The 144,143-nt window shown below is 42.6% G+C and overlaps 1 protein-coding gene across 1 annotated transcript; it reads right to left on the bottom strand.

Annotated features, from left to right (window-relative positions):
* Positions 1-45,589: 45,589 nt before the first annotated feature.
* MRPS9 (mitochondrial ribosomal protein S9) lies at positions 45,590-109,307 on the bottom strand. The gene is made up of 11 exons (XM_060609880.3): positions 109,145-109,307; positions 98,705-98,884; positions 77,910-77,972; positions 77,794-77,824; positions 66,126-66,205; positions 57,068-57,153; positions 55,934-56,009; positions 53,251-53,419; positions 52,137-52,245; positions 47,874-48,043; positions 45,590-45,863 (listed from the first exon to the last, which is right to left on the bottom strand). Exons 1-11 carry the CDS (start codon positions 109,259-109,261, stop codon positions 45,772-45,774), a joined length of 1,173 nt encoding a protein of 390 aa, XP_060465863.3. The 5' UTR covers positions 109,262-109,307; the 3' UTR covers positions 45,590-45,771.
* Positions 109,308-144,143: the final 34,836 nt, after the last annotated feature.

Here is a 144,143-nt window from a genome sequence, read left to right as displayed (position 1 = left end):
CAGGAATCCCTTGGGCGAACCCCCTAAACCTCCCTGACCCGCTGTGTAGCGATGATCCAATTTTTCCCTGGTAATTGAGATCCGTCACTCTGCTCAGCCCAGTGACCTCTTGTAGGCTTTTGACTCAATAGCATGAGGAGATTCAAGTGGCCAGGGGGCAGTCTTGGATTCTAATTTAACAGTGCTATGACTGTTCCCTGGTGACATGGTCCTCTGTTGGGTTCTAGGACTTCCAGCCTCACCAGTTTCAAGATTACAGGATAAGATGGAAAAGTCTCCGAATGGGTTTTGGGGGGATTAGGTATAAGAGACTCAGGGACACTGCCATCTCCAACCTTTGATCCCTAGACACATGGATCTGGATAATGGGAGAAGCCACCAAACATTAGCCATAGGTCAGAAGCACATGCTAAATCCTATAGGACGGCTTCCAATAATTTTCAGGGTATTCCTCCCATCTGTTACCATGACTGAGCCTTCAAGAGGCCATTCCACTGTTCTATTGATGCCGCTTCTGGGTGGTGGTGGGCCATGGGGTAAGACTAGCCCACTTCATGAACCACCATCATCGGAAAATGTGCCCTGGGTGGAGTAAAAGTTGTAAGGGTTATTATGACTACAAATGAGGAGTTCTTCAAGTCCACATTTGGGGATCTGGCAGAGCACTGAAGACAGAAAGGGCAAATCCATACTCAGAGTGTAGGTTATTTTGAAGACAGATCACTGCCTCCTCCATCGTGAAAGAAGCCAGTGTAATGAATCTCTTCAAAGGTAGCTTCTCTGGAGAACAAGTGACATATCAGGGGCTCCATGTTGGCCTCTGATGTTGGAAGTAGCCAGATCCTTGTTGGTGAGGAGAAGACCCTCTGGCTGAATGCTACATAATCCCCATTCCTGCCACCCGGCCACACGGTCATTGTACGGGGTGGTGGGGAAAGGGCTGGCAGCTACAGAGCACGTCATCTTGTACAACTGATCGTGGAGAACCTTACTTTGGGTGAATGACTCTTGTGAAGATTTGCAGAGAACTTAAATCGCTCCACATTCCATGGAGGTTGGCCACGTTCCAAGAGGTTACCACCTTCTTCTAAGAGCTCCTTCCACCGGTTCTTCAATTTTCCTCTTTCCCAACCCCCACTGGCAACTCCTCTGTGAGTCACAGCTCACGAGTCAGTGTAGATCCAGATCTCTTCTTCCGCACCAATGGACAGCAGCAAGTTTTGCCCACTGTGGGGCGATTCCCTTCACTGGTGATTTTTAGGACCATCCCTGAGTGTGACTGCAGTGTCATCTGCCTCTAACTGTCCAGCTCCCAATTATTCCCATTAAGATTGGGAAACCTATTCTATTGCAGTATCTCCCACCCTGACCTTTAGCCTACAGAGGACACCACCACAGAGTCCTCCAGGGGTGCTGACGGCCCATTTCTTTACGCTGTGGTGAGGAGAGTGTCCCTTAGACCCTCCCAGGGAGTGTGCTAAAAAGATGGATGTGTGGGTTGCACGGAATCCATGCTTTCAAACTTAGTCACTTCCCTGAGCCTATGAACTTCTTTTACTATGGGCCATCCGGGCATTCTGAGACTTTACCCTTACTAACTGTAGGCGTTACTGAGTCCGTGGAGGAAAGGGATGATGGTGGGAAGTATTAGTGTGGCTCTGAGTGTACTTTTTCTCACAGAGACAGAGGCCCAGTAGAATCTGGCAAGACACTCCTCCCTGAATATACATGGAGAGCATGTTTTCTGGGCAGGGCAAGGGGTGGACTGTGATAGACATGGAGAATGGCTCTTCCTACATGGCACCATCTGTGCCCAGTGTGAGGAGCACGGGGTGCAGACAGCCTTTGCTCATAAATCAGCTCCTTGATAGTCCACCTCAGCTGCAGAAAGCCACCTAGCCTGAGGTCACAGCCATACAGATGAGAGCCCTCATCTGGCGACTGAATGAGGTGGAGCACGAAAGTACGGGTATTCTGTGATTCTGGTGAATTGTTCTTGCCCCAAAGCTCCCTGCCAGCTTAGCTAAGACTTGTGGGGGGTTCGCATGGTGGTTGGGCTTCTCCTCTGCCCGATACTTTTTCCTCCCCTTCACAGGTGTTGACCACTATTAGTCAGCTTGGGCTGTCATAACAAAATACCACAGACTGAATGGCTTAAGTGACAGAAATAAGTTTTCTGACAGTCCTCTAGGGTGGAAGTCCAAGATCAAGGTGTCAGCGGGGATGGTTTCTCAGGAGGCCTCTCTCCTTGGCTATAGATGGTGGTCTTCCTGTGTCTTCATATTGTCTCCCCTCCATGTGTGTCTGTGTCCTAATCTCCTTTTCTTACAGGGACACCAGTCATATTGGATTAGATGGCACCCTAATAACTTCACTGTAACTTAATCACCTCTTTTGAGACCCTAACTCCAAATACAGGTCAAGTCTGTGGTACCAGGAGTTAAGGCTTCAACATAGGAATTGGATTTGAGGGGGAAGGGACGACACAGTTCAGCCAATGAAAATCTCGATTGAACGTCTTGCACCCCAAGCCCCATCAGCATCTGTTTCTAGAAAATCCAGCCTGGGACACCTAGCTGACACATTAAGCCCTAATTCCCCATGTTAATCGGCTTAGCCTGATGGAATCTTTGATTCCTTCCATTTGGTCTACTGCCCTTGTAGTGCACCAGCCATGCTCCTGCTCTCTCCCCTTCCCTCTTTCCATATAAAAACTACCTCCTCCCAGAACAAACAGTCACAGATGAAGCCTTGCTATGTTGATCTTAATGTTAATGTCTTAATACTTATTTAATGTGTCTCCTCCATTCCGTGACTACTGCCTGGGTTAAATCCATTGTCATTCTTAGCCTAGGTTTTTGCAATAACATCCTAAATGGCCTGTCTCCTATCTTGCCCATGTTTAATTCATTTCTTGTACTGCATCCTGAGTGATCTTCCTGAAGAATTCTGCAGGCATAATCTCTGCGTGATATTAAATAGATGCATTTTTCCTTTCACGTAGGTGATGTAGGCTTTCCTTCCATTGAATCAGTGGCATTCAGAGCTTGAGAGGGAGGCTAAAAACTCCCTAGAAAAGGGGTACGTGCTCGGGTCTGCATGACAAATGAGATATTTTAAATATGTGGCAAGAATATATTCTTATAAACCTGGCTGAAGGGAGAAAGAAAAATGTTATTTGTTTTTTTATTTCCTTCTATGTTTCAAAATTCGATTCCCTTGCAAACCAAGAGCCAATCGAGAGTCGTGAGCAGGGTTTGCTGAGGACATAGAGTACGGGCAGACTGGGACATGAGATTTTTCCCACTGGGGGGCTCCAGAGGAGTCCTTCTGGAGCCGGAAGGGGAGCTCGTAGGAGAGAGGGTAGAGCAGGGGTTCAAAAGTCGAGATTCTGGGTAAGACTGGAGTTAATTCACCCACACCTGAAACTTCTCGACAGCTTTGGAGGAAACTACTGGACGGGGGAGATCTCTCTTCTGTCCACTGAGCACAGCCTGGGAAGGCAGGAGTCCGGGCAAGGGTTGGCCCCTGGTCCCCATTCATAGTTTGTGGGAAGAGGAGAGGCCTGAGGGAACTGAGGACCCCGGAAGGAACGAGCCCCAGGGCTGAGAAGAGAAAGTCTCCGAGTGCCAGGGTGTCAGAGAGGAGGCTGAATCAGGCCATGAATTTGGGCAGCTGCTGCTGGCCAACACCCGGAGTGTAGACCGGAGGGCCTGCCTCAGTGACCAGCAGCCTGGGTCACACTGAGGAGTGACATGTTAGCGAAGCCACAGAGGGAAGTGTGTGGACCCCAGGCTTCTCCTGGCAACCCTGGGGAGGGGACCTCGGCTGCTCCCTGGGCCCAGACACTGTCTTCAGAACTCGGAGGGATGAGGGAGATGCCCTCAAAGGATAGAAACTGCTAGAAGGACATTTTCAACTTGGTCAGGCAGACTCTGCCTCCTCCCCTCCCCTGTGGTCTCTCCATCAGTGAGAAGAGAAGACACAACAGGTAGTTGTTTACAGAAAATGTCCTTTCTCCCTGCTTCCATCGTTTCTTCTCTCTCTCCCTCCCTTCTCTCCTGTCCCCTCCTTCCCTCTGTCTCCTCCCTGTTTCTCTCTCTCTCTCTCTCTCTCTCCCCCTCCCTCCTCCTTTCCCTTTTTTTATCCCCCCCCCCCTTCAAATTTCAGTTTATCATGTAAAATCTGACCCTTCTCTGGACCACTTCTGATCATGTCACTTTCCCGCCAGGGTCCCCGCGTTCTCTGCCAGTGGTAAAACCCCAACACAAACATTTGCTCCAAAGAAAGTGCCCATTGGCTCTGGGACGTCTATAAAGCAAGGTGCACAGGGGAGAAGGAAGCTGGGAAGGACCATGGTGAGCGTCGTCACAGAGATCCCAGTTTACCAAGTCAGGTCGAGGACACACAATGCAGTTAGACTTCAGGAGGGAAGACCCAGAGATGCCCCTCGGGGCAGGTGGCTTCCAACGGTGTGACCGTTGGAACTGTGCACGCTTTAGCCACTTGGTAATAATTTGCCCACTATGGTGGACAGACTGGTTATACATATAATCGTTGCGGTGATCAAACTCTACGATGGGCCCCCCACGATCCTTGCTTCGTGGTGTATAATTTGCCCCCCTTGAGTGGGAGTGGGACCCGTGCCAAGAACTGAAACTCAGGGTCGGCTGGGAAGGAAAGATTAGAAAAGCAATTCTTTGCACCCATGTAAAGCAATCTCTCTGGCGGTGAAGCCTCCTTTCTAGATATTAGCAGCACGTATTATACTTGACCTAAGACAATGAACAGCATGGGGGAGTGAGCAGGACACCGGGGATGTCCGAGGAAGCCAGCACTCCCCGAACCCAGCTTCAGGCTAGAAAGTCTGTGCGTGTGGACGGCTCTCCATCTGTCTTCTGTCAGAAGTCAGACCACCTGTCCCCTGGGGCTAGATTTTGGCTAAGGAACGGGGCTTGGAACACTTTTTCCAGCTAGATGCTTATCCTGTGACTCATTTATTTTGTCTGAATTGAATCCCCCGAATATTAAACATACACATAATCAAATGTAAGTACAAGCCCACATTTGAAAGTCAAATATAAAAGGTTTCTGGATTTGTATCATTTTGCATTATCCAGGCTTCTGCTTTCATCCATGAGAATGAATAAATAGGAGTTGTCTGAGACCAAAATATTTCTGGGCAAAGCGGAATAAATGTATTAAAATGAACGGGGGAGGGGCAGGAAACACCGGAAGATGAAAAGGTTTTCACCCAAGATTGAGCTGGAAGAGATCGGATCTGCCTGTTATTTTCAATTTTGATCACTCGGCCTTTTATTATCAAGGTAATGATAGGGGAGTACAAGAACAGCCCTGAGGGGGAGAAAAGGAAGCCACAAGGAACGAACGGGGCTGCTCATCAATTAGCCCCAAGCAGGGGCCGCCGGAGCCCCTGCCACCACCCTCGGAAAGTATTAGACCCTAATCAGTTCTCCTCGAGGTTCTAATCAGATTCCTTTTTTATGAAAATCAAATTTCTTCTGATAACTTAATCAGTACTTTCAGAGGGAGCTTGAGGAAGCAACCCGCTGAAGACCCCAAGTGAGGGGGATGCTCATGCAGACGAGGGAGGCCCTCCATTCCCTTTCATCCTTCCATTCTTAGAAAAGAGTAGACATTTTACAGCTGGAGGAATTTGGGAAGCCTGCTCGAATGAGGAGAGAGCACTTATTATCTTTCAGCACTTATGCTCTTTCAGCAACTTGGTATTTTTCATCTCGGGTTATTTAAGAGGCCCTATCTCTATTTTTGAAAATGGCTTTCTCCATAACATTTGTGGAAGAATCAGTTCTATTTTTAACTATGCACGCATCTCTCCTTGTTAGACTTAATAGGCGCTTTGATTAGAGAAATGGAATCAATGGCCTGAAAGTATTTTTAGAAGGGTCACTTGGATTGTGGCTGCTTCTCGGAACCCGGAGGTTGCAGTTTGTATTGTGAAATATAACATCCGTACAGATGTGTGCCGTTTAACAGATCCTTCTAAAGTAAAGAGCAGATATAATCACCACCTGGATCAAGAAGTGGAGCTTTATCAGCACCCCCAAAGCCCCCCACCCTGGGCTCCCTCCTTCACCCACAACCACTGACTTCACTGACAGGCATGTCCTTACATTTCTTTGTATGTTTCCATCCTACATATGGATCCCTAAATAAAGATAAGCTTCTCTCTCTCTCTCTCTTTGTCTCTCTCTCTCTCTCTCTCTCTCTCTCTCACACACACACACACACACATACACACATGCTCAAATGGTCCCAGTTTGACCAGAGAAAGCCCATCAGGTGCCTTTTCTGTCCTTTTAACTTCCCGGTTTGGTCTTTAAAAAACCAACCTCACCGTAATAGTATTTACAGAAAATGAAATGCATCCATGGTACCTGTGGAGTCCAGCAGCTTTGACAAAGGTGTATATCTGTGTGGCCTCTGCCACCATCACAGAGACAGTTTCTGGCACCCACAAACTTCTCTCGCGCCCGCATTATCTGCTTTGATCAGCATTGGTCAGTTTTGTCTTTCTCGAGTTTCACATAAATGTTGGAATCCAGTGCGGGTTCTTCTGCGTCTGTTATCTTTCCACTCCGCATAGGGTGTTGGAGATTTATTCCCATTGCTGGGTGAACTCGTGGTTGATTCCTTATTATTTCTGCGCAGCACTGCCTTGTCGGATACACCACAGTTTGTTCACCTGTTCACCTGTTGACTCGGGTTGTTTCCAGTCTGGGCTTCGGGAGAATGAAGCTCTATGAAGTTTGCATACCCAAAAGTCTTGCTTTGGATGTAATTTTCATTTCTCTTGGGTAAAAACTCAGGCACGGGATTGCTGGCTTGCATCTTTGGCCAATAAGCCACTGGCACAAGGGGACCCAAGTTCATCTTGTCCGTTCCCGGCAAAGCAGCCATTTCTCCAGTGAGTCCAGATTCCTTGCCGGCAAAGAGCAGTATTTGGCAATCAGGATCAGGAGCTGAGCACGCTGATTGCTAGCAGCAGTGCGCTGCATGGGCAACGGCCGTACCAGTAACAGCGTCGCTTCTGGTGGCATAGTTTTATCTGAAATACCGTTTCCCTTTGTCCCAACCATTGTAGGTCACCCTGCATCCCTGGCTTCCATGCAATAAATGCCAGGGTCATCTCCGAGTCATGAGCACACACACACACACACACACTGAGAAAGCCCCTGCACACTTTCCATCAGGAGGTACTACCCCTGTTAAGAGGCACCATTCTATCTACAGCTTTCCTACCATCAAATGGACCTATCGATCTGCATGGACACCGATGTGTTCTTGGGTCCCTCCTGTTACAACAGAAGAAACGAATCGTTTCCTCTTCCTGTCTTCTCATCTCTTACATCCCCAGGGCTTCTTTTCAGCATCTTTAGCATCACCTTCCCCAACATCTACGCTTTCTCCTCTGTCTTCACTTACTCCCCCATCCCATTAGAAGTCAACTGCGCCCAGGCCTCCCCATCTCAATGCAAAACCAAACCATCCTGGGGCCCCACGTCCTCTTCGGCCACACCCTTCCCTCTTGTTTCCCACTGCCTGGCCCCCTACTCAGATCCTTTCCCTCCCCCCACCATGGCTTCCTTCCCCCCACCCAATGCACCTGTTCTGGCCAAGGTCACCAACGATCTCACTTATACCAAATCCAGCTGACACTCTTCAGTCTTTACTTCTCTTCTGCCCTGAGTTGACCCTGCTGATCCCCCCTCTCCCTTCCCATGGAGGACTACCTATCCTTGACCTCTGGGGATAGGATCTACCTATCCTTATTCTGTCTCTCTGGCTGGTCCTTCAGACCCTTCCTCCTCCTCCTCCCCCCCCTTCCTTGTCCTTTAAATGTCACTGGACCTCATAGGTCTTTTCTTTTTCACTCAACATACTCCCCTCTCCTGAGAGATATCATTCTCCCTCATGGCTTCAGATACCACCTGCATGCCCTCCCCACCCCAATCCAGGTATCTAGCTCTATCCCTTCTCCGGTGCTCCAGACCCTTCCCTCTCTGCTCATCAGACGCCTGCCCGTGGATGGCTTGGCAAGTGACCTCCATCTTTCTTTCTGCCACTCTAACTTCTAATCAAAGTGCCAGGATTGACAGACTCTACCTTCTAGATCATCCCTCCAGGCCGTCACTTCGTTCTGCGGCCTCTACTCCAGCCTGCACCGCCTCCTCTGGGACACACGTGATCCTGTGAATTATACTAAATATACATGGTCTTCTCCCTGTGTCTGGCGCAGAGCTCCTAAAACCCATGGGGTTTCCTAAGTGACAAAGGGGTCTTCTGTTGTCTGTAAGGAGCCCCCTTTTGAGCACACCTGAGTTTACGTTAATGAGGTGACAGGGTAGGGCCCCAAGATCTCCTCAGGATGGGGCTGGTCACTAGAAAGACCAACTCGTTGGAGGGTTGGAACTTCCAGCTTTTCCCGCCAACCTCTGGGAAGGGCTGGGGGCCCCACATTAAGCTTTGTAAAAACTCCTGAACAATGTGATTTGTTGAGCTTTCCGGCTGCTAAATGCATCTGCATGCTGGGAGGGTGGTATGGCCTAGTTCCACAGGGGCAGCAGCTCCTGTGCTCTTGACCTTTCTAGATCTCACCCTGTGTACCTCTTCATCCAGCTGCTCATCTGTATCCTTTATAACATCCTCTGTAAAGAACTGGTAAAGGTAAGTAAGTATTTCTTTGAGCTTTTTGAGCCATTCTAGAAAGTTATCAGGCCCAAGATGGGGGGGTGGGTGATGAAAACCCTGATTTCAACCAGTTGTCTAAACATGCAGGTGACAAAGTGCCTGGGTGGCTCAGTCTGTTAAGCGTCCTGACTCTTGATCTCAGCTCAGGTCTTGATCTCACGGTCTGTGAGTTCAAGCCACATTGGGCTCTGCACTGGGCATGAAGCCTACTTAAAACAAAAACAAAAACAAAACAAAACAAAACAAAACCAAGAAGTACAGGTGGCAACCTGGGCTTGAGATTTGTGTTTGAAGTGGGGGCAGTCTTGTGGGGCTGACCCCTTTACCTGTGGGATCTAACGTATCTTTGGGTAGCTGGTGTCAGAACTGAGTTAAATTTGTAAGACACCCATTCAGTGGCCACTGGAAACTGGGGACTTGCTTGGAAGTGTTAGAAAACACACCAGGATACGCCAGATCTTCAGAAAAGCTACCGATCACAGTACTTAATACTATTTGCAATTACATTTATTTGTGAGCTATGTTTATTTTTATTTATTTTTTTTAACATTTATTTATTTTTGAGACAGAGAGAGACAGAGCATGAACAGGGGAAGGGTCAGAGAGAGGGAGACACAGAATCTGAAACAGGCTCCAGGCTCTCAGCTGTCAGCACAGAGCCCGATGCGGGGCTCGAACTCACAGCCCTCACGGACTGCGAGATCATGACCTGAGCTGAAGGCCGCTTAACCGACTGAGCCACCCAGGCGCCCCTGTGAGCTATTTTTAAAAAGCACTGATGAGGGGCACCTGGGTGGCTCAGTCGGTTGGGCATCCGACTTCGGCTCAAGTCATGATCTCACGGTTTGTGGGTTCAAGCCCCGCATCGGGCTTGGTGCTGACAGCTCAGAGTCTGGAGCCTGCTTCTGATTCTGTGTCTCCCTCTCTCTCCGCCCCTCCCTCACTCATGCTCTCTCTCTCTCTCAAAAATAAAGAAACATTAAAAAAAAATTTTAAAGCATTGATGATTTATTTCCACTACTAAAATATAGGCTCTGTGAGAGAGGGATCTTGCCTAGTTTACTGATTTGGTCTCAATACCAAGAACACTGCCTGGCATGGAGGAAGGGAGAGAAGGGAAGGACGAGGAAATACAGAATGATATCTGATTGAGTTTCTCAGGAAAAAAAAAAGAAAGACTGAAAGTTTCCTCCAGGTATGGCACAGAAGAATCTGGAAGAGTATGAGGAAGTTAAGTGTGGAAACTGAGTGATGGGCTCATTCCATCATGAAATTATATTTTTCATAACTCAAATATATACCTCTTGCAACAAACCTTCCTTGGTGAATGGTAACTACATTTGAAACTTACCTTGTCCTCTGATGTCCATTAAGTCCTCTCAGCATGCATGCATATTATATATTTATTTTTTCTTATGCAGTAGTGGATATTTAATAGAAATTTGTGGAACTAAACTGACTTTTGTGTTTTACACATCTAGGTGAATATTATATATAAATGCATCAGGTATGACTATGACTCCGTGAGACTAATTCTTAAGGAAATTTATCGTGTATTACTATTCAAAAGATTTTATGTCATGGGGCACCTGGGTGGCTCAGTCGGTGAAGCATCTGACTTCAGCTCAGGTCACGATCTCATGGTTTGTGAGTTCAAGCCCCGCGTCGGGCTCTGTGCTGACAGCCCGGAGCCTGGAGCTTGCTTCCCATTCTGTGTCTCCCCCTCTCTCGGCCCCTCCCATGCTCATGCTCTGTTTCTGTCTCTCAATAATAAATAAACGTTAAAAAAAAAAAAGAATTTAGGTCGTGTGTGTTAATGAAACAAACACCTATTGGCTCACCACCCAACTTCGCCAGCTCATTCCCAGTACTATCAAACTCCGTGTCTGCTTCTGACCGGTCTCATCCCCCTGCCCTCCCCAGAGGTCATCGTACCTTGAGTTTCGTGTTTATCACTGAAATATTTCATCAGCAATCATGCCAAACATTACCTAGCCCATGAGAGTTCACCCATTCAAAGTAGTCAGCTCATCCCATTCAGAACATTTTCTGTTGTCCCTTATGGAATTACCTTAGGAGTCTCACCCACATACTTTGAACATCCTCTCTCACAAGGATTTAATTTTTCAAAACAGTAAAGCGCTAACAACGCACGCTATCATTTCTCCAATATTATATGTCAGGCTCTATTCTATGCTCCCTGGATTTATAGCTTCCTTAGTCCTCACTGTGTCCCCGAGTCTATTTTGCAGCTAAGCAATGGAGACTTCGCTCGGTGAATAACTCCTCCCGAATCATCTGGCTAGTAAGTAGCAAAGCTGGGTGATAATCGGTCACTGTGAAACCTCATCCTACTCACTGCCCCATGACCCTGGTGACCCTGCTTATGAATAAGGAGAAAGGTAGGGTTAATCAGGACAGGAGATGCCATCTGTGATTTAAAAAAGGGGCGCCTGAGTGGCTCAGTTGGTGAACCATCTGACTTCAGCTCAGGTCACGATCTCGAATTTGTGAGTTCAAACCCCGCGTCAGGCTGACCCCTCGGAGCCTGAAGCCTGCTTCGGATTCTGTGTCTCCCTCCCTCTCTCTGCCCCTACCCCGCTCCTGCTCTCTCTTTCAAAAATAAATTAACATTAAAAAAATAATAATAAAAGCAAGACAACACTAGAAGTACTGATTTTCTTCAGTCCTCCTGGCTGTAAAAGGAAGTTCACAGAAAGGGCTCAGGGTTTGAGAAACAGTCTGAAGTTGACTCCCTTAGAAGGGCTCAGCATGGGTTTGAGGCTTGTTAAACTGTAACACGATGCACACAGACCTGTCTTATCGTCTTTGCTAGAGTGCCCCTCTCCTGCTACATAAACCACCTTCGCTGGCAGCCCAGCACCTCACACGGACCTTCTGTGTTGATAAAGAGGAGGACACAGAAGGAAAACACCCAGTATTTGATCTTGGATTTCTCTTCAGAAACAAACACTGCTGCGCAGGTCTATGATCAAACGATGGAACTCTCTGTGACCAAAAGCACAAAAGCAATTCATTGGAGGAAGGATGGTCTTCTCGACAAACGGTGCTGGGCCATAGGACACACACAGGCAAAAACAAAAAAAAAGGAGGTGGATCTCTTGACTTGACATCACACCTTATACAATGAAAACGTCCTCAAAATGGGGTCACAGGACTTAAAAAATGTAAATGTAAAGACTGAAACTGTCGGGAAAAACAGGAGAACCTCTCTGGGAGAAGCGTTCTTAGACTTGACATCAAAAAAAGGACCCAAAAAAGGGTAATTTGACCCCATTGAAAGGCAGGAGGTCACGTGCTTTGCTCTTTGAAGGATATCCCGTTACAGGATGAGAGGACAAGCTACTGAGTAACAGAAGGCATCAGCAAACCACGTATCTGATAAAGGTTTATAGCTGCAATAGATAAAGAACTCTCAACAGTCAACAGTAAAAAGCAAACAATCTGACAAGAAAAGGGGCAAAAGACATGAATGGAGTTATGACACGTCTTCATGGGGGAGAACAGACAGCTGGCAGAAGAGCATGTGAGAACGCGTTCAATGTCATCTGCCATCGGGGCAGTGCACGTTAAAGCCACAAGAGGATATCAATTCACACCTACCAGAATGGCTGAAATTTAAAATAGCGACATCACCAAGTGCCAGCAAGGATGTAGAGAAACCGGATCACTCATGCATTGCTGGTGAGTGACACAGCCATTCTGGCAAGCAGTTTGGCAGATTCTTATAAAGCCAAACATGCAGCTGACCCAGCAATTGGGATCCTGGGCCGCTGTCCCAGAGAAATGAAGACTTAGGTACACATAAAAACATGTGCACGGACACTCAGCATTTTCGTGCAACCTCAATTTGCAGTAAAGGATATTTTAAGTTAGAGAAAAAAATTAAAATCGGCTATATACATCAGTGCTTGCAAAACTAACTCCCTTCCCCACTTCACACAGTCAGTAGCTAAAAAATGGCTTTCGTAAAATTCTTTTCTGCTTTGTTGATGGTGCAGATCAGTGGATGATCAGGGAAAGTTCTTATGTGAAAAGAAGGGAAGTTTTCCATTTAATTTCTTAATTCTCTAAGAGGAGTTTCAAACACCTGAAGTGGCTTTTGAGAGAAAGGAGTGGAGAGCAATGCCCCGTGGTTTAAATTCAGAGGCTCTGCCAGACCTCAGCCAAGAGCGGCACGTTTCCTCCCCGACAACACCCTAACTCCTCTTGCCATGTAGATGAATCGTCAGAAATTCCAAAACCCCAGAAACTTTAAATTTTATGCTAATGTTTTTAAAACAAACCTTGCTATCTTATTTGCATAACATCAAAATATTGCTTGAAATCTCACGCTTATCTTGGTTAACTTCAAGCTTGGAGACACGAGCACTGAGATGAGTTAAAGCCTCCTGTGACTCCATCTACTCCACTCTGTGCAATCCAGGCCCCTGGGCCGGACACTCTTTTCATTACTGCCCGGGACGCCTGCGAGGCGGGGAGAAGGGTCTCCAAAAGACAAGCCTGTGCATTATGTCTTCCAGGATTAGAGGTATTTCTCCCTTGGTTTAGGGCCGAGTCAAAGACTCACACAGCTTACCAGGTGCCAGACCCTGTTAATTTATTCCTTATGACCACCCCATGAAGTAACTAGTATTCTTATCCCACTTTACAGATAAAGAAAGTGAGGCACAGGAAAGCAAATAACCTAAGATCACACAAGCTGGTGGCAGAGATAAAATTCAGACTAACCAATTCACATCTAGACTCTTAGCTACGCTGCCTCCCAGATGAATGAAAGAATAGATGGCTGGTTGGCTGACTGTTTAGATGGATGGATGGATGGATGGATGGGTGGTTGGATGGATGGATGGATGGATGGATGGATGGATGGATAGATGTAAGGATTGAAGGATGGATGGATGGATGGATGGATGGATGGATGGATAGATGGTTGGGTGGTTGGATGGATGGATGGATGGATGGATGGATGGATGGATATACAAATGAGTGAATGAACAAATGAACAAGCTTGTCCCCCCAAATAGAATCCCCATTAGCCTGGGAGCTCTATGGTTCTCAGGGCCTGTGTGTGGCCTTGGCATGTCCGCATCTGGCCTTGTTCCTAGCCCAGGACTTTATTTTTCATGAATGCCATGGCTGTCAAAGTATGACGTCAGGATTCCAGGATTAGGAGGCAGGAAACCTGGGTTCTTATTCTGGCTGCACCACCAACTTGTGTGCTTTCAGGTAAATCGATGACCTATTTTCCTACCTGGAAATGAGAGAGTTCAATTAGAATAATCTCCAATATTCCACAATTCCATGTTTTGAATCGTCCAAATGAAAGTCCATCAACAAGACCAGATATATAGGAGGTGGGCATGAATCAAGTATCACAGACATGGACAGTGAGGCACTGGAGAGCCCTGCAGAGGCTGAGTGTTGTCCAAGTTCATGGTCCAAGAGACCACAGAGTACTGTTATATGGTTGCAGCTCAGGAAGCGGTAGCAGATGAGGCCAGAAAAGGTGAGCTGAGACTGATCCTCAAGGACTTGGAGCATATGCTGTGGTGTTGCAACTTTGTAGGCAGTGGGGAGACACTCAGATTTTTTTTTCATTGTGGTAAAAAATACATACAATTTTTCTTTTTAACCATTTTTATGTGTACCATTCAGTGGCATTAAGTACATTCATATGGTGCAGCCATCACCACCATCCATCCATCTCCAGAACTTTTCCATTTTCCCAAACTGATTCTGTGCCCATGAAACACTAATTCTCCATTTGCCCACCCCTCACCTCTGGCAGTTACCATATGACTTTCTGTCTCTAGGGACTTGACTATTCTGGGTACGTCATAGTAGAATCACACAGTATTTGTCCTTTTGTGACTGGTTTATTCTACCTACATAATGTCTTCAAGACTCATCCATATTATAGCATGTGTCAGAATTTCCTTCCTTTTGCAGGCTTAATAATATTTCTATCACACGTATATACCACATTTTGTTTATCCATCCATCCATTGATGGTCACTTGAATTGTTCCCACCTTTTGGCTATTGTGAATAACGCTTCTAAAAAGGCGGATGGACAAATACGTTTGAAGTGAAGGATTTTGAGTAGGCTACAGGTGGGACCAGATTTTTCCTTTAGAAAGTTCTACCTGGCGGTGCAGAAGAAGATGATGATGGTAACAGCAATAAACATTAAATGAGTGCCTACTGTATGCCAGGTACCGGTCTCAAGTACCAGATGTGTACTGACTCCTGTAATCCCATCTCACACCTACTCCCTTGAGGTAGATGCTGTTATTGTCTCCATTACATGTGAGCAAATGGAGAGAAGTTGAAGAAGCTGCCCAAGATTGCACAGATAGCAGAAGAATGAGTGACTGAATCCAGAAAATCCACCTGTACAACCTACCTGCTCTCATGATGCACTGGGTACATGGGCTACAGAATGGAGGCCATTCGTGGTGCTGTTGAAATAATCCAGGCAGGAGCTGACAAGAGTTGTGGAGCGAACTCAGGAAGCAGTGAAGGAGGGACATGAGGAGAGAGACTGGAGAGCTTTAGGAGGTGGGATGGACAAGCTCCTGGTGGCCCTGGCTGCGAGGAAGGGGAAAGAGTCTGAAATGACAGACAGCTTCTGACCTCGATCACATAGGTGGGGAGTGGTGTCATTCACTACGAGGACGTGAATAAACTGGCAAGTAAGGTGAGGAGGGAAATGATGATTCTATTCAGTACCTGCTGAATCTGTGGTACCGGCAAGACCTTCAGAGAGAGGTGTCCACCAGGCCCCCGTAAGATAAGAGCCAAACTCAACAAAAAGACCTTTTTGGAGGCACAGATTGGGAAGCCATTAGCATAGGGGAGGAGTATGATCTTGGAAGCAAATGAGCCTATTCATGGTTCATGTGTAAAGAATGAAAAGAAGACAGAGACTGAATCCAGGATTGGGAGTCACAAAGCCAGGGTAGAGGACACACTAGGGTTTGTAAATTTTCGAACCAACATGACAGCATAGAGACAGGGTGTGATGCCCCACTGCATTGTCCTATGTACCATTTATCTCATTTGGGGGGAACACCAATGGTTAAGGGCTGGGTCCAGAGAGGGAAGACAGCAGACATTTGCAACGAAGCAGTAGCACGGAAGGAGGACGTGGAAGCCAAGGCAGGAGAAAGCTTCCAGAAAAGTGGTATCAAATGCCTCACAGAGAGCAAATGAGAAGTACCTCAAAGATGTTCACTGACTTTTGCAGTTAACATCACCGGCAACCTTAGAAAGAGCCATGCCACTGAAGAGGTGGGAGCAGGAGCCACACTGCCTGGAGTGAGGCACGAAGGGGAGGTTGGAACATATACAGGGTATGGAAGCACACCCAGGGAGGAGACGGAACAGCCCTCGGGGCCGCTGGAGGGCCCCTGGGGAAGTGTGGGCACGTTTACAGAAAGAAGAGGAACGGTTCTGAGGGTGACCAGAAGATAACCAGGGGGACCTGGCCTGGGAGGTCAGGGCGTGGGGGCTGAGATAAGGTATACACTCTCAAGGTGAACACCCCCAGAACAGAGAAGGGCAGTAAAGAATGGCTGCGTGTCCGCTGGGCAGACTATGTTGGAAAGCTGGAGCCTTCCGAAAATGAAAGTGCTCAGCACCGACGTGGACACAGTGCAGCTGGCACACTCATGCGGGTGAGCGGCAGGTTCCTTTTGGGAAGTTGTGTGACACGAGGTATAAAGTCACAGTGCATGCCCGTTGACTCAATAAAGTCCATTTGGGGAATTTCCCCTCGGGATAAAGGAAAAGAAAAAAAGCACGCATTCAACCATGCTTGTGGCATATTATTTACGGTATTATTTTTAAAAAGCGCATGTGGCTAACGGTATGGAACCTGGTTAATTATGGAACATATGCTCAATGGATGGAATATTATGAGGTCATTAAAATCCTAATTATGATGCTTAGAGCTGCACAGAAAAGTGATGATGACAGTAATGGAAAACCAGTTTTAAGATGGTATGTAGAGGTCTCACTGCAACTACGTGAGATAGGCTTTCACGCGCAAGTATACGACAGTAGAATTCCTAAAACTGAGACTAGCTGTTGGCTGGGGATATTGGTAAGATTACGGGTGATTTGTTTTTTCTTTCCCCTGTAGTAGACTCCTTCTGAATCCTAACGCTACAGTGCTACTTGGAAGGATAAAAATGTATCCTTGTATCTTATGAGTTATTACCTTATTCAAAAGAGAACATCGCTGATTTTCCCCCCCTCTATACTCTGATGGTACTGAGGTCCCATAAGATGGGTTTTAGGATGCCTGGGTGGCTCAGTCAGTTACGCATTGGACCCTTGATATTGGCCCAGGTCATGATCTCATAGTCAGAAGATGGAGCCCTGCAACGGGGCTCTGTGCTCGCAGCTCAGAACCTGTTTGGATCCTCTCTCTCCCTCTCTCTCTCTCTGTCCCTCACCCACTCATGTGCACGTGCTCTCTCTCAAAATAAATAAACTTTAAAAAAGATGGATTTTGTGTGGTGTAGTGACTCCATTAGAATACCCCTCTCATCCAGTGTCAAGGTTGACTGTTGATAGTAACTAATGTTGGGGGGAGGGGGAACTCCTCCCTACCAAGGCAGCGTAGGTCATCAACAGCCCACAGTGTATTGGGGTGCTTTGCATAGAGAACACGCTAGCCCCACTTTTAAAAAAAAATTTTTAATGTTTATTCATTTTTGAGAGACAGAGAGAGACAGAGCGCCAGTGGGGAAGGAGCAGAGACAGAGAGGAAGACACAGAATCCGAAGCAGGCTCCAGGCTCTGAGCTGTCAGCACAGAGCCCGATGTGGGCTCCAACTCATTGACTTTGAGATCATGACCTGAGCTGAAGTCGGACGCCCAACCGACTGAACCACCCAGGCGCCCCTATGCCAACCCCACTTTGAACGACATTCTCAGTGACATGCCAGGAGGGGTTGTGGGTGGAAAGCAGGAAAGGGAAGAGAGGACTCTCTTGCCAATCCGGGATCCACAAACCGTTTTCATTCTGCAGGGGCAAGACCTTGCTGTCACCAGCGCTCTCATTTGCTTCCCATGCCCCTCTCCCCCAAGCCTCAGGATGGAATGCGGTCCTTATGCCTTGGTTTTGGGTCTCAGTCTCTTACCATTGGTCTTCTTCTTTCTCTCTCTCTCTCTTTTTTTTTTTTTTTTTGTACACTAACAGAGAGTTTATTAGCCGTTCCAAACATTGATGTAAATATACATTTTGAAATGGCCCTAGAAGGCCAACGGTAGCAATTCTTTGTTGGGGCAGCTTGAGGTGGAAGCCATGGGTAACCGACCTCCGTGTGCCGGAATGTTCTCTTATTAGAATAAGCTGCTGCTAAGTACAATTTTGGCTTCTAGTCTTCTCTAACAATTTACCTTGTATGAGAAGAAATCAATTTAATAAGTGAGATAACTGTAAGTTCAACATGTAAGCATAAGAAAAATCAGAATTTAGAAATGTATCTGCAGTAGATGAATTTTAAAATACAATTAATAGGCCTGATGTGTTTCAAGAGGCGGTACAATGCACACGAATCACCTGGATTAAATTCTGAAAGGGGGCAGAGTTCCATTCCCCTGCCTCTCTCTGCGTTTAGTTGCTTATTCGATTGTAAACTACTCCATCTTGTGGTTGAACAAGGGTACTCATAGCTAGAAATGACCCTTGTCACAGAGAAAATCACTGTATTCTCTCCCCTGTTATAAAAACGATCAATGAGTTGTAAAAACAAAACAAAACAAAACAAAACAAACTATACCTAAAAGAAAAAAGTAGCATTTATCAATAATTTCCTTGTCTAGACATATCTAGACACATATATTTTATAAGTCAAATACGGGGACATAATACTGGTACATTCTTTTATGTAAGACATAGTAGTTACCATTTCATTTGCCTGTTTTCGCTTCAACGGAATCACCATCTCAACACGATTCAGGAGAGAGCTCATCAGTGTTTGGTTAGCAGGTTGGAATAAAAACTGAATATTTTCAGGGGCGCCTGGGTGGTTCAGTAGGTTAAGTGTCTGGTTCTCCATTTCTCCTCAGGTCATGATCTCACCGTTCAAGAGATCAAGCCCCCGGTCAGGGTCTGTGCTGAGTGTGGAGTCTGCTTGAGATTCTCTATCTATCTTTCTCAAAATAAACATTTTTTTTTAAAAAGCTGAATATTTTCCTAACAGGGTAACCACAGCCTCCATGGGCCTTGGCTTCCTGATCCATCACAGGAGGAAGGGAAGGGGAGGGTGTCAGAGGCTGAGTGCCAGGGAGTCCCAAATCTGGCCCCCAGACCTTCTGGTGCCTGTGGTCTCACACTGTTCAACATGTTTATGTTGCCTCCCTGGGGAAGTGTTTGGTCTGCAACTTAAGAATTAGTTAATGGTTCTTGGGGCACCTGGGTGGCTCAGTCAGTAAAGCCTCCTGCTTTGGCTCAGGTCATGATCTTGCACTTTGTAAGTTCAAGCCTTGTGTTGGGCTCTGTGCTGACAGCTCAGAGCCTGGAGCCTACTTCAGATTCTGTGTCTCCCTCTCTCTCTGGCCCCTTTCCCTCGCTTGTGCACTCTCTCTCTCTTAAAAAACAAACAAAAAACAAAAAACAAAAAAACCTTAAAAAAAAAAAAAGAATTCGTAAATGATTCTTACGTCTCCTCCACTTGAGACATTCAAGGGTTCTGTTCCTAGCTTTGAGAACTAGTGGTTCTCAAAGTGCGGTCCCAGGACACTGGTATCATCTGCCTCAGAAATGCAAATTCTCCAGCCTTTTCAGACCTACTGAATCAGAAATTCAGGGAGGTGGGAACCTGGATGCGTCCTAACAAGCCTTCAGATGATTCTGGTGCTTAAGTCTGACATCAGTGAAAACGGGCTGTCTGTTCCTATTCGCTTCTCTCAGCTCATTATTAATTTTCAAATTTTCCCCTCCACACAAGGATTGGGCTACTGCAGTTCAACTGGTCATAATGTGGGCTAGAATATGAATTGGTCTGGCGGGTTAGTGGCAAGAGTGTCGCTGATAAAGTAACAGGACAGAGTAACATCAACTTTCAATAAATCCAGAACGACTTGAATTGGGACTTGGCTTTCAAACTCCAGAGGCTGCACCTTTTCTCCACCTCCATTGCTAGCACCAGGTCCAAGCTAGCATCATATCACCCAACTTGGCACAGAAGCCCCCCACTCGGCCTCCCTGCCCTCCCTCCCCATTTCCTGCAGTCACTCCTGGGTGTAGCAGCCTCTGCATAGAACACTCATGACTCCCCCGAACCTTCAAAAGAAACCACTGCCTTAAATAACTTCAAGGCACCATGCTCTGTCCCTACCATGACTCTGACCTCACCTTCTACTATTTCTACCCGCCCTCCCACCCTCTGCTCCAGCCATATCTGCCTGTTCCTGATCTCACCTCAGGGCCTTTGCATAAGCCCAGCCCTTGCCCGGAGCCCTCTGGTCCCAGAGGTACCTGTTGCTCTCTGCCTGGCTGCCTTCATGTCTCCGCTTCAACGACTCCCCCCTGACAGCCCTGTTCAAGTCACAGCCTCTCCACCCTCACCCCTACACCCTCCTTCCCTGCTTCCTGCTTCCTGGCACTTTCTACCACACGCAACACCACGCACCTGATTTATCGTTGGTTTCCCAGCTGGAGTGTGAGCCCCGCGAGGGGCAGAATTTTGCTTTCTGCTCGGGAACATCCTCAGGATGTCCAAGGGGCTACAGGTAGTAGTGATCACTAAGCATTTGCTGGATAAAGAAAGAGCATCTGGGGAGCTTTGGCTGAGGGGGTTCCCACTCCTCTCGAGATGGGATCAGCCCATGAACAATAGGAAGACCGAACTAGACTAGGGAAGGAAGTGCTACCATGACGCTCGTGCAGTGGGACTCTTTCCTGTCCAGCTGAACTTGGACTCAGAATCCTCCCAGTGCAGAGATCCAGGCAGCTGCACCGAGACAATCCATCCATGCGCCATATGCCTACGACTTTGGCCAGACTTTCATTTTTTGTTAGTTTGTTTTGGTTAAAATTCACACATCACCAAATCAAATCTTTCCTTCTGGAAACAAGTCTTTATTGGTGGAGCCATTTGGAAGGTGTGAATTTACCCCACACAAGCTCTTCCCTCAGGCCACCTGCCACAGAAGCAGCCCAAGAGAAGGCTGTCTCCCTGGGTTTCATTTGGGAATTTCAATGTACGGATCTTTCCCAGAAGGACTTGCCTCCTGTGACCCCGTGATGTATTTGGAACAGCTCTCTGGGACCTCTGCCGGCTACCTCGAGGTCTGGCGCCAGCTTGACCTCATTCTTTCCAAGACTCTGGTATAAAAGTAACAATAACATATACTCCATACACACCTGTATTAGTTTTGTACGCCAGCTGTAACAAATTACCACAAGTTTAATGGCCAAACACAGCACAAATTTACTGTCTTTACAGTTCTGCAGATTAGAAATTCCCCTCTGAAGGTTTAGTCTCACCAGGCTAAAATCAGGGGGTGGGCAGTCTGCGTTCTTTCTGCAGGTGCACACTCCCCCATAATATTAAGGCTAGGGATTTATTTTGCTGATTAGATCAAAAGTATAGACTATGACCTCAATGATTCAATGTGTAAATTCTCTTATTTTAGTTTTTCTGACTTAAAGGAAATGGGTAGATTTATGGAGCCACAAGCAAGTTTTTCTTACCCTGCAAATTGAGCTCAGAGGTTAAGCAAATTGTTTTGACAGTACTCGAAAAGAGTTGAGCGCTATAATGAGTACTGACAGCCATATACTAGGTATGTTAAAAAAATATTTTTTTAATCAAAGTACAGTTGACATGCGAATGCCCTATCACTCTGTGTACAACACAGTGACGCCACAAGTCTATCTGTCGTGCTGTGCTCATCGCAAGTGTAGCTAACGTCTGTCATCATACATGCCATTATCGTGCCATTGACTATATTCCCTAAACTGTCCCTTTCATTTCTGTGGCCTTTTCATCCCATAACTGGCAGCCTGTACCTCCCACTGTCCTTCCCCCACTCTGCCCATCCCCTGCCTGCTCCCCTCTGGCAACCACCAGTTTGTTCTCTGTATTCGTGGGCCTGTTTCTGCTTTTTGCTTATTATTTTGTTTTGTTTTTTAGATTCCTCAGATAAGCGAAATCGTGTGGCATCTGTCTTTCTCGGTCTGACCTATTTTGCTTAGCACGATACACTCTAGGTCCATCCATGTGGTTGCAAATGGTAAGACCTCATTCTTTTTTAGGCCTGAGTGATACTCCACTGAATGCGTATTAGGTGTGTTAGAAATTAAAAACACCAGGGCGCCTGGGTGGCTCAGTTGGCTAAGCATCTGACTTTGGCTCAGGTCATGATCTCATGGTCCGTGAGTTCAAGCCCTGTATCAGGCTCTGCATTAACAGTGAGGATCCTGCCTGGGATTCTCTCTCTGCCCCTCTCCCACTCATGCTCTTTCTCTCGAAATAAATAAATAAAACTTAAAAAAAAAAAAAAGAAATTAAAAACACCCATCAATTTAGTCTCGAGCCACTAGTGTCTGTCACCCCCTCAAACCTCACAAGCCCTGGGTCATGCTTCGCACGCAGTATGGCCTCTCAGCTCCCGTTTTAGTGTTACCCATGAGTGGGCTCCGTTGTGTGGAAGGAGCTAAGTTTGTAAAGATCTGCTCTGGAGTTTTGGGTGGCTTACTTTTGGTCTTCAAATTCTCCCTTCAAGCCATCTGAGATCCAAAAGGGTCTCTACCCATCAGCCAGGCAGTTCTAGGGAAGGAGCGGCGTGTGGAGACAAGGGTAAACTGCTGGATGGTGAGCTGCCCCTTTGTCTGACATACCGCCATTCGTTCATTCAGATCCCAGGTTCAGAGGCAGGCTGGGTGGGAGGCAAGTGGAGGAGGGAATCTGGGAAGTTTGGGACCAGGGAGAGACCTCAGATGGCGATACCGTTTGGACAGTCAGAAACACCTATCACATACACGTGATGGTTTCTGGGGCTGGTAGGAAGCCGATAGACAAAGGCCAAAGTTAATCCACTGTGCTTTTTTAAACAAGTATTTTAAAGGTAGGAGCAAGAAAATCAGAAATTAAGTAAGTTGACCTTACGATTTTGAATTCGTCCCATCTCAGTAATGAACTCAATGGGAATTCTTAGCTTGGTGGTGGGTAGAAGCCCCAGTGCCCGGGTGAACCTTCGGCTACTGTGAACCTCTCAACATTTTTGTATGGTATTGCCGATTCATGACGTTTTTCCAGGGCCAGAGTCCTTTGCTTTCACCTAATCCGATTACTCTAACACGGATTAGTAGAATTTTTATGTGGTTTAAATTCACATCGTTTGGAAAGAAATTGAGCGCTGACAGTGTACATGATGGCCTCTAGCGGGGACAATATTTGTTTGCAAAGATGTCGGTAGAGAAAGCCTCCAACACCTGTGTGTCTGGCCACAGCTGACAGGCCTTTCATAGTTTGTGAGATAGGTCAAGGCAAAGAGAAACAAGAAGAGAGAACATCAACACGAACTTCAAGCCAAGTAAAGGCAAACCAACTCACATATGAAGAAATAATCATAGCATGGTCCTCAGAGACCCAGTGACACATCAAGTCAGGATTGTTTTCCTATCGATTCTGTTCTCAGGAAGAGGCCCAGAAAGAATGAATATCCACGTCACAGGCTTCTCTAAATGCTCGCTGCCGGTCAGGGCTCACTTTTCCCCCCAAAAGCAGTTTTGACTTTTTGGGTCAACCCTGGTAACATCTGTAGGGAAAAACAAACAGAAAAACCCACAACTGACTTTTCTTCCCTTCTAGGCTTTTTTGGCTGGCCCGACAATTACATTGACACAAAACAGATTAATGGGAGAAAAACAAGCTTTAATTTTGTCCATATAAAAGCTCGCAGAAATATGAGATTCCCTGAAGTGACCAAAGCCAACAGCCTTTGGTATCTTTTAAACAGAGAAACACTTATTTGTGAAGAATTGAGAAGGGGTTTGGGCTTGGGGTAGCAAATAAACGAAGAAGTTACGAGGTTTGTTTATAAAGCCTTGGTGGCCCTGATTGCCCTATTTTGGGGATAAGGATGCCTTCCACCCTCCAGGTGCAGGGAGGGTAGCCTTCACATGAGGAGTTATTTCCTGCTTTCAGGGGACAAAGGAGGGTCAGAGTGTCCGTTTTGCACTGTTTCTTAAGTAACTGTATATATTTTTAAACTTTATTTACTTATTTTGAGAGAGAGAGAGCGAATGCACAAGTGGGGAGGGGCAGAGAGAGAGGGAGAGAATCCCAGGCAGAGGCTCAATCCCATGAACGGTGCGATCATGACCTGACCTGAAATCAAAGGGTTGGATGCTTAACCAACTGAGCCACCAGGCACCCCTGTTTCTTAAGTAACTTTGACGCAAAATGATCAACATACCAAAGTGGCATATTTTGGGGTGGCCAGCCCTGAACCCCGTCAGTTCCCTCCTCTGAAACTTCCCGGGAAGTGCACACATTAAAGCTGAGCTGGTGGTTGTAGAGAGCAGAATCAGGTTAGTAGCTGAGTGGTAAGAGGTCTGTGAAGGAAGAAAAGAGTGTAGATTAGAATCAGGATGGACAGATAAGAACAATGGAAGTAATTCTGCGCACAACTCATTAAACCACCTCCCAGTCCTGGGACTTGATCAGTGCAAAAAAATGGCTGTGCTTCATTTAGCTGATGCACAGAGTTCATCTTCTCTTTCAATAGATGTATATTAGACGCTACTTGTCCTGTTTGATTTACATCACAGCAGCATTTTTCACCGATGATTGCATATGCTACTCCTCGCTGGACAGTGAGGGCTGGATGAACGTGGAGGACAGTAGAGGCCAAAGCTGTTAACTTCTGGGACTGGGTAGCTCCCAAGTTCACGTGATGGTGTTGAACTCTTGTTCTATTACCATGGAAAGGTTTAAGATCACCTTTTCCAATTCATAATTCCCACAGCTTGGGAATGAGATCCTCAATGCTACAAAGACCTTGCAGTGGTGATACCCAAGCAGATTTTCTACTCTGGGATGTTTATGTGGACTGATTTCATGAACAAGGGGGCCCAAGTCTGCAATTTGACCAAGACTTAAAAAAATTTTTTTTAATATTTATTTTTGAGAGAGCAAGAGAGAGAGAGACACAGAGCGCGAGTGGGGGAGGGACAGAGAGAGGAAGGCAATGAATCTGAAGCAGGCTCCAGGCTCTGAGCTGTCAGTACAGACCCTGACGTGGGGCTCAAACTCACGAACCATGAGATCATGACCTGAGCCGAAGTTGGACGCTCAACCGACTGAGCCACCCAGGCGTCCCGAAATTTGGCCAACATTTAAGGAAGAGTATGTAGTGGCAGAAAGAGCCAGACATTCGAGTCCATATCATGCTAACCATTTAGCTGGGAACCCTTTACGTACCTTGTACCTTTACATACATACCTTTACATATATAAGATAAAAAGACCAATGTGATTCAAAGGTAAGGTCAGAGTGGAATCTGTAATATCTCAGATCTGGGGCTTTCTGTGACCTATCCTACTAGTAATGTCAGCATCCACACATCTGCGTTTTCTCAGTTTTTAAGACCAGAACATCTGACACGGGAAGCCTGTACTCTGGCTTTGGCAACTTTACTCTTGGTTTTGTCACCTGGCCAAGTTAGACTTTTGGTCCACTCCCATATAGCCTTCCATATAGTCAGCTTACCATATGATCAGGTAATCCAATCCAGGAGGAGCTAAGATACCCCAAGTCATACAAGGGTAGCCTGAGAACTACCTAAAACATTTGGTGACTTGGCAAACATCTGTGCCATGGGAGGTAGTGCTAAGAGTCATTTTTAATCTCCTTGACCTGTTGGAAGATGCCATCTATGGACTCAAACCACGGGGTTTGACTGCAACACAACCTGGTATGTGACCCAGGAAAGGTCCAGTGGCATGTCTTTATCTGGGAGAGGGACAGTCCTTGAGCTCCTACAGAGGTTTTCCCAGACCTAAATCACCCACCTGAAGAAGAGGCGGCGGGATCTTTTTCTCGTCGTGGATACCATACCTCATCGTTCACCCATTTCCCATTACTTACTCCACCAGGTGTTCACTGGCAGGAATGAAACCAGTTCAGGTTCTTTCACACTATCTAGATGTTGACATAATGAGCGGTCATATTCATCAGTCCCTGCAGCCAGGGTTTAGTAAACCGGTTAAATCTAAGGGGACCTGACAAATGACAATAGATTATAGGGAGCTCTGCCCATCCACGCTGCGGTGCTTAATACAGCCTTATATTCAGAGAAAATCATGGCGTCTACTAAGACATTACGTACTGGACCTAATGCCTTTTTTGGCATTCCGTTAGGACTTGAATCCCAAGACCAATTTACCAACACGTGGAATGGCAAACAATGGGCATTCCAGTCATTGCCCCAACAGTAGCTCCATAGCCCCATAATTTGTCATGGGATGGTGGCCAGAGATTTGAAAAAATGGACATTGCCAGAGGAAATGGTGCTTTCTTATGAGGTAGATGTCATGTTAACCTGTGATGATGTATCCTCCCTGTCTCAAGCAGCCATGTCACTCCAGGAGTCACAAGGATGGGAGGTAAATGCTGTCAAGATCCAAGGTCAGGGTCAGTCAATACAGTGCCTGGGTGTCCTTTGGTTGAGTAAGACACAGGTGATGCGGGAGGCAGTTATCCATAAGATCTGAGTCTTCCCAATCCCTACCACGGTAAGGGTATTACAGGCTTTTGTTGGCTTATTGGATTACTGGAGACCTTTTATTTCCCATGGAGAGCAGCCGTTAAGACCTTTATATACCTTGGTTAGGAAGGGAAGTTGATGGGATTGATGTGCTAACCAACAAAAGGCTTTCTTAAAGGCAAAAATGATAAAGGCCCTGGGGGTACTGATGCCACGTTCGAGTTGTGAATGAGCTGTGAGTTCATATCCAGAAGGGCTGTCTGGGGCTCGTGGCAGGGACAAAATGGGAAACGAACCTCCTTAGCTGTGGCCCATCTCAGTTACGGAAGAGAACACCAGTCAGGTATAGTCCCATCAAGAAACAACTATGAGCTGTGTATCTCGTACAGCAACAGCTAGCAGTCCTGCTGCCTGACCTGCTTGTGATGATGGCAGGAACCTCTCTGCAGATGGGAGGATGGATGAAAGACATGTTCAGCAAACCTAAGAGTGCCTGTGCCCAGGGAAGCCCCTCGCAGAAATGGCACCCTTCCCCCCAACAGACATTATTCCCCAAGGAAAGGAAGGGGGAGGCTGGCCTCCAGCACCCACATGGCACACTGATGGCGGCTGCCGGGGAAAGCCCACCCCAAATGAAGTCCCTCTGCCATCCCACTGCACTCTGATGTGCTTTGGTTCAGAGAAAGAGATTTGGGAAGAATGCGCTGAACCCGATGCAGCCGTCCAAGTATGGCAAGGGTCCACTCAGTACCCACCCACACCACCAGGTGGTCCTGAGGCAGATCCACAAGCTGCTGACAAGGACTGTCCCCGATGCCACCGCCGGTGACAGCCAGGGCACGTCAGTCAGACCACATTGCAAATAGATGGCACAGGCCCTCTGCCAGTATCGGAAGGGCACAGATATGCGCAGGGCTTGTACCAACCTTTGCCTGTAAGAGAGCCAGCCAGGCTGCAACTATAAAGGGATTAATCAACCAGAGGGCATGTGTGGGACTTGACTCAGATACATAGGAATCAAGGGACTCACTGTACCGGCTGTGAGGGTCAAGAACGGGCAGAGGCCCGGGACATATTATGGACTTTGCATCTGCCGGACACTCCATTGCTGCAGGACTAACTGAAAGGATGAATGGACTGATCACAAACATTTTCAAGACTTTGTCACCAAACGGCCTCCTCAGAGGATGGTCTCTATGACTAACGGCAATTCCACGCCGTGACACCTCACCCACAGCAGGACAGGTATCAGCGTACGGTGGGGTATGCTACCCACGCGTGGGACTGCTACCCACGCCGTGACACCTCACCCACAGCAGGACAGGTATCAGCGCACCTCACCAACAGCAGCCCCACGCCTGGGCGCTCAGGTGCAGGACTCTCGGGAGGTTGAGGCCTGTCTGGTTGGAGGAGGGACTCCGTTTGCAATTGCTACAAGCCCTCCCACCTGGTAAGGCTTCCGTTCATTGGAAGTCAGCTTGGAGTGCCTCTCTAGGGAGCCTGGTGTCCTAATGCCTTGGGGCCAACGGCTCACAGCTGGTATTATTCTTTTTAAAATTTTTTTTATCAAAAATTTTTTTAATGTTTATTTTTGAGAGAGAGACAGACAGAGCATGAGCAGGGGAGGTGCAGAGAGAGGGAGACACAGAATTCGAAACAGGCTCCAGGCTCTGAGCTGTCAGTACAGAGCCCGACGCGGGGCTCGAACTCACAAACTGTGAGATCATGACCTGAGCCGAAGTCGGACACTCAACCGACTGAGCCACCCAGGCGCCCCACATCTCGTATTATTCTTACGAGACATTATTATTACCTGGACATTGGTCGGGGCCCAACACCTGCAAATAACTTCTCAACCTCCAACTCTTCATGATGAGGCAGGGTTGTTAGTATGGGTACCAACCAAGATGACAATATAGACACACCCTCTCATTATATTAAGGAGCGACATCTATGGTATCATCCCCCAGGGAAAATCCCTAAGCCAATGGTGGTGTTGACTCACGGGGACCAAACTGCTGTGCTGCTCTGAAATGAAGATTTGTCAAAGCTATTGTTGTAAAACATTTCTCTTATCGCCTCTACCCTCACATTTCTGATGTTCCTCTCCTATCACGTCAGGAAACCTCCTCCTGTCATGGGCCACCACTTACACTGAAGTTCACCATCCCCCTGTGGAAAGGACCTCTTTACTGGGTCGCTGGGGAACCATTCTTTTTTTCCTTTGGGCTTAAAGGTATATTAATGTTGCTGTCGTGGCACAGGGGAGCAAGTCACATCCTGATATCTGGCTCTAGGGTCATCACAGAAGAAGGACAGGAGATTGTACGTGCTGTAAAGATGGCAGGGGTGGAGTGTAGGAGTGCTGACAACATTGACTCCATCTTGGGCCTTCCATCTTGTTCATGCCCCATGACGACCGCCCTCAGGGCCACATGTTCCAGGCCCCATGGAGGTTAATGTACACCCTGCCTGGAACGTGGGAGGGCTTGTTCTGGTCTGCCCTAAAGTGGTGCGCAGAGGGCATGTATTACTGGAGATGGCTCGTGTGCCGAAAGTCCCACTTTGGGTAACTAGTGGAGATCCTCTGGTGCATAGACGGTGCCACTTTAGAAAACTGCCCTGTGACCTCACCACCATGCCCCGCACTCCAGAAAAGCTGGGGATTCAGGTTGGTCCGGGCAGAGACGAGGGATGGAGAACGGCCACGTACCTCTTGGATCCTCCTGTCTGCCCGATCTCCACGTCAGTAAGAACCTGGAACGAAACTCTGCGTAAACGGTACGCACAGTGTCTTGCTTCAGTTTTCAGTCTCAAAGTGCCTTCTCTGTGTGGAGGATACTTTACTGACCTTCTTCCACTTTCTATCACCGTCTGTTTCAGGAGCCTGGGGATTGGCTCTAGAAATGCTTCCTTGAAGGTCACCTGTAGGGGCTATCTTCCAATTATCTCAGAAGTGATGAGCTGGGTCTTTTCTGGCATAGCTTGCATGAATCCAGAAGGACTTTTTTTTTTTTTTAATTTTTATTGCCGTGTAGGTGGTCAGCAGTACTATGGAAGGTCCTTCCCGGTGAGGTGACAGTGCATGTTTCCTTCTAAAGATCTTGAGATCTCTTGGTCTTCTGGTCAAGAGCGATGGTGAGGCTTGTCTGTCAGTGGAGGCCATGCCTCTTTACCTGCTGGTGATGCACCTCAAGGATGCTAGTTAGTTCTTATATATAGCTCGTCATAGCACACATGGTTCCCTTAATTCCCACAGTGTCCACTGAATCCAGGAATGGAAGTGTTTTTGTTTTTGTTTTGTTTTGAGAGAGAGATAGGGTACAAGTGAGTGAGGGGCAGAGAGAGAGAGAGAGAGAGAGAGAGAGAGAGAGAGAGAGAGGGAAACGGGGCTCACCCAAAGCAGGGCACAAGCGCACCTGACGTGAGGCTCGAGTTCACGAACCATGAGATTGTGACCTGAGCTGATTGAAGTCAGATGCTTAACCGACTGAGCCACCCAGGTGCTCCAGGAATGGAAGTTTGTGTTTATCTATTTACGTATTTATAATTTAAAAAAAAAATGTGTATTTTTCAGAGAGACAGCATGCGAGTGCGGGCAGGCAGAGAGGGAGACACAGAATCTGAAGCAGGCTCCAGGCTCTGAGCTGTCAGCATGGAGCCTGAGGCTCTGGGCTTAAACCCAAAAACCATAAGATCGTGACCTGAACTGAAGTCAGATGCTTAACCGACTGAGCCACCCAGGCGCCCCAGGAACGGAGGTTTTTAAATGTCAGGAGGCATTGGATGTCCAAGCACTCTTTCAGAAGCGATCAATCCATCTCTCCTATTTGGAGTATTCTGGATCTTTACAAGGGCCAGGGGCAGCATCTGGCCATTTAAGTCCAGTTTCTTGACTGGTCTTTTCTAGAGTCCTTTTTATGTCTCAATTTTTATGTTCCACTTGCCCTGATGATCGAGGAGTCCAAAACTGTAACGAGTATCTCCAAGTCTCTCCAAGCAGGTGGTTTATCTCTGCTGTAAAAGGAATTCCTTGGTCTGACTCAATCCATAAAGGAATGACAAAACACGGATTAATCTGTTATTAGTTTTCTTACACTACTGCGGCAACAGCATATCAAGTCAGCTAGCATTCAGTCTGTCCACCAAACGTACAAAAACCAAACAGCGAGAATAGCCCATGCCTGGGGGCAAATCTATAAAATGCATTTGGAACACTCCCAAGGGCGGTGCGGCCCTGGGAGGACTTCCCAGGGAATGTCAATTTCTTCTAGAAATTTGGTGAGGCTGACAAGTGAGCACCGGGAAATAATCTGGGCAGCAATTTTGTGGATGCTGGGGCGGAATCAATTGTCTTTTAGTTCCTTACCTACACCCCACCTGTGCATGGGTCCCATTCGATGGGAGAGAAATACAAGCCAACCAGTTCAAAAGAAAGGGGCTACAAAAGTCCATTTGGCCCAATGGGGAATCCATCTGGTAACTTGTTTGCTTTGGCAGCTTTTAGGATCCATTTGTCTTTTTCAGATTGGGGTGGGGAGGAGACATCAGTCGAGGAGAAAGGCGGGCTTAAAAGCTGGGCGGAGATAGGAAGGGACTTTTCTTGGGCTGCACACTTAGCAGCTCCGTCGGCCCTATTCTTTTCTAAAGATACGACATCCATTTCCTTAGTGTGGGTTGAGCAGTGAACAATGGGGATTTTAGAAGGAGGGGAATAGCTTGTAACGAGGCAGCAATCATACGCACATTAGCAGCAAGAGGACTGCAGAGGTTAAGAATCCGAGGGATTTCCAAATTGCGCCAACAGCACGGCAGACCCCGAAAGCCTATCTGGAGTCTGTGTGAAAACTGGCAGTTTTCCCTTCCACCGACGTACAAGCTGTGGTGAGAGCTAGCAGTTCAACTGCTTGGGCTGATTTTATAGCAGGTAAGGAAGGAGTATGGTGCCAGTGTTTCACGTGGGGACACTATGGCATAGCCGTTTTTTACATTTCCCTGGAAATTTCATTTCTGGAAGCCATGACAAACTAGAGGTAAATCTGGGCTGCCTCTGGGGAGGGGGGGGCGGCGGGTCTAGGAGGTCCCCTGGTGGCTTTGAGACCATTTCTATAGATGCAAGGCAACCATCATGGTAGGGGGTGCAGGGGGTGCAGTGAGCATGGTCGCTGGATTGAGAGCATCAGTCACAAGGACTTGGTCGTAGGTGGTCTGTTGCTGTGTGGAGAGATGCTGTGTCTTACGAACTTGTCAGAGGGCAGACCCCTCATGGGGAACGTGGGCGAATGGGCGAGCCTAATGAAAGGCTTTGTCAATCAAGGAGGCAATGGTGGCTATAGTGGGCAACCTGGGGAGCCAGGGGGCCTGGCAGACATGAGCAGTAGGCCACAGAATGAGTCTGAGAGGCAGAGGCTGTCCTGGGACCCTGTTATTTTCATGGCAGTACAGATAAAAAGGTTCGTCAGAATTAGGTAAGTGGAGAGCTGGGGGTGTGGACGATGTCTATTTTAAGGCTTCAGAGGAGGTTAATGGTTTCAAAGGCTGGTCAGCAAACTGGCTCTGGGGTGTTCTCTGGGAGGAGGACATACAGAGATTTCGCAAGGGCTGCAAAACTAAGAATCTATTGGTAGCAGTAGCTGGTTGCCCCTAGAAATTTATGTAACTGTTTTGGTTTTGGGGAGAGAGACAACATTGACTCAAGACATTTTAGGGTGAGCTTTTGAGCACCCCGAGGACATCTCATGTCCTAAGTAGGTAACAGTTGCTTGGACCCACTGAAGTTTAGATGGGGAGGCCTGATGGCCTCGTTCAGCTGGTGCCTTTAGAACGATGAGGGGGTCTGTAAGAGCGGTTGGTCTCATGTCTTTACAGCATAACAGATCATCAACAAACTGAACAAGAGGGGGGCCTTGTGTGAAGGCTACAGAATCCCAGTTGGCTTTAAGGACTTGGGAAAATATTGAGGGAGACCCATAATATCTTTGAGGTATGCGAATTCACGATAACTGCTTCCCTAAAGAAATCTTGAGTCAGGGAGAGAAAGCCAAGCAGAGGTCAGTCACTGTGAACCAGATGGCCTTTCTGGGAATTGAGGTAAGAGCAGTGGCTGGATCAGGGACACAGGGTAAGGAGGGGGTGCAGGACTTTATGGCTCTTTGGTGTTCCAGAGGTCGATAGATTTGGTTCCTGTCCGAGTCAAATTTACCTTCTTTCTTTACTGGCAAAATTGGAGTGTTACAGGGTGAGACAGTAAAGACCAGTGCAATCTCCTTCCAACGAATCTCCTACAGGCTCAACTCCTCTCTCTGTGTATCTGGGGATAGGGTGCTCCTGGATGGAAAACGGCTTACTTTCCAAGAAACGCACCTGGCTCGGCACTCAGTGACAAGCCAGACTCACCTCCATGTGTGGCCCAGAGACAAACCGGGCGTCTTTTCAAGACCCCTCCTCTCCAGAGGAATCTAAATCAAGATGAGTTACCATGTGGTCTGAGGGCAGAGAAATGAGCACCTGTCTCGTTATGCTTTACGGTGGCGTTGAACTTCCGTAACAACTCTGTACCAGAAAGGTTTGCCAATGCGCAGTTGGACCCCAGCAAGGCATGCTGGTTGAGGTGGTTGAGACAGGGGCCATGGAATGGGTGCCCGGAGTCTCTGGTAGCTTGAATAGAATCAGGTGATAGGCAGAGATGAATCCTCAGAGGGGCTGGTAGGGCAAATCACACCAAGGTCAGCTTAAACATCCAGTCCCGTAAGACGCCTGGGTCCCCCAGTTAAGCATCTGACTCTTTTGATTTGGGCTCAGGTCACGATCCCATGTTCGTGAGATCGAGCCTTGCGTTGGGCTCTGTGCTGAGTGTGGAGCTTGCTTGGGATTCTCTCTCCCTCTTCCTCCACTCGTCTCCCCAGCTTACATACACATTCTCTCTCTCTCCCTCTCTCTCGTGCGCAAGTTCTCCCTCTCTCTCTCAAATTAAAAAACAAAAATCCAATTCCAGGTCCTCTATTTTCAATTTAACAGTGGGCTTGGGTGTGACTGAGGATCGGCTGACCCTATGAGTTGATGGTGAATTGTCCCACAGGAGAAAAACTGACCTTCTGGGGACACCAAGGTCCCAGAGGATTGTTTCTTTGACTTTTCTCTTAAGGGTAGGACAGTTATTGTTCCAATAGTATTTGTTATACTATCTGCGAATGTCTAGGGGCAGATAGGGAGGGTCACAGTGGCCTTTGAGTGGCTTTGAAAGTTACGATTCTGTCGCTCTAAAGATTCAAACTGCAGAGAAGGAATAGTTGATTTTAACTTTTTTTTTTTCCTGCCAGCTATTTTCAAAGAATTTAGTAGCTGCTTCTATTGTGACATTTATAGGCTGGCTGGCCCATCCAACTACATTATTTTGAACTTGCCTCTTTATATCAGGGAGAAAGTTTCCTACTAAAGTGGAAATTAAAAGGTTTTTACATTCTGGAGTTTCTGGGTTCAGTGCAGTTACACGTTTGAAGAGTTCGTATAAAGCATTCAGCCAAGGCCTCTGGATGTTCTCTTTCCCTCTGAGCTCACAATTCAACCTTAGACCAATTCACTTGAGGGAGAAAAGCCTCTAATATTGTTCCTATCAAGCCTTGAATATCAGCCTCCAGCTGAGCCACATCCTGGTCATTTGCAGAAGGGCCTTGGAGAATTCCTGGCCATCTGTTTCCTCCACGAGGGGGTTTTTCCAGGGGGCTGTATGGCCTGCCTAATAACCCCGGTATAATCACGGGAGGAAAGAACACTCTTAAGCAGGCAATCAAGGTCTCCGGGAGTAGGGTTGTGAATGGCCACTAATCTTCCTAATTCCTCTCTAAATTTGGTAGGATCTTCTGAAAGTGGAGGTAAAAGGCTTTATAATTTCAAAGGTTTGCCGCTGTCCAGGGGATGTGAATTCTTTGTGGTGGGTGTACCAGGATGCATCCATAAAGGACATTGATAGGAAGGCCTGAGGCTGGTAGGGTCTGCGTACAGAGCCCTGGAAAGTAGGAGGAGCTGTAAGGGACAGTAAGCGAGCCTCATTACCTGCCCCAGGTGCTTCTGCTATATATATTCCCTTCTTGACGTTCAGCATTTCCACAGATAACTTGTATACCATGGGCCGGGAAGTCAGGCCAGAGCGCCCTCAGTAAACCTTGTAGGGAAAGAGAAGTTAAAACAGGTAGCTGGGTGTTTAAGGGATTTTTCTAGGGAAGGTGGAAGAGTTTGGGAAGCTAAGGGAACTTCCTGGGGAGCTGGGGCTGGCTTCTGCGAAGGGGGATTTTGACCCAGTGCCTGGAGATCCAAATGATCTTCTGGAGGGTAGGGGACAGGGAGATGGGGAGTAAATCGGTGCACCAGAAGTTGGGGACAGGGGATTTGTGTTAGATGTGGATTTTAATCTCTGTTCCTAGTCTAATTTCTGTTCCTTCGTCTTGTTAAGGGAGCCCCTAATGTTAGGCATTGTATTCCCTGGTGTCCTGTTCTCAATCCAATCTTCCCAGAGATACCAGAAAGATAGCTCTGTAGGAGGAGAGCTCATTACATTTGTTTTTATTTTTTCATTTTAAAATTTTTAAATTTTTTTAATGCTTATTTTCCACAGAGAGAGACAGAGAGCATGAGTGGGGGAGGAACAGAGAGAGAAAGACACAATCCGAAGCAGGCTCCAGGCTCTGAGCTGTCAGCACAGAGCCCGACACGGGGCTGAAACCCATGAACTGTGAGATCATGACCTGAGTCAAAGTCGGATGCTTAACTGACTAAGCCACCCAGGTGTCCCACGTTTGTTTTTAAATATAGAAAATTTTCCCATTCAAAACATCCATCATCTGGCCATTGACGAGTGGGGTCTCCATTAGTATATTTATTCCAAATGTGGCTCAATCCAATAAGCCTTTTTAATGGAAAGACCTGGAGGTAACTTCCGAGGCTTAGAATAAATCAGTAAGTCTTAGTCATGGATGCAAGTGGCATCTCCAAAGTGAGTACAGAAGATAGAGCCCCCACAATCCAAAGTCTCCCGGAGTTACCCTATGAAAGCACAGACCTTTGTTGTCACAGGCGAACAGTGTAGTGAAAACGGTGTCTCTGGTCTGTCATGGGAACATGGGACGCCTGCAGTCACAGACCCGCTAATCTGTGACATGGGGCAGGTGCCCCAGGAATGGGGCTTATGGGGCGTTTCTAACATTATTTCAAAATAATGAAAGTTGGGGTGACAAAGGCCCCCTATGGGCTGGGACCCCTAAAAACAAACTCCCCTGAGGGCCGGCATGGAAGGACAAAGAGACCACTGCCTGTGACCTCGTGTCTCGGATCCCCAGTCTCTTGGACTGGCCACCAGATGCACAATGGTACATGTACCTTCTAGATGGTGGATGCCAGCAGGAATACTCTCACTGGTCACAAAGCCAGGCTCTCAGGACACAGGACAAGACAGAGGTAGACCTCATTCACTTTTTACATAGGGGACCCACAGCAAAGTCAGTCTAAAGAGACGCTGGTCTGGCGAGAACCGTGAACTTATCGGTGTCAGGCCGCTGGAACAGCCAGCCGATGGGGCTCATGTCTGTGTTCCACCGTGGGGGTTTCTTCCCTGTGACAAACAACACAAAAGACAGACAAAAGGAAGCAGTGACCATCTGTGGGAAGAAGAGAATCAACAGAGGGCAAAAGTACTCCTGACAAATCTTTACCAGAGTCGCTGTACACAAGGAACTAGTGCACGCAGATGTTTTCTCCTAAGGAAAGGGCTCTCACCGTCTTGCTTTCAGGGGACCCTGCGGGCAGAGCTCTGGGAGGCTGGGGGTAGCAAATAATTGAAGAAGTAACGAGGTTTGTTTGCACAGCCTTGGTGGCCCTGAATGCCCTATTTTGGGGACAAGGATGCCTTCTACCCTCCAGGTGCAGGGAGGGTAGCCTTCACATGGGGAGCATTTTCTGCTTTCAGGGGACAAAGGAGGGTCAGGGTGTCCTTCTTAAGTAACTTTAATTCCAAAAAATCAATATGCCAAAGTGGCGGCCCGTCCTGAACCCCATCACACACATTCACCAAGAACGTGCCCACATCAGATACTCTGCTGGGTATTTTGCCCATGTTTGTTGAGTGTCCACAGAACCCTGGAAAGCAGAGACAGTGACTCCATTTGTCCGACGAGAAAGCTGAGGCTTGGTGAAGGCAGAGTCATGGTTTCCCAAGCACCTAATATGGGCCAGGCCCTCCGGGCTCAGAGCCCGTGGGCCCAGAGTGTGGAGGCCCCATGGCTGTCACCTCTGGTGACTGTCCTGGTTGTACCCTCTGCTCTCACTCCCTCACAGTCAACTGTTTGCAGCAGTTACAGCAATCGCCTGCCTTCTAATTGTTTTCTCTAGTTGAGACTCTGGGGACACAGCTCTGACTTGATCATTTTTTTCATAACCCTGGAAAGTAGGAGAAGCTGTAGGGGACAGTAAGTGAGCCTCATTGCCTGCCCCAGGTGCTTCTGGCCTTTGGGCCGGACCCAAAGGAGTTCTCAGTGAATGTGGGTGGGGCCACAGAAGAGTCCAGACTGCACAAGGCAGACAGGCAGATCCCTACCTTTGAAACTACCTGACCGTTTTTATGAGGAATCAGTGATGAAGTCCTTGAACTCTTCCTGTCCCTTCTGTGAGCCAGGCCGTGGGGCACGAAGATGAGCTGAACATTCTTTCTGCCGTTGCTGAGTTTACAGTCTGGTGGGAAGAAAATACATGGACAGGCACTACTGGCTGAGTGCTGTGACTGCTGCATGGGACCAGTGCTGTGAGAGCAGAGGAGATCGAGGGGGGATGGTGAGGCCAGGCCTCAGCACCTCAGATGGCTGTTGGGAGGGTGTTGGAAGGAAGAAATAAGCCCAGAAAGGTGGGTAGAGGCCATATTCTTTAATGGTCAGGGGCTCCCAGCAACTGTGTGGCAGAGAGAGCATTCAGACTGCCTCCTACAGACCTTCAGTGGCCGTTTCTGTTTTAAGATGGCCCAGGGGTGACCCTGGGATGCACGGTTCTTTTGTCTGTGGGACCACTGCCTTCTGGGAATAGGACCTGCTGTCTTCTAGTTGTTGTCCCGTCTCCTGCTCCAACCACGGCCTTCCTTGGGAGCTGCCACAGTTCCAACACGAGCCCCGCTCCCTGCAGCCAACTGGAGGTGGGCTCATGAGTGGTTTCTTGGCATCGCTGGAAGCGCCTTGAGAAGCAGGAGATACGAGAGCCAGCAGGAGTGTTTCTTGCCTGTGGGAGTAGCAGTTGTGCGAGAAGGGAAGGAAGCAGAGGGCGCAGTGAGAGTTCTGGAAGCATGGCGTCCTACAAACCTGAGGCGCTACTCCCTTCCTGCAAGATGGCGGCGCACCTCTTCCTGCAAATAGGCCGGATATCCTGAGAGCTTCCTGGAAAATCCCCTTTGCGGTGTAAAGATAGTCCAAGTTTGGGGCTTTTGCTGCCCACGGCCAGGAGAGTCCTGATAGCACCTAATCCTAAGCAAACACCACTACCAACTGACCCGATACTCAGTTTCCTTAACTCTATCCATTGAACACCCCTGTGAAAACCTCCCTTCCCTCTGCCACTTCCTCCCCTCACTTCAGAGAAGCAATGCTCGAAAATTATAAAAGAGAAATTCACCTTAATGCTGGGGGACACTGTGAGGGAACAGTTTCCTCCAGAAGCCGTGGTGGCCTCAGTGCGGAGGGCTTCCAGGAAGGTTACATACGATTGTGAAGAGCTGGGCAGGAATCTTTTCATTCCTGACCTTGAGGTAAAGGCCTTACACTGTGAGGCTGGCTCCCCTGGAGAGGTTTCAATCATTTTTAGGATGAGTGCAACCAGGTGCTGAGAAAATGCAAAAGGAATTTGGACTTCTCATGAACAGTTTTCCGAGAAGATCCCAAAGTGCTTCTAACTTTTGTTAAAGCTGAAGCAAGGGTGAATTAATGAAAAGTAACAGGGGGGCACCTGGGTGGCTCAGTCGGTTAAGCTCCAGACTTCAGCTCAGGCCATGATCTTGAAGTCTGTGAGTTTGAGCCCTGCGTTGGGCTCTGTGCTGACAGCTAAGAGCCTAAAGCGTGTTTCAGATTCTGTGTCTCCCTCTCTCTCTCTCTCTGCCCCTCCTCTGCACACATTCTCTCTCTCTCAAAAATAAATAAACATTAAAAAAAAAAAAAAAAAAGGTAATTTACCACCCTAGGAAAGGGTGGTAAATTGAATAACAAAAAGCACTAACATAGAGAAGTTACCGCAATCGTAGAACAGAGAGGTCATAGTATAGCAGTGCCTTTCATGGTTGAAGCCTTGTTGACCATGTAGGTTTTATTATGATTCGGGTATGGTGAGGCCAACTGATCAGGAGGTGACTGCCATGGGAAAGTCTTTTGTCACAGTTCCCGAGAGGAAGGGGCACGCAGTGCCACACTGGGCCATGCAGGGCAGCACCAGGAGCCGCTGGGACACGTGGCCTTGAGGTGATTAGGGCAGGAGGAGGGTGTCCTCAAGAGTGACAGCCAAAACAGGTGGTGGCTGGGGGTGTGGAGGCTGGACCGGTTGGTTTGCATATGAAAGGTTCCCTGGCAGGCAGGTCTGGCCCCAGGATGTGAACACATCAGAAACACATGGTTAATACAGGCCTCTGCTCCATAATCATTTATGACTTACACGAGGAAACTTGAAGTGTCTTCTAATCCTAGTGAAATACTTGATCTGTGGTTCCTTTCATATATATCATATATATATCATATATATATATATATATATATATATCATATATATATATATGATATATATGATACTAATTTCATTGATTTAGTTTTTGTTTTGTTTTCTTTGAGAGACAGAGAGTAAGCATGGGAGGGGGGAGACACAGAATCCAAAGCAGGCTCCAGTCTCTGAGCTATCAGCACAGAGCCTGACGTGGGGCTCAAACTCATGAACTGTGAGGTCATGACCTCAGCCGAAGTCCGATGCCTAACCGACTGAGCCATTCGGTGCCCCATATTGATGCTTTAGTTTAAGAAGCTAACGGTTTATGATTGATGGACGAGTAATACTATGATAGCACTTGAATTCTTCTTTGAAAATCCTTTTCACACTTTGCACCTCAGTAATGATTTGTATTCTACTTCCTGTAAAATGACAGCAAAAATTCTTTGCTAAGACTTTGCGCACAGTAGTGATGTTCAGTAGCTTTTATAGGTCAGTGTTCAAAAATTATTTCCGGTTTTTAGTTATGCGTTGATTGTTTTAGCCAAAGGCTTAGAATAGGAGAAAGTTCCGTTGTTTTTCACCACATAGTTGTTCACCAAAGGGGCAATAATTTCTGTGAGGTGATGATTTTTATTTTTATAGTTCAGTGCCTGTTAATTCTGGGGACTGTGTTACAGCCTATTAAAGGCACTTGACTTCAGTGTTTGCAAAACACAACCTACTGATCCTTCCTCGTAAACACCTCCAAGTACCTCGCCAGGTGCCCTCTACCGTGGCCCTGGGGGCTTTCCCTGGCTGAACACACCCGATGTCTGTGTGTCCCTGGATCCAGTCTGGCCTGGATCTTTTCACAGACATGGAGACACTTGTTCTGCAACATCAAATCACTCCACCATTTGTGCCATTGCGTTTCAGTTTGTTCTGGGTAGTTGGTGAACACGAGGAGGAAAATACCTACCGAATGACGTGGTCCTTCATTTTCAAGGAAACCACCTGCTGACATCACCACTTCTTCTAAGCTCGTGGGTCACTATGCACTTTGGTTAGCCGAATGACAGAGGCGAAAGAGGGATCTTTTGATGAGAGTCACAGCCAACATTTATAGAGCACTTCCTGTGGTTTCAGGACTCCTTGTGATCCTTGGACGTGTACCACTGTTCTCCCCACTTCGCGAGTGAGCAATTGAGGGGTAAGGTGGTCAGCTTGCTCGAGGTCACAGTCACGAACTCCAGAGACTGTTCTGAAACCTCCACGGACCGCCTCAGGGTGGCCCTGCAGTTACTTGTATCATGTAACAGTGCAGAATGAGAATCCAATGTATCACCTGTGGAAGGCGTATTAAGTGGACACCCATGGACCCATCTCCCCAACCCTCTGCCCCCACCGGGTGCAGCGCCTCTCCCCAGTGTCCTACAACACCTGCTCTGCCTCACCCACTGCATTCGGGCCTGCCCCCAAAGGCCAGGCTTGTTTTCCTTAAGCAAAACAAAACAAAAACCTTCTGCCAGTGGTCCTTACCATTACAGGGAGGGACCCCTTTGGGCATCTTGTGAGAGCGATGGACTGGACCTACACCCAGGAAAAATGACAGAGCCACAAGACCTTGGGAAGGACTGGAAGGTTTCACCTGTGCCCAGAAGTGTGGGGAGCAAAAGACAGAACTACTTAGCAGTTCTACTGAGATAACCAATTACAATGAGGGGTGGAGGCTGGGCCATCGTGGGCAAACTGGCGGGGGTCTCACCTTCCTTGGGCTCTGTCCCTGGACTGCTGTTGTCGTCCATGCCTCGCCTAGAACCTTCTCCCCAGGCATCTGGCCCACCACTGTTGTCTTAGTGATCCCATCTCGATGGCGTGGCTATGACACCCCTCTTTGGATGTGATGTAGGCTCTACGTAGGGTATAGTACAAATGTGAAGTAATCAATGCTTACCTGTCCATTAGGATCTGCCAGAAGCCCCGCCTCCTCTGTCGAATCTTCTGACTGCACCAAACAATGTGGGCCATGTGAGCACAGGTGGTCGGGGCGGCTCACGTGCTCCATCCTGTCCTGCCTCGGTGGGTTCAGAGCACACATGCTGGAGCCGATTTTCCAGATTTCAACCTGGCTTGGCTGCTTCCTCACTGTGTGACTTTGGGGAAGTTACTTACGTCCCTGGGCGATGATTTTTCTGTGTCTATCTAACAGGGTTCCCGCAGGGATTAAATTTGCCAAGTATTTAGAACAGTATCTGGCACCGAGTAGGAACTACAGAAGCCATTAGCTCTTGCTGTTATCTCGAGGCCATAATCTTGTCAAATGCCTACTTTAAGAAACTGGCTCTTGTCAGCCCTTTCCAACGCTGTCCACACACGCAGTGGGTGGGGTGTTCGGACACACTCCCCAAGTTTCCGACCAAGGTGGCTGAGAAGGTCACGAACCAGAGGCTGGAAAGCCAAGTGCCTGCTGCTCCTGCCCTAACCACTTGTTTGCGAAAGAGCCCGCCTCCAGCTGAGCAAAGAAACAAGGGCTTGGAGCCGATTTAATCCTCTCGGTCGGCTGCCCCATCCCCACACTGGATGGCCCGGTGCCTGGGCTGCAGTTGGAACAGGCTTTCCCACTTTAACTTACTTGATCCGGGCGCTGCCAGGGCAGACCGTGACCCCACCCTGACGTGAGGAAATTGAGACTCGGAGGGCAGGGTGATCTGCCGAGCACACAAACCCCCAGCACTTGCCTGGCCCGCACGGGGAAGACACCAACAGCTTCATCCCCCAGATGTCCTCCTTCCTCCACCGTCACTGGTGCTGCTTCTGGCTCTTCTCCCTACCTCAGGCTTTAAAGCCCAGAGCAGAGTCTCTGCCTTCTTTCTGCTGTGCGTCCCTTCCAGCCCCACCGCAAATGCCCCACCATGTGACGGCCTCCCCAATAGGTCTCCAGCCTGATGCACGCAAGATCCGCAAGATCCGCAAGATCCGAGTTACAGCCTCTCGGTTCCCAAGTGTGTGCCGGGCAGCACCACTCAGCGGTCCCCAAACACCGGAAACTCCGCAAAACCCAAGCCGGCCCCTGTCGTGTCACTGTCCCCTCTGCCACCAACTGCCGTTCCCGGGTTTGTGGTTCTCTGAATTACCAGATGCCCGCTTACTCTCCTGCTTGGTATCTACAGCCCCTGCTTCCTACAGCAGTCTGTCACCTTTGTCCAGGCCATCTCTGGAACATTCCACACACCCATCCCCTTTCTGGTCACTCTGCTTGCTCCCTCAGTGTCACTGTAGTCTCCGGAGGGGTCCTGTACTTCGAGTCCCTCTTGCTCCTGCAACAACTGTGATCTGCATGAGGGACAGATTTCAGAGTGTGCTCCCTAGAGCTGCCTCACAGGAAGGTGGCACTTAACACTCATATTCTGTTATAGGATGACCCTTGTACAACATGAGGGCTCGGGGCGCTGACCCCGATGCAGGAGAAAATCCGTGTGTAACTTCTGACTCCCCCAAAACTTAACTACTAATAGCCTACTGTTGACTGGAAGCCTTCCTGATGACAAATACTTGTTTAATACATCTTATGTATATTTATTATATATTCTTATAGTCAAGCTAGAGAAAATGTTATTACGAAAAATCGTAAGATATATTCACAGTACTGTGCTTATTGAAAAGAAATCCACATGTAAGTTGGCCCGTGCAGCTCAAAGGACAACTGTACTATGTGCTATGATCCTACCTAATAGCTAAAATAAGGGAGTCGTGTGGCTAACAGTTTGAAATCCTTGTTCTAATCTCAGCCCTCGTTGCTATTCTCTCAAAGGCTATGAATCCCCCTGGGTGGTGAGCAAGGACATCTCTCCGACATTTCCCGCCGTCGCAGACCTGGCTGGGTTTCCGTGGCAACCTACCCCACCGGCAGCACCCCAGCCCTCAGGTTTCCTTCAGTTCCCCAAACATCCAAACGTCTGTGAACTTGCCTCCTGCCTGTCTCCTGCTGCCGAAGTCTGCAATCCCACGTCTTACCCCACTCCCGTCTCTGCTGGGTTTCCTGTCCTTCAGGGCCCTGGTCAGTGGTTCCATTCCCGGCTTCACTGTGACTTCACCGCTTTCCCACGAGACCTCCTCCACTTTGTCTCCTCCACTACAGCGAGGGACCTGCCAGGAGAGCTTCCGGCCAGCGCATGCGTGGTTGGCCCTGCCCATCCAGCAGGAGGGCGGCAGGTGCTAGCCCCGCGCTGGTGGCCCCACAGACACCTACAAGCCCTGAGCAGACGCGTACCGCACGGCAGGGCCACGCGTCACTTCTCTCTTGTCAAGGTGAGAGAAAGCATGCTCGGACAGGCAGGGGCTGAGCAAAACCTGCCAGGGCTTCACAAGAGAAGGACTGCTGCATAGGAAAAAAAACAGAACATGTTTCCTGCGATTCCGTGGGAGATGAAAAGTGCATTGGGTCCGATGCGGTGACACACCTCCCACGTTTCATGTTACCGTACCCTTCAAGGATCTGAAGTATGTACACGTTTCAGACCTTATCCTAGATTTTTTTAAGCCAAATTTACAAAGAAACCAGTACTAGGTAACTCTCTACAGAAGGAAAACTGAACACTGAGGGTCTAATTCTTTAAGTATTGTATTTATTAAAACAACCATATTAAAATAGATTTAAGGTACCTCTGACACCAATTACCTTTTCCCCCGCCAGAAGCCTACTGCAAAATTGCAATAAAGTTAAGATCCAAGTTTCTCAAAGAACTTCAGGAATCCTATAACCAACTCAAGTTAACATTTAGCTATGACTAAGGAGTCTGTCCAGCTGTTGGCCAAAAACCTAAATGTGATCCTTCAGACCCAACACAGGCACCAAGGCTGTACCGGGGAAGCAGCCCTCCCCGCTGCTGACCTGCAGATGGCTACTGCGCGGCCGCCCCGGGGGCGGGGAGGGGTCACCTGCAGTCAAGGACTCCACACCTGGGCCCCCACCCCTGCTCTTCCGCCTCTGAATTCCCGGCCTCCCCACCTTCCTTCAGAGCCTCTGGATCTCCTGCCTCGGACACCTCTGCTGAGACCTCTGTGGGCTGGGGGAGCACCTCCCTCCCCTGGGTTAGTCTCTTGTTTACACTATAGCAGTGATTACAGACTCTAATTCCATTTGGCTCTCTCTGCAGCTTGACTGAGGTAGAACTGACAAAGTTGTAGTAATATATTTCAGATGTACAGTGCGACGATGTGGTATCCAGTAGTCCCCCTTATATGTGGTTTCAGATACCCGAGGTCAACCCCTGTCCGGAAGCACACGACCCTCCTGCTACTTTATCAGAAGGTCAGCAGTGGCCTTACACTATGTCCCAAGGCCCAGGGCACACACCTCACTGCATCACCTCGCGTGGGCATTTTATCATCTCATGGCAGCATGAGAAGGGGGGATACGGTGCAAAAATGTATTTTGAAGAGACCACATTCACGTAACTCTGATTACAGCACATTGTAATTATTCTATTTTATTACTGTTAATCTCTTGCTATGCCTAATTCATCAACTAGACTTTATCATGATATTTATGTGCAGGATAAAGCCCCGGTATGTACAGGGTTTGGTACCATCTGTGCTTTCAGGCATCCACTGGGCGTCTTGGAACAAATGCCTGGGTGGGGGGGGGGGGGGGGGTGGCTAGTGCACATATACACAGATTGTGAAAGGGTTCCTACCATCAAGTTAATGAACCCAACCATCACCTTGCAGAGTTACGCCCCCACCCACTGGCCCCACCTTTTTTGGTGAGAGTGCTTCTGGTCTACTCTCTAAGCAAACTTCCATTGTAACAGTACAGTATCATCATCACCATGTTAGATCCTCGGAACTAATTCACCTTGTAGCTGAAAGCGTGTACCCGACGTGGAGAGCGTTACGCTCGGGGAAAGAAGCTGGACGAAGACCAACAGCACGCAGTGTCGCTTCTATGTAGCATCTTTACGAAGTTGAACCCATAGAAACAGGAGGATGGTGGCTGCCAGGGGCCGGCGGGAGACTGGCCTGTTGTCTGAAGCCACTCCTCTGACACCTGGCAGCCCAGCCCTCTCCGGCTCCTGACAAAGACGCTCACAGCTTACTTCATTCTTCTGAACAAGCATCCTCACCTCTCAGTTTGAAAAATATGGGATAACAGCCTCCGTACGGGAAAACCACAGCAGCAGGAGAAGCGAGTTCTGGTCTACCTCTCTTGTTCAGTTAGCAGTGTAGCGCTGGTGGGTCCCCTCATTTTGGAGGCCGGGCCTTCTCGTCTGCAGAATGAGGTTACTTGACTAGATTTTGTCGAATGTTCCTTTCAGATCTAATATGCCAAAATTCTATGAATCATGCTTCCAAAACTACCTTCTGAAAAAGCTTAAAAAATAAAGCAGCAGAATGAAGCTAAACATGTTTTAAAAATTGTATTTACAGGGTAACCTTTACGAAGTAGCGTTTAAAAATAAACTGTCTCACAACTCAAACGCCCGATAGTGTTGCCCTCACACTGGCCGGCAAATATTTATCATATGTCTGCCGCATGCCGGGCACATATACACAGCGTTTCCTCTCCTCTCCTGTGAAAGAACACTTAGCGCTTCTTCCAGGTAAACTTTCTGCGGGCTCCCTCCTGGCCTGGCTTCTTCCGTTCTCTGACCCGTGGATCGGCAGTCAGCAGTCCAGCTGCAGTGTAGAGAGAGAGGCCTTTATGAACCATGGAAATAGCATGCTGCCTAGCCGGAAAGCAACCAGACCTGTAATAATTTACCAGCCTGGAATAAATCTCATGAGAGCAGTTTGCTTTCACTCTTTTAGGACATTCTCCCCATTTCGAGACAAACACCAGCTACATTGTTTGAGTCTGCTCTCCTTATCCCATGAGGACCATGGGTTCTTGTAGTTTTTAAGCCTGTTCAACTTAAGTCTGCTCTTATGTGGGCGGGCACTCTTCACTGTGACTGGACTTACGTCGCCGACTTATTATTACAGGTGTGGAAGTTCGAATGGAGAAGAGGCAGAAAAGCAGCACTGTATGGTGAAGTAAGAGGGAGTATATGGGCACTATAGATTAAGAACATGAGTACACAAACACATACAGTATGACTTATCAAACATATCTTAGAAAAGAAACTTCTGGGAGCTTCCACTCTCTTAATCATCAGGAGCAATTAAGATTTCTAGGCAATTAATGAGTTATTCTCAAACATATGCCCCAAATAATGTGCCCCAGTGGTGGCTGGAACCACAGATTTCAAGAATACCAGTGATAAGAAAGCTCTTACATTGCTTTTGCAAATATGTAAACAGACCCCAGTCTTTCAGTGTCTTTCTCACTCTTCCAAAACTAGCACTTCTTGTCACTGCATACAGGTCTAGGTATCTTATTAGGAGTATGTGAATGGCCGTAAAGCAAAGGAAACTTCAATCACTTGTTATGTAAGTTTTTGCATTTACTTGTCTTTAAAAGGCATGGAATAAAACAGTATTTTGGACAAAATGCGGACATGACTTGTCTAAATTCTAGTTTGAATTATAAATAATAACACTTTATTACTTTTTAATATACACAGTAAGTCAAACTAGCAGAACTGCTAAGTAAGGTCCTACAAGTTACTTTAATGACTAGATATGAATCCCACAAAACAGTGGGTTTCTTAAAAATCAATTTGTTTATGGACTTTTAAGAGACTTAAAAACTCAACTAACTTAAGCCCTAAGCGGTGCTAATCTGCAGCACGGAGTGAGGACCCAGCGGCTCCTGTGGGAGGGCAGGGGGTGCAGAGGCCAGCTTGCGTGCCCAGAGAGGAAGTGCAGGCACAGAGGCGCTAAGTGACTCGCCCAGGCCATGCAGCCAGCTAGGAGCGCCTGCAATGCTTTCTTCCCTTTGTGAACAGTTCGAGGGTGACCTTCAGCTAGAACTGCCCTGATTTGTAGTTAAGTGTGAAAGTGGGGCCCTAATGGACATATTGACTGTGTATTCTTTCTCACACTGCACAGACTCTTGTATTCATGGTGGGGTGACAAGAGTGTTGCAGTGAATAAGACAACATAAAATTCACAACCACATCACAGTGGAAAAACAAAAATCTCCAATGATGTTGGAAACAGTATGGGCTTGGTTATTACACCAAACGGTTACAAATTTCTATGATATAACAATCACCGGGGGGCGCCTGGGTGGCTCAGTCGGTTGAGCGACCGACTTCAGCTCAGGTCACGATCTCACGGTTTGTGAGTTCGAGCCCCACATCAGACTCCGTGCTGACAGCTCAGAGCCTGGAGCCTGCTTCAGATTCTGTGTCTCCCTCTCTCTCTGCCCCTCTCCCGCTCATGCTCTGTCTCAGAAATAAATAAACATTAAAAAAATAAAAACAAAAAAACCCATCACCGGTTCACCTGTGAAACATAATGGAGTAGCGCTTGCTACACTGGATAAGAGGTTAGGCCTTAAAGGCCAAAAGAAACCTTCCCGGACGCCGGGAGGACCTCCTTTTCTTTTTTTAATTCAAACTCACCTCACAGAAATCAAAACCGTAAAACACTGTTATGATCCTGGAGCATGAAAAGAGAAGGCAGCAATCTGCGATACCAAGTACTCTCTGATTTCCAGTAACTGGTGCGGGACTCCGTGACCACTTACAGATGGCGCGGAGACAGCTGCCCCCCACCCCCAACGCCCACCTCAGCGCGTACCTTGTCTCATCCACTCGACCTCTTCCTCGGTGACAAAACTGCACAAGGCTTTGGCCATCGCCAAGCGTATGGCTCCCGCCTGCGAAGACCGCCCACCACCCGACACGGTGCAGGTCACATCGTGTTTTCCAAGCCGGTCCAGGAAGTGGAAAGGGAACATCAGCTGTTCTCTAAAACGCACCACAAGGAAAGGAAGTTTACTGTAAAGATACCCGCTTTAGGAACTGCTCATATTCTCAACATGTATACAAAGCGTATGAGGCTTGCCAGAGATCATACTTCACGGCCAAACCTATTAAGTGAAGGACGACTGGTATTTCTGATACTTGGAATGCGAGGTTGACTCCTTCTTCCTGGATACGGCGATATACGCTCTCTCACTGCTGACCCCTTTTCTCTCATGAGAACCTTGCGAAGCTCAAGGATAACCTCGTAAAGAAGTCTCAAAGTGGGGGACCTCCCCTCGTCAGCTGAATCTGTCTGGATTCAGTCGGCAAGCAACATCAAATGCCATCTGGACTCGCTGAACAAGGTGTACCATAAATACCTGTCTAGTGTATGCTGTTAATCCTGGCGTGGTTGGTTTTTAAAATTCTTGGCACCACATTCCACTCCTCTCACCCTCACGCTCCCCCCGCCGAAACACCCATTCTTATTACCAGTTCTCGAAGTGGCGGGGTCCCACTACCCGCCGGGTGCCAGGTGACGCCGCACAACCCCAGCCAGGCCTGCTTCCCGCAGCAGTCAGGGAGTGCCCACTCGGGCACGGGCAGGCACCCCCGGATTAGAGACCGGAACACAGACACGACACGACCCTGGAGCTTCTCTCGCTCAACCCAGCAAGTATCCGAACATCATTTATGTACCAGGTACAGTGTTCACCACTGCCTCTGTTGGGTACTTGGATTTTGCTATTTTTTCTTTAAGTTTTTTAAACCTTTATTTATTTTGAGAGAGAGACAGAGTGTGAGCAAGGGAAGGGCCGAGAGAGAGGGAGACACCGAATCAGAAGCAGGCTCCAGGCTCTGAGCTTTCAGCACAGAGCCTGATGGGGGGCTCGAACTCACGAACTGCAAGATCACGACCTGAGCCGAAGTCGGACGCTCAACCGACTGAGCCGCCCAGGCGCCCCTGCTATTTTGCCTTAATACCTCTACTGAATATTTAGCAAAGCCAATTTATATTGCATTTGCTTGCTTTATCTGACAGTGTGGCTTTCTGGACCCCAAATAAAGCTTATTGTCCCACAGTGATGCTGAAAGACTGATGCGGACGGGACATTCACACTGTACTCCTTGGACTGCATAAGCAAAATAATCGCATGCAGATAAATGGGCAGAACCTTCTCTCTGAACAAGACCTTCCAAGAACATAGTTAACTGGAGTTTGCAATAGCACTGCTTCAGTAGGGATGCTGTTTCCATCGCACACAGAAGGTCTCTGCACTGCCCAACGCAGGTAAGCGGTCAGTGACAGGTACGTGACATTAGTAAGAGAAGCTCTGGTCACCCACTTGTTTGGGAGCATAAACATTTATCTGTCTTAATTCCTAAGACTCTAAGATTCCCTAACAAATGCTTACATAAAGAAACCTAGACTAAAATTCAGAAGACATACATTCTACCATCTACACCAGATATACTACGGTGACTGAGACGGACCGGTCAAGGTAAGACAGACCATCGTGAAGGGCCTGGACGGTTGGGAAGCTGGTGCACACGGAGGAACAAAACTAAATTTATACGCAGGTGAAAAAACACCCAAAGGGAAATGATTATCTACAGCTATCAATTTTCGCTCCTCTGGACTGCAAACGAACATAGGCAAAACCAGCCTTCATCTTCTCGCAGGCATCTCAGAGGAAATCCTGGGCTAAAAGAATCAAATTTGGGGTGCCTGGGTGGCTCAGTTGGTTGAGCGTCCGACTTCGGCTCAGGTCATGATCTCATGGCCTGTGAGTTCGAGCCCCATGTTGGGCTCTGTGCTGACAGCTCAGAGCCTGGAGCCTGCTTCAGATTCTTTGTCTCCCTCACTCTCTGCCCCTCCCCTGCTCATGCTCTGTCTCTATCTCAAAAATAAATACACATTAAAAAAATTTTTTTTTAAAAAAGAATCAAATTTGTTTTGTTCTTTGTTATATAACCAAAGTTATTTTGAAAAAAAATAAAAATAAAACGATTTCCTTTCTCTCTTCTCTGAACACTACCCCTTATGGCACCAATTCAAAAGCCTGTAACTTAGCATCTGTACAAACGCATACTTTTTTTTTTCTGTAACCACTCAGAATGCTAATCTTATCTCCCCTATTACATGGCTAGTGCTGTGTGAGGAACGTGTTTCTTTTGTACAGATGATCAACTCAGAGTTGTTTTAATGGTTGGCTGATGGAGCCAAGGCCTTTCCAAATCAGAAGGGCTATTAATCCTTGTATCCCACAGTGCTAGGCACATAGTAACAAATGTGTAAGTGACACATGAACGAATGAACAAGTTTTCTGATAACCCTGGGAAGGCAACACAGTCAGTGCTCCCAATGATCTGTCTGCTATGTTTGTGCACACAGCCTGAAGAAAGGGCCCCGGAGAGACAGCTAGCAGTCCAGCGGACTTTCAGAAGAGCATCTGGGAGATGAAGTCCAACTCTCTCCTACTGACTAGCCAAGTGACCTTTAAGTATCTGGGCAAAGGTCACACAACTAGAAAACAGAACTAGAAGCAAGATCATCTGATTCTCCGTTCAGCTGTCTTCCTACTGGTCAGTGGTCGCCTCGCTGCGGAATCTGTAAGCTCTCGAGCTGCTTCCGCATGAGGAAAGGCCAGCCCACAGCTAGCACAGCTGCCCCAAATCCCTGCAACCGCTTAAAGACGAGATGGTCTGGGGGCCCATTCCCATCAAGACTAGCCTTAGGCTTCCCAGAGAAGAAGTTTCTTAATGACAGAAATCGTTATCTTCGACAGCTCTGATCTCTTCACAACGCCCAGAACAGGACTGCATACACGGACAATCCTTAGCAGATGCCTGCTGAATTCAGAGTGAAAGACAAGTTCTAAGGATTGTAAGGCTACCATTTAATTATGAGACCAAGCCATAAACTGAGACTTGTTAAATCATCGGGAGCTCTATCTGAAAGCAAACTGGCAGTCAGGATCAAATGCCATTGCTCCAAGCAGTTCCCAATGCTCAAGTTCTGGGTCTCTCTTTGGCTTTTCTGAAGGGAAAGAAGGGCTTCCTCCACCCATCTCCCTGCAAGAGGGACGGCAGAATTAGTTTACTCCGTGAACTACAAGCTGAACGGACTTGGTTACTCTTTGACCCAGACACATATGGCAATAAAATAAACATACATTCCCTGAAGTAAGTATGCAGTCCAGAAGCTTGCACTACACTAACAGGGTTCTCTTTTCCTTACATAAGCATGGGGATCGTAAGAGCTCCTGCCCCCTTTCACCTTAAATAGCACAGTACACATTCAGGGAACAGGAGGATTAAAGAGGAGGGCCTGATCATGCAGAACTTGTGTTACCCGTGCATAAGGACAGTAACTACTAGAAAAATAATAACCGTCTCCAAAAGAGGCCTTTGGATAGTGACTCACAGAGATCAAAGAGGAGCATGTTTCGAGGACTTGAATTCTGATACCTGTTTATGATTAATGTCTGTTTCTCCATGGGCTACAAAGTTCCAAACATAAAGCTGCCATATTTAGCCCTGGGAACTAAAGCAAAGCCTGATGAGCTCCTATTTTAACACATAAACGTCAGGTTTCATTGCCTGCTCAATATATAATCAATTTCCTCTGAGTAGGAAAAAATCCAAAGTGACAAAGCAGACTTTGTCTAATATTTTCCATGTAAGGGCCAAGGTTGGTTTTTGTTGTTTTGTGTGCATCCACCACCCCCCCCCACCCCCCCCCACCCCCCCCCCCCCCCCCCGCCCAACTAGGGAAACACAAGGTGGTAGTCTACTCTTCTTTCATTCTGGCATAGTCTGCATTCCAGAATGTGAGCTACATCCCAAATGCTCCACTTCCAGTAGGAGCTGATGAAGAGAGGAGGAAGATTCAACTGATGAGGAATTCTAGAGATGCTTTTCCAAAACCTGAAAAGCTACATAAAGAATAGTGGTAGCTTCCCTCTAGCTAGTTTGATAAATTAATCACACTGGTAAAGAGAAACCATCATTCAGACATACATAATCGGAAAATCGGAAGCCCCCTTAATATAAAGAATAAAGACGAAAAGCAAACGCAAAAGCAGAAACTAACCTGTCTTGTGTCACTGGGAAGTAAAGCAGATAATCGATTCCATTTACTTTTATTCTTCCACTTCCATGCTCATAAACAACGGCTTCTGCTTTTGCACTCTTTCTTTTACCTTTAAAATATAAAATTTCTACCAGGGAAAGTCTTTTAAGATATTGGCCGTTAGGCCAATGCTTTGAGACCGATAAAACAACATTAGATTCCCCCCCCACACCCCAGAATGACAATATATACAGGGGGCGTAGGGAAGTTCTAGAACTACTGTAAGTCAAACAAAAACAAAACAGGTGACTACACCATAATCCATGTAGTAAAGCTTATTATGGGGTAGTTTCGTTCCTCAATTGCGTTTTAGGAATACCACAATGATTTTCAATCAGTTTCAATAAGCAGTGAGATAATTCCTATGTATTTATGTTACTTGAGAAAAACAACCAATTTACAGTGTTTGTCGTTTACAATCCATCAGAGTGTATTTAATCCGACAGCTTTTACAAATATATGAGGGGTATGAAAAAATATCATCGGTAGAAATGAAAGGATTCCTCAGGAAAGGTCCCATTTCTTTGAAATCACTCGTTTCTTCAATTTTGAAGAGCTGCAGGTCTATCATGTAACAGGGTCGGTCCTTAAAAGCAGCAGCAAAATGAACGTCCGCCTGGCCACAAGGAAGAAGGGAGGCAAGGACCACGTTTCACAGATTCGGTATCTGACAAGCAGATTTCCCGAGCAATTTCATTTTACACAGGAAACCTTTATTAGGAACATTTTTTCTTTCTGGCAGTTGAAAAGGTGAAAATAAAAAGATTTAACATAGATCTGTGAAAATAAAGTGTTAACGTGATTGTGTAGGCACACATCCACATTTTTTCTTGGGGCCTTAAAAGGTTCAGATTTTCAAAACTTCAGTAGAGCCTTGAAAATCAGAAAATCCAATGTGGCAGCAGTGGAAAACAAAACAAAACAAAACAAAACAAAACAAAACAAAACAAAAAAAAACACAAAGAAAAAAACCCCCAAATGAACCAAATGAATACCAGGGAGCAAGAGCAAATAAAAATAACTATAGTTTCTCCGTTTTCACGAAATTTATTTTCTCTCCCCAGAGTGTCATTACCTTCGCTTGTGCTGAAGGCCATTCCTTGCCCGTCATACTGCAAGGGTTCAATCAGCTGTTTTCTTGATTGAACAGTTACACTCCTACGAAACCTCTGCACAAACTCTTCTTCTTCGGCACTGCACTCCACTGTCAATAACCTTTCTAGCAGCCGAATGAACTGTGCATACTGCAGACAATAAAATAAAAATTCATTAGAAGATGCAAGTGTAATTGCATTTGCTAAGTTTTTTCTATTTTTGTATACTTGATCTTTCCATGTTGCTTTTCTTGATGAATTTTGACAGGATGACACCCGTGCACCTTCACATGCTGCTTTTAAACAGCATGCAGATGCAACGCTTTCCCTGCGTACCCGCCGTGCCCAGGCTTTTCTCTTAAGAAACAAAAGACACTTACCATGCAAAGAAAAGTCCATTTCTCTGTATTCTAATTACATGAAATGGAGACTTAAATTCGTTTAAAAACATATTTAGATGATCTTCAAGTGTAATTTCTACTCTTTTATTAACTGGATCAAGAGGAGGTTCCAAAATAATTTCCAGTAAGTTATGTATCGTAAAATGGGAAGAGTTTGATTTTGAGAAAATGTACCTCTTAAATTATATTTCATAATATATTTGGCAAATATATCTTTAGCTGTTCAAGCTGTGTTACTTTAATGTTTATGATTTCCTTTAAAACCGAACAATCAAGCTATTTAAAAATTCAAGAGATACTTGACTTAAAGGGCAACCTCTTGAAATAAATTATCCCTGCTACTCTGTGCGTTTTTTTTAATAGTTCTTGAACATGTGATTAGAAAGTAAACAACTTGGTATTAACCCCTTAAAATTAGAAGCCACAGTAATCACTATCTAAAGTGTTTACGCAGAAGGAGACAACTAACACCGGAGATCCTTAATGTGCAGTGTGAGACTCAATTTTTGATAACCTTATGTATGTTTTTGTCAGCCCTAAAAATCATACTCCTCTGTCACCTCTGACTTCATTGTGAACATCCGCCATTAATAATTTGAAATGTGGAGAAATCTCACCATCTCACAGATGGCTCCAATGACTGCTTCCTGTGCTGTTACCGCACAAGAGAAGGGAGTTTTCTGAGTAAGGGTGACATACTTTGCCACCTGTGGTACCCGGCCTGACAAAGCTCCGTTCTCGCCCTCCATTTACAGGCCTGCGTCCTTGGCTCTCAGCGCTTCTCTCAATCCCACCACACACTGACTGTGAACGTACAAAGGAGTACCTACAAGTACAGCATGGCCTTTCTCCAGGACCAGGGTGAAGGTTTAAGAAGTCCCTGCCTCCCTCATCTGGATACCAGCCATCCGTTTCAGGATTTCTGTTGCTATCCAGGACCCTAAAAGTATAGAAGACTATCGTATGCACTACATATACTATCTATGCATGTGATATACACGTATTACATATATATATATATATATATATATATATATATACACACACACATACACACACACACACACACACACACACACACACACACGTATATAAAATGTATCTATTTATTTTGTCTTTCCTGTTGCATATCTGTAATGAAGTCCTTGGGATGTCTTCAAAATGGGAGAAAACAAACAAACAAAAAACTAACAACCCCAAACTTGTAGTATAAAGAGCAAAGCAGCCAGAAAACAGAGGGCACAATGAAATGACACGTTCAATGAAGAAGCAAAGAGAGATTTTTCAGTTAGATCCATGCAGCAATACCGACTTGGCAGTTAGGATATTAGAAATTAACTCCAGATCCACCGCTCACCAAATGCCTGACACCTTGTTAAGCAAATTGCAACGTTTCCAAATCATTAATTTCTTCAATATGTTAAATGAGAAAAAGAGCAATTTAAGTACATGACTTAAAATCAACACGGGTGGCAAGGTACTAACAATGTTAGCCAGTGCCATGGAAGAAAAAAACCCTTCTTGGAACAATCTGTGAAATTTACATTCAAATCTTCTAGAATAATCTAAATTTGGAACACCCACATATGTAAAACATCAAATTTCCTCTGATAACATTGGCATGTATTAGAACATTTAGCAAAAGACTCCAATTAAAACCTAATGCGGGAGCACCAACTTTATAGGGTAGAATACTCCCCAGGGAGCTGTTAAAAATAGGAATTCCAGGAGGACACCCCTAGAAATTCTGAGGTAGGTCTGAATCTTGGGAAACCGCGTTTTCTAACCGGCATTTCAAATGACTGATGCAGGTGGTGTTACAGATTCCAAGATGAAAACTACTGTCCTTACAGATCCTGCACGCGGGTCAGCCGGGGAGCAGCAAACTGCATGAAAGTAACCAACCGTGTGCTCCGTTCTTTTCTGACTTAACCTCTGAGGATTCCTTCTACTTACCATTAGCTTATACAATCAGCTATCTGCTCTACCGGAGAAAGTGAAAACTGACATCTGCCACAGTCCCCTAGAACAACTGGCCGAGCCACAAAGGCACTTACACACGAGGATCTAGACACCAGGCATGTCACTTTCCTGACCACAGTAAGGCCCTGTGGCAGAAATCAGCTGTAAATATGTTCTAGAAAGGAAAACTGTCTTAGGAACACCTGCATCTGAGAAACATTACTATGACGATCCTAAATACAGCAATTGTCTGCATTCTTATGGCACAGGTCCCCTTAAATTTAAAAGATTAATTACTCACATCTTGATCTGACAGTTTTTCCACTAACATTTCTTCTAGTTCCTCCTTAATCAGCCATCTGCTGCCAATCAGGTCTCTGTTAAAATATCACATATATTCTCTTTTAAATTAACCATGCAATTAGAGTTGTATCACAAAAGATCACACATGTAGTAGCGATTCTTGATTAGAAAACAAATTTTTGTATTCTAAAGCCTTAAAACCCAAGTAAACTATTTTTGAGAAGTGTTAGCTCATGCCCTTGTTGTACTTTAGAAAAGATACGCAGTCTAGCAAATGTTTTGTTTGAGGATTTAAACATGCCACTGTGGAACTCATGTGATACTAAAAGGTACCAGGGTTCTTAAAAATTTAAATGGTGCTTACTTTTCATAATTCACTTCAAAAGAGAAGTTATGGACACAAAGTTAGCCTGTCAATGGACTAAAGTAGTGTTAAGTCCAAAGAGCTAGGGGAAGGATTTACGACTTAAACAAGGGATGTTCAAACACTTGTCTTCTGCCTAAGAAAAAGTTAAGTGAATAGGCCAAAACAACCAGGTTGACAGATCTAATCCATCACAGTCTTTCACTGTAGATCTAATCTGATTCCACTGCCACATGGAAGTCCAAGTCTTTGTTTTTGGTATTTCAGTGAATAGGCAGCTATATAAACAAAAATTCTAAGGACATCATCTTCAAATATAGAAATTAAGTGTCATTTAATACATAAATCTGGAATGCAGATTTAACTTTAATATCTACTTCCCCCCAAACAAAAAACTCACCTATTATTCTGACTCCTAACTTGAATGATTAATGCTGAAATAGCAAACAAATTCCTAGGCTTTAAATATGCCTAAAAACACCAATGACAAGTGTCATGTTTTTCATTCAAATTTTTCATGTTATTTTTTTTAATGTTTATTTATTTTGAAGAGAGGGAGAGAGTATGAGCGGGGGAGGGGCAGAGAGAGAGGGAGACACAGAATCCGAAGCAGGCTCCAGGCTCTGAGCTGTCAGCACAGAGACCAATGTGGGGCTCGAACCCAGGAACTGTGAGATCATGACCTGAGCCAAAGTCGGACGCTTAACTGACTGAGCCACCCAGGAGCCCCAAATTTTTCATATGTTTTAATGCAAGAGAAGAACTTACTTGGTTTTAGTTTTTTCTGAAAATAGACCTTTGGCTTGCAACTGATTCTGACGTTTTTCTACATCTAGTAGCTTTCCATATGCTTCCTGTGGCAAATAAAATATACACACTAAAATAAGAGATACAGTACATTATTTCTACTTCCTACCTTCCCTGTGAGCAGCCTTCATTTCAGAAGTGACCTCCTCACATAATCTAGCTGCACAGCAAATAATACTGAAAGTGCTTTTTAGTTATACTATTTCTCATTCAAACTAAAGGACAGTAATTTCAATGAGAATTCTGTATCACACGCAGTGCCATACTTTAACTGATTTTTAAATAACCCTATAAGAAATTTACTCTGTAAAGAACTCTATATAAAAAAATTCCAGTGAAGTTGGTAAAAACAAAACAAAGCTATGAACTATCTTCCTTTAAGTTCCACGAGTAGGACCAAAAATTTTCCTTTAAAAAAAAATCATAATTTATATAGCAATATGCACTTTAAACTTAGGGAATTAACCAATAAAAGTTATGGCATTTGTAGCTGAACTACTTATCTAATATTCAATATTTACATAATATTTAAGTCCTCACCATGTTAGTCTGTATCTTAAAAAGTTTGCTACTACGTTTATTTTTCATTATTTGATTTCTTTCCATTAATTTACTTTCTAACAAAGACTGAGTATTATGTCACTTGTTAAATTATAATGCAAACGGGAAAAACTGCCATTTTGTTAGAACTTGTAAAAAGCAATAATCTGGCAATGAAGATTATCTAGAAAATACATTTTCCAAGAAATGAGTTGACAAAAGCAGAATCACACAAATTGTCTCCCAGTTTTTTTGACTGAGCAAATTTAACTGAGGACTCACATCCACTATGTGTGTACTCATTTATAATTTTTAAAAAATTTTTAAAATGTTTTACTTATTTTTGAGAGACAGAGTATGAGCTGGGAAAGGGCAGAGAGAGAGGGAGACACAGAATCTGAGGCAGGTTCCAGGCTCCAAGCCATCAGCACAGAGCCTGACACGGGGCTCAAACTCCTGAACCACGCGATCATGACCTGAGCCAAAGTTGGACGCTTACCCAACTGAAGCACCCAGGTGCCCTCATGCATTTATAATTTACCATCATCTACCATACGGATACCCAATGAGTAGACATTTTCAAAGCATGAGATGGAGGTGACATGACTTTTATTTTCTTTCTGGGAATGACCCCTTCCAATATCATTAGCTAATGTCAGGTAATGAAGACACAGCTTATTACCAATGGATATGTCCATTCATATCTCAGTCTTGAGAATTCCAAATTTGTGAGATGCGACTTCTTACACACACACACACACACACACACACACACACACAATCACAAGGTTGTTGACAGAGTCTGTTCTAGGAAAAGGGTACGTGTCCCTTTGCCCCGGTGTGTGTATGTACCAGTGTGTACATTAACAGTGTACGTGAGTATCTCAAACAGAGTGAAACCATCGCTGGGTCAGTAATTCAAAGGTAAATTCCCAGGGAAGACGCAGCAGCACACAAGCCTAGCACTGGTTAGAAATACAACCTCTCAGGTCCCAGCCCGTACTTTCAGATGAGGAACGTCTGAGGGGGCGCCCAGCGACCTGTTTTTTTGTTTTGTTGTTTTTTTTTAATTTTTTTTTAAATTTTTTTTTTTTTTTAACGTTTATTTTATTTTTGAGAGAGAGAGAGATAGAGCACGAACGGGGGAGGGGCAGAGAGAGAGGGAGACACAGAATTGGAAGCAGGCTCCGGGCTCTGAGCCATCAGCCCAGAGCCCGACGCGGGGCTTGAACTCATGGACCGTGAGATCGTGACCTGAGCTGAAGTCGGATGCTTAACCGACTGAGCCACCTAGGCGCCCCCCAGCGACCTGTTTTAATGATGAGCCCAAGTGATAATACACTGCAGTTTGGATGTGAACGCTAGAAGTACCAAGAGTCTAGTTCAACATAATACAGCGAAGGGACAAAATCAGTTAATCGTACTCTAGTGTGCACATTAAGTGTAACAATGTCTACAACTACATCCGAAGTACAAACGTATCACCTGTAGCGGCACAACTACAGCAGTCTACCCCAAAGAAAGCAAAGGCAAATGTGAACCACCCACGTGTAGCATGTGTGCCTGCTACTCAACTTACAACAAAAGTCTACCACTTCTCTCGCAAGAATTATGGCGAAGCCTCATTTGACTGTTTGTGCTGCGGGTGCTTTTAACTCACTTTAAAAGGCTAAGATACTGGGTTGTGACCCCAGCTGGATACCACCATATCAGAATCATTTCTGTGCAACTGTTTCTAGAAAGTAATTCTCAAGTGCTCTGAACAGGTCAAATAAAGGAACAGGTAAACCAAAGGAAGAAACGACAACCTACAAAACGAATCCTGCCCCACTTGTACGAAGCAGAACAGACACGGTGCCGAGAGCACCTCCCCATGCACCTGGCACGAACCCGTCAGCAGGCAGGACATCAGCCACGCTGCCGCACCTCGGCGTCTGGGAAAGGGGTGGCGCCAGTCTCTCTGGTCTGCTCCAGAGTCTGGAGATTCTGAGAATACGTAAGTCAGACACGTTGTATCTTTCAAACACAGCTAAAAAAATTGTCCAAGAGAACACCAACAATAGTAATAACGATGCCCTCCCCTGCTTGTAAGGCTCTTTTGTTATTTTCTGTAATAACTAAGGCAATAATAATAATAATAATAATAATAATAATAGGCCTGCCTCACAGTCAAATTTCAAGTCAGTGTGTAGGCTGCTAAAGTCACCACCATTTTCCAGTGACTCTGGGTCAATTTTTAGGCCCATACTCTTCTTCCCATTTTTTTCACTATACTATTATTACCTTCCAGGGTTATATTTAGCTCCATAATAATTTGTTAAATAGTCCAAATGAAATAATCAGACAAAAAGTGTGTAACATGAAAAAAACACCCATGAAAAGTACACGCCAAATTTCAAAGACGGTACGTTCTATTCATTTAGGGCAGATGCTTATACTTTGATGGTTGTAACCCATTGATTTACACGATTCTCATTACACCACCCCATATACTTCTTCAAACAGGAAAACACATGTCAAGTACTTAGCACAGTGCTTGACCTGTAGTAACGGTCAAGAAGTGACAGCGGGGGGTCGGGGGGAGGGAGGTGTGGCATTCAAGAGTCTAACAATTGAAACAGTTTTACTGGTGTACCATTTCTATTTATTCTTTCTCTTCTCTATATAATAAAACCGCTCTTGAGATTCTATCTTGGTTAGTTAGAGACAACAGCTCTCTGGAAAGTAGATTGCATAGCTTCAGCTCCCTGAAGAGATGTGTACTAACGTGTATCTAAAAATCCTTGAGGGTATAAAATATGCCAGGAACTGTCAACATCACAGATTATCACTGGTAGCTTCTGGTATATTGTTAAGTTTCCACTTAATTTTTAAAGGACACTAGAGAATCAGAGTGACCCCACCTACACTAAGTTTATATACTGTATTTAATAGTATAATTTTCAAATATGACAGGAATAACCCAGATGTGAAATGCTGAATCATTAATCACAGCTATGATTAATATTTCATAAAATCAAAGCAAGCCTATCCACCCCTCGTGTCATCAGATTTCCATAATGTATGAGTCAAATTTAGAAGGTGCCTAATTTGAAAATACCAGATGCTCAGGTTGCAGAAAAAGGATACTTAAACCAAGCCCTCCCCGAGCATAAGCAATATGGTTTTTAGTATCCTTCTAAAATCTGTTTTGGCTGTATTAATCATGTAGAAATTCCAATTTTAGGCAAGGTAAACAAATAAAAATTTCTTGTGGGGGTGGTATAGGAAGTCAACTGTATTTTGATACCCAAAACATACAATAATAAACTAATAGTAATTACCGTCTTAGATACTAAATAACAGAAAAGTAACCAACTTAAATATGTCGTTTAAAAAAAAACCCACAGAGAATTCAATTCCCTAACTAGCAATCTTCTCAATTTTTTGGCTCCTGGCATATACAAAATGAAATGAAACAAACATAATATATAATTCATTTGTCACAGTTACTGCTATTTACCTAATATTCCAGGTGACATACTACCCTAGACCCTTGCTATCACTCTGTTAACACAATAGGGCTACAGAGTCTTAAAAGAGCATGCAGAGATAATGTCAGCACCAATCCGGAGCTTTTTAAAAATCAGCACTTGGCATAGTTTTAAAGGAGTTCTTTCATAATACCTCACTGTGAGAAGGATCATTATTTTAACTCCATTTTTAAAGATAAGGACACTATATCAAAATTTTTAAATATTCACCACAGGGTTACAAAGAAGATGTAAACGACGTGAGAATTTTGTCGTACTAAGCGCCCAGGACTTTGGCTTATTGGGAGTCTGGAATCTTCACATAATGAAGCCGCATGCTTCTGGGGCTGCTGTTCTCGCGCTTTATGAACACAGAAGGTTACTGAAGTCATTTAAAATAAACCAGAGAATTTCTAAATAAGTCAGCCTTCCTTCAAAAGGCAAATGAATCCCATTTATGCATAAGTTATCAGGATTAGAATTACTTGGTTTTCTTTCAAATTTTAACCTTTTGTTTTTTTTTTCACTTCAGCAGAATAGTTTAAATACATAATGATCTACTTATTCCTTAGTTTCATACTTTTTTGGGTACAAATTCCCTATGTGGCCATGTAATTCCTTCAATTTATAGAAATACTTTGAAAATCATCCATTGTTTACTCTAAACTAGTCCTGAACATGAGGTTTCTATAAGATGCACAATTCCCAGAGCCGTTTTTAGAGATGCACGATCGTATCTTAAAAATTGGGGTGAGGGGGCTCCTGTCAAAGTTCAGCAAATGCCTAATGTATCTGACACCTGTTTGCAACATCAGTGCCACCTTTCCCAAGTACTGGTCTCATGGGGCGTTAACAGGTGTTGTGGGTAGGAAGGGTTCGTGACCCATTGTTTGAGCAGCAGTGGGTCACTGCAACAGGTTTCTTTACCGAAGGACTTTATCGTGCTGTCGCGTAGCTCCTTGTTAGAGCTCCCCAGGGTGCAATACCCAGCACTGCCAAACTCACTCAGTTTCAGAACCTTTCTCATGATGAATAGTTGATAACTTGTGTTTCTCAGCAACCACTTTGGGAAAGGCTACAGTAGACACGCCCGGACTTAACGAATCATCTTTTACAGAGGGTTCCCACTTCAGAGTCAAATAATCACCTCCCGTAATGAAATTTAAATAGTTTTCAACTCACTTTTAGTGAGCGAACTTAAAATTTTTCAAAAGCGTGTGTCTGCATTAACGAGTGACCCGGAATTCACATTTCCCTACAATTAAAGGCCCTGCCCAAACTCGACCATGACTGTCCAGGCTGCAGGTGCAGTTGTCTTGCTCATGGGTCCAGCCTTCTTTGCCACCAGCACGGTCGGCCTGGCCAGGCTCCGGCTGCTGTGGACAAGGGGTACGTAGCCCCGGCAGGCTGGCCGACCCAAAGGCAGACCGCCCTTCCGGCCCGTCCCTTAACTATGTACATGCGGTCCTCCTCATCTAGCCCTCGGCTACTCCCAGCTCAGTCGGTCCACGGTACAGCATTTTCTTTTCTGCACAAACACGTGTATTCTCTTTAAAAACTCTTCCCTTTCCTTTACACTTGGGCTTGGCTGTTTCAGGAAAGTTCTCTCATTCTCCCTTTGCTTCCTCTTGCCACGGCTGAAACCCTAAACTGAAACTCTAAATCATGTCTGAAAAGTATACAAGTGCTACTCGTCACATGGCTATTAAGGAAATGGAAAGCCATCCATTTTGGGTGAAAAAAGACCGATGAGCCAGTGCCAAGCAAGCGTGGAGCTCCCTTTTCAGTACTCAACCATCCTTGGAGAAACTCCCTGAGTGTCTTATTTCTTCTTCCTTAAACCACTTTTTACTGCTTAAGACACGACCTGTTTGTACTGTTCTATACTTTTTGCATTACATAGGTACACCTTATTCACTACTGGGTAAAAGAAGTGTTTTTTTTTTTTTTTTTGACTTTCCCAGGAACCTGAGGACATACATTGTCTCCGTAGGAAAAAGGGAGTTCCAACAAAGGGGGTAACATCCTTTAGAACGTAAAACACATCTACAAAGTCTGAGACTGCCACGGATCGGCACGTTTCCTCCACTTTACGCTTTCCTATCATGCTTCACTTCTGGGAACAATAAATTGCTTTCTTCTCGTCCTCATCTTCCCTCAAAATCCTCCCGCTTCTCCACAAAGCCCGGATGGACTAATGATAGGCCAGTGGGAGACAGTGTTCACTAAAGCATTATATGTTCTCCCTCACCGTAAGCCACACCAGGACTCTCTCGTATTAGCCGCTGTAAGGTAATAGATAAGCTTCATACACATACAAACGGCGACCAAATACTCAAAAGAGGAACCGGCATTATTACAGACGATAAAAAGGTTAACTGATGTCAGAAAGGTCTCCTGGCAGAACTGCATACAGGATCTAGATCTGTGGGGGGTTTTTTGAGTTCTGTTTCTTTGTTTTGACTGCCATGCCTCACACAATTACAGTTGGCCAAGGATGAAAACCGAGACTGGCTTAGGGTCTTTTTACCTGGTCACATGGTAAGAAATTACACCAAAGGGACACGATAACGACGACGATACATTTCCAAGTGTTTAGTGCCTGCCTCGGTCTCTGGGGGCCAAGTCCTTGATGCGTGGGACAGCAGCACGGGGCTCGCTCTCCCACAGAATGGAACACCATCCATCCCCCTCCAAGAGAAGGCAGAACAAAGGAGCCGGCAAACACACGAAGCAGCTTCAAGTTGGAACCTTTTACTTTATACCCAGTGCGGCCTTCCCCCACAGAACCACTTCTGTAAAGTGGCCAGTCAGTGAGTATTCATTCAGTCACGTACTGTTTCGAAGCAACAAAGGGTATCTGGCATGATCTGGAAAACGAGGCTGGTAGGACTGCAGTTGTGAATTCATAATAAAACTGGCCACACATGACGCTGAAGTGACTGGCGTATGTTTAGGAAAGCATTTATCCTTTCTTCCCTACAGAAGTTCACCTTAAAATTCCATTCGCGAAAGTTTGGGAGATACAAGGTTTTACTAATTAGCTGAACTAAACGCTCAAGTTAAGCCCGAAGATCTGTGATTCGCAGGTGTAAGCGAAGCCCCATGCTGCGAGGGGAGTCAAACCCCCCGACGAAATAAACTGGACCGAAACTACTGAATTTAACTGACACAGAAAAGCCCAAAGAACTCTGCTCTCTGCGACACAAACTGTATTACTCAAAAAGAAAAAAACAACAACAACAAAAAAAAACAAGCAAAAAAACACGTTTATTAATGTAATTCGACCTGTGAGTCAGACTATGGTAGTGTTTCATCTACGGAGAAACCGACCGGTTTCTGGTGCGGTACCTTCCCAAAACACACACGGCAGCCAAAATAAAAGTTGGGCCTCTTTTGCAATGTGTAATTTCTTCATTATGATGGAATGCAACAAAATATCTTGCCCTTGGGTCGCTCAGTTTCAGCCCAAACAAATGCAAATGGCTTGTCAGATGACAGCTGTTTGATAAGGCTCCTCTACAAGACCTGCATGCTTTACTTTTTTCCGTGAAACTTGGGATGAAAGGCAGAAGGCAGGAAGAGAATTAATGTAGCATACAGTCTAAAGGCAATGCTACAACCGTGATTAAGTAGAAAAGTTAAAAGGCACAGATTTTCCACAGCTTCGCTGCGTGCAACCCATCCGTGTAACAAGTTGACAGGCCGAGCGCGTCAGCTCCATCATCCCCTCCGACAGCTAAAACGCGGCACCGCATCCCTTTTCAGAGAAAATTTGCGTCTGCACCATGAAGCGTTGTACATTATTTCTTAGCACTGCAGGGGGCTCAAGTCCATATGGAACCTTCACAAATATTACCACAGATCAAACCAGCGGCGTTGGGAGGCAGATTTGACATACCTATTTAAATGAACAGCAGGGGTCCTCGGGCAGCCTCGGGCGGCGCGGAGGAGCTCGGCGGAGCGCCAGCCGCGGCTCCATTACTCAGCAAAGACACCCTCTACATTTATCATTCATTTCATTTCTGCCAGGGCAAGAAGCTCATTTGCCCAAGGTCAACAAAGAGCGAAAAGAAGGTTTTCTTTTTTTTTCTTTTTCCCCAAGAAATAAATGTACCTGACAAGGGGGGATTTTTGTCCTGTGGGTTTGTGGCGCACAAATAAACACCGGGGCGTCCTGAAACAGCAGAGTGAATGTGTGCCTGGGAGTCAAGCAACCTGAAATCTGACGGGGGACGGGGGAAGCCCGGTGAATGTTTTCACAACTTTTAAAAATCACATAATGAAGAAAATAAAACTTGACATCGTGTTCTTACGGTGAAAGGGGTTCTGCTGTTGAAAACTGGATATTAGCATCCAGGCCTTTCATTCGTGGTACCCTAGGGACTTCCCAAATCTGCCATCAGACACCTCTAGCTCTGAAACAAAATAAAAGCGGGTCCCAGTACACTCAAATGCGGTTGCAAGTCAAAATGTAATAAAATCATTTCTTAGGTCTTGTGGAGTCACAAATTCTAGATTCCTACACTGCCTTCGCTTCTGAAAAGCAAAAATTATGTACGAATAAACAAAAAGCACAGACAACAATTGGACTCTCTCCCACGGTAAAGGCCTTACAGCCCCTGACAGCAGCATATACTTGTCCCCTTTCCTGCTTCGCCGTTTACCTTCGACGCACACGCGGGCCTTATTACTGAGCTGAGCACCTATCCCCTAAAATGATCTTAATTTGGAAGTAACAGCCTTTGAAGGTCAAACCGCCCTTATATAAATTCTGTGATGTTTACCATTAGCAAAAACGAATTAATAAAATATAAAGCTTTTCAACACACTGCCTTACCTCTAGACGTCTTAGTTTTAGTTCAATATGAAACATTCAAGGTAAGTTCTGAAGCTGACTAATCTCTGATATAATTAGTCACTTACCTTACGGTTCATATTACTAATCATAAATGTAATATACTTACGTGCATTAGTGAATAATACGACTGTTTGCCAGTATAGAAGAGAAAATGAAATGGACGGCCATCTTCTCCCCACTGGATTGCTAATGAAAAGCCAGATGGAAAAAAAATAAACAAAAATAAAAATATACACGGAGAGAGCTCAAAGAGCTGTATTTAACTGAAGGTAAGACATGTCTATAATTCCGATTAACTTTTAAAATAACAAAACAGCATTAATATGTAGTATTTTAATATGTAGTTCAGCATGTTTAACATGTAAATATTCAGGATATTTAAAATTCCATATTCGTTAACATAAAACAACGTTTATATCTGGTAACATATTCCTATATATTTCACCATGAGAATTTCTAGAACTTGTTTTAAATAAACACATATAAAATAGCCCAAATCTTCTTGTTAGAACAAAAAAATTTAAGTTTGGCTGTAAATACAGTACGCCCCCATATTCCTTAAAAGGAAAACGGATAAAGTCAATGACATCGTACATTCAGGACATTAGGAAAAAGCACACTATAACAAAGGAAAACACTAAATGGATTTTTCCATGCCACATTATTTGTTCCAACTCTGTGGTGACATACCTCTGAGAGTTTAAACGTCTAAAACAGAAGGGGCCCCTGAAGGTGTTATGTGTAATTCCTTTTGAAATACAGATGGTCATTCACATCTAATAAACACCAAATAAACTAAGGAATGGAGTCACTGCACTACATAAACCAAACCTAACTCCACGCCCTTTGCCCTTATTTCTACTGAGTTGTTTCTTGGTTAACCATTTGTGGGAACACCAATATGTTAAAGGTACACTCCTTTGTCCATTACATAAGTTGAAAACTCTTTTCTCCCAATCTGTCACCCACCTTTTAATTTGGTTTACAGGTCTTTCATAACCAGTAAGTTTAAAATGTACATATATGTGTGTGTCTATAGCATGTGTACATATAGCATGTGTGAAACATAGCACGTGTGACACAGTCACTTCCTCCATGGCACCATTTCTTGACTGTTTTTCACTATCACCTCTACTAAGAAGTCTTGTTAGACATTTCCCGCTCTAACTGCCTCTGTCTCCATGAAATTTCAATACCACAAATACACTGCATATTTGTTGATGTACATGGTGGTCCTCTGGAGGACCATAAACATTGTAACAGCTCAGACTTTTCTCACCTCCTATGCACCCTTTTATGCCACCTCAGGGACAACATCAATCCTATTGAGCGAGCATGCTTCAAGACTTTGGCTTCCTAAAAACTATTTTCCTATATTTTCTTCTGGAATTTTTATTTTTTTCATGTGCAGAAATTTCACCTCTATGAAATTTGTGCTCGTGAGGCAGAAATCCAAGTTATTACTTTGTCCAGCAAAGAGTCATTATCCCATTACTCTTCTGATACTATGCTTTGTTGAAATACCACCTGTACAATAAGTAGGATATTTTTGTCTTCTGAGGATAGCTGACATTACACATAGGCCACTTTAAGTGAACATACGTAAAATGAAGACCAAAATTTCTAATAAATTATGAAGGAAAGTCTTGATAGGGATCTCAGCTTGAAAAAGAAAACCAAATTCTTATTTGTCAATGGCTATGGATGATTAAATACTTCTCCCACATCATTTTCATAGACTTCATGAAATCCTGCATATCTTCCAAGATTTAGAACTTTACTCTGCAATCCGTTTTCACTGTGTCGCTAAAGCATTCAAGTCAGAATGTGCCCTAGAAAGATAAATCTCATGGCTGCAGATACGACTCTACTGTAAAACTTGGAGGGGTTTCTGAATTGGGTCTCATTTCATGAGTGTGAGTGCGTATGTATGTGCATGCATGTATATATATTTGATTTCATGATATTTCATTCAATCTAAAGATGTCCCAGATTTTAAGATGCCCTATCCTGTATGTTCTATAAAGAGAGAAGGAAAAAAAGCCGATCATCATAGTTTACATTAATTGTAAAATGAATCCCGCTGTCAAAGATCTTAAAATTGAAAAACTGTCTTAGAATTCACATCAACAAGCATGCTGACGCTGAGTCCTCTAATCTGGTCCACTGGTCTGTCTGTCAGAATACTGCACCACTACCCCACACGATTCAAAGAAGCTTTTGCTGCATTTTGATAGCTGGTAGGGTAAGTTTCCTTCATTATTCTTATTTCTTTTTCAACACTTCTCGCTGCTTCTTGCACATTTACTCTTTCGAATAAAGTTTCTGAGTTTCCCCCAAAGTCCTACCAGGACTCTGATGAAAATTACGCTAATTAATACTTTGAAAAGAAGCAACCTTGCAATCTTTCCTTACAGCAACATGAAGTCTTTCTTCCCAGCTATTCAGATTTTCACTTATGATCTTGAAGCTGCATAATTTTCAACATAAATCTCTTGCATGTTTTTGTTAACTTGTGTCTGTGTTTAAGTTTCTGTTGTTCTGGACACTGCCCCCTCCCTCATTTAACTATGTTTTCTATAAAATTAACTTTACACAATATACTCTCCTTTCACTATTTTCTTAGTAGACTTTTTGGTTTAGAATATTTCACAGCAACAGTGAGAGGAAGGTAGAGATTTCCCATATACTATCTTTGCCCCCACCTATGCATAGCCACCTTCATTATAAACATCCCCCCCCCCCCCCCCCACTAGTGTGGTATCCTTGTTACAAGTGAACGTACTCTGTCTGGCCATAGTTTACATTAGGTTCATTCTTGGTGTTGTATACTCAGTGGGGTCTGGATCCACCAGTATAATATCATAGAGTAGTTTCAATGCCCTAAAAATCCTCTGTGCTCCACATACTCCCCTCAATCCCCAGGAGCCACTGACCTTTTCACGGTCTCCATAGTTCAGCCTTTTCCAGCATGTCCTATACTTAGAATCATACAGTAGGTAGCCTTTTCAGTCTGGCTTCTTTCACTCAGTAATTTGCATTTAAGTCTCCTCAAGGCTTGACAGCACCTTTCTTTTCAAAAGTGCTGAATAATATTCCGTTGTCTGTACCTACCACAGTTTATCCATACACATACCAAAGGACATCTCGGTTACTTCCGAGTTTGGGCAATTACAGATGAAGCTGCTTTAAACATCTGTATGCAGGTTTTTGTGTGGTCTTAAGTTTTCAAGCCCTCTGGATAAATACCAAAGAATACAACTGCTGGGATCACAGGGGAAGAGGATGCTTAATTTTGTAAGAACCTGCCAAACTATATCTTTCAGGGTGGCTGTCCCATTTTTGCATTTCCACCAGCGAAGAACGAGAGCTCCTGCTGCTCAACATCCTTGGCATAATTTGATAATGTCAGTGTTCCGGGTTTTGGCCATTCTAAAAGGTGTGTAGTGGTATCTTAGGGTTGCTTTAATTTGCATTTCGCTGATGCGAAGCATCTTTTTATATGCTTATGTGCCACGCATAGATCTTCTGTGGTATCTACTAAGAACTTAGGCTCGTATTTAAATTGGGTCATCAACAGTAAGAAATTACTGTTGAGTTGAAGAGTTCTCTGTGTATTTTAGGTAACTGTACTTTATCAGATAGGTCTTTTCCAAATATTTTCTACAACCTCGTTGTGGCTTTTCATTCTCTTGACAGTGTCTTTCTCACAGCAGACAATTTTAATTTTAATGGAATCCAGCTTATCCTTTGGTGTTGTATATAAAAAGCCATGGCCAAACCCAAGGTCTTCTAGGATATTAATTACTGATTCAATTTTCTTAACTGACATAGGCCTATTCAAAGTGTCTACTTCCGGAGTAAGTTTTGGCAGATTGTATTTTTCAAGGAATCGGTCCGTTTCACATAGGTTATCCAGTTTGTAGGTATGGAGTTGTTCATAGTATTCCTTGATTATCCTTTGAATGTCCTGGTATCTGTAGTGGTATCCTCTCTTTCAGTTGTGGTATTTGTAATCTGTATCCTCACTCCTTTCTTTTAGTTAGCCTGATTAGAGGCTCATCGATTTTACCGATAACATAAAACGGATGTATACAATCTATGATCAAAGAACCAGCTTTTGTTGATTTTCTCCACTGATTTCCTGTGTTCAACTTCAATGACTCCTGCTGTAATTTTTATCATTCTTTTTCCTTTACTTACTTTGGATTTAATTTGCTCTTTGTCTAGTTTCCTAAGATGGAAACTTAGATAAGTGATTTTAGATCTTCTTTTCTAACATATGCATTCGATGCTATAAATTTCCCTCTGAACATTTCTTTTACTCACTCCTCTCATACAGATTAAATATTAGAATTCTCTTGCCAGAGGCAAGGTTAAAGTTTACAGCTCTGGACTCTCTCAGTATGTGTATGTGTGTGTGTGTGTGTGTGTGTGTGTGTGTGTATACACACACACACACACACATACATATATATACACACACCTACTGAAATAGAACTGTCTGCATGTTTTTTTTTAAAAACATGAGTGATATTAAGCTGTATTTACCCTACATACTTGCTATAGACTCTTTGTCTTCCCCTGCCCCCCAAATTCATGTTGGAACCTAATCCTCAATGTGCTGGTATCTCAGTGTGGGGCTTTTGGGAGGTAATCAGGTCATAAGGGCAAAGCCCTCATAAATAGAATGAGGAGTGCCCTCACAGAAAGAACCCCAGAGATCCCTGGTCCTTTCACCATGTGAGGACATAGGGAAAGACAGTGGTCTATGAACCAGGAAGCAGGCCTTCACTAGAGTGAGATTTTGATTTCCCAGCTTCTAGAACTGGGAGAAATAAATTTCTGTGATTTGTAAGCCACCTGGTATGTGGTAGCCTGAATGGACTAAGACAATACTACAGCATTTTCACTTGCTTTTCTCACCCAACACTGTGTCTTATCTGTACTAACACAACTAGAACTACCTCTCTCGATCATCAGCATATTACTCCACAGTAGGATTCTCTGACAGTTTAGTTAGCTATCCTGAATTGGTGAACATTTAGATTGTTTCTAGTTTTTTGCCGACACATAATACTTACAGCTTCCAATCTGATAAGGGATAATGGTTTCTTCTCATTGTTTTATAGAGCATGGTTTCTGATCTGATAGATTCCTATGTTTACTGGTTGCTTGTATTTTCATTAATGAATCGACTATTTTTCTCTTAAGCTGTTTTTAACTTTAAGAGTACTTATTCTAGATAACAGACCTCTGTCTTGTTTCAAATTTTCTCTAGTTTGTTGCTTGCTTTTTTTTCCTTTTTTTTTTTTAAGCTTATTTATTTTGAGGGGGTGGGGAGGAGCAAAAAGAGAGGAAGAGAGAGAATCCCAAGCAGGCTCCATGCTGTCAGGGCAGAACCCGATGTGGGGCTCGATCTAATAAACTGTGAGGTCATGACCTGAGCCCAAATTAAGAGTCTGACACTTAACTGAGATACCTAGGCACTCTAGTTGCTTTTTAAATTTATAGTGTCTTTTTTCCAATTCAGAAGTTCTGAATTTTAAAATAGTTTATTGATCTCTCTCCTTTGCTTTTCTTGTGACTTACTGGTATAATCTTACCCATTATTTGATAGTTGTATGTTTATCCTTCAACTAGCCACTTTAATTCTATTCTAGAATCTAAATCTCTTAATTCATAATGAACTTTTTAAGTCTTGACCCAATTCTGTCATCTTATGGATACAATTTTTTTTTTAATTCCGTTGAGTGGATTAAGAAATAGGACACTTCTGTCCACAGAAATGCAGACACCTATTTCCATCTATTTTTTAAAGACTGCTACAAAGTTAAAACAGAAAATGAGAATAATCCAAATGTTCAGCTCAAGAAATTTTGTGTCTATGAGCCCTCTTTGAAGAATCTACTAGAAAATGAACTCCATTCAACCAAGAGATGACAAAGGAACTGTAGCAAAAGCAGTTATGGGCAGCTTTTAATAATTTAATTATAGATGTAAGATTAGAACAAAGATGAGTAAGAGGTATACAGAATAAAATGTTACCCAAACCAAAGGCAAAACAGAAGGAAAGGGTGTAATGCAACACTCTAAACTGAATTAAGTATCCTCAAACAAGCATTTGGGTTTACTGGAACATACCCTGAATCAAATCTTCGAAACATGGGATCATAATGGACAAAAAACTAAAAGAAATGAAACAACTTAATCAGAGAAGAAACAGAAGAAAAAGCTAAAATCATCAGAAATGTAGGGGCACCTGGGTGGCTCAGTCAGTTGAGCGTCCGACTTCGGCTCGGGTCATGATCTCACAGCTTGTGAGTTCAAGCCCCGTGTCAGGCTCTGTGCTGACAGCTCGGAGCCTGGAGCCTGCTTCGGATTCTGTGTCTCCCTCTCTCTCTCTGCCCCTAACCCACTGACATCCTGTCTCTGTCTCTCTCAAAAAATAAATAAAAATTAAAAAAAAAAATTTAAATCATCAGAAATGTAGACTGACTTATACGTTACTCAAAGAAGAATTAGATTAAAATATAATAAAGGACATTGGGGGAAAAAGTAGAAAAACAATCAAGAAAATGAAAATGAGACAAAGGAAGAAGAGGAGTCAGACAGACAGACCACGACTGATGTGGGAAGCAACCAAAGAAGGAATAACATTTATATAATTGGAGACCCAAAGGACCAAAAAAAAAATGGAACAGAACTAACATCTATAAAACTTTTTGGATGTAAAGGACCAGAATCTACATACTGAAAGAGCTCATCAGCAGCACAGTAAGCTAACCTTTACTAGTCAATTCAATCACATACTTTCATAAAGTTACTAAACAAAGATAAGGAATCTCTAGGACCACCAGGGGAAGAGGTTAAATGACTCCTAAGGAAAGATAACTAGACTGATATGAGACTTCTCAAGAACAACAGCCAAAGCAAAGCAACAACAGAGCAGCACTTTCAAGAAACTCAAGAAAAGAAAGCGTGAACCAAAGATTTTTCCCTCCAGCCTAGCTGTCCTTAAGTATCAAGGCTATAGGAAAACAATTTAAACACATAAGAGCTCTAAAATTTTTGTATCTACGAGCCCTCTTTGAAGAATTGACTAGAAAACGAACTCCTTTCAATCAAGAGATGACAAAGGAAACTTTAGCAAAAGGAGTTATGGGCAGCCTTTAACAATTTAATTATAGATGGAAGATTAGAACAAAGATGAGTAAGAAGTATACAGAAGAAAAATATTTAAAAAAATAGAATACACACAGACACATATTTTTGTATGTGTACACATAGACATGAATTTATTTGTAATGTTGCAATTCGGTGTTTTTAAAACAGCTCCTGTCCACCAAAATACATACAAGCAGAGAAAAAAAAAATCGCAATTTATTTGTTACCAATGAGACCATCATGTTACTTATTAGATCATCCTCACGCTCCATTCCACACTGGTTTGTGTGGTTTTGACCACCTCGTCATCAACTGGCAGGATGCTCATATCATCTCTGCATGCTTAGCATTTCATCCTTCACTGATGCTGCAGCATGTTTTTGTAACAGAGTATCATTTTCAAAAATTAGAATAATTGATAATTTGAATGTTTCCAATATTCAGATATTTAAGTAATGATATTCTACTGTAAATCTAATGTAGTTTTTAAGTTTGTGGCTTTGTATTTTCTAAGTGGGCAGTCCTAACCTCTATAAGTAATTGACTTATTCCTAATTTCGGTGCCTTTTTTAACCCTACTGCTCAAGCCTTTCAAAACAATACCGAGTACCAGGGCCAAGTGGACACATACTTATTTCTGAACTTAAGGTAAAGGAATCCAATGACAGGTTTTTTTAATTTAATGTGTTTCTGTTTCTCAACCTGAGAAAGTTTCTGTTTAGTTGCGGTTTAAGAGTTTCATCAAAAAATAAATGCTGGGGGTGCCTGGGTGGCTCAGTCGGTTAAGCATCCCACTCTTGGTTTCAGTTTAGGTCACGATCTCACAGTGTGTGAGATCAAGCCTCGGGTCAGGCTCTGCGCTGACAGCAAGGAGCTTACTTGGGATTCTCCCTCCCTCTCTCTCGCTCTCTGCCCCTCCCCAGCTCATGCATGCGTACATTCCTTCTCTCTCCCAAAATAAACGTTAAAAAAAACCCAAAACGCTGAATTTTGTTAAATTACCTTTTTTCATCTATGAAAATGTTTTTTCCCCTGACTCAAATAACACATTAATAAATTCCTAATATTAAGCCATCCTTATATTCCTGGGGATAAAAAGGTTCTGGCACATTTTTCATATAATGCTTTATTTGGTTTGCTATCATTTTATTTAGTGAGAACAGACTACAGGTATTTATGCAATTCATGTCTAGATCTAATAATTGTGTGAGCCTTTAAAGTGACTCTGCAAGCTTTCATTCTTTTTTTCTGCTCTGCAACATGTTAAAAAGTTCAAGCTTTAGCCAAGGTATGATAGACCTCACGGACAGAACTTCTGGACTTTGCTCCTCTCTGACTACCTGTGACTTCTCTAGCTTTGAGTCTAACCAGTATTCTCCTGATTAGGACAATTTGGGGAATCATATTTTTCTTTAAACTACCTGTGTGAGAGTCAGTGGGGTGTGGCAGTGTTTTGGAGCAACGACTGCTGGGGCCTGTGCACATTCTGCCTCAGTCGCTTCCTAGCTGTGTGTCCTTGGTGTTTCAATTCCTTCGTCTGTAAGATGAGGAACACGATGGTATCTACTTAACAAGACTGTTGTGAAGATTAGGAGGACATACATACAAAGCACTAAGAGCTGGGCCTGACTTGCTCTATGTTTTGATAAATACTGGTCATTTTTATTAATTAGGATACTCTTCAAATTAGAATAAAGCTACCCAAAAACAATCTTACACTGTAATAATACGCTCTGAATATTATTTAAAAATTTTAATACTGTCCTTTTATGTTTTCCTTTCTCCTTGACCAGACTTGCCAGAAGTTGATCAATTTTCGAAGAACCAGTTGGTTTTATTTATCCTACCTCTTCTTTCAAATTTCTTCCTTCAATAGAGTTCTTTTCCTGCATTCTTGAACTGAATACTTAGTTCATTTACTTCTAGTCTTTCTTAATGTCTGCCAAATACATGTTTGCCTCTGTATAACACCTGCCCATATCCCACTGGGTTTGCTATGAACCGTTCTCGTTGTTCTACATTTCTAAATAATCTGTAATCTCAATTTGGATTTCCTCCTTAATCCAACAGTTTTATGGTTCTGTTGATTTTAAGTCAGAAAATCTAATCTATATAAATTCTTGGAATTTGTTAGATTTTTCTCTATGACCTATATAATTCTATTAATATTCCATTAGCATCCATACAGAAAAATGTATTCTTTGTACTTGTATGTGTAGCTATAAAATCATGCTGTGTTATTCAAATTCTTTAGAGCCTTAGTTAACAGCTTTTGCTATGAACATTTCAATGCTAAATGCTTGGTACAAAAAGGTTCATGGTCGTCAAAACCACTTAATGGATATTAGATCCTATCAATATAAATTAACATTCTTGTCTCATCGAACCATTCCCCGACCTCCTTGAATTCCATTTCATCTAGTATTAGGTGCTATTCCTTGAGCCTGTCACCAATCTGGTATATATCTTTGTTTTTTCCGATATTTTTATCACTTGCCTGTAACAGCAGAGCAGGATTTTTATGTTAACTCAATCTGGAAGCTTCCATCTTTTAATAAAGAGGTGGCACTTTCCAAACATCATAGTCTAGTCAAATCTAAATTTCCCTGGTATTTTTAAACATAAAAAAATCAGTTTGCCTATGTTTACAAAGTACAGCAACACTGGTAGGTAGGTGACAAAAGGAAATTTGCTAATTCTCAAGGAGTCCTGTTTAAATACAGTTAACTGCAGTGTAATAAAATCCTACTGCTACTGACACAGTTCCAAAATAACAAGCATTCTGCAGGGATCTCTAGAAGTTTCAGTGTTGCATTCCAAGTGATGTAATAACAAACTTTTAATACTGAGAAGCTGGTGAGATTTGAAAGAAACAGCCTCAGAGGGGCGGATGCATAAGAGATGCAAAGAGTAGAGATACACAGAACAAAGAGAAGAAGACACGTAAGTGAGGAGCCTGTGAGGTTGAAAAATAGACAAGCCACTAAAAATAAGAAAAAAAAAGTTACACATTTTTGGGTGTGTATGCCTTGTATATGCAGTTTTATTTCTAAAGCGAGCTGCATCTTTAAATTTGACCTGTACTTGTAACACAGCCTTCACGTATGATGTCTCCAAGAGCTATTAACTGAATTGGTGTTATAGTTTACAATCAACCACGTCAAAAAAATGAGAAAATATAAAAAGACAGAATGTATTTATAAAAAGACCCCTAATACTTGTAACGGGATTCAAAATACAAGTTCTCATTTCAAAGAGAGAAGGGAAACAGCAGAATGAAAAAAGGCCTGGCTTTGCACACAGGTTAAGACTTAGCAGAAGTATCAAGGCAACGCAAATACATTTTTTATAGAAATATCTGCTCTCCTACCAATCTCTATTTAATCAGCTCTAATTAGATACTGAGTAATGAATGCTGCCTGCACATCGAGCATCTGCGGCTACCGGGCTCTTCTCTACCGGGCACATTTTTGCTGCTGAGTTACATGCTTACTAAGAGTCAGTTGTGTTCGTTCCCAAGCCCGTTTATTACAATTGTACCTCCTTCTGTAGTTACGTGAGTTAAGTATTACATAAACGGATGAAATATGAGTGGAAACAGAAAAGAGTTTTCGCATCTATGAAAACGAAGTTGAATGCTTTAGAAAAACTGAAAGGCAGGTTACCAAAAAACCAAGTTTGTCCATCTTCAGTGTGGTTAGAGAAAAAGTCTGCAGAAGTGAAGAAATATTTTGCACTCAGATTTCTTGGAAAGTCTAAGTTCTTTGCTCCACCGTGAGGAAACCAAACTTAAAACACTTTGATGATACGTCAACGACAGCAGGGTTATGTCAGAGAAACAGGGAGAAACAGATACCTACTCAAAGAAAACTACCCTCTAGGGTTATACGAAAAGATTGATGAATAAATGTAAATTTATAGCAAGTGTTTTTAAGAAGTGATTTCTGGCTTTAGTACTTTTTAAATTAATTGACAACTACCACCAGTCCACGCTGGGGAACAGGCTTTTAATGTAAATTAGACAACAGTAAATACATGATTTCCTGGTTTGTATGTCTTCTTCAAGATTTAATTTTACACATTTAAAAAATAAAGAGAAAAGCTTAAAAGAAGCCAGAGAAAACAGAGGGCCAGGCAAGAATGATGGCTAACTGCTCATCAGAAACAATGCAAGACAAAAGACAATGGAATTATATCGATAAAGTAAGGAAAGATCAAAAGGGGGGGGGGGGGGAGGATCTATATTCAGTGAAAATATGCTTCCAAAATGAACAAAAGTTTTAAGTTTTCAAGTAAAAAAAAAACTGCATTAGGCTTCAGCAGATCTGTTCCCCACTCTTCCTCAAAAAAGCATATTAGAATGCAAAGCGATTAGTATGACATCAGTATAGGCATGAACTCTAACCTGACCTGATTGTAATATAACTTACTTTAAGAAAACAGTTTGCAAATTGCAGTCATTTCTCATTAGGTATAAAATATCACTGGCTGACTTCACAATGGCCATGACACAGGAGCGCATCTCCACCATGTGCGAGCGGCTGCAGATACGCAACGTAACACTGCAGTACGGGAAGAGCTGTTCATTCATTCTTGAGCCAACTTACCTCTCTGTTTGGGAAAAATCTGTTCAGGATGCTGTAAAATAAATTAAAGTACATTAGATAAATTACTGTAACATAGAAACCGAAGTGAAATTTTTAAAAAATATTAAGATAACTACCTTCATTATTGGCCTGGCTTGCTTCTCAAACAAACCACTTGGAAAAAGGTAAGCAATAGCTCTCTGAAAAGACACACAAAGGTTCATTAACAGTTAATATAAACACAAGAGACTGAGTGCTTACTACATGCCAGATTGCAAACTAAGAGTTTCATACACATTATCTCATAATCTTTTCAATGGGATAGTAAAATCACCACATCCACATCCCCCCAAAGAAAAATAATTTGTAACTATTAAACTGGTTATTAACAACTTTGAAACACGGAGGTGATACCGCAAACTTCTCTTTTTTGAAAGCAAACGAGAGGCACTCGTCTACAACCTCTGTGCTCAAGAGCACCCCTTCGAACTCCCCGCTGGCGGTGCAAATATCAAAGACCGAACACCGAAAAGAGCAGGCTCTAAGTCTCATCCACCGTGACAGCCCCGACGTTTTCTGACACTCTTTGAACTCTTCCTAGAAGTTGTGAGAGGCTTTTAAGCTACATTTTTTCCAGCCAAGTTCTCCTAAATGTCTGTTTCTCAATGGGGATGCTACTGGCATTTTGAGTGGGACAGCTCTGGTGCAGGCAGCCCTCCCCTTCCCCTGGACTGCAGGTCACTCAGCACGCCGGCCCTTCTCCACAACCTATGCCAGTAACATCCCCGGTGCCTGTGACAAATCTCACCCCCACGTTTCCAAATGCCCCTCGCCTCCCCGTACGCCGCCACCTTGACAACTGCATAAGCCATTCATTCCAGTGTCGTCTTCTCCAACACCGCTCCTCACAATGAAAAGCAAACCACGTGCATTGTCATTTCTGTTGAAGGGTGTCGGATGAGAAGTCTGTGGCCTTGGATCTTATTAGCTCTGTATCTGAACTCTAAATGATCTGGCAGCTCATGGGAACACAGTGCTGCTCTTTTAGAGAGGCTGTTCTCACGATGGGCCTCTCTGCCCACCCTCACAGGAAATGTGCTAGACCAGATTCTGCCCCCGAAAGTAGGGGCCTATAATTTGGGGCTTGTAAATTCCATTATATTAGGGAGCCCGTCTGTGACTCTGGGTCGAGCTTCATTCTCCCATTCGGCCTCTTGGCAATAAAACCGACACTGAAGACACTCTTAGATCAAACATCAGAGGGCTCATTTTGTGAACTTTTTTTCTTTCTAAAACCAGAGACTCCTCTGCCTTCCTTCTCTGAAGGAGAAAAGGTGGACTTTTTAATAAGTGATGTTGAGAGAACTGACTACCATTTGGAAAATGATAAAAGTGGATGCAAACCCAACAGCATACACAAGAATAAACTTCAAATGAGTCAGACGGCTAAACACAGAGAATCAAATCAAACAAGTACTAGAAGAAAAAACATGGTGAATCCCTTTACAAGCTACACCCCCACAGGCAAAACCAACATACAGCTTATTCATGGATTTATAACAATAAAATATGAGAAACACTCAGCACCGCCCCCCACCCCCCGCCAAGGTTGGTTGCATAAATGATGGCACACCCTTGCCATCAAGCACTCGAGCCATAAAAAAAAAAAAGACAGGTAAAAGCAAGATGCAAAAGAAATGTACTTAGAGTGTGACCTTTGGTGTAAGAAAAAGAAATAAGATAGTACACACAGGAACGGGGGGGGGGGGGTGGGATATACATCGGCTTCTTTCCACACGGAAAGGTAAAGTGGAAACTAAAAAAAACCATCATCTATTAAGGGGTGGGCAGCAGCAGGTGAGGGGCACGGGGACGAGTCCTCTGAAGCGTGAATATGTCATATACATTAAAGACTAAAATTTTCAAAACAAACTCTAAAACTTAATGCAGACATAAACAAATAAACCTAACTTCTAATGACAAAAACAATTGCAAAGAAATCCCCAACTTTATTTGGAAGGCTTAGCGTCAGGAATATTAATACTAAAATTCTGAAATATTATGTGTATCTTACATAGCATAAAGTAAATACATATGTTAATTTTACAGTGACCAAAGTTTTACTGTAGAGGAGATACAAATATAAAAGAAATGTCAGTTTGAATGAGACAAATCAATACACACTCATGATCTTTAAAAAATATTATTTCCTACATTATTACTCTAATATTTAAAAGATACTAGTTTTTACTTGTGTCCCCTGAAAGCGCATAGAAGCAATGAAACTCTAGGAACAATGGGTGGCCCCTAGCATCCAGATCTTAGTTTCTAAATACAATTTCTTAGTACAAGGAACAGCGTATGGCAGAGAAATAGTTAGGCCTTAGGCAGGAAAAGTATAAAATAAGCCTGAGACACTTTCCTGTGCCAGAAAACAAGGAAGTGCTCAAAAAGACAGAGAAGCCAGCTTCAAGGAGCTCCCACTGGCCATACCTGGGACAACGCGAACATCAAAAAGAACAATGACTATGCCTTGTAACATGCTCAATATGTACATGTTGAAGAGTGTGCTTGTGAACACACACACACACACACACACACACACACACACAGGGTCACTGGCTTTCTCTTTTTTCCAGAGTTCTGAAGTAGGGGGTGAGGAGAAAAGGAAAGCCTCTGTATGAAAGAATACCAGTTAAATAAAAATAGAAGGAATGGCGGAAGTAGAAAATCATTGTTTTATAACTTTCAAGGTAATCACCAATTTCAGCCAAGGATCACCAGTGGATGCTAAAATCATTGGCTGAAAGGTTACTGGGGAATGGAATATTCAAATGAATCCAAAGTATCACCCTAGAGATTACCTGCCAGTTACAAGGCGGGGAAGAAGTTCCTTTTACAATAAAGAGGTCTAGCGGTTACTAGTTTTAACCAAGGGATAAGATGTACAATCAATAGTGGGACAAACTCACGATGTACCTCCCGGTGTGAGGGAACAAGAAGTACACAATATCATGGGAGAACTATCTGTATATACTCTAAATCTAATCACAAGGAAGTAGAAAGCCAGAATGTGGGGTAACTGTAGAAGACAAATAGTCTGAGTTCTACAAAACTAGCTGGCTATAAAGGCATTTGGGAGAAAATTGAGAAAATTTAAGTATAGACTATATAATGCATGACATTATAGAATTATTATAATTGCATTTAGGTACAATAGTGGTATTGTGGAAAAAATCGTATAAAGGTTGTATGTATTTAGCGGTACATGCTGAACCATTTAGGGGTTAAGTGTTATATCTGCATTTTCAACGGCTTATTCAAAAAAAGCTTTAATGTATAGAGAGAAAGGGAACGTGGCAAAACGTTAACTGGCAAATCTATGTGAAAAGTATACGTATATATGTATGTGCATGTTTGTATTCGTTGAATATTCAAATTTCCTGGAAATTTGAAAAATGTCAAAATAAAAAACTGAGGAAAATGTTAAAAATTAAAAAATAAGTCAGCCAGATCTTTCCAAATCTAACCGGTCTCAGCAGGGCCACCAAGAGCCTACAGCACGTGTGGGCCACCTAGACTTCAGGCCTGGTTCCCACAGTCGGACACAAGGCTGGTCAGACATCTTGGCCAAGGGGCTACTGACTCCAGGCCTGGGGGAGAGTATTAGCGGGGAGGACTAAAGGACAGCTCTTCAGCTGGGGGTGAGCGCTCCATAATTACAGGGGGGAAATCCAACCAACTTTCAAATTCGGTTCAAGCTGTTACTGGCATCATTTTCAAATATAAAACTTACCATTAACTTAGAAGTCCAAGAAGAGAATGAAAATGTAAAGAATTCCATCCCACAGCTGGATTTCTCATGAAAACTAAGACTCAGATAAGTCACGAGGAAGTTAATTGGCAGAACTTGAAAATAAAGTGTTGACTGCAAGGGGCGTCTACGTCTTACAGGCAATCTCAGTTTAAAAAAAAAATAAAAGCAAGCCAATAAAGAATCTGCTAGATATACTCTGCAATTTCCTGAAAGGATGAGGAAAAGTAGCACTGTCTTAAAAAAAAAAACTCAGCTAAAAGCAAATTAACACATATTTACTAATTCATAATTCCTCACCATATTATTAGATGATAATATAGTCTGAGATGATAAAATACCTACACGATGAGATGAGTGAGGCGAGGGATGTAGACACTGTAACGTAGTATTAGGCTACTAATGACCTTCTGATATGGCAGAGAGAGGATCATGTGCTTCTGGACTGGGACTCACCACAGATCACTGGAACCACAGAAAGCAAAACCACAGACAGAAGGGTAACACTGTACTCAAGGGATAAATCAAGAACCAAATTGACTGCAGAGTCCTCAAGTGAATCAACTAGAAAATAGAACATTTTATAGACAATTGGGGAAACTGAAATACAGATTAATATATAAATGTTCTCACACCCTGCTACAGACTATATTCAAATTAATTTTGTTAAATGTGATAATGGTATTGTGGTTGTACAGGAAAACATCCCAATTTTTTGGAGATATGCACTCATGCATGAAGGGCTAAAGTACCCTAATGTTTGTAATTGACTTGAAGAGAAAGTAGTTCAGCCACAAAATAGGAAGGTGAAGTAAATATGGCAAAATGTCAAGTTATTTAAACTAGGTGACGGTCATCGGGTATGCACTGTACAATGATGTCTCCTTTTCTGTATGACTGAAATTTTCACAAGAAAAAGTATACAAATTCATGTTTACTGCTATTGCTATTAGCCTAGAATATTTCGCTTTTTCAGTTCTGGTTCCTACCCCCATGTTTAATAAACCTACATAAATACATAGATGTGTGTGTGTGTGTGTGTGTGTGTGTGTGTGTGTGTGTGTGTGTGTGTATACACACAGATACATACACACATACAAGTGATGAATCTTATTCTTTTACAATTGAACTGAAATTGTTTTCAGTTCAGATATAAGCAACTATTGTGAGATATAAGCAACTGCTGTTTCAGTCAGATATAAGCAACTATTGTCTACACTTCTAAATTTCTATTGATTCTTTCGGTGTATTTTTGAACTGTTTTCAAAACCAATATTTCAGGTATTTTGAATTGTTTTAATGAAAGACAATATAAAATGAAATCACAGAATGATATTACTTATACTTCCAAAGTGTTCTCTTTCTTTCAAATAAGGCAAAAAATACAAATTCTCACTTGGGGGGAAATGACGGAGCAATCTTCTGGTCAACACGGTCCAAAGGAAGTCTCTCCGATAATGGAAATATTCTATAATCTGTGCTGGCTGATACGACAGCCAGTAGCCCACGCGGCCATGATGCACTTGACACGTGGCAAGTGTGACTGAGGAACTAAACTTTAACGTTAGTTCATTTTAATGAACTTGATAGCCATTCCTAGTTTTCTCTTCTGTGAGGTGAGGGCATTTTAATACTCTGGATCTGTGATTTGATTCCTTGGGGGCTTGGATGGGGAACTCAGCATCAGGGAAAGCTGTAGAAAGTCGAATTTCCTGACATTTCTCTTGATACCACTGAGGCCCTCTGCTACTAACCAGAATGACTTTAACTTAACTGTGTCTCAGAACTTGGATTCTATACCCCATTTCTGCCTGAATTTAAATGCTGGGGACAGGAGGCAGAAACATTTATATACAGTAAGTGGCAGGAAAACCTAGGCATATACATACACACACGAACACTCACGTGAGGTGAAAATGAAAGTAATATCACAAGACTCGACAGATACCCAATTAGTCCTCTTGTGATGTTTATTAATTCAGGGGCCCTTATTACAGTTGGCGGCTCCTGCCACCCCCGTCTGTTCCTTTCCAGTTAATCTTAACTTGCTACTGGAAAGAAAAAGATGTAAATACCGAGTTGTGACCAACACTGAAAACTCCTGCTTGTTTTGCACCTCTTTCCTCCTAGGAACAAAGCAAAAGGAAGAAAAAAACAACCAAAATGACAAGCATCCCCTTCTTTCTTGTGGCCTCGGAACGCCCACCTGACGGAACAAGGTCATCCTCCAGAGCCCATGAGGACAGAGCCTCGTCTGCAACATGCCCTCCAGGGAACCCTCTCCCAGTGTCTGCAGCGCATTCAGTCCAGGTCCCCACCGCCACCTTAAAGGCAGAAATGGTGAGAGGAGGCAGGCACCCATCAGCTTTCTCTACCGCTGCTGGTAGTGACACAGCTCCTGGACACTGTGCACATTTGCAAAGTATGAGACCGTGCGTGTGTGCTGCAGTCTGCTGTGCCAGCACCAACCTCCGAGCACGGTGTCACCCAAGTCACTGCCATCTCGTTACAGAAGCTCTGCCATCAGCTTTAAGGGTACTGGCCCCTGCAATGAGAGCGATCCCACCAGGGAACACGACAGCTTTCCTGCTTCCTGCTTTTCAGACTGTCTCCTTACCCAGGGATAAGATTTCACCTTCCTTGACCAGGATGACTTGTGTGTAATCAAGGCCAGGCAGGCACATCCCAAACCCCTACAGGGGTCTGTTAGGGCACGGGGACCTGACACTTTAGCAGAAAGGGATTTGTGCAAGCCCTTCCAAATACGGCATCTACCTCTCCACCTCTCTCCATACCGCTACTAATTTGCCCCTTTGGCTTCCTCAATCAGTTTCTCTCCAAAGCCACAGGCTCGAGAGACTTCCCCAAGCTCTCCCTGCAGATGGCATACAGCTTCACCCTCACTCCTTACAACGACAGCCTCTGCCCCGCACCTGAAAAACATCTCATAGAAGATAAAGTCTTCCACGGGCTCACGCCTTGAGTCCTCGGGGCTTCCCAAAATGCACAGTACCTAACAATAGTATTCCTAATTCAACATAAGGCTAAGGACCGTATTTCAAATAAGTATAACAAAGAAGCAGCAGCAAGAATGGTTACGGGCAGAAGGGCTTTTTCACACAAAATTTTGAATTAAGGTGGGGCGCCAGCGTGGCTCAGTCAGTTGAGCACCTGACTTCGGCTCAGGTCATGATCTCGCGGTTCGGGAGTTCGAGCCCTGCATAGGGCTCTGTGCTGACAGCTCAGAGCCTGGAGCCTGGTTCGGATTCTGTGTCTCGCTCTCTCTCTGCCCCATCCCTGCTTGTCCTCTGTCTCTCTATCCTTCAAAAATAAATAAACATTGAAAAAAATTTCTTTTAATTTTAAATTAAGGTAAAGATTTGGTTGGGAAAGTTTTAGAAGTACCAGAAATGAAAATGAGAAACAAAGGCAAAGAAAGTGTTAAAATACTTTTTTAAAAAAGTTTTCCTGATGTTATTCAGAAATATCTATATTAGCATGATAAAAAACGGAGAATTGAAATATTAAGATAGGTGAGGTTAAGTCAACCAGAAAATCAGCGAAGGAAGGCGGTGAGAGAAATATTTGACTCTCTGCTAATATAAACTCGTCACCTGTAATGTTCCAGGGTTCCTGGCACATGTGTGGCACTTACTGGGCACTAGAGAAAAAGCACCAGCAGGACATGGCCTAGGACCTCAAGTATCTTAAAATTAGAGGAGAACTGGCAGTTCACATCTGAACTGTGGTTTAGCCCACTTGGACCACATGTATCAACTACAGTAGAATTAACAGAAGTTTTCTAAGCATTGTTTCACTTCTAAGCAATCTACATAAAAAACTATTACATAAACTAAGAAACAGCCAATTCTTCCATAGAAACAAAAAACAGAAATATATGCATTTGACCAGTGAACGACACAGGTTTCAATTCCTGTGAGTCCCTGGTACGTGCTGAGTTGTGTTCTGATAAACGCAGTGCAGTACTTGTAAATGTATTTTCCTTGTGATTTTCTTAACACTCTCTTTTTTCTAGTTTGCTTTATTGTAACTGCATAGCGTATAATACGCACAACATACAAGGTATGTGCTAATCAACTGTATCGATACAAGGTATTGATAAAGCTTCTGGTCAACAGTAGGCCATTAATAAGTAGCTAAGTGACATTTAGGGGAGTCAGAAGTTCTCTGAGGATTTTCGACTCTACAGGGGGTTGGCACCCCTGAACCCTGTGTTGTGGAAAGGCCAACTGTGTATCAGTAGGGGATCAATTTTCTTCAAGAAGCTTGAAAACAATATTACTAGCTCAATATTGGTATTTGTCTTAGGTTAGCATTTGGGGTTCAAGAGAACCTTTTCTTAGTAGGAACCAGATTCTGGGTGTAGCTTGTAGTTAACACTCGTGTGCAAACATCATCAATGTCTACGATTATATACCTGAAGTAGATGCCAAATCATTGCCTTACTCTGATTTAAGGTTGCTGATGACTTAATCTTTCAGACTTAAGTTCACTCAGAAGAAACTCTGAGCCATAGGGATAGGGGAAAAAAAACCTATTTTCTTATAATAAGTTCTAGATTAACATTTCCTATATTAAGTTCTGGAATTCAACTTGGCAAAGTTCTTAGGTATTTTAAATCTTAGGTGTTACGTCAAATTTGAAAACAATGTTATATACGTGATGCGGGTTCAATAGCTGGTTGTCACAAAAACAAAAAAACAAACCACAAAAATTCTGCTTCTTTTGGAGATAAAAAAAGTGGAGCATGCATTTAATGATAAGTACAGAAACCTTTAAAAGTTTAGAGGCACCTAAGTGGCTCCATCGATTAAGTCAACTCTTGATTTCGGCTCAGCTCATGACCTCACGGTTTGTGAGATCGGGCTCTGTGCTGACAGTGCAGAGCCTGCTTAGGATTCTCTCTCACTCTCACTCTCTCTCTCTCTCTCTCTCTCTCTCTCTCTCTCTCTCTTCCCCTGCCTTTCCGCCCTCCCCTTCGAAATAAAATAAAGATTTAAAAATATTTATTGAACGACAGCATGGTTTACCTGAATCTAAAACAAAAAAATACTGACAAAAATAAAGAATGTAAATTTTTAAAAAATTCATCCACATAAGTCACGGAGTAAGGTAATTCTCATCTCGTAAATATGTTTCTTACATTTCTAGGTGTCTAACTAGAATACTGGGTAATTCAAGCGTTCTCTAAAACGAAGGCAAAGTATTTAACTACATTCTTAGGCTTAAATCAAAGTATAAAAGGACTGCAGGCTCAACCCAGGAGGAGCACCGGGTCAGGAATGCAATCTCTATTAATTAGGTATCCCAGCTGGGCAGTGGGTTTGCAGCTGTTAACTTGATCAATGACTTACCTAAATGTCATCTCTACTGATTCGCTTATAAATTACCAGCAAGTGAGACTAATGTACAGGTGCTAATTTATTTAAACTGTTCTCTACAGTTCTACATAGCTTTATAAACTGCATCTGGCACCTAATGTTAGCTGTCAGTTGTACTTAGACATGCCTGTCCTAACGACTCTGTTCATTAGAAGTGAGCACAAATTATGAAATATTGTGAAAAATGATACATCAAATGGAATGGGCACAGCAAATCAATTAGAGAAACTTCATACAGCATATTCACACTTAGGAGAATAAAACATTCTGGTTTCAGAATGAGGTCTATAATACCAATTAAAAAGTAATTGGTAGACTTCAGCAGTGTTATATATCAATTTGCTGGCTTTTTTCCTGAAATGCTATAGTAATGTAGAACTTAACTTTTAATTCCCAAATAAAGACATTAGTAAATGCAAGTGCAATTCTGTATCCATAACGTTTAACACAACCGAAATGTCTCCAACTTAAAACTAGTAAGTGATACTACTTAATTCAAAACGGGAAATGTAAATAGCAGTGGTCCTCAACTTCTTTGGGTGCTGATAGCATGATTTTGAAATAACTGTAACCCACTGTCTACTCTAGCATAACAGTGTGTTACAATGTCACTGGACCAGCTTTTGCCTTGGGTCACTAAGGAAAATGGATGCAGCCCTGCCTCCATTACACGCTGGGGGTTTATTTCTTTACAGTCTCCGTACACATAGTCTTCTCTTGGCCAAGTTGGAACCGTTTCACATTGAATACAGAACCCACTCGGCTCACTATTCAATCTGACAGTTCAATCCTCCTCATGGTAACCATACGGTTATAGACCAAAATATGTTTTACATGTTGATCAACATTTGGCAGTAATCTGTGAAAGGTTTAAGGAACAGGAGTTGAGAACCACAGGATTAAGACAGATTTTCAAAACATTCAGCATAGCATTTAAGTATTTCCAGCAAGTGACCATATACACTACTGACTGTGAGAGGGGACCGACCCTCTCAGATCTGCTGGAGGTAAAGCAGCATCATAGTGGTTCAGTGGGGAAGTGCAACGAGTGGTTTCTTCCTTTTCAAAAGAACTTAAAATAGTAGGCAAAAATTAAACTATCTCGAAATGCAGAAAATCTACTTTGCCCATGACTAATTTCTTTCTAGTTAATTTGTTATTTCACAAACTAAAAATTTTTGTCACATCAATACAATACCAAGATTGAGCATTAAATACAGCAAAGTAATTTTGCACCCACACAAAAAAATGCTAGCCAATATACAGTGCTGTAGCTTTAATAATAAACTTCTAAATAATGTAACTTTTAAGTAAATATTAAAAGTGACAAGAATTATTTTTATTCAGAAAATTTTATAACATATATACCTCTTTTTATTTTGCAAATCCACAACTGTAATCTTTTTTTAAAATATTTTTTAAGTTCATTTGAGAGAGAGAGAGAGAACATGCAAGTAGGGGAGGGGCAGAGAGAGAGAATTCCAAGCAGGCTCTGCACTGTCAGTACAGAGCCCAATGTAGGGCTCGAACTCACAAACCGTGAGATCGTGACCTGAGCTAAATCAGGTGGACACTCAAGTGAGTAGACACTCAAGCGAATGAGGCACCCGGGGGCCCCTGTACTCTTTTTATTTAAAAAAAAATTTTTTTTTAACGTTTATTTATTTTTGAGACAGAGAGAGACAGAGCATGAACGGGGGAGGGTCAGAGAGAGAGGGAGACACAGAATCCGAAACAGGCTCCAGGCTCTGCGTGGTCAGCACAGAGCCCGACGCGGAGCTCGAACTCACGGACAGCGAGATCATGACCTGAGCCGAAGTCGGCTGCCCAACCGACTGAGCCACCCAGGCGCCCCAGCCCTGTACTCTTTTTAAAAGCCTTTATACACGTTATATATACATAGCATGTAAGATTAGCAAGGTATAATTTCACATATTCTATATGCTGCACTCAGTAGGGCCAGATTTCTATTCAAGTTCAGCCTTCTGCAATCAAGTTCTAAACCTAGAAATCCACAGAAAAATGCCTACAAAGAGCTGAATTAGCCGACATAAATTCACGATTTTACTTTGTAGGAAGGACACGCAGGTCCTCACGCCAAGTTCAGTGGCTGTTAGTTTTAATTCTCAGGCCTAACAAGTTTAGTTATGCCAGAAGGCTGGAGGGGAGAGCAGCCAGAGGCAGACTCACAGACATCTTGACAGGAAAGGAGATGGCAGGGATCAGCAATAAAGCATAGCCAGGCCATTCAGTACAGGGACAAACAGGAACGACGAGCCACAGTCAGGGTTATCACAGCTCGACAACCATGCTAAAAGGAAAATCCTGAGGCATAGTAAGGTTAAATTACACTCCCTATACTCTGCTAAATAAGGCTGGGGAGACCATCATTTATTTTAGAAAATGTTACCCAAAAAATTAATCTTCGAAAGTGTGGAAAAACCGGCTTTGCATACAGAAAGACCTGGCCAGCTCTGGATTCCTGAACAGTAAATACTGACCCCATAAGGTTTTTATAAAGATTGAATGTGGTAATGTATACCAGGCTCCCAGACAGCATCTTGCACATACATAGGAGGTTTTTGATAAGTGGTGGTATTTTTCATTACAGATAATAATTAAAAATAGTTTCCCTTATCTGGAAACTTCACTTTTGCAGATTATCTAATTTCCTCATCATATAAAATAAGAGAAAAATTACTGTACCTGGTTTTCAATTCTTAAACACATTACAAAAAAGCATTACAACTTCTAAATATGTAAAAGCAATCACAGTTTTCTTCCAAAAGATTATCTGGAAGTTTAAAGCATTTTCCTGATTTTGGGTATCTGAAATTTATTTGGTTTTGTCTTTAGAAATAATTAAGCACTGTGTCAGTATGGAAACGCTACATAAGACTCATCAGCTATATACTCTTTCAGGTTATATATACAGCCAAATCTCAAACACAAATAATAGGTTTGAAAACACACACACAAACAGGAACTGCAATAGGTATATATACTTTTAATTCTTTGGTTAAAGAATTGAGCTGGTTGTCTCTGTCCTTTTTTGCTTTTACATCTACTTAGATGCCAAAGACAGTCCACTAAATTTAATAAAATGCCCAGAGCTAATTGATTTAAATGTGAGACTTAGTGAGGCAGATCAATCACTTGCAGGGAAGTCCAACACGGCAGAATTATGTCACTGGGGTCACCATTCACTTCCACACGGGCATTTAGGCAGTGTGCTAGGTGAGACCAAATCCCAACCTGTGGCTACAACGTAATCTCTTGTTCCATTCACTCAGTGATAAATCAATATACTCAACGGCACTTCCTATTATTCTCCTCGACATCCAGTCTTAGGTGGGATGGGAGATGTGTGTGACAAAGGTAATTAGAGAACTAGTGAATGATTCAAATTATAGATTTTACTTATGACATTTAACAGTAATGAGAACAATAACACGCTGCATTAATCTCATACTCTACTTATATTCTGAGGTAGGCAAACAGGTATTATTTTAGAGATGAGAAAATCAAGTGACAGAGTGCTGTGACTTGCCAAACATTATAGTGGTTAGTGACACTGCAAGGAATCTCCTGATTCCAGGTTCTGCATCTTGCAAAAGCATCACTTCAACTACAATGAATCTCTTTAAAAAAAAAAAAAAATCAACTTAAATTTAACAACAAAGTCCTATATATTCCGTAGATATATGTATTCCTTACAACACAAGAAATTCCGCTTCATTTTAGAAAATTTTAAAGAAGGAATTGGATGGCTTTCATGTTAATTCATGATTTTATCACTCTATTGGCTAAATCTAAGGGAGATTTTTACTATATTCTATTAGCAAAAGGACACAAAATAACATCAAGTTACCTTCACCACCTGCATACACACATGCAGTTTTAAAAGTACAGAGAAGCTGTCACCTCTCACATTCACATACTGATTTTAAATACCTCTTCTCCGGAAAGCAATTCTATATTGTAAGAACCAGAACAAAACATATTGTTTCAACCTGACTGAATGATAGGATCCTTTTAGATTCCTCTAATAATACAAAAAGAATACGCTAGATAGAGACACCCATGTGTGTCTGTGGCGAACACCTTAACAAATTTTAAAGATATCTTCATATATGAAAGTTGTTTTCAATCTTAAGTATTTTTGCTTAAGTACATTTTACAGATAGTTTCAGCTATCATTATTTTAGCAATTGGACAAGTAGTACGGAAAAACTAATTTCTAAAATATATAAAATAACAAATCGTTTAATCTGAATATAATGGCACCTAATTTACCAATGTGAAAATTACACAGTGGGTCTAGACTTTCAAGCAGGTAAATGAATTAAATTATAGACTGTGTCTGCTACCTAGAAGTTAAATCCTCTTGAAAGTATTTTTAACATCCCAAACTAATATTCTGATTAAGTATCTAAGCAATGAAATAACCACTCCAAACAACACAGTTAATTTTTAATACTAACAGTGTGAAAATGGTTATCTTCTCAGACAGAATTACAAAGCCACTGAAGGAATTTATTTCTTTCAATAAGCTAAATATGCCCCATATGCCCAGAAAGGTAGTAAAGATCCTCAAAAATGCCATAGTGGTAAACTCAGTTGGGTAGTGGGATCCTCTTGCTGACAACAGTTACTCAGGGGCACACAGGTCCCAAGAAGAGAGAGAAGAACCAGTTTTATTGTTTTTTTTTTCTTAATTTTTTTTTGGAATCTTTATTTTTGAGAGAGAGAGAGAGAGAGCGAGCGAGCGCGCACATGAGCGGAGGAGGGGCAGAGAGAGAGAGAGAGACACACACAGAGTCAAAAGCAGGCTCCAGGCTCTGAGCTGTCAGCACAGAGCCCGATGCGGGGCTTGAACTCATGAGTGGTGAGATCATGACCTGAGCTGAAGTCAGAAGCTTAACCGACTGAGCCACCCAGGTGCCCCGAGGAGAACCAGTTTTAAATGCAAACAGCAGTAAAAAGAAAACCAACCACAAAGAAATCCCAGGCCCAAATGAATTCAACCAAACATTTAAATACCAACTCTTCACAAACTCTTGTGAAAACAGAAGAAAACACCCACCAACTCTTTCAATGAAGCCAAATATTACCCTGAATTCAAAATGAGACGAAGACATTATAAGAAAACCACAGATCAGTATCAATCAGATACAAAAATCCTCCACAAAATGCTAGCAAACTAACTCCAGAAACACATAAAAAAGATGACCCACACAAAGTGAGATTTATTCCAGGAACACAAGGTTAGTTTAACATCCACATCAATTTATGTAAATAAAATAATAATAATAATTAGAAAATCAGCATTTGTTTCCATCAAGTCCAGAACAAATCTGTCGGTAAAATGAGACCCTCCTTTATGACTGACTTTGCGATTTGCTATGTCATAATATTTTTTTTTGCTTATGCTTATCTCTTCAGTTTTACAACATGAAAGTAGCTGTTACTACTCTAACTTAATAATGATAAAAACATAAAAAAGTCAACTACAGTGACATACCACACCAATAAAAGGCATGATCGTCTCAATAAAAGCAAAAAATAAAAATAAAAACCATTTGACAATATCCAGTACCTCTTTACAATAAAAATATTTAATAAATTGGGTATGGAATTTCCTATGCCTGATAAGAGTATCTGCAAAAAGCCCATTGCTAATGTATTTATTGGTGAAAGACCGAATGCTTTTCCCCTAAGATCAGAAACAAGATGAGGATGTCTACCCTTGCCATTTCTGTTCAACATTACTGGAATGTCTAGACGTGGCAATTAGAGAAGAAAAAGAAATAAAATGGATCCAGACTAGAAGGAAAGAAGTTAAGCTGTTTCTATTTGCAAGTGAGAGCATACTGCGTGCAGAAAACTACATGAACCACCACAAAACAAGTAACAAAATGGCAATAAATACATATCTATCAATAATTACTTTGAATGTAAATGGACTAAGTGCTCCAATCAAAAGACATACAGTGACAGAGTGGATAAAACAAGACCCATCTATATGATGCCTACAAGACACTCATTTCAGACCTAAGGACACCTGCAGACTGAAAGTGAGGGGGAAGAAACTTCATGTAAATGGATGTCAAAAAAAAAAGAGCTGGATTAGCAATACTTACATTGGACAAAAACAGACCATTTTTTTAAGGTTATTTACTTATTTATGAGAGAGTGTAAGCAAGCGGGAGAGGGGCGGGGGGGGGGGTGGGGTGGGGAGAGAGACAGAGAGAGAGAGAGAGAGAGAGAGAATCCAAAGCAGGCTCTGTCTGCACAGTCAGGACAGAGCCTAATGGCAGAGGTTGAACTCATGAACCGTGAGATCATGACCTGAGCCAAAATCAAGAATCAGACACTTAACTGACTGAGCCACCCAGGCACTCCACAAAAATAGACTTTAAAACAAAGTCTATGAAGAGAGACAAAGAAAGACATCATATAATAATAAAGGGGACAATCCAACAAGACAATATAACAACTGTAAATATATATATGTACCCAACATGAGAGCATCCAAATACACAAAATGCTTAATAACAAACATAAAAGAGCTAATTGATAATAACACAGTAATAGTAGCAGATTTTAACACCCCCACTCATAGCGATGGATAGATCATCCAAACAGAAAATCAACAAGGAAAACAGCAGCTTTGAATGATACACTGGAATGGATGGATTTAACAGATGTATTCAGAACATTCCATCCTCAAACAGAATAAACATTCTTTTCAAGTGAATGTGGAACATTCTCCAGAACAGATCACATATTAGGCCACATAACAAGCTTCAGCAAATTCAAAAGGATCAAAGTCATACCATACATCTTTTCTGACCAAAATACTATAAATTTAGAAACCAACCACAAGAAAAAACTGATAAGAGCACAAATAAATGGAGGTTAAATAACATGCTACTAAACACTGAATGGGTCAACCAAGAAATCAAAGAAGAAATCAAACAGTACATGGAAATAAATGAAAATGAAACACAACAGCCTGAAACCTTTGGCATGCAGCAAAAGCTGTTCTGAGAGGAAAGTTTATAGCAACACAGGCCTACTTCAAAAGCAAGAAAAATCACAAATAAACAATCTACTCTTACACCTAAAGGAACTAGAAAATGAAGAACAAATACAACCTCAAACGAGCAGAAGTAAGGAAATGACAAAGATCAGAGCAGAAATAAATGATATACAAACTAAAAAACAATAGATCAATGAAACCAGGAGTTGATTTGTTGAAAAAAATCAACAACATTGATAAAACTCTACCCAGACTCATCAAAAACAAACATACAAACAAAACCCAAAAAATTCAGATAAACAAAATTACCCATGAAAGAGGAGAAATAACAACCAACACCACAGAAATACAAACAATTGTAAGAGAGTATTATGAAAAACTATATGCCAACAAATTGGACAATCTAGAAGAAATGGAAAAATTCCTAGAAACATATAACTTACCAAAACTGAAGAAACAGGAAATAGAAAATCTGAGCAGACTGATTACCAGCAAGAAGACTGAATCTGTAATCAAAAAACTCCTAACAAACAAAAAGTCCAGGGCCACAGGGCTCCAGAGACAAATTCTACTAAATATTTAAAGAAGAGTTAAGACCTGTTCTACGCAAACTATTCCAAAAAACAGAGGGAAAATTTCCAAATTCACTTTATAAAGAGAGTATCACTCTGATACCAAAACCAGATAAAGACACCACAAAAAAGGAGAACTATAGGCAAATATCTCTGATAAACATCGATGCAAATATCTCTGATAAACATCCTTGCAAAAATCCTCAACAAAATACTGGCAAACAGAATCCAACAATACCTTAAAAAAAAAAAAATCATTCACCACAATCAAGTGGGATTTATTCCCAGGATGCAAAGGTGGTTCAATATTTGCAAATCAATCAATGTGATACATCACATCAATAACAGAAAGGATCATCTCAGCAGATGCATAAGAAGTATTTGACAAATTATAACATCCATTCAAGATAAAAGCCCTTAACAAAGTAGATTTAAATGAAATATACCTCAATATAATAAAGGCCATAAAAGAAAAACCCACAGCTAACATCATACTCAATGGGGAAAAACTGAGAGCTTTCCCCCTAAGGTTAGGAACAAGACAAGGATGTCCACTCTCACCACTTTTATTCAACGTAGTACCAGAAGTCGTTGCCACGGCAATTAGACAACAGGAAGGAAAAAAAAAAAAGGCATCCAAAGTAAAACTTTCACTATTTGTAGATGACATGATACTACATATAAAAAACCCTAAAGACTCCACCAAAAAACTAGAATAAATGAATTCAGTAAGGTCACAGGATACAAAATCAATGTGCAGGAATCTGCTGCATTTCTACACACTAATAATGAAGCAGCAGAAAGAGAAATTAATACAGTCCCATTTACAATTGCACCAAAAACAATAAGATATCTAGGAATAAACCTAACCAAAGAGGTAAAAGACTTATATTCTGAAAATTATAAAACATTGATGAAAGAAATTGAAGAAGACACAAAGAAATGGAAAGACATTCCATGCTCATGGATTGGGAGAACGAGTATTGTTAAAATGTCTATACTACCCAAAGCAACCTACACATTTAATGCAATCCCTATCAAAATACCAACAGAATTTTTCACAGAACAAAAAAGTCCTAAAATGTATAAGGAACCACAAAAGACCCTGAATAGTCAAAGCCAAGTTTAAAAAAGCAAAGCAAAGTTGGAGGTTTCACAATTCCAGACTTCAGATTATATTACAAAGTGGTAGTGATCAAGATCATATGGTACTGGCACAAAAACAGACACACAGATCAATGGAATAGAAAACCCAGAAACAAACTCACAATTATATGGTCAATTAATCTTCAACAAAGCAGGAAAGAATATCCAATAGGAAAAAGTCCCTTCAACAAATGGCGCTGGGAAAACTGGACAGCTACATACAAAAGGATTACTTTCTTTCACCATATACAAAAATAAATTCAAATGCATTAAAAGGGTGCCTGGGTGGCTCAGTCGGTTAAGCATCTGACTTTGGCTCAGGTCATGATCTCACGATTTGTGAGTTCGAGCCCCACTTTGGGTGAGCATGAGCCCTGCTCTGGTGAACACAAGCCTGCTTTGGGTGAGCCCTTCTCCCTCTCTCCTAATCTCTCTCTGTCTCTCCCTCATGAGATTCTCTCTTCCTCTCTGTCTCTCCCACTTTCTGCCCCTCGCTCACTTGGGCCCCCTCTCTCTTAAAATAAAACAATAACAAAACAAATAAAACAAAACACCCAAAATGGACTAAAGACCTGAATGTGAGAATTGAAACCATAAAAATCCAAGAAGAGAACCAAGCACAGGCAGTAATTTCTCAGACATTGGCCACAGAAACATTTTTCTAGATATGTCTCCTGGGGCAAGGGAAATGAAAGCAAAAATAAACCACTGGGGCTATATCAAAATAAAAACTTCTGCACAGGGAAGGAAATAACAAAGCTGAAAGGCAACCTATGGAATGGGAGGAGATATTTGCAATTCATTAGTATCCAAAATAATAAAGAACTTCTATAACTCAACATTCAAAAAGCAAATAATACGATTAAAAATGGGCAGAAGACATGAACAGACATTCCTCCAAAGAAGACCTCCAGACGGCCAACAGACATGAAAACAGGGAAATGCAAATCAAAACTACAATGAGATATCTATCACCTCGTGCCTGTCAGAATTGCTAACACCAACAACACAAGAAACAGCAGGTGTTGGGAGAGGATGTGGAGAAAAAGAAGCCTACTTGTACTGTTGGTGGGAATGCAAACTGGTGCAGCCACTCTGGAAAACAGTATGGAGGTTTCTCAAAAAGTTAAAAATAGAACCACCCTACGACCCAGCAATAGCACTACTAGGAATTTATCCAAAGGATACAGGAGTGCTGATTCATAGGGGCACATGTACCACAATGTTTATAGCAGTGCTTTCAACAACAGCCAAATTATGGAAAGAGCCCAAATGTCCATCGACCGATGAATGGATAAAGAAGATGTGGTTTACATATACAATGGAATATTACTTGGCAATGAGAAGGAATGAAATCCTGCCATGTGCAACAATGTGGATGGAACTGGAGGGTATTACGCTGTGTGAAAGAAGTCAGTCAGAGAAAGGGAGATAAATGCTTTTACTCATATGTGGAACTTGAGAAACTTAACAAAAGACCATGGGGGAAGGGAAGGGGAAAAATAGTTTCAAACAGAGAGGGAGGCAAACCATAGGAGACTCTTAAATACAGTGAACAAACTGAGGGTTAATGGCGGGGTAGGGGGAAATGGGTGATGGTCACTGAGGAGGGCACTTGTTGGGATGAGCGCTGGGTGTCATATGTAAGTGATGAATCAAGGGAATCTGCCCCTGAAACCAAGAGCATACTGTATACACTGTATGTTAGCTAACTTCACGATAAATTATTTATATCTATATATCTATATCTATCTATGTATCTATCTATCTATCTATAATAGAACTACCCTATGATCCAGCAATGACACAACTGAGTATTTACCCAGAAAATACTAAAACGCTAATTCAAAGGGATACACACATCCCTATGTTTATAGCAGCATTATCTATAACAGCCAAATCATGGAAGCAGAGCAAGTGTCCATGGATAGATGAATGGATAAAGATATGATACACACATACACACAGAAGAATATTATTCAGCCATTAAAAAGTATGAAATCTTGCCATTTGCAATGGCATGGATGGAGCTAGAGAGTATGATGCTACGTGAAATAAGTCAGAGAAAGACAAATACTATATGATTTCATCTATATGGAATTTAAGAAACAAAACAAAATGAGCAAAGGAAACAAAGAGAAAGGCAAACCAAAAACCAAACTCTTAACTATAAGGAACAAACTGATGGTTACCAGACGGGAGGTTGGTAGGAGGATGGAGTTAAATAAGTGATGAAGGAGTGCACTTGTGATGAGCACCGGGTGTTGTATGGTGTTGAATCACTATATTGTACACCTGAAACTAATATAACACTATGTTAACTATAATGGAATGCAAAATAGAATAAAAAAAACTTAGAACAAGTTACAAAGTTGTTAAATTTTAAGTATCTTTGTTAACTATGTTGGGACATGTCTAGCAAAAATGTATCATTACTACTTTTATGAGAGTTAGAACAACTCAAGAGTGGAACAATAATAGAGTTCTAACTCTCAACTCTCAAATCATTTAGAACATGCCCTGACTTTGAAAATTTATGTATAGTTAAGATAATAAAAAACACTTGACTCAGGTTTACTTATGGAATTTCCTGTATACTTGACTATATTTCCATCATCATTTTGCAAGAAAGTGGAGTTTAAGACTACACAACTGGATAAATGTTTCCAAATTGTGTATAAGCATTCATAGTGACTCCTAGGACCTTGAAACAATAAAGTTATCCATTTCTCGTTAAAATCTAAAACTCACTCGGCTTTATAATGCTTGAAATACACAGTAGCATCTCTCTCTTCGAAAGCCTGGTTCCAACATGCAACGCATAGTGGTATTTGTCCTTATTCTGACAGTTTGATTAAAATTTACACAGAGCTAAAGAATTCAAGCTGGAGAAAAGTAATTTCAACAGTTAAAACTACAGTAATTAGTTTCCCAACAGAGTAACTGTACTTACATCAATATCCTCTTGCGTAAAAGTTTCTGGATCTTCTCCCATCATGTTGGCTAAATGTCTCTTTCCTATGTTGAACTCTTCAATCTGCTTTTTAATAAAATCCACTGTGTAAGTTTCACGTCTTAAGGCTGCAACATTTTTCTTTGCTGTTACACCTGTGGTGTGTCTTAGCCTTAATATCTAGCAGAAAATATAAACAAAAAGAAAAAAGGTTTTAAAACAAATAATGATCTTGTAGGCCACTGTCTCTAGATAAAACAGGATGTTCAAACAGTTGTCTTTATTACAGTACTCAGTTGGCAAGAGTCTGGAAACAGGTAAAAGGCCTGTTAAGAAAGCTACTAGAAATTGTTCCCCACTCAAAAGCTTGCTTTTTAAAAGCTTCTGCTTACATAGCAGTTTAAACTACTAGCTTTTCAACACATTAAAACCCAAAATACCTATAAGTGATATGCCACCTCCTTATCTATGACAAACATCCACATTTGATACTGATTGGTCAAAGACAACTAGTTGTGGTATCTGACACACAGGGAATAAAGAGTAAAATGCCACTCCCTTAAAAAGAAGCAAATGTAGAGGCACCTGAGTGGCTCAGTCAGTTAAGTGTCCGACTCCTGACCTCAGCTCAGGTCACGATCTCAGGGTCCTGAGTGCAATCCCTGCATTGGGCTCTGTGCTGGGTGTGAAGCCTACTTAAAAAAAAAAAAAAAAAAAAGGCAAATGCACATGCAGGCAGAAACTAGCAGGCAGAAACTAGCAAGCAGAAGACATGGGAGGGAAGGGACATGCACTTGGGAATAGCATAATTAGACCAGTCACCTGGTTCAAGGGTACAAATATAGCCCATCTTTCAATGCCTTAAAACAGTTTAGCTTAGCTGGAGACTCTTCTGCGGTCCTTATTTTAGGCTGATACAGTGAAGAGACTGCTTCACTAAACACCAAGATTTATCATTAATTTGGTTCCACATGCGGGTTTTGGAAGTCATATGACAAAATGTTTCTGTCCATAGCTAAAACAACCCATGTGTAATACAGGTGAACCCACTACACTTCCCACCAATCACCAACCACAGCCCGTATGAGAAATGGAAGTCTCCCGGATTCACTAGGAGACTCATTCACTGAAGTAATGAGTTCTACAGGAAGAGTAAGATTAGGGAAGAAAGTGATGAGTTCAATTTGGGGCATGACAGGTTTGAGATGCTTGATGGGCATCTCCAGAGAGATAGGTGTCCGCGAGGCAGATGGCTCTGTGGGTATGTGCACAGGAAAGATCTGAGCTAGAGATGCCGTCTGTTAATAATCAGCATGGGACATGATGTGACACCATCAATGGAGGGGAAATGCAGGCATTAGTGTTAGAATAAGAAACATCTATTCTACTATGCAAAGAAACAACACAGTATGTGAGAGAAGGCAGGCAGAAAGGTAAGATTACTTATGCCTTACGGCCGTTATTTTTATAAAACGGGACGCGAGATGGGTCTGCAGAGTAAGGAGTGACAGGTTTGACGGACTGAATACCTCATATTCAAAGAGCAACAATACAGCAGTTATAAAGGAGGAAGGACAATTAAAGGAAGAAAATTAGAAAAAGAAATTTAAGTACCCCTTTATACTGGATGTGTGCCAGGAATATAATACCAAAGAAACAGTTATGAATCTACATCTATACAACAGCTACAATATTTTGTCAATTACCTTTTTGTTTCCTATAGATTTCCTTTGTATGTTTCAGTGGAATATTCAATGCACTACTTGGCTCAGGAGAGTTCCATCTTAGGGCAGACTGTACCCTTCAGCATTATAAAGTGTTCCATTCCCAGGCAATACTTTTATTTTTAACTTAATTCTACTGGATCATAATATTGCAACCCTTTCAAAGTTCAATTTGTATTTCCCTGGAATGTCACTGCCAGTACTTTTCATTTAAATTTTGAATAATTTTAGGTTTTTTTGACCCAATCTGAGTTTTTAATACATTTAAATGGATTTCATAGATATTCTGTCTCATTTTTCATCTGATTTTATCTTTATTGTTTGTTATGCTTTCATTCCTGTTTTCTTTCTTTTACTAGATGGTCTGTAGATTTTTATATCTGTTTTTTGATATGGCAATTTGGATATTATAGAGCCTGCCTTTATTTCAGTAGTGATTACCTATGTCTCTGAATAAAATGTTTAAATGTATTTCTTCTATCAACTTCAGAAAGTAATACTCATTCAATTCTCACCTATTTATCTTTTCTTTTTCGACCATAAAAATTATGTTTTTCTGTCCTCCAACCGTATCAGCTTCACTTCTTTCTTACTTTTTGCTCCGCATTCTGTATGATTTTTAAACCTTTATTCCTTGGAGACGTGTGTGTGTGTGTGTGTGTGTGTGTGTGTGTGTGTGTTACAGTGTCAACTGTGCAGCCACTCTGAATTTTTAGCTTCTTAAATCACTGATCTATCTTCAAAAATCTTTCCTTAACTATTTAACTGTATATTCTTGTCTTATCCCCTGTATATTCTTGTCTTATATTCTTAGCTCTCTCTCACCCAACATTTTTAAAGTGTCCTTGACATGGGGCGCCTGGGTGGCTCAGTCGGTTAAGCGTCCGACTTCAGCTCAGGTCACGATCTCGCGGTCCGTGAGTTCGAGCCCCGCGTCGGGCTCTGGGCTGACGGCTCAGAGCCTGGAGCCTGTTTCCGATTCTGTGCCTCCCTCTCTCTGCCCCTCCCCCGTTCATGCTCTGTCTCTCTCTGTCTCAAAAATAAATAAACGTTAAAGTGTCCTTGACAGTGTGAAGGAGTTATAGCAAAAAAATTCTTCCATGTTGCTGAGTAAATATTCTTTGTTTTCTTCATCTCTCTCTCCTATTCGGTTCCTTTTTTTATTTTGTTCTGACAACATTTTAGTATCACCTCAAGCAAAAGAGTTGATTATTGGCTGGAAGACTCATTTTTTCACTTGATCTTCACTTGATCTTGTGTCTGTCTATATTCTTCGAGTTTGTGACAGCTGGCAGCTTTCTTAGTTTTAACATGAGTCTTAAAAGACTGTCAAAAAAATTTTATTGTTGTTCATTTAGAAAGAACTTTTTAAAAAAGTCCCTACTTTGTTATTTTTCATAAAAATCTCTTTAGGATCTTTTCAAAGACAAGTGTACTGCCTAAGAATATGACATTCTGGAAATTCATATTTATTAAAGTTACAAAGCCATTACAGCATCAGTACCAGAGTACTGAATATATTTATAAATGTTCTAAGTTATTCTAGCAATGACTCACACAAAAGTATTTACATTCAAAAAAGACCATTATTCATTAGTACAATCCACTAAGTCAGATGAGGCTGAATCTGAATCAACTAGATCTTTAGCTATGAGCAGTCAGAATTCCTGGAGAGAATGTGCTTTGCTACTGGTAAGTACAAATCCCCAATATTCTATAGGTTCTATTTCCGACTGAAAAGCTGTGGCAGAGAATTTTCCTCACACTCTGTTTTTACGGAATGGTATAGATACAAGTTGACAGATTTGTTTCTTTTTTAAGATAATCAGTGGGTCAGACAACTATAATTTCAATCAAGCAGGTTTGCCAAAGAAGCAGACACATCCTGACAGAGCAGTGATGTTCCAAATTTGGCCAAATGCCAGTGCCACACACTACTCTAATGATACTACAAGAGTATTGAGGAGTTTCCTTTTCGTTCAATTGGATAAAAATGGAACAAAGAAGAATGCACCGCTAATCTGAACAGAAAAGGCAAAAAAAGAAATACTTCGAGGAATAAAAGATAAAGACTGAAGTCAGATTAGAGAAAAGGTGGAAAGAAACAATATAAGGACACCAAGAGAGAAATGATAGTAACCTTTCTGAATGAGTTTTTATTTTCATCAAGTAGAGGTCTCTGGATGCAAGCAAAAGAAAATATAGTCCTGCTATAGACTAGCAGGACTATAGTTGAAGCAGGCAGCTAAAAAGCAGGAACTCCAATGATCCACAGCACGCTCAATGAAGTCTTGGCCATTAAGATAAAATGCTATTCCAACGGTCCTTCTCTCTCTGCTCAAGATCTCAAGGGAAGGACTATCTAATGGGGCTACCTTGGGTCAGATGCCCCAGATGATGGTTCTTCCAGGCTGTATCTAGTGGGGAAGAACTCATTACTCCTGAGAAAATAGGAGTGCCCTGATGAAGGGGAAATGGACACCAGGTTAGACAAACAAGGAAATGTCCTACACTACTCGAGCAAAATTCACCATTTATATTCACTCCACAAACTTATAGATTTAGAGCCTTAACATATTTACCAAATAAAATATATGGAATTTGTTGGAATCATGATTTAAACAAACCAACTATAAAAGATTACTGTTGGAACAACCAAGGAAATTTGAACACGGAATAGGTTAATAGATGATATTAAAAAATTATTGTTTTTTCTGTTAGATATGTGCATAGTGGCATGGAAGCTATGTTCTTTTATTTATTTAAGAAACTTTTTTAATGTTTATTTTTGAGAGAGACAGAGAGAGAACGCAAGCAGGGGAGGGGCAGAAAGAGAGGGAGACAGAATCCAAAGCAGGCTCCAGGCTCTGAGCTGTCAACACAGAGCCCGATGCAGGGCTCGAACCCATGAACCGCGAGATCATGACCTGAATCGACGTCGGGCACTTAACCGACTGAGCCACCCAGGTGCCCCAAGGAAGCTATGGTCTTTAAAAAAAAAATCTACCTGTTAAAAAAAAAATCAAGTATATATATATATAAGTAATATAACAAAAAGCCTGAGATTTACACAAAAACCTACAGAAAAAAAAAGGTAGGAAGATAAACAGGATTGGTAAAACATTAATAATTGTTGAAGCTGATTGACATATACATGGGTTCCTTACAGTATTTTATTTTTGCAAATGCTTGAATGTGCTTTAATTTTTATAATAAAATTCTAAAAAGTAAACTATTTTACAAGTTCACTGAAGAAATTTAAGGAACTACTATGGGCCAGGCTATACACTGAATTTTAACAGAAATAACCGTCAAGCAGAATTGAGTGGTGTTAAAACGAGAATGTTGCCATACTGAGAAAAGCAAACATGAAACAAGGTAAAAATGCAGTTTTCTTATTTAAGCTACTATCTATCTGGCAAAAAAGAATGTGGCAGGTGTTCACACATATACAAATGTGCATACACACATGTACACATGCACATATCCCTACATGTAAGAACTCCTTACATGTTTAAATTTTTAAAAAATGTTTATTTACTTTTGAGAGAGAGAGAGAGAGAGAGAGAGAGAGAGAGAGAGAACATGAGTGGGGGAGGGGCAGAGAGTGAGGGAGACACAGAATCCGAAGCAGGCTCCAGGCTCCGAGCTGTCAGCACAGAGCCCCACGCTGGGCTCGAACCCACAAACTGTGAGATCATGACCTGAGCTGAAGTCAGATGCTTAACCAACTGAGCCACCCAGGTGCCCCTAGAACTCCTCACATTTAATTCAAGAAATGATCCATGAGCACCTAGGAGGTGTCTGTGGCCACTGCAGGAAGCATCAGAGTAGGAATACAAAGGTTATGCTATTTTTCTCAAGAGGTTTAAAAAACCAACTGTAAGGGAAAGACCTAAACACACGAGATATTGAGATAATAAAAAAGAAGTAAATGTGGGTCTTTCACAGTTGTAGGCAGCTTCCAAGATGGCTTCCAGCGAGTCTACTGATTGATATTCATCCTGTTCAATCCCCTCGAATGCGCGCTTGAGTAACTTGCTTCTGACGGATAGAACACTACTAAAGTAATAGAACGTCGCCTCTAAGATTAGGTTACAAAAAGATGGTCTTCCCTCTTTCCCCCCACTCTGTTGATCAACTGATGGAAGCCAGATGTGGTGAGCTGCCCTACAGAGGCCCACGTGGCAAGAACTGAGGGTGGCCTCCAACCAACAGCCGGCCCAACAGCCTGCCAAGATATAAATCCTGCTAACACCTACAAAGAGTGAGCTGGAAGGTAGATTTCCACCCTCCAGCCTGGAGAGGACTAAAGCCACAGCCAACACCTGGACTGCTGCTTTATGGGAGACTGTGAGCACAAAACCCAGTTAAGCTGTGTGTGGAATCCTGACCCCCAGAAACGACGACGTAACAAATGTCTGTTGTTTTAAGCTGCTAAGTTTGGGGGTAACTTGTTCCACGGCAATAAATAATGGGTGCATCATCCTAATTACAACAATGAAGCACAGTACAAGGAAACTTACTTATTTGCTTTATAAGGACAAAATAGGTGGGAATGATGGTAGCATCTATTATCAGCCTCTCTTTAAGTAAGAAACTACTACATGAGGAAAATGCTACTTTTAATGTCAATATTTTACTTTTAATGTCAATATTTTTCATAATGGAGTAATGAGGAACACACTAAATCTATCCTTTAAAGGACAGGGTGAGATCTCAAAAGAAACAACTTATCCCACCAAGGGGTTTTTATCTCCATTGCTAACAAAATGGGATTTTTAAAAAATTCAAAGTTACCTGGGCAAAAACATAACTAATTTACAGAACTGCATACAGCATTTGATACAAATGCAAGTCGATTTTTAAATTTGTTTTTCAAAGAGTTTTTAAGCAATTTATCAATAAAGTTTATTAAGACCCTACCGTAAACCAACTGGATGCTGTGATAAATACAGGATAAGAACAGATACTTAAGACAAGGACAACAACGTTTTTCCAATAAAACCAAAATCTACAAGGGCTAAGCTCCCAAACTGCCACTGATTGTGCCTGTCATTCTTCGGCAGATAGTCCAATCCCACAAGGGAAGTATACTGGCTCAATAAAAACAGAAAGTGTAAGCACTAAGCGTTTAGTAGAAAATAAAGAGGGCATCTCCTTGATATTTGGCAATACTAGCTTTCAAAATAGAAACTGGGTGGCTCAATCGGTTAAGCATCCGACTCTTGATTTTGGCTCAGATCGTGATCTCACAGTAGCGAGATCGAGCCCTGCGCTGGGGCTCCGCGCCGGCCACGGAGCCTGCTTGGGCTCTCTCTCTCCCTCTGCCCCTCGCCAGCTCGTGCTTGTTCTTGCTCTCTCTCAAAAACAAATCATAAGTAAAATAAAAAATAGGAATTGGCCTACTGGTTTACTTATTATGAAAGTCACAAATAAATAATACTTCGGGAAACTAAATCAGTATTCTTGTCTTATACTGATAGAGGGTTTAAGAATTCACGGGTAACCTTTGCAGGACACCATGACTGTCAACTGCTTATAATAATGCCAGTGCTACTCTCATTAGCGAAAGATAAAAAGAAAAAAAGAAAAATTCAAGTACCTTAGTACAGCAAAACTGACCATAACCTGGGCCCTGCCAAACTTTCCCGTCTCTCACCATTCTTGTAACTACACCAACTGTAACTGCTAGAAGAACCAATTATTTGTTGTTGGCAAGAGTCCACACACTCTGTACACATCTGGCCCCTTCTGTAACCTATTTCATCTTCCTAGAACAGAATACCTCTCTTTTATCATGTAATTCCTCACTGCTCCTGAAGACTCTATCATCTCCTTTGAGAAACTGCCCACCGCACCACTCTACGTGTTACAACTCATTTGCATTAGGCACTGCACATCTGGGCTCTTCTGTATTTACCTCTGCAAATCTCAGTACACTGTATGTAAGTCCCTGATATTCGGGGGTTCATAATCTGAACTTTTGCCATTCACACGTAAGACTCCTTCTTCCACCCCAAATTTGCAGTTGTAGAGAAATTAATATGAAATGCGTATACCACAAGAGTGGTATGCAAGAGGAAGTCTGCTGGTGAGGGTCCCAATTGAGTCCACAGGAATCCTAGTTTACCAAAACTTGTTTCTTTTTCCTTGTGGCATCAGTGCTCCTCAAACTTTTCTGACTGTGACCCACAGTAATAGCTATTTATATCACCACCTCGTCACACTTTTACATATAAAAAAAACCTGCAAAAATACCCTGTACGAGATGTATTTATTATTATTCTATTGTTTTATGAAACATGGCCCCTAAGAGAAATACAACTATTAATGTTGGAGACAGAAGTGAAGAAACATTAATATTTAATTAAGACAGACAAGTTCTGTGCCAGAAAAAAGCTTCATAAATGTCTTTAACCATATATATGGTAACAGTAAGGGTCTGACTGGGGTCAGTTAAGTCTTTCAGTTATGTCTGAGTCCTACTTCACGTGGTAAAACATGAGCTGTGATACTATTCACGAATTTGGGGATTTGGCAGTCTCAGGATCATCCCTGGAGAGTGCTATGGGTCAATACTGTCTGGGTAATTATTCGATAATGATTTGTTTACTTCACAGTGCCTGGCTCAAGTAAAGTGCTCAGTAAACATTTGCCATATGGGGGGAAAAAACCTTGAAGAGTGGTCAGGGAGATGAAAATTAAATTTTTCACTCATCTTAATGGAAAACATACCTGATGCCAGTAGAAAAGGGGGCACTCCCATACATGAAAGATAGAGCATGGATTGCTACAGCCTTCCTGGAAAGCTATGTGGAAATACCTATTAAAATTTAAGATGTATTACACATACTTTGTAACAAGAATCTCACAACTGGAACTCTCTACTACACAATTAAAAGCAACAGTACCAAGAATTATGCCAGGATGTTTACTGAACTCTTTATTCGTGGGAAGAAAATGGGAACAAAATAAATGGCCATCAAATATTAACTCTGACACATTCATAATAAAATATTATATAGCAGTTAGATACATAACAGGTGACCTGAAGGAATTTCTACTATATATGTAAGTTGGAGAAGCAAAATGTAGAATGGAATCTACTTTTTTGGAAAGCATGCACGTGCATGGATGTTTGCATGCAATAAAAAGAACATAGAGAAAGACACAGGAGGATACGCATATTCCAGAGTTTGAGGGAGAGAAAGTGAGCATTCTCCCCCAGACACATATTAAGTGTCAGCAAAAAAACATTATATATGCAACAGTCCCTTTTATAGATGACTATGCATACACAGGAAAAATATATTCAAATAAGATGCAGGAAAAAAATAAAAACTTCCAACATATTTTTCACCGAGAAAGTATTAAAAAACAAATGATGGACAAATGAATAGGTGGACTGGTTGATTTACGTTAAAATAGACTATTCTTTTTTTCAAGTTTTTTTTTTTTTTTTCATGTTTGTTTATTTTTGAGAGAGAGAGAGCTCAAGCAGGGCAGGGGCAGAGAGAGGAGGACAGAGGATCCAAGGCAGGCTCTGCGCCGACAGAAGCAAGCCCAACGTGGGGCTCGAACTCAGGAACTGGAAGATCATGACTTGAGCTGAAGTGCGAAGCTCAACCAACTGAGCCACCCAGGCACCCCTTTCAGTAGTTTCTATATCATAATAATTGACTTCTTCACAATACTTGGTACTTCTTTATCACTTTCCCTACTTCAAACATTCACCTGTTTTCCATGACACCACACTGTCTGGTTTTCCCCCTACTTCTCTGGCAGCTCATTCTCAATCTCTGGGAGGCTCTTCTTCCTTGACTGTTGTCCTTCAGGGCCCTGTACCTCTACTCATTCCAATTCAGTACACCTTTACTAGGTGTTTGAATTCACTCTTAAGGCCTCAATTACCATCTACAAGGTAACAGAGGATTGTAAATCAGTACTCTTCTTGACCTATAAACTTGCCAATCTTTGAGCCTAGTGGAAATCTCCACTTGGACATCCCAATTATAATTGTATAATAAATATAATTCTATCCAAAACTGAACTCGTTTTCTACCCTCTCAAATCTTGCCCCTCCTGTTGGGATCCCATGTCAGTAAATGGCATCATCACTCAACCAGCTGTGAAGCTAGAATCTTGGCTTTTCACTGCCCCCAGGATGAGCGGAAACGTTCAAGTTCTGGGCTCCACCTCTCCAGAGACAAGGTGTCGGGAAAATTAAGAAAACAGAAACTGCACGGATGCAAGGCACTTTTAAAGTCGCTATCAATCCTATCCACTGTGTGACTTTCTCCGTGAAGTCTTCCAGACCACTCACTGCAGGAGTCCAGTTCTCATTCACCGCCTCCGGCGCGGCCCTCCTTCCCACTGGACCGCGGGGAAGGCGGGAGGGACCGGACCCTACTCCACACCTAGGCACAGACTCCCCTTTGCCTGGCAGCCAACTCAAGAAAGGAGGTCGCTCTAGTTCCGTCTGCAGGTAACTTCCTCACTGCACACCCCGCGAAAACCAGACACAACCCCAAGTGGCCGCTGCAAGCCAATACCCATTCCTCTCTCAACCGCACAACTCTACTAAATACCCAAGACCCTAGGGTCCCCGTCGGAAGGCACGCGAGACGCCAGGGGAAGGTAGCGGCGCCGGCTCCACATCCTCGCGCTACAACGGACCAGTGTTTCCACTTCTCCACTTCTCTCCGGTACCTACCTGCAACTCAGCAGCCGCGGCTTTCCAGACTCCCTGTCTGAGGGCAAGGCTAACCCTACCTCCGAGAAACAGCCGGTAGGAAACCGCTGCGCCCCAGAACACACAGGGAGCCGCCATCTTGGCTGCTGGAGACCAGGGCTGGAGGGTGATGGGGCGGGGCCTGACGGCTGCGCAGGCGCCTGTGGGAGACGGGGGATCCCGAGGGTGTAGGGAAGGAGGAGGGGGCGTGCCCCGTGGGGCGGGGCGGCTCGTCGCTGATTGGGTGTGTGAACCCCCCCGAGGGGCGTGTCCGGCTCCACCCCCTGGAGTAGCCAGTTCGTAGTATCCCCTAGTTCGTAGTAACCACAAGCTGAAAGAGTATTGGCCTCTTTCCGAAGGAGGCCTCTTGGTCTCTTTCACCTACTGCAGCTGTTGAATTCTGTCGTTGTCTAAGTCTGGGTACGACTTCCATGTGGTTCTTTAACCCACCCTTCCTTCCCTGGCCCAGTGCTGCACCTCTAGCAGGCTCTTCCGGAACGCGAGAACGGGCGCATCCCGCCCGCATCTCCCTCTGCAGTCTGTCTTCACCACGCTCCAACCCGGATCCTGCTCTCCTTGCTCACGCAAGAATGGATTTCAGACCTTGGCTCCCATCTATCTTACTAGTAGGGTTTTCCCCTCCTGTATACCTTTCCACGTTTTTCAGGGTCCAGGGTCTCCACCCTCCTGAGCAGCTGCCAAACCACTCTACGTTCCAGGGCACACACTTCTAATTGTATAACGTGCAGACTAAACCATTAACAGGTAGGGATGAAACAGTCTTACCCATCTTTGCACACCACTTCCCATAGTGTTAGTCCTAAGCCTTACTTGCAACCAATCAATTAAATCCACAGTCATGGAATAGAAATGAGTATACCTTGCTTTATGAGACTTGTGTGCTCTTGAGAGTAACTCCCAGGGTGCTTCCTACAAAATGCATTTTAAATAATGCACTGAACTGCTCTGAAAGGACTTCCAAACATTTAGACTTCAAGGATTAGTAAAACTAAAACACAAACATACACACACAAAATCTGAGTTCAGACAGAGTAGTCAAACAAATAAAGACACCATAATTTCTTAAAACACATTTTGTAATTAAAAAGGTAGAAATGACATAATCTCAGGGGGGAAATGCGGGGGTGTTCCTTTAAATGAAATGCATTTCATTGTATCGAAAAGCTCACTCTGTTGTTTTTCTGTTAGTACCTTTTAGGCTAATAACTTCCATCAGAAATTGGCAGAGGTCCGCAAACTAGCGTTTGGGAACCAAAACTTTATAGCTCATTAAAATAGATGTCTTTAAATAGCAATTCCTACACATTGTCACAAAAAATGGTTTTAACTGTGGAAATTTAATTAAGTATAAAACAATCAAATAAGTATGTGAATGCAGAATTTTTACTTTTTTTTTTTTTTTTTTACAAAATGACATGTTGGAACATATAAGAACGAAGTAGGTTATGTAATTAAGGTTAGGAATTATGGAGGTTTTTTCTTCTATTTTTTTTTTTTTTTTGGTCTAAATTCATGTTACAGTCTTTTACTAGATTACAGTAAGGTGAATGTAGTACATTTCCTACCTCTAGGGGCAACACTTGGACTGCTGCCTTAAATTTCCTGCGTAACCTTTGAGTTTGGAAAAAATATACCACTAATGGTTGCCATTAGGTACATAGTTTGGAGTCAGAAAGAATGATTGGAATCAGGAATGTGCTGATAAACATTTAAAATGAAAGAAAAAGTGTGGTTTTACCAAACAGCTAAAGCATAAGATTCATTTAATTTTTCTCTCATTTACTGAGCACCTATTATGTCAGAGGCATCAGGTATTCTAGGCATGAGGATCATAACGTCCCCAAAAAGTCCAATATGGTGGTGTCACATCTAATGTGAGGGTTTGGTTCTAAAGTCAGCTTGTAGGGTAGACATCAGGCAAGTCAAAATATTGAACTAATAGTAAGTGCTGCTGAGCTGTGAGCTAGCAATAAGTTAGGTGCTCCTGGTGGGAGTGTTCTAGTACAACCCTCCTGAAATCTACCAACCAATCAGTGATGCTAAGGGGAGTACACCCTGCACTCCATCAGTTACATTCCTAGGCATATACCCTGCAGAAATTCTTACACAGTGTATCAAGAGACATGTAAAAGTGTCATCAGCGAGACCCCTGCACTCAGGAAACTCCTAGAAGCTTCTGCCTAACTACAGATTTTATCTTTTAGCAACTAACAAATTGCTGGAACAAGAAAAGAAACCTTTGAATATGACCACCCCCCCACCCCCCCAGGACAGATGCCTGGGGAGATGAATCAGGAATCATAAAGTGACTGACAGTTACCTGAGCTTCATGATAATGTTAAAAATCCCCACCCAGGGAGGGACATAAGCCTCATTAGATGACATGTAATATATGTATAGGCGTGTTTTCTGAGTGGGAATGTGTAACTTGATGCCTGCCCATTACATTCAGTGATGAGACCTGCCCCTCTGAAGATTCATCCAAACCCCAATAAAAAGAACCTGCTGACCCTTGTTGCAGGAGTCACAGCTTTGGAAATTATTCCCCTGATCTCCTTGGTTTGCTGCAAATAAAGATGGCCTTGTGAGGCAACTCCCCCTGGTATCGTCTCTGTGTCTAACTCACCAAGGAGTGCACACATATTGATACACTAACATAAGAGTGTTCATAACATTCTTTTGTGTGTGACAGCAAAAGTAACCTATCTATGGATCAGAGGATGGGTGGACATCAATGACAGTGAATGAACCACAGCCACACAATATGGTTGGGTTTCACCAGGTGGAGGAAAAAAATAGAAAGTCACGTATGCTCACCTAGACTGATTCCATTTATGTAAAGTTCAAAAACAGGTAAAACTAGGCAAGATATTGTTTAAGGGTCTATCTGTATGTAGTAAAACCATAATGAAAACCAAGAAAATGATAGACACAAACGTGGGACTAGGAAATAACCCAGGAAGGAGGGAGAGGGTGCTGTGAGCTGTGCACACAGAGGCGTTGGTGCCCCTGCCACTGTTCTTTGTTTTTAGATGACTGGCAGATACACAGGTGTTCATTTTCTTCTTGAATTTCTAAAAATATAGATACATATAACAGTAAGTTGATTACATATAACAGTAAGTAAGGTGAGTTGATTTTATCTCACCTCCCACCCTGCCTTACACTGGATGATGTAGCAGGCTATGGTAGGAGTCTAAATTGGTACAATATTTCTTTTTCCTGTATTTCTCATATCTCATTTCCTTACTCCTTTCTTCTTCATTATCTCCTCTTCATCTCCTACCCTCTCTCTTCTCCTTCCCAGTGTAAATAGCTTAAATGATGAATGATGTGGTTTCCAGAAAATTCACACACACACACACACACACACACACACACACACACCTTTAAAGGATTCCTGGAACTTCAGAGCTTTGTGAGTCAATATGAAGAACCTAGAACCTATAAAAAACACAAAGGTTTCATGGGTCCACAGATAACAGAGATCCGAAAAACCTACATTTCTCATTGGAGTAACCAAGGAGTGGATTAGACCAGTGATTCTCGAAAGTATTGTCCCCAGAGCAGGAACCTCAGTATTATCTGATTGTATTGTGTGTTAAATTGTATCCAATTCAAAAGATGTTGAGGTCCTAACACCCAGGACTTCATAACGTGAACTTTTTTGGAAGTAGGGTTATTATAAAGGTAATCGGGTAAAAATGAGGTCATTACAGTGGGTCTCCATCCAATATGACAGTAGTACTTGTAAAAAAAAGGAAATTTTGATTTAGAGATAGACATGTATAGAGGGAAAACAATGTAAAGACACAGGGAGAAGATGGTCATCTGTAAGCCATGGAAAGCGTGAGGTTACCAGAAGCAAGGACAGAGCTCTGAAACAAAATTTCCCCCCTAAGCCTCAGAAGAAACCAGCCCTACTGACATCTTGATCTTGGACTCTCAGCCTCCAGAATTGTGAGACAACAAATTTCTGGTGTTTAAGTCACCCAGTTTACAGTACTTTCTTATAGCAGCCCCAGGAATACATCCAGGGTATTGGCTTTTAAAATTGGTTTTTCAGTACTCCTCCTTTTGAAAGGTTGAGCCCCTCCTTTTGAATATGAGCTGCATTTAATGACCTATCTCTGAAAAATAGAATTTGGATACTAGTCACAAAAGCTGGCTTCCTGCTTGCTCTCACTCTCTTGAAGCATCCACTCTGGGAAACTCAGATGCCCTGTGGTGAGACAGACATATGGAGAGACCAACCTAGTAGGGAATTAAACCTCTTGCTAACAGGGAGTGAATCATCCTGAAACTGGGTCCTGCCCGCCAAGTCTTCACATGACTTCAGCCTCCATCAACAGTTTGACTGTCACCTCATGACAGATCCTGAGCCAGAACCACTAGACTCCTGGACCACAGAAATTTTGACATAAAAAAATATGTTCTCGTAAGCCACTAAAATTTGGGATAATTCGTTATGCAGCATTAAAAAACAAATACCCCAGGGAATTTGTTAGAAATGCAGATCGTTGGGTACCAGTCCAGACCTATTACATCTGAGAGGGGGACCCAGCATAAAACCGTCCAAATAATTCATGATTCTTTTTTTTTCTTTTTTTTTTCTTTTTTAACGTTTTTGTTTATTTTTGAGACAGAGAGAGACAGAGCATGAACGGGGGAGGGGCAGAGAGAGAGGGAGACACAGAATCTGAAGCAGGCTCCAGGCTCTAAGCCATCAGCCCAGAGCCTGACGCAGGGCTCGAACTCACGGACCGTGAGATCGTGACCTGAGCTGAAGTCGGATGCTTAACCGACTGAGCCACCCAGGCGCCCCATCATGATTCTTATTTAGGTCAGACTCCATTACATTTCATCTGTGTCAATACTCCTTCAACTTGACCATCTGGACTGACCATACAGATTCCTACATGTCTTTTGTGTGTGTGCATGGTTAAAAAATACATACCTTAAAATTTATCATTTTAACACTTTTTAAAGTATACAATTCAGTGGCATTAAGTATATTCACAGTGTTGTGCAGCCACAACTGCCATTCATCTCCAAACTGTCAATCTTCCCACACAGAAACTCGAGCCCCATGAAACACCTCCCAGCCACCCTCTTCCCGACCCCTGGTAACTGCCATTCTATTTTCTGTCTTTATGAACTTGACTATTTTAAGTACCTCTTGTAAGTCGAATCACACAATGTTTGTCCCTTTGGGCCTGGCTTAATTAACTTAGCGTTATGTTTTCACATGTCACCCATGCAGTACCATGTTTCAGGGTTTCGTCCCATTTTAAGGATAAATAATATTCCATTGCATGTATATACCACATTTTGTTTGTCCGGCATTCATTAAGGGACACATGAGCTGCTTCCACGTTCTGGCTATTGTGAATAATGGTGCTATGAATGTGAGGGCACGAGAATCTGTTTGAATCCCTGCTTCCGATGCTTTTGGGTGCATACCCAGAAGTGGCATTGCAGGATTCTTTTTAATGGGGCCAGATTTTTAACGTACCCTCCACAGGCAGGTGCCCACACAACTTCAGCGATGTTTAGATCTACAACTTAAAAAGTTTTAATGACCTAGACCACTCCCAGCTAAATAAGCAGTGTACGTGGGGTAAGGAAGTGCAAATTTCACTGAAGTGTAAAAACATTTATGAGAGGTAATTTTAGTACATAATTGCTATATAAGAAGCTTCTATAGCAGCTTAAAAACTGAATCTGTCTCAGCCTACAAGTGAATCTATTCTCCCAGGATGCATATATTTTACCATGTTAATTGAATTTTAATTAATAAAAAATAGAACAAATTTCTTCTTTGGTGTTTTCCCCCACTGTGTTCAATGTGAGCTCAATCCGTCTACATATGCTCTTTACCTATGAGCTGTCAATTACGGTTGCTATAAAAGACACGGCACTTAGGGAGCTGTCAGTCAATGCTGTTATGATGCTTCGAGAATCATTTCTCCAGGCTTCATTATCAAAAACAAAACAAATTTACAGGGAACATAAAGGTGGATCAGTCAGACCTTTTGCTGTGCCTTGAAAATGATTTCCAACATACACAGGTGCAGGGGCAGTGTGCTTGGGGCCAGGGTCTTCTCGACCATATTTGTAATTATTTTGCATAGATTAAGTCATTTTTTTAAGTGCATGTAGACAGTGGAAGTAGTTATTCCAATTGGGTGGCGGAATTATAAGTGTTTTTCCCTATTGGAAATAATAGCGTGTGGAAAATGTCCTATGACATTATGTGTATTTCTTTCATCCATGAGCTAAGGATGCTTTCGGGCTCCAAACAGGACTTTCTTGTGATGAACGCCAAGTGGAGGTAAAGAAGGTCTAGAAAAAAGGAGTTGTTTGACTGAATATAGTTGAGATACTAGGATGTCAGAGCAAAAATAAGAATAATAATAATGAACGTTAAGAATATAATCAAATAAGAATATAATCAAATAACGACGTTTTGAGTATAATCAAAATCAATAAAATCAGTGCAGGCCCGGTTAAAACAAATACAGACTTAATAATCAAATTCCAGAAAACTAGAGCAAAATAAACTTGAGGCAGAAAGAGACCATTTTAGGACAAACAGGAAGTGCCACTTTACCCAGCAGGGAGGAGCCTTAAAAAGTGCATTGCTGGGGCGCCTGGGTGGCTCAGTCGGCTAAGCTTCCGACTTCGGCTCAGGTCACGATCTCACTGTCCGTGGGTTCGAGCCCCGCGTCGGGCTCTGTGCTGATGGCTCAGAGCCTGGAGCCTGTTTCAGATTCTGTGTCTCCCTCTCTCTGACCCTCCCCCGTTCATGCTCTGTCTCTCTCTGTCTCAAAAATAAATAAACGTTACAAAAAAAAAAAAAAAAAAGTGCATTGCTACTAAGACATTGATCCAGCCTAACGATGTAAATAAGCAGAAGAAGATTGTCATCTGGACCTGAAAAAAGAAAAAGAAGAAGAAGAAGAAGAAGAAAAAGAAGAAGAAGAAGAAGAAGAAGAAGAAGAAGAAGAAGAAGAAGAAGAAGAAGTGTTCTGAGGTGTAATTTTCATTCTGACGCTGTTGAGGAAGCAAAGGGAAGAGCAACATGTTTCTAACCTATCAGAGAAAGCGGATGGATTGAGATGGACCATGAGATGCGATTCTAAGAAACGTAAAAGAGAGTTATAGAAGTTATACATCATATGCAAATGAACACGCACAAAATGTTAATTTAGGGAGCATTATACAACATTATATGGCATTAGCTGGGGGCTGTTCTGGCTTTCTGCCTCATTGAATCATAGCATCCTTATGAGGGAGGCACTATTATTTTCCTCATATTAGACATAAGGAAGCTGGGGCGGGGGTGTGTTCGGTAACTTGCATAGTGTTCCACAACTAGGAAGGCATGGAACCAGGCACCATGGCGCCCAAGGACACACACGCAACCACTCTTCCATATTATGCCCGGTCCTGGAAGAACCGTGAGTTCGTCAACAAGGGTGTCTTTAGAACCCTCCCTCTCCCCTTTATACATTGTATCTGCTTGCTGTTAACCATTCTCTTTAGGGACCCCGTTCACTGGTCCTCTTGCGTTAGCATCCTACCCCACTTAATTCTGTCTGCTGCTTTCATACTTCCCACGCATCCCATCTCCTGTGGAAGGACATGAGAATACACCGGTTTAGATTGCTCTTCAGAGGTCAAAAACTGGTCACCCTTCACGTCCTTGGTCTGCACAGGGGTGTGTGTGTGTGAAGTTTAAATATGGATGCTTTAAGTTGACCACATACCCTCCATTCACCATGTCCCCTCCACTCTTGGGACCCCACTCAGGCTGTTCCCATGCATGTTCATCCTCTACCCTGCTTCCTACAGTGCCCACCCTGAGTGCTACCCACATGCACTCGTTAAGTGTTTCCTGACGTAAACATGAACCCCAGAGCTATTCAGATTTTGCCTACTCAGAGATAGCAAGGGCTCTAGGGCCCACAGGATTCTTCCAGATAGGCCAACCAGGAAACTGGATATTTCATATTTTGGAGACATAGATAAATCTGCCCAGTATGTCTTCTGACTCGACTGCCCAGCTGAAAAGTGGAAATTTGGTACTTTAGGAATTGCAGTAAGAATTTAATTTGCACAAAAAACTATTTTAGCTTTATCACCCGATATTTATTGATACATACTTTGAAATTCTCTTTGATAGGAACCACCTGGGTATTAATATGATACCTGCCTTTCAAGGGCTTATCAACACATATAGAGAAAAAGATATTTACACAAATATGATCATTCTAGAAAGATTGTGATACAGTCATGAAAGAATTGCAAAGTAATTTGGGACTTTGAGAAGGAAAACATTACTTCCTGCCAAATGGATCAAGATGGTTTTATTTCCTAAATGTTTTATAGAGCTGCAAATCAAAATAAGAAAACCATCTAACTCATTTCTTTACCATTATGCAGAACCACTTCCAAACCCTCTCTGAAAGCAATTAACCTACCCCATTTTATAATACCTACAAAGTAGAATTTTCCATCTCAATTTATCAAATCAGGCGATTAAAAATTATTCTTCAATATCCTTAAATGACTCTTAAGCATTTGCATGCCACCTTTCCGATTTCCACTGAAGACACATTGCTGGCCCATTTTCCAAGTGTTTTCCAAAATCAAGTATCATATCTGAAACCTGAAATTGTGTCCAATTTCAAGAAGCATATCACAGTCTGGTGTCTGATTAAACTATCTCATCTCTTTATGAATAGTTTGCTGTGATTAGATTGTAAACACCTGCATGGTGTTATTCTGGCTTTAGACTCAAAGGAACATTTTATCCTGGGAAATACAGATTCCTGAAATAAGCATATCAGTTTTTGAACCAAACTGTTAGAGTTACATTCTTAATGACCCAATTTGAAACTGACAAATATTTAGGCTTGTGTGGTAAACCCATGGTTTCCTGTCATCTTATTTAGATGTCCGGCACTTTTTAGTTGTAGATCTCTGAACTCAAGGCACAAACTTGCCAAATATTCATATTCCTTACAACTTCTTATCCAGTCAGTGCAATGTGTTTCTTTACGTCGTTAGATTCAAGAGTTCAACTGAAGAATTCAACAACTCATGCAGTTATGTCAAAGGTAAGATTGATGGCATGAGGTAGCACTACTTCCAGATTTTTTTTTTTTTTAATACACATTTGGCCTATTGTTGAAAAGAGAGAATGTGAGAAAAGAAACGAGATTTCGGTTTTCGTCTTCTGTCTTTTGTGTGTCCATAATCAGTAGTGTAGATTCATAGCTTCCCAGCAGCAGGGAGGAATTCTTGCCAGACAATGGGTCCAAGCATCGTGTTAATAACACTGTGTCAGTTTGTGTTCACTTTCAGGCAATTGAATCCACTCTAACTGGTTTCGGTAGAAAGGGATTTATTACCAGGTATTTAAAAATCATTGAAAGGGAAAGTGGATCAAGCTGTAGCCGTACTTCGAGGAACATCTCTCCAAGGACGACTGTTATTACGAGCATCAGCCAACTGGATATGCCTCTTGCTCTGCTCGTCTTTTCCACTCAAACCAGTTACTGACTTAAGTTTCACATGGATCCCTCTGATTGGTAGAAACTAATCCATACCTGGAACTCAAGCTGCAAGGGAGTCTTTAGCTTTCCTGCTTTCATAGTGGATGCTTACATGAGATGAATCTGAAGTCCTTTTATAAATAAATCCCTTGAGGGCAGGGTCCATGTCTGTTTTGTTCATATTGTATCCCAAAGCTGGACTGTGCCTGGCACAATGCTAGGCAATCAGTAAATGCTTGTTGGCTAAATGAATGATCACATGAAACATAAATTGTCTTTTTCTCCTATCTCCACCATCCTTCAATGCTCAAGGTTCATATACTGGTTATTCTCCAATTTTTGTTTGATGTCATATAGATATTTTTGATAACTTTGTCACTTGATTTCCTTTTCCTAAATTAAGGATGTAGTACAAACTGAGAATTTGGGAACATGTTTGGGTGCACCTTCTCTTTATTCTGGCAACTAAATTTATTTTGATGCTTACTTGGCTCCGTGTAAGATTGGCCATTACAGTAACAGTGTGGTGGCCCGATGGGCCCATTTTTACTTTTATTATACAGAAAAGTATCATTGATGATTTTTACGCTTCAGAAAATGCCTTCCTTCTATGTTTGGAAAGTGGCATCTTGGACCTTGAAGCAAGGCAAATGCAACATGATTAGTCAGAAAACAATGACCATCAGGTCAGTTTTCCAAACAGCGTGTCCTTGATGTGGCTTTGTTTCTGTGATTTGAGGTGAAGGATGTAATAAGAAGACCTGCCAGTTTCTTGGCAAATGCCTCTCTCCTTTGTTTCATATACGTAATAGGGCTTTTTTTTTTTAACTTATTTTTAATTCCTGAGTTTAGAAACCCTGATTGTTTCATTTCCCAAAAAATTTCACTGGTGTTTCTTTTTCTGTTCAGACATCTCCATTTCGTGTTGTGTGCAGACCCAGCATGCACATATCTCTATAAGTGAATTATTGTAATGATTATTTAATTGAGGTACCCAAAGCTCAGCACCTTTAGGAATTAATTAAAATGAATGTATTGCACATGATACACAACTCCATGTTTTATTTTACAAATTTCCACTTTGTGAGATTTGTTTTTCTCCATAATTAGATTTATTACCGTGTCTAAAACAAAATGTAGACCTTAACTTTATTCAATAATCTACATTTTCCAAAGCATTTTTTATATATTTTACCTCGTTTGATTCACACAACAGTCTAATTAGATTTTAAGCATACCAGAAATGGTCAAGTTCAGATACACTGGCTTGCATATTTTAAATGTTAAAAGCACATATTAACAATGGGAAGGTGTTATTTTATCTTTAGATAGAAAAAAAAACCTATTAACACTATGAAAATAAAATACCTCAAAGGAAAAATAAAACATTAACTAGGTAGATTGGTTGTGAAAAATGAAATTACCGTTTACGTTTCTTAGATGTTCTTAATTTATTCAGAGAGAGAGAGAGAGAGAGAGAGAGAGAGAGAATCAAAATACCCTGACTAATGTGAAAAAATCCTTTAATGATTTTTGACATAATTTCATCACTGAAAACACTAATTTGCGCTAAATACTGGTATCCAGGTTTCATGAAATACCCCGTTAGCCGGGGATTCAAGCTGATTCTCCAAAATCAGAGTAAGAATGAATAAATAAGGATTTAGAAATACAACTGGGTGAGGTATCCCTTCTGTCTTTTCCTTGCCATTTTCCTTCTTTAACTTACAATCCTTTCCACATAAACCCTCTCTCTCTTAGCTTGATATGAATGTGTCTTTTTTTCTTGTTGTGGTAAAACACACATAACATAATATTTACCATCTTAAGCATTTGTGGGGTACCGTCTAATGGCATTAAGTAAGGCTGTTGTGCAACCATCACCGCTGTCCGTCCCCAGAACTCTTTTCATCTTGCAAGCCTGAAACCAGGAACTCTTAATTCACCCCCTCTCCCAACCCCTGACAACCACCATTCTGTTTTCTGTTCCTTATGCATTTGACCACTTAAGGAACCTTATATAAGTGGAATCTGACAGTATATGCCTTCTGGCGACTGGCTTATCTCACATAGCATAATGTTCTCCAGATTAATCCATGTTGTTGCATGTGTCAGAATTTCCTTTTTTTTTTTTTTTTTTTTTTGGAAATGTTTATTTATTTTGGGGAGGAGGGAGATGAGGGGCAGAGAGAGGGAGAAGAGGATGTGAAGCGGGCTTTGTGCTGACAGCAGAGAACCCGATGTGGGGCTCGAACTCATGACCTTCAAGATCATGACCTGAGTTGAAGTCGGACGCTTAACTGACTGAGCCAGGCACCCTGAAATTTCCTTTATTTTTAAGGTGGAATAAATTCCATTTTAGGAATATACCACATTTTGCTTGTCACTTCGCCTGCCAGTGGACACGGGTTGCTTCTACATTTTTGCTATTGTGAATAATGTGCTATGTGGTTACTATTTGCATGGACTATCCCTTTCCATTCTTTCACTTTCAACCTGTTCGTGTCTTTGAGCTAAAGTGAGTCTCTTGTAGACAGCATATATTGGGATCATGTTTTTAAAGCTATTCTGCCAATCTGTCTTTTGACTGGAGAGTTTAATCCATTTACATTTAAAGTAATTACTGATGTGGTGCCCGGGGGGCTCAGTCAGTTGAGCATCTGACTCTTGATTTTGGCTCAGGTCATGATCTCACAGTTTGTGGGATCGAGCCCCACATCTCCCTCTCTCTCTGCCCCTTCCCCACTTGTGCGCTCACACCTTCTGTCTCTAAATAAATAAATTAATTAAAAAAAATTATTGAGGAGAGACTACTGTCATTTTACTATTTGTTTTCTGTCTGCTTTATTACTTTTTGTCTCTCATTTCCCACGTTACCGTATTATTTTGTGTTTAGCTGATGTTTTCACAGTGAAATGTACTAATTTCCTTTTGTGTGCATTCCATAGATATTTTCTTTGTGATCACCATGATTACATGTAACATCCTAAAGTCAAAACACTCTAATTTGAATTTATACCGTCTTAACTTCAGTAACGCCGAAAACTTCTCCTATACAGGTCTATCCCCACTACTTTCAGTTATTGATGTCAAATTATGTTTTTACATATGTGTGTCCAAAATGTAAACTAATAATTGCATTTTTTTTATGCATTAGTTTGTAACTAGGGTCACAAACCAAAGTTAGAGTAACACTAGCTTTTAGACCAATGATTTTTTTAAATGTATTTGTCTCTTAAATCATGTAGAAAACAAAAAACTGGAGTTACCAATCAAAATTACATTAATACTGGCTTTTATAACCGCCCATGTATTTACCTTTACTGAGGTCCTTATTTCTTCATATGGCTTTGAGTTGTCTCATGTCCAGTTATTTCAACCTTCAGGATTCCTTCTAGCATTTCTTACAGGGCAGGTCTAGTGGTAACAGACTCCCTCAGCTTTCGTTTATCTGGAAATGTCTTACTATCCTCCCTCACTTCTCAAGGACAGTTATGCTGAATCTTGGACTCTTGATTGATGTTTTTTTCTTTCAGCACATGAATGTATCAGCCACTGCCTCAGGTTCCAAAGTTTCTGATGACAAGTCTGCTGATTATTCTATTGAGGATTTTTATTTGTTGAGAACCACTTCTCTCTTGCTGCTGTCAAGATTCTCTCTTCATCTTTGGCTTTCAACAGCTTGATTGCAATGGGTCTTGGTGTGGGTCCCTTGGAGTTTATTATGCTTGGAGTTCATTGAGCTTCTCGTTTATATTCACGTCCTTCATCAAATTTGGGGAGTTGGGGACCATTATTTCTTTAAATAATCTTTCTTCCCCTTTCTCTCTTTTTTAAATTTTTTTTTAACGTTTATTTATTTTTGAGACAGAGAGAGACAGAGCATGAACAGGGGAGGGACAGAGAGAGAGGGAGACACAGGCTCCGAGCTGTCAGCACAGAGCCCGATGTGGGGCTTGAACTCACGGACCGTGAGATCATGACCTGAGCCGAAGTTGGACGCTTAACTGACTGAGCCACCCAGGTGCCCCTCTCTTCTCTCTTTTGAGATTTCCACAATGTGTATGCTGATTGGCTTATGGTGTCCCACCTGTCCCATAGACTCTGTTCACTTTTCTTCAATCTTTTCTCTTTCCTCAGATTTGATATTTTCAATTTTTCCATATGCGGGTTTCCTGATTCTTTCTCCTGCCTGCTCAAATCTGCCTCAGAATCCCTCTGATCACTCTAGTGAATTTTTCATTGTAGTCACTGTATTTTTCAGGTCCAGAATTTCTGATTCTTTCTTTCTTTTTTTTTTTTTTTTTTTTTTAGGTTTTTAAATCTCTTTCTTGTTATTTTCATTTTGTTTATACAGCATTTTCTTGATTTTTCTCCCTGTCTGCTTTAGTTCTTTGAGCATCTTTAAAACAGATGTTTTAGAGTCTTTGCCTAGTAGGTCCATCGTGTGTTCTTCTCAGAGACAGTCGCTGTTGTTTTTTTCCCCTGCTTTAAATGAGCCACCCTTTTCTGTTTCATTGAATGTCTTGTGTTTTTTTATTGACAACTGGGCATTTTTATCTAATAATGCGGTAACCCTGGAATCAGATTCTCCCTTTTCCTCAGGGTTTGCCAACTTTTGGTTTTGTTTTTATATTTTGATTGCTGTAGACTGTATCTGTGCTGGGGATCAGCCTGAGGTATAAACTAAAGGACTTCTCAATTCCTCGCTGAGGCTGCAACTTTCCCTGGGCATGCCTGATGATTTTCTAAATTTCCCCATATGTGTGGTTACTTTTGAATATCCTAGACCTTAACTATCTGGCTGCCAAAAGAGGGAAATGAGAGGGAACAGAAAACAAAAGAAAATTTTGAAAGACACTGGCCCTTTAAATCCTCTGACAGTCATTTCAGCCTAAAGAGGAAAGGCTTCTAACAGCAGAGTAAGGAAGGCAACAATGCTTCTGTGTCTGCGCTCAGCTCCAGCAATCAGTGATCAGAGCAAAGATCCCTGGTATTTGGAGGCAGAGTCCTTATTATCCACCCTGGCTCCCTCAAGCTGTATGCAAGCTGCTCCTGAGACATGTGCACAGCTGTCTTTGTGGGGCCAGAGGATGGGAGATGGGTAGTTGCTACAATGAAATTGACTGAAATTAAGTGCAATTTACCATCCAGAAAATTTACTTCCCCTGGAAGTAGCAAGCCTTCAATAGACTCCAGAGTTCCAAAATCGTTATATGAGACAGATCCTGCCAGTGCAATTACTGTCTAGGTGGGGAGACCGATTCCTACTCTGCCATTTTCCCAGAGTCCTCCCTTTATTTTTATAAGGTAAAAGGTAACTGTCTCAGTATTTGTTAAAATAGTTCTCTTTGTTTTGCATTTTTAAAATATTACAATGTTTCCCCATAGATTTCTGCAAAACTCTTAATAGCTTGTCCCTGAACCAATTAAACAATTTTAAAATAAGTACCAAACCCTATATTAATAGGGAAATAGACTGATATTTTTGCCAAAGGCAAGACATTTTCCCACTAACATGTTATCTATCACATTAAGGAGCCCAACTGTTGTTTGTTTGTTCTGTTTTGTTGTTTTACAGGTTATGAGCAAAACCCATTTTAGGAAAGGCGACGGCAAACTTTGGCAAGGGTCATCAATATCTAGACCATATTTCTATGCCGAAGGTCCTTAACACTGAAAAAAACGCTGATGTCTGGCACCAGGCCCAGAGATGGTGATTGAATGGTCTGGGGTATGTCCTGGGCTTTGGGAGTTCTGAAAGCTCCCAGGTGATTCTAATGAGCATGGGAATCTCTGCTCTGTGCTTTCTTTGTCTCATGGCCATGAGCATGCTACTCAAAATGACTGCACATTTTTGTACTCTACCAGGACGGAGCTCATGAGTTCTGAATGAGCTCTTATCCTCACTTTACAATTCCAGGCATATTGTCTAATGTTCCTATGTGTATTGGACACTGCTGGGGCTCAGCCAGATTCAGCTGGATCTCTTTTATTCTTATACACCCCTCGTTTGGCTTTGGTATGCTTTTGCTTGTAACTGTCCACACCTGTGTCTTTCTTTGGAGGTCTGCCCAAGGTCTGCCGAAGTCACTTTGGGCACAAGTACAGAAAGCAGGAAATGCCTGGGAATTCTTGCCTCCTCAGGGGAAGCCCCTGGCCAATGGCTGACTGGTGCGGCCAACGAAAGCCCAGCTCTCTTGCCTCCGGTTCGGATACACTGAGGCAAAATTTGTAATCCAGTTCCCCTGCCGGATCAGGCTCGTTCTTCTCTCCAGGGACTTTTGCCTGAGATCATACCCTGGCTTGCACTTTGCCTTTCCGTGTCTTGCTTCCTCAGTCCCATATTAGTTTCTCCTGGGAGGCACTTCCTGAATAAATCATTTGCACACATATCTTTGTCTTGGTATCTGCTTCTGGTGGCTCCATGGTAACTAACCCTAGAAGTAGGTTAGTTAAGAGAGGAAAGAGAAAGTAATAAAGACGGAAACACTGATTGGAAACAAACAAACTTATTCCACAATGCTTGAAGAAATTTCAGGGTCAACAAAGAGGACTTTCTATGTTTAATCATTTGAAAGTTAAAAGATGATTTTGTGTGTTTTTGAAAAACTGCCCAGGGATATCACGCTATGACTGCTGATGTTTTCATCTATTAGGGAACAGCCCCAATAGCAAAATGTTTTCACATATGCAGTCATCAGTATCGAGTTTGCAGAGATGAGTATATGTGTTCTGCCAGCATGACTTAACCAGGCAGACTTTTGCAAACTTAACGTACCCTCATCATGTTCTTTCGTTACTGGCATGAAAAATTGACATGCTCACACAGGGACATGGTTCCATGAAAAGTCAGAGCAGACAGGCTTTGTCTCCCATTCATGCAAAGAAAACACTGGCTTATTTTTAAGTAGGTCATGATAGGACAGGAATCATATGGACCAGTTGCGGATAGAAAGACATAGCGGTCTTCAGCCTTGTTTCGGACACGTGACGCTCTGGAAAGCACCACAATTACAGATGCTCATTTTTCCCCCCAAAGGTGGCAACCTTAGCAAAGAAGCAAATGCTCCATGAAGGTTAAAAGTGACCTGAGCCTTCTAGTTTCGGTACGCAACTGAGGCCCATAGTAGCATAAAGGGAGCTGTTTTCCGAATACACAGATTCTGAGCCTGAATAAAAGGCTTCGTTTTCCAGAGCTGTCAGTCTGATGCAATTCCCAACAATTAGATTTACTAAAGAATTTTATAGAGCAAAAAAAGAAAGAAATCAAGCAAAATGTCCAGATGTCATCTGTTAAAAATGTTTTATTGAGACAATAAACAAATAACATCAACAAGTACTAAAATTTTAATTAAAATATGATTTACAATGTTGCTATATACCATCAGAAGCATTCTTATTGACGGGAAATAAGATTGCATTGCTTGTATCCTTAGGACACTCAAACATCCCATTTGACTTTGTGGGTCTCCCCCCCCCCCCCAAGTAGTGTGCTCTTAAGATGTACTTTCCATGCCCATGAGCATGAAGATTTTCTTCAACACTTTAAAACACAATGGGAGTATCAATCGTTGCCTTTCATTGCTGGCTACATCACTAAATAGATGTATATTATGTTCTCGAGCCTTCTGCTCAGAAAAATCTAAGTATTGCGTTTCTGTCAATTCATTGATTGAAGAGCTTCCCCCTCAAAATGTTGACAGCTGTTTCAGACGTTTATAAAATAACTTGGATAACAGCTGCAAACGGATTGGCTAAAGAAGATTTGGAACCATGCAATTAGCATTCATCAAATGCACACATTTCCATTGAAAAACCTCTTCAACCCAAAAGTTGACTATCAGGAAGCTGATGACTCTTGTTAAATCTGGGAACAGGCCTTGCTAACACTTAACTTTCCATTAGCTGATTTAAAAAGGAGCATATTAATATAGTTACTATTGAATACCATTGAATAAGTTATTGGTGAATGCTGTCTGTAAGTAACACTGCTTTGATTTTTGTCCTTTATCTTTCAGACAAGCATCCGTGTGAGAACGGCAGGCCATGTCTTAATAACGTAATTCACTGGTAAATTCCTCGTACTTGAGCAGATATATTTTCCAGAGACAAAGTAGAAATAAACCCAGCTAATTAATTACCTTATGGACAAAAAAAAACATTCTTCGCAAGAAACAATAATGTATACATCTTGTAGTCACCACTGTGTTAGAAAGTGTAGTAAAAGCCTCAAAAAGTTAACAGTGGATGGGTAGTGTGGCATGACTGTGGCAGATTTTCCCTTCTGTGTATTGTAGGTATTTTATTTGAACATGTAATTCTGATATGATTGAAAAATAAAATGTATATTAAAATACTTTGAGTACTTCAAGGATGATACAACTGTACTTTCAGAGCCAAAAGGAGCACTAGCCTTACTCAACTCTCTTGAAAGGACCTTCAGTTTAAAAAGAACTTCCCCAGGGGGCACCTGACTAGCTCAGTGGTTAAGCGTCCAATGTCAGCTCAGGTCATGATCTCACGGTTCATGGGTTCGAGCCCAGTGTCAGGCTCTGTGATGATATCTCAGAGCCCAGAGACTGCTTCAGGTTCTACGTCTCCCTCTCTCTCTGTCCCTCCTGTGCTTGTGCTCTGTCTTTCAAAAATAAGCAATGTACGGTAAAAAAAAAAGTAATTTAATAAAAAATTAAAAAAATAATTAAACCTAGAGTGGCAGAGTGGTCAAAAAAGGCTTTTACCCTCTTGTGCTGTTGGTGGGAATGCAAACTGATACAGCCACTCTGGAAAACAGTATGGAGGTTCCTCAAAAAGTTAAAAATAGAACTACCTTACAATCCAGAGATAGCATTACTAGGTATTTACCCAAAAAATACAAAAACACTAATTCAAAGGGATATATGTACCCCAATGTTTACAGCAGCATTATCTACAATAGCAAAATTATGGAAACAGCTCAAGTGTCTATTGACTGATGAATGCATAAAGAAGATGGGGTATATATATGTTATATTATATATATATATATATAATATAACATAATATATATAATATAATATATATATAACATAACATATATATATAACATATATATAATGGAATATTATTCAACCATAAGAAAGAATGAAATATTGTCATTTGTAATGATGTGGATGGAGCTAGAGAGTATTATGCTAAGCAAAATAAGTCAGAGAAAGACAAATATCATATGATTTCACTCATATGTAGAATTTAAGAAACAAAACAAACGAGCAAAGGGGAAAAGAGAGAGAGAGAGGCAAACCAAGAAACAGACTCTTAACTCTACAGAGCAAACAGATGGTTACCAGAGAGGAGGTGGGTGGGGGCATAGGTGATGGGGATTAAGGAATCCACTTGTCATGATGACCCAGTAATGTATGGAATTGTTGAATCACTATATTGTACACCTGGAACTAATATTACATGGTATGTTAATTAACTGAAATTTAAATAAAAACTTTTTTAAAAGGCTTTTTTTAAGTTTATTTATTTTGAGAGAGAGCAGGGGAGGAGCAGAGAGAGAGAATCCCAAACAGGCTCTGCACTTTCAGCATGGAACCCAACGCGGGGCTCAATCTCATGACCCATGGGATCATGACCTGAACCGAAACCAAGAGTCAGACACTTAACCAACTGAGCCACCCAGGCGCTCCTAAAAAAGGCTTTTAACAATAGGAATGGTTCATAAGCAATTTAACAATTTTGCTACGTAATATATATGGAGAACCCCTTGCTATAACCATAAGACCTTATAAAATTTATATTCTCATGAGTGTGGGCTAACTTATGTTATCTCTAAATTCATATTGAAGGGGGAGTTGAAGTTCTAACCCTCCATTACCTCAGAATAGGACTGTATTTAAGACCGGATCTTTTAGAAAGTAAATTAAAATGGGGTCATTAGAGTCGTTCAGGTCCAAAATGACTGGTGTCTTTGTAAGAAGGGGGTTAGGACACAGACATATACGGAGGGAAGGCCACGTGAAGACACAGGGAGCAGATGACGACCAGTTGCAAGCCAAAGAGAGAGGCCTCAGAAGAATCGAACCCTGCCGGCCCCTTGATCTTGAACTTCCAGCCTCCAGAATTTTGAGAAGATAAATGTCTGTTGTTTAAGCTACCGGTCTGTGGTACTTTGTTACAGCAGCCCTAGTAAAATGATAACAGTCATCAAAATATCGTGTGGATGGTTCAGGAAGTCAGTGAATGGCTTATATACATAAATCAGGGCAGATCAGGTACACGACAGAGGCAACTCACACAAAAGCCAAAGTCTAGAGCTAAAATTCACCTTGAGAAATCTTGAAATCTGCAAAAACCTTGGGGGAGGGATTGGACACCGACAGGGAGATCGGGCCAATATTCCCCAGGCCTTTGCTATACTTAACATCCTGGAGGAGTGGGGGGGGGGGGGGGGGTTCATCTTGGCAAGTTCTTGCTTACATCAAAAGAAGGCGTGTGGGCCAACTCCTTTCCACTGCCTGTTTTTGTCAATAAAATGTTACTGGAACACAGCCACAACTATTTGTTTACATATCATCTATGGCTGCTTTCGTGCAAAATGGCAGAACTACATGGTTGCTACGGAGGCCATATGGCCTGCGAAATCGAAAATAGTTACGAAACTTTACAGAAGAAGTTGGAAAAGTTTGAAATGAAGTGAATATTACAACAAAGTCCCCCTTCTTTCCGAACACATGGTGAATCTGCAGCCATTCGGGCCCCTTGAGTTCAAGGTGATTCACGTGTACCTGAGATGGAACTCTGCCAGCCACGGCTTCCGGGCTCACCTCCTGGATCAGTGAGCTCGGGAAAGCAGAAGGGGAGTGCTTGGGAACCCTTGGAAAATGCCGTTTCCACAAAAGGAAGGAAGGAAAGGCAAGCTAATGAGGAAGACAGGCGGAGTACGAGGGAGCAAACTGAGGAAGTTGTACGAGCCCAGAGATAGTGAGGACATTTATCAGGGAATTCATACAGAAAGATCCCAAGGCTGGGGCTTCTGGGTGGCTCAGTTGGTTAAGCTTCTGCCTCTTGATATCATCTCAGGTCATGATCTCACAGGTTTCTGAGTTCGAGCCCTGCAGTGGGCTCTGCACTGATAGCACTGAGCCTGCTTGGGATTCTCTCTCTTGCTTGCTCTCTCTCTCTCTGCCTCTCTGCCGCTAGTGTGCACATGCTCACACACACTCTCTCTCTCAAATAAACATTAAAAAAAAAAAAAAAAAGAACCCAGGTGCAGGAACTACAGTGGAGAGCATAGTTTTGTTCTGGAAGTAAAAGTGCTCTGTCGCCCAGATGTCAGCTGGAATGAAGTCCCCCAGACCCTGGCTGTCCAGGTGGGCTTGACTCAAACCTTTGCGGATGTCCTGCCCTCCTTGCCTTTGAAGATTTCTAAAAATTCCTAGGAGCTTACACCCTTTTGATCACCTTTGTCTCCAAGCTCCTCATTTCAGAGAAGCTGTCTTATTTATTACACATCAATCCAGATGGTACATTCAACCCCTTCTGTGAATGTTTCATGTGCGTGCACACACACACACACACACACACACACACTCATAGAAAGCATTCATCAGAAGAAAATATTCTACTATAAATTTCTGAGCCATGGCTCATATAGTTCCTCAAAATTGTTGTCCTTAAAAATACTCTTTGGCTATTTCACCAACTGGGACATTTCTTGTGATTGCATGTGGTAGCATCCTGTCCAGCCTCAGACCAGCTCACTCTCCCCCACTAACTTGTCTCTACACATCTTTCCTCTCTCCTCTTCCTGCCTCTCAGAGGTGAGGATGCAATCCCATTTAGCCAATCTCTTTGAGGGTCTTCAATGTCTTACCACACCGCCTTCTTGATGCCAGTGGTATTGTTGAAAGCCTGATTTATTTTGGTCCTTTGTATGTGATTTGCTTTTTCTCTGTAAAGTTCTGAAAATTTCCACTAATTATAATTTATTTATATATATGTGTGTGTGTGTGTGTGTGTGTGTGTGTGTATTTGGAGTGCAAGCAGGAGAGGGGGCAGAAAGAGGGAGAGAGAAAGAATCCCAAGCAGGCTCTGCAATGTTTGTGCAGAGCCCAACTCAGGACTTGAACTCATGAACTTGTGAGATCATGACCTGAGCTGAGATCAAGAGTCGTACACTTAATCTACTGAGCCACCCAGGCACCCCTATCATTTCTTTGTCAAATGCTTCCTCCCCTCTGTTTTCCCCTGTCCTTTTGGTGCTCCTGTTACCAGCACATTGATCCTTTACTACTTGCTGATGAGAGGATTTCTCGACCTGATCTTCAGCTCATAAAATCTGCTTCCGGTGGAATCCATGCTGACATTCACCCCTTCCATTCAGTTGTTTCAGCAATTACAGTTCTGAATTATTATTTCCACTTGGTTTCTTGTTAAAAATAATTGCCTGTTATTAGATAGAATTTAATATTCCATGTTCTAGAAGGAAAGAAATAATGAAAGACCTCAGGTTGGAAAAGTTCACAGGCTGGATAATAAAATGAATCCTTCCTCTGAGTACAGTACCATAAAATTGAAGAATCTCAAAGACAAGGAGAAAGTTTATGTATCAATTCTATCATACTTATTTTAAATTCTCATAGCCCATAAATTAATTTGGTAGAGTTATTCAGTGTATCTTCTTGGTTTTACTTTCAATGGGAGTAATTTGTAGATAGCAGCCATTTTTGACCTCTTCTTTACTTAATGATAATCTCTTGGGTGATTTGTGAAAGTATGGTGTTGGCTATTGTTTTAACTTAGATATTCTTTATTGTAAAAAGTTTTATTTTATTCTTTTTTAGTAATCTCAGTACCCAACATGGGGCTTGAACTCACGACCCTGAGATCAAGAGTCACACGCTCTTCCAACAGAGCCAGCCAGGTATGCCTTATGTTAGATGCTCCAGGAGGGAGCATTTTGTTTAGTTTTCCAAGAGTTTTTATTTTTCCACTGTATTTAGATGTTAGTGTCAACCATATACTGTCTAAAGCATATAAAACCCACATATAATGTAGTTTGCAAGTACCGTTGGTCCTGATTGCTTGCCATGAGCAACTTTTAGTTCACACTCAATTTACTAGGAAATAAATGTCCTGAATTCTCTTGTAGGAAAGTGCAGAGACCCTTAACTTAGTCTGCCTTTTCTCTTGAAGGCTGATTGAAACTTGAAAGTTGTCACATTCATATCTTAAAAGCAATGCAAATATAAGATTACTCCCACCCTAGGGACCACGGCCGAATCCAATATTGTTAACAGCCTATTCAGACCCTCTGCTCCTCTGGTGTGGAGAGAAGCTTCTGGTCTCTCTGGTCCTGTGTTCCTTTCTAGGAATGCTGCTGTAGGCTCACCATACCCACCTTTTTACCTTCACCCTTTGCTGTGACTTCTATCCTTTGTTGGGTGACCATGGCCTGAAGGCCACATTTCTCCTTTATAATTTTGGACTTCTCTGTGGGTGCAGTGCTCAATATGTATACATTAATTGGGTTGTATTAATTGTAGGTGTCATTCAAGCATTTAAAAATGTTTCCTTTACATCATGAAATATGCAACACATGCATATTCACTCAGTGCATCACGAAGTCTTTAAATCTGCCTTTCATCCTCGTCTCCTTTATGTCTCCGTGCTTCGTTCCATACTATTCTTTGGTTCTGTCTTTCAGGTAACTCATTCTTTTCTTGGCTATGTCCATCGGGTCTACTGCTAAATGGATCAATTGAATTTTAAATTCCAGTTGCCGTATTTTTCATTTCTGAAAGCCCTGCTTGGCTTTATTCAAAATTGTTCACTCTTTTGTCATGTTTTCAAGCCTCTCTTGAGAAACACATCAAATATATTTGCACCATACGTTGGGTTTTTAAATTTAATATTTAAGCAAAGGTTCCCAAACTTGAGTGTGCATCAGAATTACCTGAGAACTCGTTAAAACACACATGGTTGGGCGTCACGCCTAGGACCTGTGATTAGCAGGTCAGGGCAGAGCCTAGGAATGTGCAGTTTCAACAACTTCCCTGGTGATGCTGATGTTGCTTAGTTTAGGGACTATGTTTTGAGAATAACTCATCTAAAGTATTTGTAGGTCAGATTTTTCAGCTATTGTTGGTGCTATGCTCAATCATCGTGCTTGTGTTTTTGTGGTTTGTTTTGTCTTGATTGAAAACATTCATTTTCTTTGGATTTTCCTTCCTTTCCCTTCCTTTCCCTTCCTTTCCTTTCCTTTCCTTTCCTTTCCTTTCCTTTCCTTTCCCTTCCCTTCCCTTCCCTTCCCTTCCCTTCCCTTCCCTTCCCTTCCTTTCCTTTCCTTCTTTCCTTTCCTTTCCTTTCCTTTCCTTTCCTTTCCTCTTTCTTTTCTTTTTTTTGGAGAGGGAGGGAAATACTTGGGACCTTGGATAAAGGTGCATTTCTGAAGAAAGGATTTATGTTTGCTCTTGCCAAATGTTTGGGAACACTCCCAGAGCATTCTAGGTTAAATTCTTGCCTTGAGGTTTTTTGAAACCCCTAGTTAAGTTGAATTCAGGGTATTTCATTGCCTTAAGGATGGGTTATAGTTTTGCTACTTAATAACCGGTTTGAGATTGGTCATGTCTTTCTAGACCAATGGAGTAGGGGAAGTGTCTTTTCTAGTTTAACTTTACTGTGAGAGTGTAGTCCTTTGATGTTCCAGGTTTGTGGGGTGGCGAACAGGGTCCTACTTACTCCCATTTTGGGCCTTTTCTTCTACTTCTGTTCTCCCGAGCTGTTGAAAATTGATGATGAGGCTCACCAGGTCACCAAAACTCTCAAGTTGAAAGCAGACTGAAGCTCCCTGCTGGCCCCTCTGTGTTTTCTGAGTTGCAAACATTCTCTCTTAATCCATTTCATCTTTTTACTTTTGTCTATGGTATTTTTTTCAACATAGAGCAAATTTAAATTTTAGTAGGAAAATCTAGGAATTATGTCCAATTTTGTCTGGTTTCTGGACTTTATGTAGAAGGTCATTCTCCAATAAAGATTTTTTTAAACTTTCTTAAAATTTTTCTCTGTTGGTTTTGTAAACCATCACTGATAAATAATTGTATATATGCATATACATACATATACATGTACATATACATATATATATCTCATAATGCAGGAAGCTAAGTTTGATTTACTCAAAATGGATATTCAGTTGTTCCATTATCCAAATACTGAATAATTCATTCTTTACCTACTGATTTAAAATGTCACATTTTTCATGTATTAAATAGATACATATTTCTGGATTATATTCTGCTATAACAAGCTATTTGTCTATTCCTGGTATAATAATATGGCACTTTAATTATAATAGTTTTCAAGGACATTTTCATATCTGATAAGACATGCCTCTACTCATTATTCTGTTTTTCAAATATTTCTTGGCAATTCTGATGGAATTATTGTTCCAGATGAAATTTAGAATCAATTTATTACGTTCCTTCAAAATCCCTTTGATATTCTGACTGAAAAAGCACAATGTTTATATATGACTTTGGGAGGACTGACATTTTTATGTTATTTGAATCTTCCTGTCTAGGAGAATGGTATGTTTTCCCATTCAGTTGGGGCTTTATTTCACGTTTGTCATTAATGCCGCATAGTTTTTTTTTTTTTTACAAGTATATATACATATATATATATGTATATATATATATATATACTCTCCCTTAGGAGAGCCTAAGGTCATTATAACCTAGAGGCTTCGTGGGCGGGAGACACAGACCGCCATGGAGAAGCAGTTGTCAGCTATTTCAGAGGGGATAGGATGATGCTCTGGGACAGTAGAAGAAAACCAACAACTGGAAACTGGAATTAACTGTGGCACCAGTGGTCACCATTCCTTCTTCCTTCTGGTCCTTCTCTAGCACCCCCTACTGGCAGACTCCAGCAGGAAAAATGTGGTTTGCAGAGTACCAGCTAAGGGAAGTGTGGCTGAGAAGCAGGCTGAGAGCAGATTCATGATGGGCTTGGGTCACCAGAGTCTACCTGCAGACACCTCTACTGGGCAGCTTCACACTTCTGTTTGACCTTCCCCACTCTTGCCAGCCCTTCCTCACAGGTGCACGGTTGCAGATGTCTCCTCATTTCAGTGGAAACGGATTTTGCTTCTGTTTCTTCTTTTAATACTCTTATAGGTACCTATTCTCTTAGTACTCCAGCGTGATTTTTGAGAAGGGGAAAGGGCAATCCTCTTTACCCCACCATTTAAAAACTTGAAGAAGTCATCAGGGCGCTTGGGTGGCTTAGTCAGTTAAGCGTCAAACTCAATTTCAGCTCAGGTCATGATCTCACAGTTTCATGAATTTCAGCCCCATGTGGGGCTCTATGCTGACCCTTAGAATCTGCTTGAAATTCTCTCTGTCTCTCTGTCCTTCCCCTGCTCATTCTCTCTCTGTCTCTATCAAAATAAACTTTAAAAATTATTTAAAAAAACTTGAAGTCATAAATGAGCTAGTGGCTATGTAAGTTCCTTAAACAATTATTTATCTCTCTGAGACTTCTTAATAGAATTTATTAGGACTTTCTTTTTCTTATGTCATTGAGAACATGATTGTCTTTTCTCAGTCTAATCAGATGCATAAGCGTTAAACTTTCTTCTGATTTCTATAGACATTTCCAGAAATAGGTTTTTCTTTTATACTTTGAGAATGATGCTCTATATCCCCTGATGAGTCATAAAGAAGTATACACACACACACACACACACACACACACACACACACACACTAAACTAGAATGAGGCAGAATCCATCTAAGACTTGATTTCCACCAGTTAGCAGGGTGTGTAGATTTCCCCAGGCTCCAGGCATTGGTCATTTTTATTTTGCTAGAATCTCATTCTCATTTGTACTTCAGAGTTCAGATTGAATTCACGGCACAGCCCTGCTCTGAGTGTGTGGCGGCTATCTGTAAATGTCACTGTGTGGTATTGCGACGGCTGAAGGCTGGGGAGCAGCTGGTCAGGTGGCCTTTCCTCTAGCTTCCCCTAGGGACGCCAGAGGTGTGGATTGCACACCCTTTCCAACACTCACATAGGAATCCGTTAGGAGGAGGCTTAGATGAGATGCAAGGCAAATAGATTTCAGCCTAGGTCTACGTGCCTGGGCTAGCACCCCGGCCGCGCTGTTGAGTAATGAGTGACTGGTATTGATGAAATGGAGAATGAGAGGCACGCGCCTAACCAGCTGAAGGTGGCCGGGAGCCACACCCACTCAGCCCCATCTCAGATGACCCATCCTGAATGAATGACCGGTGTCTGGGAACCTGTACCGGGTCATGAGACTCATCTTTGCTATTAACGCGTGTGCTGTATCGTCCGTCCCGCATCCTTCTTTGTTAGTTTCGTTTAACATTTTTATTTTGAAACCCTTATAAAGAGTAGCCCCCAAATAAGATATAATTACAGATTAAACATTACAAGATTCAGAATAGTTATAAAGAGTTGCAGGCTGAAGTCGCAGTTGCGAAATTAAAAACGTTCTTGCAGGTTTCATGTACTCCTCAGTCAGTTCCCCTCAATGGTAACATCTTGCATAATTACAGAGCAACGTGACACGGGGAATTCGACAATCCACAGAGCTTATCAGCTTTTATCAGTTCTCTGGCAAAGTTCTGCTGTAAAGTTCTACAGCGCTTTGTTGGTGGGGGGGATCTGGGGAGGAAGAGAGACAGAGACAGAGACTGACAGAGGGAGAGAAAGAGAGAGAGAGTGTGTCCAGATTTATCTCCCATGTAGATTCATGTACTCATCACCGTGGTCAAGATACCCAAGAGTTCCATAATTATAAAGGCTCTCTGATGCTCTCTCTCTCTCTCTCTCTTAAGATTATTTAAGAGAAAGCACAAGTGAGTCAGGGAGGAGCAGGAAGAGAGAGAATCCCAAGCAAGCTCCATGCTGTCAGCGCAGAGCCAAGATGCAGAACTGGAACTCAAGAATCGTGAGACCATGACCTGAGCCAAAGTCAAGAGGTGGATGCTTAACCAACTGAGCCACCCAGGCACCCCTCATGCTATCTCTTTATAGCCTCTTCTCACAGCTACCAACCCCCTAACCTCTGGCAACTTCCAATCTAGTCTGTCTCTGTGATTACATTATTTTAAGAATGTTAATATAAATGTAATGACACAAACATCTTGAGTTTTGTTTTTCTTTTTACCCGGCATGATTCCCTGGAGGTTTATGCAGGAGGATGTATGGGTCAAAAGTTTGTTCCTTGTCACTGCTGAGTAGCACCCCATGGCGTGGATGTACCACAAGTCGTTTACCATTTGTTTGTTGAAGGTCCTCTGGTTTGTTTCCAGTTTTCAGCTATTATGAATAAAACAACTAACAGGGGCGCCTGGGTGGCTCAGTCAGATAAGTGTTCGACTTCAGCTCAGGTCATGATCTCACAGCTTGTGGGTTCGAGCCTCGCATCAGAGCCTGGAGTCTGCTTCCGATTCTGTCTCCCTCTCTCTCGGCCCCTCCCCCACTTGCGCTCTGTCTCTGTCTCTGTCTCTCAAAAATAAATAAACGTTAAAAAATTTTTAAAAAAAGAGTATTTTTGTATGGGTTTTTGCGCAGACATACATTTTTCTCTCTCTGGGATCAATGCTGGTTGTATGATAGTTACCGATTTCGTTTTATTAAAAACTGCCAAACTGTTTTCCAGAGCAGTCATACCATTTTTCATGACCACCAGCAATGTATGAGTGACCCAGTTTCTCTACATCCTCACCGGTGTTTCGTGTTAGCTCTGTTTTTTTAAAAATTATTTTAGCCATTCTAATAGGTGTGCAATGGTATTTTGTGGTGATTTCAATTTGCATTCCCCTGATGACTAATGAAATTGAACAGTTTTCCACCTGTTTATTTGCCATCTATGTATCCTTTTCAGGAAAATGTTCCTGTTTTTGTCTATTTGCCAACAAGAATTTTTTTTAAAGATTTATTTATTTTTGAGAGAGAGAGAGAGTGTGCAAGTGGGGAAGGGGCAGAGAGAGAGGGGGACAGAAGATATAAAGCAGGCTCTGTGCTGACAACAGTGAGCCTGATGCAGGGCTTGAACTCATGAGCCAAGAGATCATGACCTGAGCCAAAGTCGGACGCTCAACTGACTGAACCACTCGGGAGCCCCAAGAATTTTTTTTAACAATGAGTTTTGAGACTTCCCTACATATTCCAGATAGAAGTTCTTTGTTGGGTATGTGGTTTTCAAATATTTTCTCCTGCTTGGTGTTCATCTTTTTATACTCTTAATGGGGTTTTTCACAGAACAAATGTTTAAAAAAATTTTTTTGACGTTTGTTTATTATTGAGAGACAGAGAAAGACAGAGCATGAGCAGGGGAGGGGCAGAGAGAGAGGGAGACACAGAATATAAAGCAGGCTCCAGGCTCTGAACTGTCAGCACAGAGCCGGACGCGGGGCTTGAACTCACAAACTGCGAGATCATAACCTAAGCCAAAGTCGGAGGCTTAATGGACTGAGCCACTCAGGCACCCCATAGAACAAATGTTTTTAATTTTGTTGAGCTCTAATCTACAAAATTTTCCTTTTGTAGATCATACTTTTGTTGTCCAGTATAAAAACTTGTGTTGTTTTTTTCCCTCGAAGTGTTACATTTAATTTCAGGTTTGTGATCCATTTGTATCTTTTGTAAAGAACTGAATCTGGTGTTTAGTGACGCCTATTCTGTCTTGTCAGTTATGTCATGAACACCAGCTCATGACTATTCCTGCTAGTAGAACATACTGGGCATCCACAATGTCCTCTTCCTCTTACTGCCTGGTTCTCTGACATGTATCATATGATGTGATATGATGTGATATATAGCCCCTAGGAACATTTTACAGACTACTAAGCTCAGAAATAATTTACCATCTATGAGCTAGGTGATTTTCTGATTCTTCTTCTTCTTTTTTTTAATGTTTGTTTATTTTTGAGAGAGAGAGAGAGAGAAAGAGAGCATGAGCAGGAGAGGGGCAAAGAGAGAGAGGGAGACACAGAATCTGAAGCAGACTCCAAGCTCTGAGCTGTCAGCACAGAGCCCGATGCCAGGCTCCAACTCACGAACCACGAGATAGTGACCTGAGCCGAAGTTGGACGCTTAACCGACTGAGGGCCCCAGGCGCCCCATGATTCATTTTAAATTACATTTTTTTAGGACGCCAAAAGCAAAAGTTAAGTCAAAGTGGTTAGCACGCCAGTTTTCTCTTTCTGAATGCAAGACCACAGTCGTACCTGGTTATCACCTACTCGAATTATGGCCTTCTACAGGGAAGCTTGTAGCTTCAAGCTGAGTATGAGATCCCTCTGATGTACCTCCCTTTCTACAATAATCAAGGCTTTAAACTTGATTTGGGTGAAAACTTCTTCCCCGCCCAGCTGGTGTCTTCTGTAGGAAGGCCAAGGAAACGGAGCATGGCCCTTTCTCTCTTCCCTGGGCTTGGCTCCCTATTTGCCGGTCAGAGCAGAGAGCACCAGAGAGCAGGAGAGTGGTAAGTGAGGAGAAATGTCTTACTGGTACTTTCCTAAGATGGTATTGTGCCCCCGAGCCTGGTAGAGTTGTCAAAGTTAATCTTTATGTTGGTGGCATTTCTGTCAATTCTTTGGATATTCGTGTCATTGGGGACCTTCGATTTATAGTTCTTTCAACCTAGGGCAATGCTTTCCTTTTGGCTTGATTTGTACAATAGACTAGAGTTAATTTCTTTGTTGGCCAGCCCACCTTATCCAGAGAAACCTTTCAATTTTCACAATGAAGCTTGTCTTCTTAAGTCATATAAGGCAGTTGTTGATATAATCACCTTTGGCAGATAAAGATCTGTTAGAAACAATCTAACCTCCCTTCAGGGGAAAGGACTGAGCAAAGGGAATCACTGTTAAGAGGGCTGTTATGGCCTATAGGGCTTGTAACAGTCACCTATAGCTGTGTAATAAGGAACCCCAAACTCAGACAACTTGGGCTGAGCTCACTGGGCTGCCTCTGTGGTCTGTTCCCAGCCTGACTTTTCTTGGCAAGCTTTCCTCACCTGTCCCGGGCCTCGACTAGGAACAGCTGTGATGCCAGTTCCGTGTGGTGTTTCTTTGTCCAGCAGGCCAGGCCGGGCTTGTCCACATTGTGCCAAAAGGATTCCCAGAAGCAGCAGCAGCAAGGCTTCTGGACACCTGGGCTCAGAGCACAGCCAACCTCACTTCCACTGCTTTCTGCTCTTCAGAGAAGGTCACAAAGGTCTCCAGACACAAAAAGTCTCTGGAGAAAGAGACTCCACTCTGGATGAGTGGAGTTACAAATTACGGCTGCATTTAGCGACCTACCATAATGCTTTAACCTATATGCCTCCTTCTCAACGCGCCCAAGAGAATCAGCCAAGGACCAGAAAATAGGGGGCCAGCAGTAGCCAAGTCAATGTACAGGACAGATCATTAACATCACTTCTTTGACCACTTACAACCATCCTGAGCAAGAGTGCCCAGACCATGAAGACAGTGCGGCTTGGGACCAGGGGAGTTAGGACAGAAGGATAGCAGGTTCATGCCACGTATCTCTTCTCCTTTCGGTCCACACTGTCAGACAAATAGGCCCTTCGTTTCCTTTTGTAAATATCACATTCGAAGACTGGTTAATTTGGGCTCAGGAGGACTGAAATAGGCTTTTGGTAAATAGCGCCAGCTGGGACCAAAGCCATTCTGCAATGAAATTCAGGGTCAATTAGTGATATGGTAGGCCGATGTATATCCTACTTCCCATTTGTCTGACGCTCCGTGTGGGTAGAGAAGGTGTACAGAGCACGGTCCCCATCTCCCACCCGTGTTTTTTTGGAAATTCTGCGGTTGCCACAAATGTATTGGGCTTGAGTTTAAGAAGATACTTGCTTTTTTCCTGACCTGGCATCCACAGCAGCAACTTTTTGAAAAGACACGTGCCAAATGTACTGAAATGACCTTAATCTCATTTTCCTGTGTACAAGCGAAGGTTCAATGCAAAACAGTAAGTATGAGAAACCTTTCGGCCTATTAGCCTAACTATTTAGGGCTGTTTATTTTGAACTGTTTTCAAGGTTTCAATAACATAAACATATCAGCTGGGAATGATACATTTCTACCCATTTCCATCCGCCCACTGAGGTGGAAAAGCCAGTATATTTTTATAACTTAAAAAAATCAGTTATTTTCCCAGGCAAATGCACATGTGGAATTTTCAAGGCATTTTCCAATGTTACACCTGCATTCTGGAGAACAGAATAAGCTTCTTTGTGTCTCAGGAAGGGGGAAAATACCAACCACGGAATACCTCTTGGCTTTGCACAATGACACTATTTAGTATGATATGTATTTAAATCATAGCTGTGAACCAGGATTTGGGCACTTAGCCAATATCTAATTACCGACATTATTGCTGAAATGGCAATATAATGTGGTGCAATATGATGATGGAAACTTGACCCAATCTGTCTAGATTTTTGGCACGCTGCTGAATATTATCGATGCTTGTTTCTCTGGGTGGATGACAGAATCATGCAAAGTGTTAAAAAAAATATGGCAAAGGCACACTTCACTCCTTTGGCTACAGTCACACGTTGTGGTAATTGTAGGATGAAACTGTTTGGATACCTATAATCTTATCAGCTGAGTTCATAAAGTATTTGAACCTCTCTGGTCAACCACTATCTCTGGGACCTCCTTTAAGCCGTTTTATATTCTCTAGAAAGAACAGAATGCATTCAACACTACAGACTGCTGAATTACCCTTGTCCATTTTCCTTTAGAGTAGCAGTTTATTGTTTTCCTTTTAATGTATTTTTGAGAGAGAGAGAGACAGAGCGTGAGCAGGGGAGGGGCAGAGAGAGAGGAGGGAGACACAGAATCCGAAGCAGGCTCCAGGCTCCGAGCTGGCAGCACAGAGCCCAGTGCGGGGCTCGAACTCGTGAACCAGGAGATCATGACCTGAGCCAAAGTCGGACACTCACCCGACTGAGCCACCCAGGCTCTCCAGCATTTTATTCTTAAATGTGCAATTCTTATTTTTCCCAGGAAGATTTTTGTGAGTCATGGAGAGAACGTTACTGACTCCTGTGTTTTTTGTTTGTTTGTTTCTTTTTCCGGCAAGGTGTCCCGGTGTCAGTGAAAACAACATGGGCTTTGCTGTCAGATACCAACGATTCAGTTCAGAATCCACCACGGCCACTTTCTAGCTTTTCAGTTACAACCCCCCTGGTACTTCAGCCTCTACCTTGGGACAATAGCCCCAACAATGGGGGTGGGGGGTGGGAGCAACAAGGAATGCTGAAACCTTAGCAGAGAGAAGGCGTGTTCCACATAGTAGATATTGTTACAATTGTACTTCGCGCAGAACGTGTCTGTGTTTGTGTGTTCTTCTTTTCGTTGTGTCCTTTGAAATGTTCATCTACTACGTAAAGCATTTTGTTTGCCTTCCCTCCTTTCCACTCCTGACACTGTCCTTTACTATCACAGCCCGAGACTGAGCCTGGAAGTTCTATTTTTAATTTATTTCTACAGTTTATTTATTTAGTTTGAGAGAGAGAAAGAGAGAGCACGAGCAGAGGAGGGGCATAGAGAGAGAGAGAGAGGGAGAGACAGAATCCCAAGCAGCCCCTACACGGCCAGCGCAAAACCCGACGTGGGACTTGATCCCAGGAACGGTGAGATCATGACCTGAGCTGAGATCAAGAGTCGGATGCTACATCACCTGAGCCACCCAGGTGCCCCTTCAATTTTTTTAGAAAACCTTCGTACTGTTTTCCACAAAGGCTGCACCCTTGTACATTCCCGCCAACTGTATACGAAGGTTCCAGTCTCTCCACATCCTTGCCAATATTTGTCATCTTTTATATTTTGGTAATAGTCAAACTCCTAGAAACAGAGTGGAATGGTGGTTGTCATGGCTGGGGGGAAGAGGGAATGGGGAGTTGTCGCATAATGGTGAAAAGTTTGAGTTATGCAAGATGAATAAATTCTAGCTCTCTGCCCTACAATATTGTACATACTGTACTGTGCACTTAAAAATTTATGGGGCGCCTGGGTGGCTTGGTCGGTTGGGCGTCCGACTTCGGCTCAGGTCATGATCTCACGGCCCGTGAGTTTGAGCCCCGCGTCGGGCTCTGTGCTGACGGCTCAGAGCCTGGAGCCTGTTTCAGATTCTGTGTCTCCTTCTCTCTCTGCTCCTCCCCCGTTCATGCTCTGTCTCTCTCTGTCTCAAAAATAAATAAAACGTTAAAAAAAAAATTAAAAAAAAAAATTTAAGAGGGTGGGGGCGCCAGGGCGGCTCCTTGGGTTAAGGGTCCAACTGTTGATTTCAGCTCAGATCATGATCTTACTCATTAGATGGAGCCCGGTGTGGGGCTGCTTGCACACAGCCTGCTTGGGATTCTCTCTCTCCCTCTCTCTCTCTCTGCACCCCCCCCCCCGCTCATGCTTGCTCTCTCTCTCTCTCTCTCAAAATAAATAAATAGACATTAAATTTTTTTTTAAATATTTAAGAAGCTACATCTCATGTTAAGTGTTCTTACTATGGTAAAAAAGTCATTGTCACACAAATTTATTCTAAATTATGTAAAATATTAGTACCCTGGTGAAAAACCCATCGATGTACAACACCAAGAGCGAACCCAGATGACAACTAAGGATTTGGGGTGATAATGCATTGGGGTAGGTGCCTTGATTGTAACAAATGGGCCATAGAGTGTGGGGTGTTAATAGTGGAGAGGCTGTGCATTATGTGGGGGCGGAAGTATGTGGAAACTCTGTACTTTCTTATTAATTTTGTTGTGAACCTAAAACTGCACTGAAGAATAAAGTCTATATTTATTTATTATTTTTTTAAGTGTATTGATTTATTTTGAGACTGACAGCACCCATGGATGTGTTGAGACTGACAGAGAGCACCCATGCATGCGGGGGTGGGGGCGGGGCAGAGAGACAGAATCCCAAGTGGGCTCTGTATCGTCAGGGCAGAGCCCAGTTCGAGGCTCAAACCCATGAGCCATGGCGTCATGACCCGAGCTGAAACCAAGAGTCACAGGCTTAACCATCAGAGCCACCCAGGAGCCCCTAAAGTCCGTATTTAAAAAATGTTAGGGGCCCCTGGGTGGCTCCGTCAGTTAAGCGTCGGACTTAAGCTCAGGTCATGATCTCCAGCTCCGTGAGTGCGAGCCCCGCGACGGGCTCTGTGCTGATGCCTCGGAGCCTGGAGCCTCCTTTGGATTCTGTGTCTCCCTCTCTCTCTGCCCCTCCACTGCTCATGCTCTGTCTCTCTCTGTCTCAAAAATAAATAAAAACATGAAAAGAAATTAAAAATGTTATTAGGACATCAATTCCTTGGCTCCGCCCATGTCAGAGTACCCTACTGAAGTCAGTGTCACATA

Source organism: Panthera onca, chromosome A3 (genome assembly GCF_046562875.1).
Source record: "Panthera onca isolate mPanOnc1 chromosome A3, mPanOnc1 haplotype 2, whole genome shotgun sequence".
In the NCBI taxonomy this organism is placed as follows: domain Eukaryota; kingdom Metazoa; phylum Chordata; class Mammalia; order Carnivora; family Felidae; genus Panthera; species Panthera onca.
This window is presented reverse-complemented; position numbering and strand designations above follow the sequence as displayed.

What these genes read in the sequence shown, in the direction of transcription:
- MRPS9 (XM_060609880.3), bottom strand. Translation starts at nt 109,261, where the DNA reads ATGGCGGCTCCCTGTGTGTTCTGGGGCGCAGCGGTTTCCTACCGGCTG. An exon ending in TTACGCAAGAGGATATTGAT is followed by an intron (nt 77,973 to 98,704) that starts GTAAGTACAGTT and finishes GTGTCTTTTCAG; the next exon opens with AGAGCTATTGCTTACCTTTT. An exon ending in GGCCTTCAGCACAAGCGAAG is followed by an intron (nt 52,246 to 53,250) that starts GTAATGACACTC and finishes TATATTTTAAAG; the next exon opens with GTAAAAGAAAGAGTGCAAAA.